A 144179-nucleotide genomic window follows, 5' to 3' on the forward strand; every position below is an offset into this window, starting at 1 on the left:
CTTCACATTTGGATGCAACCAAATGCCAGTAATACTTCTGAAAGCTTTTCCTGTGGACTGATGAAGGTATAGAAGCTGTGGGTTCTATATAGGACTCAGGACCTATGCCAGGACCTAGATGATGAAGCCACTATGAGGCCATTCATAGTTGCCTGGAAAGGCACTGAATCCCTAAAACTGAACATGTGGAGTGTAAAAGAACTGCATCATGGATTTTGAAATCAGACTTCTTGAATTTGAATAAAAACTCAACCAGTAGCTATGATTCTTACTTGACTTTGTTGAGACTCAGTCTCTTTATGTGAAAAATGGAGGTAATAAAACCTACTCTATAGAGGAGTGAGTGACTACATGTAAAATGACTAGTCTCTTAGTGATTAGCTGGATAAATAGTAACAATTGACATTATTGAACAAACACACTTCTACTACTTTAGACAGTTACACATTGTTCATTGTGCACTTACTATAAGCCAGACGTATGCTAGGTATCATATTTAGTGTTGATTAAACAAATATGGCCTCCATTCTTATGGAGTTTACAGTCTAAGAGAGAAGATAGATATTAAACCAATAATCTTTAGGCAGAAAATTCAGAAGATATAAAATGGCCTTTGGTGATCCAACAATCCAAGCATTACCATTTCTAACTATTTGTGACTCTTTTCTTTCCCTGGTCTCCTTCTCTTCTCATGGATGGTAGGGAATTTCAGAAGAAATGTAGGACTATTCACTTTTCTAGTCATAACAGGTTTCAAAGTTACAGGCTTCAAGAAAGCTTAATTTGGGTTATTCAATATCTTGATCAACATTTTTATTGCAGCAAATAGAATTTTCTCCAACTAGCATAAGCCGAATGGTATGTCCTAGGAAGTATAAATAATTCCCAAACTATTGAGAGATCTGAGGAAATGGGTTCAGGCTGATTTGCCAGAAATGAGCCTCAAACCACACTGCAGAACCAGACCATTAAGAATGGTGCATAGAGGTGACAGATATTGATCAGGAAGCTATGAAATAAAGAAGTCGCCACCTTAGCTTCCAGGTGCAAATCCACGCCTCTCTGCTACAGTCTACACCAGCAAAGTGAGTGCCTGTACACTGCCTTTATCCCCATGTGACTCAGTTCTAGATCAAAGTTTTGTGTGAATGCATCTAATTGGAAGTGCCCAAAGCACATGGAGAGCTGCACTGCAAAGATGATTGGCAGATGTGGTATCAGCTTTCTGGCCTTGGAACTTGCACAGGGGCCTGGAGTGGGTATAGACCAAGGCAATGCATAGCATCTATCAAAAAAGTGACTGGTAGGAACAGGTTCATTGATTGATCTAGGGCATCTCTTTATAAGAAGAGCAGATTCTCTTGCCTCTTCAACCATTTCATTGGCTTCATTGCAGAGGAGCTACCCTTTTTAACTGTTTAGTACCCTGATTCAGTTCAACCTATAATAGATGTTGTCATTCTCTGGGTCTTGCAATCCTTTTGTAGTAAACGCCTGGCCTGAGAGAGGTGATTTATTAAGAGAATGCTATCAGCATCAGATGTCAGTTTTTTTATGTGCATGGAGTTTCATTACCGGTTTTGCCATTTGCTAGTTAATATGACTTGCAGGTGCAGCTGGTGAAATGGCTCTAGAAATGGAATGTAATTTCTGTGGCTGATCCAAATCTTTCAACCTCCTGATTTGTTTATTGAAAACCAAAACTGTTAAGAAGAAAGTTAAAAAGTAGGGAAAAAAATTTTAAAAAGCTATCATTTGTCATAAGTTCCAAAACAGAAGTCTATGTGTGTGCATGTGTGTGTGTTGACCAAATTTATTTATTTATTTATTTAATTAATTTTTTTTGAGATGGAGTCTTGGTGCAGTGGCGCAATCTCAGCTCACCGCAACCTCCGCTTCCCAGGTTCAAGCGATTCTCCTGCCTCAGCCTCCTGAATAGCTGGGATTACAGGCGCATGCCAGTATGCCTGGCTAATTTTTGTATTTTCAGTAGAGATGAGGTTTCATCATGTTGGCCAGGCTGGTCTCAAACTCCTGACCTCAGTGAATCTGCCCACCTTGGCCTCCCAAAGTGCTGGGATTACAGGCATGAGCCACAGCACCCAGCCCTAAATTTAAACGTAACTAATTAGAATCAGGTGAATGTGGATTATGGGTGTTCATAGTTGGTAAAAATTAAAGTAGGTTCATCAGTTTCACAGTCCATGCCAACCATTCATCAGAGACAACATCTTCACAAATAATGCTACTATCCCATCTGTCTTAGAAAGTTTTCCTCAGCCAGGCACAGTGGCTCATCCCTGTAATCCCAGCCTCCTGGGTGTTTGTGACAACCTTTTAAATCTAGGTAGAGGAAGCCATGTTCTCACAGCTCTTGCATTCTCCATGCCTGCAGACTTAACATCATGTGGATGCCACCAAAATTTGCTGTTTGCATCTTCTGAAGCTGTGGCCTGAGCCACGCCTGGGCCTCCTCAAGCCATGGCTAGCACAGCCAAGGGGTGCTGTGCTGGGATGCAGAGAGCAGAGACCTGAGACAGCCCTGGGCAGTAATCCAATGAAGGGTGTCCTGGGTCTATCCCCTAAAACCATTTTGCCCTCCTAGAGCTCAGCCTATGATAGGAGGGGCAGCCTTGGAGATCTCTGAAATGCCTCTGGGGTCTTTTTTCCCATTGTCTTGATGAACAGCCCATGGTTCCCTTCTATCTGTACTAATCTCTTCAGTAAATGGTTGCCTCGCCACATCCTGGCGTGCTTTATAGTTTTTTACATGGCTAGACTGAGAATTTTCCAAAATTTTCTGCTCTGCTTCCCTTTTAATTATAAATTCCATCCTTAAATAATTTGTTTTCTCTAGCATCTTACTATAAGCAGTTAAAAGTAGCTGTGCAGCAGCTTGAGTGCTTTGCTGCTTAGATATTTCTTCTGCCAGATAGCCTAGATTGTCACTCTTAAAATCTGCCTTCCGTAAAGCCCTCAGGCATGGACACAGTGCAGCCAAATTCTTTGCTATGTTTTAACAAAGATGGCCTTTACTCCAATTTCCGATATGTTATTTCCCAGTCCCCTCTGAGACCTCATCAGGATTGCCTTTACTGTCCATTTTTCTACTGACAGTCCAATTGTGACCACTTAAGCAATCACTTAAGAGTTTCAGATTATCCCTAGTCTTCTCAACTCTCACCAGAACTGCCCTTAATGCTGTATTCACAGAAATACAGGCTCTTTTTCTAGCCTATTTCTCCAAATTCTTTCAGTGTCTACCTATTACCCAGTTCCAAAGCCATTTCCACATTTTCAGATATTTATTCTAGCAACAATTTCACTTCTTGGTAGCAGTTTTCTATCTTTGTATTCTGTTGCTGTAATAGAATACTTGAGAGTGAGTAATTCATAAAGAAAAGAAGTTTATTTGGCTCATGGTTCTGGAGGCTGGGAAGTCCAAGAGCATAGCAGCAGCTTCTGGCAAGGGCTTTCGTACCACATCATAACATGCCAGAAAAGCAAAAGGGCAAGTGAGCATGTGCAAAAGAGATCACAAGAGTGAGCCAAGCTTGTTTTTGTAACAATCTGGTCTCAGTAGAACTAACTAATTCCTGCATTAACAACATTAATCCATTCATAAGGGCTCTGCCCTCATGACCCAATCAACTATTAAAGGTTCCACTTTTTAATATTGTTACATTGATAATTAAATTTCCAACACATGAACTTTTGGGGGATACATTTAAACTTTTGGGGGATACATTTAACCTGGCAAGGAAGGAGCTTGGAGAGTAAATTTCTGAATCTCCCTCTTCTCTCAACTCTGATCATCCTCTGGTGCCTCCATGGGCATATCCCACTGAAAGTCAGGTGGCAAGAGAACTTGTTGAAGCCATTCATATGGGTCAACCTCCCAAGGCATAGCACTTATCAAAAAGGGTAAAACAGTACTTTGGGAAGCCAAAGTGGGAGGATCACTTGAAGCTAGGAGTGTGAGACCAGTCTAGGCAATATAGTGAGATTCCACCTCTACAAAAAATAATTTGAAAATTAACTAGTGTGGTGGTACACATTTGTAGTCTCAGCTACTCAGGAGGCTGAGGCAGGATAATTGCTTGAGCCCAGGAATTTGAGGCTCAGTGAGCTAGGATTGTGCCATTGTACTTGCTCCGAATGGGAGACAGAGTGAGACCCTGTTTCTAAAAAAAAAGAGGGGGGGTGGGGAGAGAAGACATGATGGCTCACACCTGTAATCTCAGCACTTTGGGAGGCCAAGGTGGGAGGATCACTTGAGCCCAGGAGTGAGAGACCAGCCTGGGCAACACAGTGAAAGCTTATCTCAATTAAAAAAGAAAGAATAAAAAGAAGGAAGGAAATGGGCAACATAGTGAAAGCTTATCTCAATAAAAAAAAGAAAGAATAAAAAGAAGGAAGGAAGGAAGGGAGGGAGGGAGGAAGAAAGGGAAGAAAGAAAAGAAGAGAAAGAAAGAAAGAAAGAAAGAAAGAAAGAAAGAAAGAAGAAGGGAAGGGAAGGGAAGGGGGAAAGAAGGGTAAAATATGAATCTGGAGGGATCCACACAACTTGTTAGTGTTATGCAGACCTTTATATCAGCCAAATCAGGAAAACACTATTCTCATCTTACAAGCTCTGAGGGGCTAGGTAGCCTACTTTGTTAACATGGCAAATAGGCTGTAGAGCAATTCACCAGTCTCCTTCATCTATTCTAACCCGATTAGAAGAAGGGGACTGAAGAGAAGAGACACCTCCCCAGAGAACCAGGGAGCCCCCCCCGCCGCCGGGTTCTATGTTTCTGTCATCCTGGGAATCTTCAGCAACATAGAGAGCTTCATAGCATGTGCTTCTGAGAAGCTGGGACAGGGTGGTGTGTTTTTGGGGGTTCTGGGCTTGTTGGGAGAAAGCCTGGCTTCCCATGCTCAGTGTGTCCTCTAATTGTGGAGCATCACTGCACAGACCGGAGGAAGGACATATGTATTCCCTGGGGTCTACGAGAAATAGCAAAAAGGCCTGATGTGGATTAAGCCTTGCTTCCTTCTTCTGGTACATTGGTACGTGTCACTCCCTTCTTTGCTAGTCAGTCACTGACTTTCTGTGAATATCATCAACAGTCAGTTTTATTTACCAAATGCTGTCATGTACAGGGCTGGTATGCAGGTCTCACATTTTTCATTGTAACTAATGGTACTTTTGAAATCTTTGTTTCAAAGATTTTGATCTTTGTCATCAATTACATCTCAAAATAATTTACTTGATGCTTATTAATTATTTCAACATTCTTGGGTGAAAGGCATTATACATCTTTTATTTTTCTCTACTAAGGTACAGAAATGAAGAGATGTAGAGTTGAGGGAGAGAGGTTTCGCAAGTTGACTTTTTTATTTTTTGCAACACTGAACATTTCACTGCCAAACATGACATGAGCACCTTAAAAAAAAACCCAAAGTAACTGTTCTAGAAGTTCAAACACAAGTTATTCAGCAAAGTGCCTTCTGTCTGCCTGTGACCTTTGTGCCAAGGTTTAAATTCAGCAAGCAGAGGAAGGCTGAGAAAAATGATCTAAGGAAGCTCTCTTTATGGAAGGAAGGGGAAGGATTTAGAACAGGTTCAAATGTCTTCAGAAGCAGAGCAAAGAAAGAACTGTGTGTGAGGGGAGTGGGGAGGCTGGGGAAGAAGACTGAGGACCCATGAACTGGAGGATCCCAGGGCACTGTGAAAACTCTCACCCATCTGTAGGGCAAATTATCTTGACTGCAGTTAGTTCAAGGAGGGTGAAAATAAGATCGTGGCAACACATGATGCAACCTGTGTCTGCTTTTCCTAGTCAACAGCAACCTATCCAGGCAGTGAAAAATGTGGCGCTAAGGGTTATCAGCATCCCAGCAAATGCAAACCTTAGAGAGAAGGCAGCGAACAGGTAACAGCAGGTGCAGGGAAATTTAAGACACTGCAGAGCCCACATTATGAACACATAATGATCAAGTAGGCGTCTGCTTTATCTCTGCTGTGGAACATTGTGATAAATTATTAATAAAATGGTTTGTGTAAGCAGTGATGAAAAGGAGACCTATTTTTGCCCAACAAAGTGAAGCAAATTGGAGGCAAGGGGTTTTTACTTTTCAGTCTGAATTTTGAAAATATATTAAAAACAAATATGTAAATGGTATCTGTGCTGTTCATAAATTCATAAATAAAAGGGAATAAAAGAACAAAGCTTGAATCAGAACAAATATCTCTAAATAAAGTTAGCTAAGGAAGTGTGGTGTTTCTGATATTTAGCCATATACCCCATTGACTCCAATGCTGAAGGTAAGTGTTTTTTTACTCTTTTTTTTTTTTTTGAAATGGGGGTCTCACTATATTGCCCAGACTGGCCTTGAACTCCCAGCCTCAATCAGTCCTCCCACCTCAGCCTCTCAAGCAGTCAAACGTTAATTTGAAACTAACTTGAGAATGTGACACAAAGATGCTGAATTTCTTTAAAATGCATGTGAAAACTGCTATGGAGCAAGACATCCGGGGAACTTCCTTTTTTGGAGCGGAGATGGGGGGAACGTCTGTGTACACATCTGTGGTTCAATATAATTGGGTTGTTTCTTTTTGCCTTTTACTGACATATTGTTGTGAATGTGATACAGTGGAAGCTGTCAAGATAAGGCTCCCTCGCCACCAGGGTTTCACACAGGCTTTGCTAGAAAGGACTGCCTGTGGCCTGCGCTGCAGAGGAGGGACCCAGAAAAGTGCACACGTGCTCAGTCTATCCCCACCCATTCATTTTCTCTGCAGGGTCTGGATTGGACCTGATGTCACCACTGTGTCTTTCTGAGTCAGATTGGATGAAATTCCTTTACTGGGACTTTGCTGAGACTAATTGGATACAGGGTCTTGTTCTGACTTAGAAAACACATTGTTCATAATTCTGATATTTATTACCAAAGGACTCCCAGGAAGAGTTTGTGAATCAATTACGACAACCTGAGGACTCATGCAGATGAGTATTTACGGTTCCGTGGTATGGCGTTCCAAAACCAAGCAAGCACTCTGAGGTCTCAACTTCCTGATCACCACTGCATGTAGGAAATTTCTTACTGTGGACTCACGAGTCCATAAACCTTTATTGGCTCCATTGCTGCTTTGCTGAGACACCTCCCACCGCTGTTACATTCTAGAACTTGTCATTCATCTTATTTCTAGCTCAGTTTACTACTCCATAACGAATGGCTGCTAATATTTACTTACTCCTGAGTGGTATTGAGAGATTTCGAACGTGCAAAATGATATATTTGAAAAGCATCCAGAAAATATTGTCATGTTTGAGAACTTGAACAAGACCAGTGTGGAAGAGATGGAAGCAGTTTGGACAAATAGCACTGATTCCATGCACCTGTTACTTTAAGTCAGTCACTCAGCTTAAAGAGACCTGTTTTTAAAGGCTAGAGACCAAGAAAAAATTGTTTCAATGTTGATTGATCCATAGAAGCATAAAGGGAAGTGGTTGAGTGCACTGACTTTGGACATGCACAGATCTGAGTTCCATCTCTGATTCTGCTGCTTGTCAACTGTGTGTCCCTGGTAAAATCGGACAACCCTCTGAGCTCCAATTTCCTCATTTGAAAATTAGAATACCAACTTTAGGCAAGGCGCGTGTAATCCCAGCACTTTGGGAGGGTGAGATAGGTGGATCACGTGAAGTCAGGAGTTTGCGAACAGCCTAGACAACATGGTGAAACCCTGTCTCTACTAAAAATACAAAAATTAGCCAGGTGTGGTGGTGCATGCCTGTAATCCCAGCTACTCAGGAGGCTGAGGCAGAAGAGTCACTTGACCCGGGAGGCAGAGGCTGCAGTGAACTGGGATTGTGCCACTACACTCCAGCCGGGGTGACAAAGTGAGACCCTGTCTCAAAAAAGAAAAAAGAAAAAAAAAAAAAGAATACCAACTTTAGAGGGTTGTAAAGACTACATAATATGCATAAAGGGCTTAGCAGAATGCCTGGCACACAGGCTCAATCAATACATGTTCCATGGACAGCTCTCAAAATGAATAACTGTACCATGCTAATTTCACAATTTGAGGATGAAAGATGGAAAGGAATCTAAAATAACACAGATTTTAGGGCAAGGTTTCTGATTAACCTACTGATCACATCAGAATAAGACAATGTTGCTTTGATTTTTTCCCCTCAGTCCTTCAGAGGTTATGGTTTCAGGGTTTTTTGTTTGTTTTTGGACACAAGGTCTCCCTCTGTCACCCAGGCTGGAGTGCAGTGGCATGATCACAGCTCACTGCAACCTCGACCTCCTAGGCTCAAGCAATCCTGCAACCTCAGCCTCCTCAGTAGCTGGGACCACAGGCATGTGCCACCATACCTAGGTAATTGTACAATTTTTTGTAGAGATGAGGTCGCACTATGTTGCCTAGGCTGGTCTCGAATTCCTGGGCTCAAATGATTCTCCCGCCTTGGCCTCCCAAAGTGCTGGGATTACAAGCATGAGCCACCACATCTGGCCTGTTTTTTAACTAAAATCTAGAGGTTCATGACTGCATTACACTGCTGGAGAACCTCATTTTAAGAACAAGCTGTTTTCCAAAAGTTGGATTGCCGGTAGGCTGTTTGGAAATTAAAAAATATACATTTCAAATAGAAACAATGTTAAAATTGGTGAGGACATCCTTAGGCAAGGCTAGGCCATAGCATTATATATACACACATAGCATTATATATACACATAACACTATATACATGAGATACAATGTAGCTGAATTGATGTAGCTGTCTCTCCCAGCCTCCTGTGGACAGGACTCAGAAGTACATTCTGTCCCTCCCCTTCCGTTCCCTTCCCTTCCCTTCCCTTCCCTTCCCTTCCCTTCCCTTCCCTTCCCTTCCCTTCCCTTCCCTTCCCTTCCCTTCCCCTCCCCTCCCCTCCCCTCCCCTCCCCTCCCCTCCTCTTCCTTTTCCATTTTTTTTTTCTGAGACAGAGTCTTGCTCTGTCGCCCAGGCTTTCCATTTTTTTTCTGAGACAGAGTCTTGCTCTGTCGCCCAGGCTGGGGTGCAGTGGTGCAGTCTCAGCTAACTGCAACCTCCACCTCCCAGGTTCAAGCAATTCTCCTGTCTCAGCCTCCTGAGTAGCTGGGATTCCAGGTGTGCATCACCACACTCAGCTAATTTTTGTATTTTTAGTAGAGAGATGGGGTTTCACCATGTTGGCCAGGCTGGTCTTGAACTCCTGACTTCAGGTGATCTGCCCATCTCAGCTTCCCAAAGTGCTTGGATTACAGGCGTGAGCCACCACGCCCTGGCCCTCATTCTGTTTCTAACCTGCTTAGACATTTATGCCTCTCCTTCACTTTTGGGACTCAGATTCCCTGGCATAGGAATCTGGACACCACCTTTTTTTTCTCCACCAAGCCCACATGGCTCCTTCAGTCACCCCATGTCTTGTTTCTTCACATGCCTCAGCCTTTGCACAGTGCATTCTTGCTGCCTAGAAAGCTTTCTCTGCCTCCTGTTTTCCCTTTCCCCATACTTCACCTGGAAAAACTTCAACTCATCCTTTTAACACAAGAAACTGCCCCCTCTTCTGTGTTTCCATGACTTTGCATACCTTCACTATAGCATGGGTCCCGTTGATTAGGGATAATTGGGTTGAATCCCCCACCTCCACCCTGCCAGTCTGGGGACTTTAGCCAGAGACTGTTTGATGTGTCTTGATATAACCACTGCCTAGACTAGGTCACTGGCCATATAATAATAATAAGGAAAAAAAGGTAACAATAACAAACATTTTTAAGTTGCCAGGCACAGTTCTTTAAATGTCTTCTATAGATTTACACATCTGATTTCTTCGGAAAACCTAGAGTGGAAACTCGTTTTACAAATGATTAAGCTGAAGCATACAGCAATTAAGCAACTTGCCCGAGGTCGCAGAGCCAGTAAGTAGACTGAGCTGTAGTGGTAAATAGCTGACATATAAATCCAAGCATTTTGGTTCCAAGCTGAAAGTCTTGTCTATGAATGACCAAATGCATACATGTTAGATGTTGGCTGAGCTCCTAAGAACGAAAGGAAAGGGGCCAGGCGCGGTGACTAACGCCTGTATTCCCAGCACTTTGGGAGGCCAAGGCAGGCAGATCACTTGAGGTCAGGAGTTCGAGACCTCAGTCAACACGGCAAAACCCCATCTCCACTGAAAATACAAAAATTAGCCAGGTGTGGTGGTATGCACTTGTAATTCCAACTGCTTGGAAGGCTGAGTGAGGCATGAGAATTGCTTGAACCTGGGAGGCAGAGGTTGCAGTGAGCAGAGATCACACCCAGATCCAGCCTGGGTGATGGAGTGATAGACTGTCTCAAAAAAAAAAAAAGAAAAAAGAAAAAAGAAAGTTATTCTGTACCCTTTTTTTAATGGGGTGGAGAAAAAGGAAGAAGAAGAAGGTGATTTGGGAGAGACAATTACCTCCTGATAGAGGGACACAGCCCTGAGAAGTGACCCCAGGACCTTTATCCCAGGGAGAGGGCAGTGGTGCCATAGGCTTCCACCCCAGGGCTATGATGGGGTCCTTAGAAGCTCCAAGGGTCTGTGCCAGGTCTCAGCTGAAGAAAGTAGGTGAGGCCCATCCCTGAGAGAAGGAGAAGGTCTAGGATGCCTGCCGAAGGCTTCTGAGCAGCTGGTGATATTGAGAAAGCAGGGTTTCCTTTAACTCCACCTTGAGCGCTTGACCATCAGGCCCTCTGATTAGTCTCCTCCATCAGCTTGCTCTTCCCTCTGCTCTGCATACAATCTGCTCCTTTTCATCTTTCAAGCTCAGCTTATGTGTCACTTCCTTAGAGAAAGCTGGAAAGTAAACAGCAACAGTGGTATTCAAAGCAGGCCACCACCACCTCCCATGATTCCCTGTTTGGGTGCCCTGTTTGTTTCCTTATTTGACGTACTTGTCTTCTTGGTCTGTCTTCTCCATGAAACTGTAGCTTCCTGAGTGGCATGATGCATCTCTATTTTACAGTCCAGTCTCCTGTATCCAGCACCTATTTGGCCTTCAATATAAACTTCTGTTTGATTAAATAAATGGATAAGTGATTCAGCCTTGGGAAATCATTCCTAATCCTCACTGACTTTTTCCACCTTATCTGTTCATCCTCCACCCTCCTCTGTAGATAAGCATTGAAAGAATGTTGGTATTTCCTTCACAGAGGAATTACTCATCCTAGGGAAATGGAATAACCACTTCTCTTCTGAGGTAATGAAAAGCAATGGGTTTTTAGATGGATGGGCCTGGGTGCAAATCCTGCCCAGCCATGGTTTATGCATAATACTTGGTCATTTTACTTAATCCTTCTGGTCTTTTGTTTTACTCAAAGGGCATCATAGCATGTTTCTTCCAGGATTGTTATGATGTTTGAATGAGAAGATATATGTAAATACACTTAACATGGAGCCTATTACAATGGGGGTTCAATACATTATAGCTGCTGTTATTAGTATGGATGTTATTATTGTCTTGCAATGCAACCAAGTTGGGCTTCAGGCCCCTTGTTTTGGCTGTTATATTTAGCTGGAAAAATTCACAGAAGTGTTAAGAGGGAAGAATAATTCAGTTCTCAAGAAGAGAAAGCTGTTTTTTTTCCTTCTCCTTGAATCAGAAAATCTGTTCTTCATGGTGATAGTTGTGTGGATATCACAATAATATCTGAGTTTATCTTTCCTAGAGTCGGCAAATAAATTGGACCCGAGAATGATGTGTGGAATTCAGCCTTCACATTGCTTATGCTATTTCTCATTTGAAAACAGATGTGCCATGGAGATTCATAGCATCTGCTCTTTCTTCTATGTTTATTTTCTCATACATCTCTTCTGTCTCTGACACGAAAATGTAAAGTCCCAGAAGGCAAGGATCTTTGTATCTTCAGTGTACCTAATATGACACTTGGCCAATGAGGGTAAGGGGAGGCATTCAGTAGGTATATGTTTTTGATGATAGTACTTTACATGTTTTCAAGTTACCTTGTCCTAATTAAATAGAAGGGCCCAGGGGAAAAGAAGATAATAGTATAATGCACATATTTGTTCTATCTAATAACAGTCTAACAGAGATCCAATAACTCAATCTAGAAAAAATCAAAGCATATTTGCCAGACTTATATGATAATGTGGTTTTGATCTTTATTAAAAAATAAATTTTTATGATAATGTTTGTCCAATATCACAGTGATTTATTTTATTTATTTATTTTTGAGACAGAGTCTTGCTCTGTCCCCCAGTCTGGAGTGCAGTGGTGCGATCTTGGCTCACTGCAACCTCTACCTCCCAGGTTCAAGAGATTCTTCTGCCTCGGCCTCCCAGCTAGCTGGGATTACAGGCACCTGCCACCACACTTGGCTAATTTTTGTATTTTTAGTAGAGACAGGGTTTCACCATGTTGGCCAGGCTGGTATTGAACTCCTGACCTCAGGTGATCTGCCTGCCTCGGCCTCCCAAAGTGCTGGGATTACAGGCATGAGCCACTGTGCCCAGCCTCAATATCATAGTAATTTAAAAAATTTAAGGCTACTTTTAACATAGAATAGCTAGTAATTTTTTTTTTTTTAACTTTAACAGAACCGAAGGTTACTCTGCACCAGGGAAAATGCATTTCCTCTCTCTCTTTCTACCTGTACCTCCCACTTCCTCATTCCACTGCATTATTGGTCAAAGAAAAGCCAAATCTTTATATGGAATTTTTAACTCATTTCCCAGTTATGCTTAGAATTCAAGATAGATAAACCTGGAGGCAATACAATTCCCAAGTACAGTAAAAACAAAACAGAAGTACACACAGCTATTACTAAACACGTCTTCATCGTGAGCTCAATTTCTTACCAAATGAAAATTTCCTCAATCACAGTGGTGAAAGTACTCAGCAACGGGGGCCTCACATTCCACACCAAAATGAAAGAGACGGAATGCTTGTTTTTGTGGGGAAAAAAATCCCAACACTATTAGTCACTTTTCTAACCAGATGGATAGAATGTTCCATGGTCTATAGATAATGATGACGACCATGAGTTGGTGAGTGACCTGTGAGATGAGTCAACTGGCGAAGCAGTTGTTTTGACTGCACCAAACCTAGGGAACTCAGATGGAAATGGGTTTGGTATTTTTCTGTCAGAGCTGCCACTTTTGGTGTTGGGAGGGTTCAGGAAGAGGGAACTGAGAATAAGTGTGAGATAAATTTGTGGCCATGTCTGGGGAAGACAGGGCAAGGCTGATGCTGGAAGGTGGGAGGTGAGGAAGGACTGGGGCTGGCTTGCATACTCTTGTGCCTGTGTTAGCCGTTCCTCTTCTTTTCTGACTGTAAAACACAAGTGAAAGTGTAGGGAAAATGTGTAAGTAAAAGCTATGAAAGATGGCTACTTATGGTTTATGATCCCCAAAAGGAAAGGGAGAAGAGATACAGGACAACCTTTGCAGGAGAGAATATGACTGTTTTTATTAAACTGCAAAGGAGAATTTAGAAACAAGAAGAATTTGGCAATTGTAGGTATCAGTTATTATTTGTTTAAAGAATTGCCAAATGAATGTTTAGAAGACATAGTTTCATACAAGAAGGAATTCCTAAGAAGCAGAAGTTTTAAATACTGATGAGTTTAAGGAAAGTTGGTCTGTGATGAAAGGCCTGTAAGATATTGTTTACTACATATAAATACTAGCCGGGTGCGGTGGCTCACGCCTGTAATCCCAGCACTTTGGGAGGCCGAGGCGGGTGGATCACTTGAGGTTAGGAGTTCAAGAACAGTCTAGCCAACATGGTGAAACCCTGTCTCTACTAAAAATACAAAAATTAGCCAGGGGTGGTGGCACACACCCGTAACCCCAGCTACTTGGGAGGCTGAGGCAGAAGGATCACTTGAACCCAGGGAGTGAATGTTGCAGTGAGCCAAGATGACTCTATTGCACTCCGGCCTGGATGACAGAGCAAGACTCTGTCTCAAAAAAATAAAATAAAATAAAATAAAATAAAATAAAATAAAATAAAATAAAATAAAATAAAATAATAAAATAAAATAAATAAAATATACAGACAGTTCCCAACACAAAATGGTGATGCTTTAAAACACTGTTTGTAAGTAGACTGTTTAAAACTTGGAGTCTACTTCTTCATTCACTCATGCTTATCTTTTTATTCAAAAAGATTATTTATATAAGAAAGGCACAAGATCAGCTTTTCAGTTTCCAATGTATAAAAATAATTCTACTATTTGGTAAAAATGACATAAGTATCAAAAAAAAACTGCAATAAGATAAAAGACGAGAATTTCAGAGAGTGAGTGCTCATTGTCCATAAAAAAAAAAATGGTCTTATTTCCAGTTTGACTCACTGGCTCCTAAATTTTGGGCCATCAAGCACTATTCTTACACAACTTGAGAATTCTCTCAGTAATTTATTTAACACTGCCCTAACAGGAAAATACAGCGTGGCTTTTATAAGGTTCCTTTATAGTGCCTTATAATGCAGTAATCTTTGTAACTTTTTTCCCCCTGAGATTACTTGCATATCTTTCAGGGATTTTTGAGACTTCCTTTTATATTTTTAGGATTCCTGGTATCAGTTGTAGGAAAAGAAATGGCAAAATCACCCTGTAAGTGTTGGTTATATACAACCTTTCATAACAAATGTTGATAAGTAAAACAAGTTCAGCTAGTTTTTTTGTTTATACCATGTTGCTTAAAAGTCATTTTCCTCTGGCTGCTTTTTGATGACATTCATTCATTCAACAAATATTTATTGAGTGATTACTACGCACCAATGTTTTTCTAGGCTCTGGGGATGCAGCATTGAACAAAACACCATGATCCTTGCCCAAAGGAATTGAAAAATCGAATGCAGGAACTAAATAATTATTAGTAAATATTAATAAACTCAGGATAATTAGGATAATCTCAGGATGCTGTAAAACAGCATCAATGCTAAAAGAAAAGAGAATGGGGCAGGTGATATGACAAGAGAGATCAAGCAGGTGCATTCACCTATAGTGTTGTATAACTGCGATTCTCTGACTTTTTATTTTTTTAAATTTTATTATTATTATACTTTAAGTTTTAGGGTACATGTGCACAATGTGCAGTTTTGTTACATATGTATACATGTGGCATATTGGTGTGCTGCACCCATTAACTCGTCATTTAGCATTAGCTGTCTCTCCTAACGCTATCCCTCCCCCCTCCCCCGACCCCACAACATTCCCCGGAGTGTGATGTTCCCCTTCCTGTGTCCATGTGTTCTCATTGTTCAATTCCCACCTATGAGTGAGAACATGCGGTGTTTGGTTTTTTGTCCTTACGATAGTTTGCTGAGAATGATGATTTCCAGTTTCATCCATGTCCCTACAAAGGACGTGAACTCATCATTTTTTATGGCTGCATAGTATTCCATGGTATATATGTGCCACATTTTCTTAATCCAGTCTATCATTGTTGGACATTTGGGTTGCTTCCAAGTCTTTGCTATTGTGAATAGTGCCGCAATAAACATACGTGTGCATGTGTCTTTATAGTAGCATGATTTATAATCCTTTGGGTATATACCCAGTAATTGGATGGCTGGGTCAAATGGTATTCCTAGTTCTAGATCCCTGAGGAATTGCCACGCTGACTTCCACAATGGTTGAACTAGTTTACAGTCCCACCAACAGTGTAAAAGTGTTCCTATTTCTCTACATCCTTTCCAGTACCTGTTGTTTCCTGACTTTTTAATGATCGCCATTCTAATTGGTGTGAGATGGTATCTCATTGTGGTTTTGATTTGCATTTCTCTGATGGCCAGTGATGATGAGCATTTTTGCATGTGTTTTTTGGCTGCATAAATGTCTTCTTTTGAGAAGTGTCTGTTCATATCCTTCACCCACTTTTTGATGGGGTTGTTTGTTTTTTTCTTGTAAATTTGTTTGAGTTCATTGTAGATTCTGGATATTAGCCCTGATTCTCTATGACTTTTTCATGACCGTGTTAATGTCATCCCACCCGGGTTTTCCTTGCCTCTGTAGTAATTTAATGAATATTATAACTCTTCTTCTCTTGAGATTCTCTCCCCTCTTACTCATATTATTTACAGTTTATATTCTTTTCCAGCCATCTCCATCATAAAAATGATGGGCAAAGGAAAAATCTTAGGAATATTGAGGTGAAGATAATCCGTATGTTCAACTTTTCTTTGGTTAGTCCCTTGAGGCAAGTGTCATTTGATAGAAAGAGTGTAGAACATGACAGCAGAAAAAAAGGGCTTTGAATCTTTTCTTTTCTACTTATTATCTATTTTTATTCTTTGTTTATTCTTTTTTTTAGAGACAAGGTCTCACTCTATCACCTAGGCTGGAGTGCAGTGGAGCGAGCATAGCTCACTATAGGCTGAAATTCCTAAACTCAAGCGATCCTCTTGCCTCAGCCTCCCCAGTAGCTGGGTTTACAGGCATGTGACACCACACTTGGCTAATTTTTTAATTTTTCTTACAGAGATGAGGATTTCACTATGTTGCCCAGGTTACTCTCAAACTCTAAGCTTCAAGTGATCCTCCTGCCTTGGTCTGCCAAAGTGCTTGGATTACAGACATGAGCCACCGCACTCTGCTATTAACTTTTACTTAACCTGAGTCATTGTTTTCTTGTCTCCAAATATGGAAAAAACAATCTCGGCAACAGGATGTTGTTGTGAGATGTTAACTGAGAAGCAGAGGGCACCCGCTGGGCATTCACCCTACATCAAGAGGATGAGGGCTGCTATTGCCATTCCAATAACTCTGCCAAAAAAGCAAGAACCAGCCTGTTTTCTGAAAGACCATGGCAACATTGCCATTAATAGAAACATTCAACTTCTAGAGACAACACAAAGACTATGTTTGGATGACATAATAGCTCAGAAATAAAAAGTAATCATGTAGATGTGTGGAGTTTGTTCATGCTTCATTGGTGAGAAAGCACACAAACAAAAAGTCTATACATAGAAAAGAAACACAAAACATTGACTCAATGGAATCTGGGAGCCATCCTTGACCTGCCTTCCTACCTTAGCTCCCACATTCTATGGACTGTCAAATCCCATTGATTCTGCTTCCTTCGGGTCTCCCTCCCTTCCCTCCTTTCTTTCTTTCTTTCTTTCTTTCTTTCTTTCTTTCTTTCTTTCTTTCTTTCTTTCCTTCCTTCCTTCCTTCCTTCCTTCCTTTCTTCCTTCCTCCTTTCTTTTTCCCTCCCTCCCTCCCTCCCCTCTTTCTCTTTCTTTCTTTCTTTCTTTCTCTTTCTTTTTCTTTCCTTCCTTCCTTCCTCTTTCTTTCTTCCTTTCTTTCTTTCCTTCCTTCCTTCCTCTTTCTTCCTTTCTTTCTTTCCTTCCTTCCTTCCTCTTCCTTTCTTTCTTTCTTCTTTCTCTCTCTTTCTCTTTCTTTCTTTCTTTCTTTCTTTCTTTCTTTCTTTCTTTCTTTCTTTCCTCTTTCTTCTTTTTGAAGTTCTTACTCTGTTGCTCAAGCTCTAGAGTGCAGTGGTGCAATCAGAGCTCACTGCAGCCTCAACCTCCTGGGCTTAGCTGATCCTCCCACCTCAGCCTCCCGAGTAGATGGGATTACAGGTGTGTGCCACTGCACCCAGCCAGGTGTTCTTTTTGTGTGTGTGTGTGTATTTACATAAATATATTTTTTAGAGACAGGATCTCACCATGTTGCCCAAGCTGGTCTCAAAACTCCTGAGTTCAAGCCATCCACCCAAAGTACTGAGATTACAGGCATGAGCCACCACGCCCAGCCTAGGTCTCTCTTCTATCCCACAACACATTCTCAGCTCATGCTGGCTTCACCTCACCCAGTCTACTCAGTAGCCTCTTCCCTGGTAATCCTGCTTTAGCTCTTTAATCTCTACACCTTTTTTGTCTTACCAACACCAGCAAAATATTCTAACCCTCTCCCAAGAGTAAGTTTTCTAAAATGCAAATCTAAACACGTGACTCTTCCACCTGAATCCACACAAAGCTTCTTCATGGTCTTCAGTGTAAAGTCCACTCTGGAGCAGCGCATTCAGTCCACTGCTGCTCCTTCCGGTCTCCTGCCCTGCAGCCTGGTGTGCTGCCAGCCATGTGCTCTTGAACTTCTGAGCCTTTGTGTGGACAGTTCCTTTTGCTTTGATGGGTTTCCCCATCCTGTTTCCCAGCCCGGCTTCATTTAGTTCTTTCAGACACCCTTCCTCAACTTTCCAACCCCATCCTAGTCCCACATGGGTTAGTGCAGGATCGGCTACAGAATTTGAAAGGTCCAGAGCAAAACGGAAATGTGCAACTGCGTGTTGAAAAATTATTAAGAATATCAAGATAGTGACCACAGAGCATTAAACTAAGCACTGGGCTCTTGTAAGTGCAGGGTCTGTGCCACAGCATGGGTCGTATGCCCACAGAGCCAGCCCTGTTAGATTCTCTGCTCAGGGTTTTCATACAACTCAAAATAACACCTTTTTTTTTTTTTTTAACACTATTTAAAGCAACACATTTTAACTGTCTATTTACTTATCTGCCTCCCCTTCTAGCTTTGCTCTTTTAAGGCGGGAACTGTGTCTACTTCATTCTTAAATCATTTACTCATTTACTAAATATGTATTGAGGGCCTAATACACCAGGCACTGTGATTAGTGCTAGAAATATAAAAATAAGTAAGAACCTGTGTGGGCAGTGGTTCACGCCTGTAATCCCTGCACTTCGGGAGGCCAAGGCAGGTGGATGACTTGAGGCCAGGAGTTCGAGACCAGCCTGGCCAACATGGTGAAACCCCATTTCTACCGAAAATACAAAAATTAGCTGGGCGTGGTGATGCACACCTGTAATCCCAGCTACTTGGGAGGTTGAGGCCCAAGAATTACTTGAACCTGGGAAGCGGAGGTTGCAGTGAGCTGGAATCGCACCACTGCACTCCAGCCTGGGCGACAGAGCAAGACTCTGTTGAAGAAAAAAAAAAAAGGTAAGACCTATATCTGCCCTCAAGATGCTCACAGTGTATTAGAAGAGAGATACATAAGCAGATGCTTATAAAACCATATAGTGAGTTTAGGACAGAGGTGTACACAGGAAATGATAGATGCATGGAGAAAGGCCACCTAATAAGGCCAGGGGATAGGTGTGCCTGGATTTCCAGATAGGCTTCCTCTGTAGGTGATTGATGCTTAATACCTGAAGGCTGAATAAGAGTTGGCCACATGTCATCCCATAAGTTGAAATGAGCAAGAGATAGAGATGTCAGGCTGTCTGCTGTGGTAGTTGTTGGCAGGGACAGGGAGGGGTTTCTTTAAGCAATCTGGAGAGATGGGAGCCCAAAGCAAGATAGTATTGAGACAGACAGCTGGAGAGATAGCCAGACTCTGAATCCTGAAGGTCTTATATACATGCTGTCCTCTAGCTCATTATCGTCCTAGAAAACTAATGCAAACCACAGGTAGAATTTTAAATTATCTAGTAACCTCATTGTAAAAGTAAAACAAAACAAGTAAAATTCATTTTAGCAATACACTTTATTTCACTCAATTATCAAAAATAACATCATTTCAACACATATTCAATACAAAAATTATTATTGAGACAGCTTACATTCTTTATTATTTTTGTACTGCCTTCGAAATACAGTGTGCTTTATTCTTAGAATGTGTCTTAATTCAGACCAGTCACATTTCAGGTGCTCGATAGCCACCCAGGGCTAGTGGCTACCATATTGAGTGGTTAGGTTTTATAAGCATCTGCTTATGTATCTCTCTTCTAATACATTGTGAGCATCTTGAGGGCAGATATAGGTCTTACCTTTTTTTTTTCTTCAACAGAGTCTTGCTCTGTCGCCCAGGCTGGAGTGCAGTGGTGTGATTCCAGCTCACTGCAACCTCCACTTCCCAGGTTCAAGTAATTCTTGGGCCTCAACCTCCCAAGTAGCTGGGATTACAGGCGTGCACCACCACGCCCAGCTAATTTTTGTATTTTCAGTAGAAATGGGGTTTCACGGATATTTTTCAAGGATACCAATTCTAAGAACTATTCAGTGAAAATGGCTGGGAGATCTGCCTATTGTATAATCCTCCTGGAGATTCATATGAGGGATTCATATATTAAAGTCTTTGAAAAGTCTGCCAGAAATACAATGGTTGTACCTTCTGCTTTTCAAACTTGCGTAGCCACAGGACCTTTTGTTCCTCCAGTGTAATCAATCCCACGCAGTCAGTGCTCCTTTGGACCTGGCTTGGGCATCGCTGCTCCTCTTGTCGGCGAGTTGCTGAAGGATCCTTCCCTAGGCGGAGATCAGTTAGCCCACTTGTATCGCATAGGCCAGGTTGTGGAGAAGGAGACTGGAGACAGAGGTCTGGGAGGATCCAAGCATCAGAAAGAACCACAGAGGTTCTCATTGTTCCCACCGGTAATTAACTCTTCATTTATAAAAAATGTGAGATTCCAGGGATTTCATCAGACCTCCTCCCAAGTTGTAGATTTGATGAGAATGACTTTCCCATTCATTTTCATTGCTTTGATCAATAATAAAAACCTCATGAAATAAAGCACTTGTAAAGTCTTTTTTTTTTTTTTTTGAGACGGAGTCTCGCTCTGTCCCCCAGGCTGGAGTGCAGTGGCGCCATCTCGGCTCACTGCAAGTTCCGCCTCCCGGGTTCACGCCATTCTCCTGCCTCAGCCTCCCGAGTAGCTGGGACTACAGGCGCCCACCAACACGCCCGGCTATTTTTTTGTATTTTTAGTAGAGACGGGGTTTCACCGTGTTAGCCAGGATGGTCTCGATCTCCTGACCTCGTGATCCGCCCACCTCGGCCTCCCAAAGTGCTGAGATTACAGGCTTGAGCCACCGCGCCCGGCCACTTGTAAAGTCTTATTCAAACATTTTATTGACATGCTCAATAAAAACCTGTTCACTTTTACTGTTTCCAGTTCTTGAAGATTTAAGCAGATTGCCTCTTTGAAGATTTTCTATTTATTTTTTCCTTTTTTTTTGTATTTTCTGCACTCCACTGTTACATTTTCTGTTTCTATCATAATGCCATTTTTTTTCTTTTTCTATAGGAATAAAACAGAAAGTGTAATTATAATCAATGTGTACAAAATGTAATGTATTTTTGTCAAAAAATACAAATCACAGTAAGGAAAATAAAATTTTAGGTGCTTCTAAAATATATTTTTCATCTGAAATATTTAAAATAATTAAAATTAAAAGTAAAATACAAATTATAATTAATATCTAATAAGATTTTAAATCAAAATTATTTCAACTAGCTAAAATTTTTGTTGTTTTTAAAAAGCCTTTATGATGCTTACAAAACACAACTATTTGCAATTTTAATTTTAATATTCACCTATTGCTGATACTAAAATTGGTATCACGCTTCACATATTATGTCTAGACCTATATAAGATACAAATATAAGAGTAGTATGAATTGTTTAGTATTGCAAAATGTTCCTCATTCTCCATGTGCAACTATAGAAAATACTGCTCTAATTCAAGAGTTCCTCTAGAACCACCAAGCCTGCTCTTAATATTTGTGGGGCGTGAGGCAATATGTGAAGACCCACACAACATGCATCTAAATATTTAAAAGCTGTAAATCATATTAACAAACAATAACATCAAACATTTTCTATTTCCTAATCTTGTGAATATACGTTGTTGATCTGGAAAGTCACGTTCAAATTTAGAACTCTTGGTCTTCTCAGAGAACCATGTCAGAAGGAATAAGTAAAAAAGTGTAAGTAAATCTGTCCTCCAGCCCCCAGCTCTCACTCCCACTTTTCACGCCCCCTTATCTTGCCACCTTCAGCTCCACCCCATGTCTTGTGGGATCTTGCATACTTGCATATGGATACCTCAGTCTGCATGTTCAAGCTCTGACCATATCACACACAAACAGCTGCTCTGGGCCATCTCTCAGACTTAGTGGTGTGCAGAGTGGTGGCATAATCAATCGTTAGGAGAAAGGATTCAGGGACGAGGCCCGTACAGTTCCTGGTAATGGGCCCAGGACTACTTGTGCAGGGAAATCTAGAGTGGGAAGAGAGATGGGCTTCAGGTAGGCATACCTTGGCCCTCTGTACTACTAGGCCTGTGAGGAAAGGCACGGCCAAAGGAGGGCCAGGGTGGAGCTTTTTCAGGTACAGGACCAGGGCCAGAATGTGGAGGTGCTACTAGAAACCATAAATTAGAATACAAAGAGAAACAGGAAACTGGCACTATTGGGAAACAGTATTTTGTTATGCTCTCTGAGAGGAAGAGTTTGGCAAGTGTATTAGTTTCCTAAGCCTGCTGTAACAAAATGACTGGGTGGCAAGATCAAAGTGTTGTCAAGTTGGTTTCTTCTGAAGCCCCTGTTTTTGGCTTGTAGGTGTCTGTCTTCTCCTTGTGTCTTCATATGGTCTTCCCTCTATGTGTGTCTGTGTCTGAACGTCTTATAAAAATCAGTCTTATTAGACTAGGGCCTGCCTGAATGATCTCATTTTAACTTAATTACATCTTTAAAGACCCTTTCTCCAAATATGGTCACATGCTGAGGTACTGAGGGTTAGGGCTTCAACATAAACATTTGGGGAGAACACCATTTAATCTATAATAGCAAGTTCATTAATTTGTCTTTCCAGTTCCCAAAACACCTGCCTGCTGAAATTCCTCTGCAATGTGAAGGAAGCAGTGTTTTTCTCTTATGTAGGTAATGACCCAAACTACAACTTTAATAGCTTTCAGATAGTTGCTTTTTGTTTGGAGAATGGTTTTCTTTCCTTTTTTTTTTTTTTTTGAAACAAAGTCTCACTCTGTCACCAGGCTGAAGTGCAGTGGCGTGCTCTCGGCTCACTGCAACCTCTGCCTCCCCAGTTCAAGCGATTCTCCTGCCTCAGCCTCCCAAGTAGCTGGGACTACAAGTGCATACCACTGTGCCCAGCTAATTTTTGTATTTTTAGTAGAGACGGGGTTTCGCCATGTTGGCCAGGATGGTCTCCATCTCTTGACCTCGTAATCCACCTGCCTCGGCCTCCCAAAGTGCTGGGATTACAGGCATGAGCCACCGTGCCCAGCCTGTTTGGAGAATCGTTAAGGGAAGAGATGTGGAGAAGAGAAATGGAGATGTGTTTCCCTGGGATTTGAATACTGTTAGTCATGAGAGTGGATGTTTGGGATTGAGTTGACTCTTCCAATGCTGAGCATCAGGTCCTGAATGACAGAGGAACCACGTGTTCTTCAACCATTTTTTGTGTGTGTGTGTGTATGTGCAAGTGTTTGTGAAATGCCGTTCCCTCTATAGCCCCGCACCCAGGGGCAGGGTCCTTCTTGTCTAAATCTACAGGAAATATTGAAAAGAATGTTGAGGGATTCCATCACAGCTGTGGAAGCAGGAAAGGGAATGCGGGGTGGGTAATTTGAAAAATATTTACACAAGGCAAACTATGTGGGATTTATAATAGGGAGTAAGAAGGAAGAAGGAGTCAAGAGTAATTCTTTGAGGTCTTTCTTGGATGATTAGGTAACTAGTAATATCTTCAACTAAGGGAGAGAATCTTGAGAAGCTAGGTTAAGGGAAAAGAGGAGCTTCATTTGGGGCAGGCAAATTCCCCAAGCAAATTCTACCAATTGCAACTCCTCAAGCTCATGTTCATATCATATATAGAGCCTGGTTGTGCCAGTAGCAGAACTTGATTTTTATAAACAATGACAGTAGTTGGTATACTAGTTAATAGTCAACATAAATCACTTGAATTATCAGGGTTTATTAACAATAGTAGAGTCACTACAACAGGGATAAAGAAAAGGGAATATAAGGGCATAACATTTAAAAGTGTTATGCAAAAACAAAAATAAGCATAAATGAACAAACAATAGAAGCAAGACTCTGAAAGATTTGTTACCTGTTCAGCTATGACTTTGGTCTGAGGCCTCTAGAGCCACAAAATTTATGGATTCATTTCCAGCATATTTACTTACCATCTGACATCAAACGGTAGGCACTGATGCTAACAACAATTAAGCCAGGTTTTGCATTCCAGGGAAGTTCAACATTTTCACTCTATTGCCCAGGCTGGAGTACAGTGGGGCAATTTTGGTTCACTGCAACCTCTGCCTCCTGGGCTCAAGTGATCTTCCCACCTCAGCTTCCTGAGTAGCTGGAACTATAGACGTGTACCACCATGCTAGGTTAATTAGTTTTTTTTTTTTTTTTTTTGTAGAGACAAGAGTCTCACTATATTTCCCAGGCTGGTCTGAAACTACTGGGCTCAAGTGATCGGCCTGCCTCAGCCTCCCAAAGTGCAGGGATCATAGGCATGAGGCACTGCTCTCAGCCTTTTTTTTTTTTCTTCTTCTTTTTAAGAAAACACACTTAGAAAAGCTATTGTGTAGGATATTCAAAAGGTGGAAACAGCTTCAGTGTCCACCACTGGCTATACAAAATCTGAGTATCCCGGATAGAGTTTCTGTTCTGATAGAAAAGTTTTGAAAATAGTGATGATGGTTATACAACATTGTGAATGTACTTAATGCCACTGAATTGTGCACTTAAAAATGATTAGCAAATTTTATGTTATACATACTTCAGCACAATAAAAACAAAAACCCTTCTGTGTAGGTTTTGAGCACACAATCGGGTTGAGTAATCCAGTTTTTCTCTTCCAGTAACATACTCTGATGTGTTTTAAAGGAATAATTCAACAGAAAAATAGATATGAGCTTATATCCCGATTACTCAGTATGATACCCCGACAGTATTTCAGAATATAGCAATTTTCATTTAAATAGATGCTCATTAACATTTAAAATAAGGTTTTGGGGTCATCAGCTCATTCTTGATGCAAGAAAAATCTAAATGCATCTTTAGAGATGAGCTCCTCTGGGTCATTTCTACTTGCTAGATTCATAGACAGTGCCCCAGTTTTAAATTAAAAAAAAAAAAACCCAGAAGATTTCTTAGTAGGAAAAATATGTTTTATAACTCAAATGAAGCAAAATTCCTAAGTCTCTTTTTTTCCTCAGATTTGCAAATGCCATTCTCCTTAAGGCATCAGCTCTAATTTTTTCTGCTTTATTTTTTAAAATAAACTTTTAACTTTATAATACTTTTAGGTTTACAGAAAAGTAAGATAAGTATCATGCATACCACACCCAGTTTCTTCTATTGTTAACAGGAGTATGGTACATTTGTCAAAACCAATGAGCCAATATTAATACATTATTAACTAAAGTCCATACTGTATTCAGATACCCATAGTTTTTTTGTTTTTGTTTTGTTTTGTTTTTGAGATGGAGTCTCACTCTGTCACCCAGGCTGGAGTGCAATGGTGTGATCTCAGCTCATTGCAACCTCTGCCTCCCGGGTTCAAGTGATTCTCCTGCCTTAGCCTCCCGAATAGCTGGGATTGCAGGTGCCCACCACCATGCCAGGCTAATTTTTGTATTTTTAGTAGAAACGGCTAAAAATTTTTTACCATGTTGGCTAGGCTGGTCTCAAACTCCTGACCTCAGTTGATCCACCTCACCTCGGCCTCCCAAAGTGCTGGGATTACAGGCGTGAGCCACCACGCCTGGCCAGATACCCGTAGTTTTTACCTCATGTCCCTTTTCTGTTCCAGGAGCCTATCCAGGATATCACATTAAATTGAGTTATCTGGCTGGGTGTGGTGGCTCATGCCTGTAATCCCAGCACTTTGGGAGGCTGAAGCAGGCAGATCACTTCAAGTCAGGAACTCGAGACCAGCCTGGTCAACATAGTGAAACCCCTTCTCTACTAAAAATACAAAAATTCGTGAGCATTGTGCTGCGCGCCTGCGATTGCAGCTACTCAGGAGGCTGAGGTGGGAGAACTGTTGGAACCTGGGAGGCAGAGGTTGCAGTGAACCGAGATTGTGCCACTGCACTCCAGCCTGGGTGATAAATTGAGGCTCCATCTCAAAAATAAACAAATAAATAAACAAACAAATAAATAAATTGAGTTATCTTGTCTCCTTCAGCTCATCTAGATTGTGACAGTTTCTCAGTCTTTCCTTATTTTTGATGATGGTGACAGTTTTGAGCAAGTTTGGTCAGGTATTTTGTAAAATATCTCTCAGTTGGGGTTTCCAGAGTGTTTTCCTCATGATTAGACTGGGGTTATGGGTTTTGAGGAGATCACAGAGGTAAAGTGTCATCCTCACCACATCACATCAAGGGTACTTGCTATCAACACGACATCACTGGTGACGTTAACCTTGATCACCTGGCTGAGGTCATGTCTGTCAGCTTTCTCCATTGTAAAGTTACCCTCCGCCCCACCCTTTTCATTCTGTATTTTTTGGAAAGGAACTCACTATGTGGAGCCCATACTTAACAGGGTGGGGAGTTACACCAGAGTCCTTGAGCGGGGAGTAGAACGTTACAGCACAAAAAATTGCTTTTTGTGCACCCTAATGTGTACAAATTTTTGAAAAATCACTTAGGATATTAGGGGATCCCAGAATGGAGTGCAGCGTATGACAAAATAATCTAAGTGTATTACAGATGTATAAAATAATTTCCCTGAAGGGGGTGGGAGGAAAGTTGCCGACCTAAAGAACTTTAGAAATGAATGGAGACTACAAGACCAAAGGCAAAATGAACTGTATGTAAGCACTGTATTCTCGTCAGTAAAGTTTGATTTTTAGGGCATTACTCATGCGTACTGGTATTGAGGAAATAAATGAGTGGATGGTGGAGGGTGGGAGCCAGGTTTCTCACTGCTGGAGTGGAAGGTGACACACAAAGACAGGAAAGAGGCTAGAATGATCCATGTGGTATAGCATTAGAGTTGAGACAACTGTATGCACTCACATTTAGCTTAATATAGATACGAATAACTACATATATAAATACTTATAGATACGTGTACATATACTTATTAGAACACACGTATGTATTTCCCTGTTCTGTCAACATTCCAGTAGCAAGAAGATCTTGATTTCTTTTATTTATTTTTTTGAGATGGAGTCTCGCTCTGTCCCCCAGGCTGCAGTGCAGTGGTATGATCTCGGCTCACTGCAACCTCTGCCTCCCGGGTTCAAGCGATTCCCTGCCTCAGTCTCCCAAGTAGCTGGGATTACAGGCGCCCACCACCACGCCGGCTAATTTTTTGTATTTCTAGTAGAGACAGGGTTTCACCATGTTGGCCAGGCTGGTCTCGAACTCCTGACCTCAGGTGATCCGCCTGCCTCGGCCTCCCAAAGTGTTAGGATTACAGGCGTGAGCCACTACACCCGGCCCCGATCTTGATTTCTAATACCATTCTCCAATGGTTACTTGGAGACATGGCTGATTTTAGGATTGGGAAGGGAATACCTAAGATGAGCCTGCAGCATCTTGTAGTTCCAGAAGGCAAGGAGGCACTCAAATGATAGCAAAAAATAAAAAAATTTAAAAAACCCCCACAGTGATGGGAATATGTCAAAAAGACACACGGCTGAAAAAGTTCCCAATGGCCAAAACTGAAACAATTTAAGCAAATCAATCAATCAATCAATCAATCAATAGTGTGTTGTCGGATTATAACTCAAAGTTTAAGATAAATATCCACATGCCCATACTGATGAAAATAAATGATTAAAGAACTGAACAAATAGGAGAGAGTAGACAAATCCTCAGTGCAGAAGAATTCCAAATGATTTTTGTAAACCTAATTTTTATACCTATAATTTTCATTTCAACGTCACAGAAAACTAAGTGAATTACTATGAATACTATATTTGTAGAGAAAAGACTAAGGGATGGTAAGGCTACAGAGCATCCTGTAATTAAAATGAGAAAACCGAAAGTCAAACAAAGTCATCAGTGGGCAGATTTTTATATACTTCAGCCTTAGGTTTCCTTGGTAATAACCCTATCTGGCAACTACTACTTATTCCTATATAGATATTAAGAACACAGCTCTCTGGAGTCTCCTCATACCTATTTGAATAACGAGGTATATGTGTCCTTATACAAGAGTACATTCACTTCCACCTATGCACACCCTCAAGAAGAGAAAGGAATGGAATATTTTTGTTTTTATTTGTAGCTAAAACAAGATTTCACTGTTTACTAGTTTCTAAATACCAAAACAATGATGGGATTCTGTCATCTTCCTGGTCACTTACTGCTCATCGCTCACTGTGTGGGGAGTGCAATGACTCCGTGGCAAATGCTCTGCAGACACGCCCCTTGTTCATCTGAAACGCACAAAGGAGGGGTGGGCTGTGTGACTAAGCCTGTGTGTGGATTCTTACAGTAAGTTATGTTTCTGAGAAACAGGCACCAACAATAGCTCATTTAAAAAAAAAATAAGCACCATTACAATTGGTGAAAAACATGTTTAATCTTTTGCCTAAGAAAGTTTTGATAGCCCAACATAATTGAAACGGTGGCCATGCATCGTTCCACCCCAGTTACTCTTAACTGCATGTTTTGAGTCACCAAATGTGCGTCCTGCTCAGCCTTGCCCAGGCAACTGTGAATGGCAGCCCTTTCCAGAGAACATCAGAATGAGAGGGGCATGTCACACCACCTTCCTTTCTTCCAAGAAATGCCAGGTCACAGGGGGTGTTCACTTATTCTCAAGTAACATTCTTGTCCTTAAAATATTTTTTTCCTCCATTATGGTTGTGACAATTGTTAGCATAAATATGAGCCTGAAAGAAGGACAATTCTTACGAAGCCAAAATTGGGTTTAAGTTATAAGAAACAGTTGTGTTTTTAAAAAATAACTCATCCTCATCATATAACCAGATAAAGTAGAAATCAATTGTCATATGAGATCTACAAAATTTGGGTATAAATAAAAAGATAAAATGATCCTTTGCCATATTTTACTCTCTTGGAAGTGAACTCTGAGCATACATATAATGATATGCCTAAAAAGTGTCAATGACACAGCTATTTTCAATGAAATTAAGGAAATAAAAGACCCAAAATGCTCATATTTAAGATTTGTTAATCCTTATCCTTGGTCAACATTCTATACAGATCTGAAACTGAAACTACTGCAAAATGATGCAAGACTGTAAGTGCTCTCTGGAGTTTGGGTGCATTATTTTTGTAATTCCTTTTATGTAATGGAACTATTTCTTTTTCCGGGGCCATATAAACACCTGAAGAAAGGACAATGTCAGGTCGACAGATTGTGGAATTTAGATTCAGCACCTAAGCTATTTGAGGTTGACACTCACTGAAATCTTGAATGTTTGCACCTGCTGTGGAATAAGTCATTGTCCTTGGACACCTTACAAGGTGCAGTTTGTGCACATTTGGGAAGAAGGAGGAGGCTGGCAGAGTGACTTCCTTATCAACCCGTTCACCCGCATCTCCATCTCCCTCAGGGGGTGCTGTCCACCCACCATGTTTTGTTTACATCAGTAGCAAAGACATATGAATCATCTTCCACTTTTTAGCTAGGAATGAAGAAGTAACCTCTGACACCCACTAGTGTGACTGGCCCTTACATGCTGGTATATGTCAGACTCTTAGCATCACTCTCATTTCATACTGCTGTTGATGATGTGAATTTTGGGAATATTCTCCCCTATTGGGTCTTTCTCCATGACAGATGATGTCCTTTGGCTTCGGTTTTCTGCCTAAGAACTGTAAGTGGTGCTTGCTAGCTCTACTAAGAATCCTGCCGTTGTCGCAAATTTCAGAAAAAAAGTAATGCATTTAAGGAACTTTTGCCTTTGTGAAAATTATTTTCTATCTATATTAAGTAGCTTATAATTAGGATAAAGAGACTACAAAAACAGGGATGTAGAAGGAGGGGTTGAGGGGAGGACAGAGGGTGCTGGAGAGACAATATCATCACTAGGAAAAGACATGAGTAAAAAAGTAGCACAAACAAGAATTATGCTCCTCATAAAAGAGCTTTCTGGTCACCTTGCAAGGATTCTATAAAAGTTACAGGTTACAATCGAAATAAGTAAAATATTTAGTTAACAAGGAAATGTGCATCGTGCACATAATTACTGAAAGTTATTACCAGTCACTGTGGTAGGAACTAGGGATTAGAGAGAGAACGGATCTGTAATTCTAGCCTCAAGGAGCTACTGTTTAGCATTAGAGACAAAATGAAAAAGTACTCATTGTTTCTGCCCATGTTTGCAAAAAGGGGACAAGTTATTGGTCCCCAAAGTAAATGAGATAATGAGAAAAAGCTTCTGGGAAAAAAGTGAGAATACTATAGCTGATTAACTTACTGGTTAGTTCTCTTAAAAATATCTACCTTCTTATCGTTGTACTTCTGGAATGAAAATCAGGAGTACTGCCAATTCTTACAGTGATCTGGTAAGATATTTTCAATTATTTCCTCTGTAAATGTTTTAATATCAGATTAGAAATGTGTTTCTACTTTCTAATTTGTAATGTAAGACTTCAAAATCTGTTTGAATACTACTGTAGAAAGTCTGTGTTGAAGGATAAAATTCCCCTATATTTTAGAATGGACTCTTTGCATTCAATTAATTTATTAGTTAAAGACAGTGATTAATGCATCCCAAAATATTTAGGAATGTAGTCTTTTCTAATTATTTCACCATAGCATAGAAGAATTGCTATTAAGAGTTGGCCAACAGGCCAGGTGCAATGGCTCATGCCTGTAATCCCAGCACTTTGGAAGGCTGAGGCTGGATCACTTGAGCCCAGGAGTTTGAGACCACCTTGGGCAAAATGGCAAAACTCTGTCTCTGCAAAAATACAAAAATCAGTCGGGCATGGTGGCATGTGCTTGTAGTCTGAGCTACTCAGAGTTGGGGGCTGAGGTGGGATTCGCCCAGGAGAAACGAATAGAGAGGTCTGGGTACGCAGGGATATAGGGTCAAGTTAGCAAGTTAACTGAGCACATCAGGTCCCCTGTGGATATTGACACTTCAAAGAGGCTCAAAAGCTCTGAAATTTTATGAAGAATTTTCTCAGATTTGGCAGATACGAAATTGTTGAATACTGTTAGAGAAAAATGGGGAAAAGTAAACTAAGGCCTATCCAAATTATTATTTTGAATTTCATAGCTCAAGATGTTTTGAACATCACATTAAATTTGTCAAATTAATTTGTCACATTAAATTTACCAAATTAAAATTGTATAATGTAGTGACTGATAGTAAACTAAGTACATGAAATTATGGGCATTCAGAAGATTTTTAAAGAACTGATTGGTTTTACTTTGAAACAGTAACAATGCAGTGAGGCATCTTGGGACAAAGATTGGAAGAGGAAGAAAGCCAGAGAATTGAGCCTGACATTTGGGAGCCACTTTTCCCCTTGAACAACAATAATAATGACCCTTAGGCTTTCTGTGGAAAGGAGGCTGTTTGTTTAAAAAACAAAAAGACAGAGACATATACAGAGACAGAGAAAAAGAAGAAAGGAAAAGCAAAAAGATTCCAGAAATAAAGGGGAAAGTATAACCCTTACCATGGAGGAAAATTACAATTCACTTGAATTAACCATAAGAAGATTAAAAAGTCATATATTGACCAATTTTAATGTTTTCTGGAAGAAGAAACACACCTTTTCACCCTGTGAGCTGTACAGAAGCCGACTCTGTGGTTTTTGGTGTGTAAAAACATATAGTGATAATAATTATACCACTTTACACCTTTATGGTGTTTTGGGTTTACAGATTCTCCATACAGTTAATCTATTTTGGGTTAACAGATTCTCCGTACAGTTAATCTATTTTGATCTTCATACCAAACCTAATCTAAATTGGGGTTTAGAGGAAGTGTGAGGCTGACAAAAAGATGTTCTGCCTTTTGTTCAGGACCTGTGCTCAGGGCTGTGTTCTCATTTTGAGGTTGGATTTTATACACACACATTCTCATTTATCTCTCTAGTGCTCAAGATATTCACAAACTTTTTTACTGTCAGGGATGCATAAATGAACAATACTTTATTAGAGCTATATTCTAAGCCAAATGAGTCGTCCTACCTTAGATTCAAAGTTAGATTATGGCTCAAAACAAATCCTTGGCATATTTCTGGTGTTCAAAAAGAATAGGTTGAAGCCGAGACAGGTGGATCACTTGAGGCCAGGAGTTCGAGACCAACCTGGCCAACATGGCAAAACCCCGTCTCTACTAAAAACACAAAAAATTAGCCAGGCATGGTGGCGTGCACCTGTAAATCCAGCTACCTGAGAGCCTGAGGCAGGAGAATCACTTGAACCTGGGAGGTGGAGGCCGCAGTGAGCCGAGATCGTGCCATTGCACTCTGGCCTGGGTGACAGAGTTGGACTCTGTCTCAAAAACAACAACAACAAAAAAGAATAGGTTATTTTATATTTCTTGAATTACATGTAGTTGTAATGCCTTGCTCAGGATCTTGCCTATAGTGGCCAAGAAATATTGCTTAAAATTGACTCTTGAATTACACTAGCATTCTGTAGGCACCATATCAAACATCTAGGACAGGGGTCCTCAATCCCCAGGCCGCTGACCAGTACCGGTCTCTGGCCTATTAGAAACCAAGCCACACAGCAGGAGGTGAGCAGTGGGCAAGCATTACAGCCTGAGCTCCGCCTCTTATCAGATCAGTGGTAGCATTAGCTTCTCAAAGGAGCGCAAACCCTATTGTGAACTGCGCATGTGAAGGATCTAGGTTGCGCATTCCTCACAAGAATCAATGCCTCATGATCTGAGGTGGAACAGTTTCATCCTGAAATCATCCCCTACATCCCACCCACCCAGTCCCATCTGTGGAAAAATTGCCTTCCACGAAACTGGTCCCTGGTGCCAAAAAGGTTGGGGACCACTGGTCTAGGACTTACCAGGTAAGTTAAAGACAAACCTTTAAGGAATTTTCAATTTAGTATCTTGATATCCCTATATGAAGATATTTGAACTCATTTATATTTTTTGTTTGTTTTGTTTTTGTTTTTTGTTTTGCTCTGTCACTCAGGCTGGAGTGCAGTGGCATGATTTTGGGTCACTGCAATCTCCGCCTCCTGGGTTCAAGTGATTCTCCTGCCTCAGCCTCCTGAGTAGCTGGGAATACAGGCGTGTGCCACCAAGTCCAGCTAACTTTTGTATTTTTAGTAGAGACAGGATTTCACCATGTTGGCCAGGCTAGTTTTGAACTCCTGTCCTCAAGTGACCCGCCTGCCTCGGCCTCCCAAAGTGCGGGGATTATAGGCATGAGCCACCACCTCGGCCCTCATATTTGGTTTTCTTATATGTCTTACAAGATTATTTCATAATGGTTGTCTGCTTCTAAATCTGTTAACTTAGTTTTGCTAAACGCAGTTCAAACAAAATTTATCTTTGGATTTTCATTACCTTTTTGGCTGGTCACAGTGAACAACAGGGTTTGATAACAAGAGAAAAACAATCCACCTTATTGCAGCAGCCTGGTTTCTGATCCTAGGCACCATTTACTAAATTAGATAATGGGAAAGAATTACTCTTTTCTTTCCCCAAGAGAGTAGTGAGTGGTAAAAACATTTAGGTGGTGGGTGAGGAGAATGTTTCTTATTGGTAAAAGTAATTTTTAATAGGGAGAGAGACCAGGTGAGAATAGAAAACTAAGGGAAACACAAGGCCATTTTTTGTTTGTTTGTTTTTGAGACAGGATCTCATTTTGTCACCCAGATTGGGGTGCAGTGGCACAAATACGGCTCACTGCAGCCTTGACCTCCTAGGCTCAAGTGATCCTCCCAGTTCAGCCCCCAAGTAGCTGGAACTACAGGTGTGTGCCACCACACTTGGCTAATTTTTGTATAACAAGGCCATTTTTGATAGAAATATTTATGATACCTGAATTTCCTCCATGTTGAAAATCTATATTTATTGTTCTTATTTTTCTTGTACTTTACTTTCATTGTTCATTAATTACATGGGAAAATAACACTTCTATGCAATGTACAACCATTTTTAACAAATAAGAGTAATAGTGTTGTTTGCACTACTTGGTGTGGCGTGTCTAAACAATGTAAACTTTTTGTAGTATAGACTTTAGTTATTGTTCAGTACAATGTCATCTGCTATGCATGACTGTGTGTGGTCTCTTTCTAGAAGTGTATAATTTGCTGACTATAATGAATCTCTTTTGATAGCAAAACTTTTCTTTTAAAAATATGAATTATTAGGTTGGTGTAAAAGTAACTGCAGTTTTCCCCATTAACCACAATTGCTTTGTACCAACCTAATACCTGGTGGACAGTGGCAAATGGAATGCAGTCACTTCTGCACTGGCATAGGAAACTGTTTGTCTTATCTTCCCCAGTGAATCTCCTGGCAGAAGTAGTTTCTACTAGGAGAAGAAAAAAAAATTACAATAAGACCCCATGGAAAGAAAACCTGTGGTGCAAGAGCCTCGCTAAATGTCCCGAACACAGGAAGCAACCAGCCAATAATGTTGACTTGAATTCCAAATTGATCCAGTGTTCTTTGATTGTATTCTGACTAAGTAAAGGCATCTCTCTATACACTTGTCCACTTTGGGATTTATCTGTTGATTTTTGTTTGCTTGTTTTTGGTCTCTAAAGGTTTCAGTTATTTTATGAGCAGATGCTGTTTCCATGATCTTTCCTCTCTTCTTTGTATTAGCATTCCTAAGACATACACAATCAGTATATCTTACCAGTTACACTAGAGGTTGGCTTGCTTAAAAAGCAATAGTGTTATTTCTTCTAGCCAAGTACCAACTCGTTGCAGTCAGGCTGGAACCCCGCTAATGTCCTGACCTGTGGCTTCAGCCCTGGGGCAGAGGATGCAATGTGTGCAATGCAATGCACACGTCGATGCAATGGTGTGCAGGAGCTGGCCTCCACTACTTCATGAGAGTTGTTTGTGCGCATCTTTTTCCAGCTTCATGTTAACCATAGTAGGAGTATTTATACCACGGAGGTCAGCAAACATCACAAATCAGATCTTTTTTTCTTTTTCCTCCAGAAAGTCAGTAGTTAAGCATTTACCAGCACACCACTGGTTAGATATGAGGTGGAGAGAGAAGTTGAAGAGGGGTGGAAAATGAGATCATGAGCTATTCAAAGGGCCCATAATAAAACAAAAGAGTGAACCAGAGCAGCTTCATGTTCTTCAGTCCTCATCAACACCAACAGGTCTCACAGGCTGCTCTTTGCTGGAGTCAGTGTAATATCGCAGAGGAGCCTGGACTGGGAATTGAAAGACCTGGTTTCTAATCCTCATGCTGCCGCTGCATGCCTATATGATCTGGACTACTCATTTAACTTCTCCCAGTCTCAGTTTTCTTCTCTGTAACATAAAAGTATAGAGGTAGGGTGCAGCTTAGATCCTCATTGTTCTAAGCGTGCTTCAGAAACTGTCAGAATGGGCATCACCTGGGAACTTGTTAGGCCAACCTGAGGTCTACTGAAACAGAATCTGCATTTTAACAAGATCCTTAGCTGTGCTGTGTGCACATTTGGGGAAGCACTAGAGTAGGTAAGTGGTCCTCAAACCTGGATGAGTATTTAGAAAGATTAAAAAATATGTATTTTGCTGGGCATGGTGGATCATGCCTATAATCTCAGAACTTTGGGAGGCTGAGGCAGGAGGATCACTTGAGCCCACTGCAACCTCCGCCTCCCAGGTTCAAGCAGTTCTCCTGCCTCAGCCTCCTGAGTAGGAGTTCAAGACCAGCCTGTGCAATATAGTGAGATTCCAGCTCTATAAAAAATAAAAAAGTTAGCTAGGCATGGTGGTGTGTGCCTGTGGTCCCAGCTACTTGGGAGGCTCAGGTGGGAGGATCACCTGAGCCTGAGAAGTCGAGGCTTCAGTGAGCCATGATTGCATCACTGCTCTCCAGCCTGTGTGACAGAGCAAGATCCTGTCTTAAATAAAGGAATAAATAAAATAAAAATACATATTTCTGGCATTTATTCCTGATATATTGGATCAGAATGTCTGGAGATGAATCTCAGACTTTTTATTTTTAAATAGTGCCCCCAAAGCTTTTGAGAACAAACAAGTGATGGTATCCATTAGCCCAAATGGTTCCCCCTGGTTTTCTCTCTCTCTCTTTTTTTTTAGATGGAGTCTCACTGTGTTGCCCAGGCTGGAGTGCAGTGGCTTGATCTCAGCTCACTGCAACCTCCGCCTCCTGGGTTCAAGCAATCCTCCTACCTCAGCCTCCCAAGTAGCTAGAATTACAGGCACCTGCCACCTGCCACCATGCCTGGCTAATTTTTGTATTTTTAGTAGAGACTAAAAATACAGGGTTTACCATGTTGACCAGGCTGGTCTCGAACTCCTGACCTCAAGTGATCGACCAGGCTGGTCTCGAACTCCTGACCTCAAGTGATCCACCTGCCTTGGCCTCCCAAAGTGCTGGGATTACAGGCATGAGCACCTGGCCTCCTTATGGTTTTCATAGTCTATGCTTGCTCTGACAAAAGTTGCCAGCCTTCAAGATATGCTCTCCTTCTCCCTGCCCAGTGTTGATAGTTACTAGAATTGGTGGAAAGCAATTCTTGAAGGGCTTAGGGAGTATGAATTTGTAAACCACCTTTATTTCATAAAATTTGAGAAGCCACTGTAAAAAGCTTAGATTTTGGAGTGGATAAAATAATCTTCTAAATATGAAAAAAAAAAGCCAGCAGAAATAGGTTACTTCACGCGGTTGGAAGAGAAACTAAAGGAAAATAAATGACACTGTAAATGTACCTGTCTTCTGAAATCCTAGCTGACATTAAATTCACAGCCATGCAGAGGGTTTTAGATGTGCTTGTCTGAGATAGTGAAGCTTAATGGACCAAATGTGGCTGAAAGATCAGGAAATCTACTTTTAGCCACAAATTATGAAATGGAGATATACAATTATTGTACTGTGATTCTTCAAGAGAATACACTTGAAAGATATAAAGCATGGCTTTCTCATGAAGTAATTCTATGATCATGTGCACTTTTTATTTTAAAATTTGTTTTTACCGAATACAGCTATAATATAAGCAGCTTATTCCTGGCCAAAAACCCACCTATCAATTAGGAATTTGGTTGGCTTCCAAAAATAAAAAAAATTGACTTATAAGTAAGAAAGGTTCTTTTTCTCACATTCAAAAAGAGAACCCAGATGTTGTGAGCAGCATTGCAGGATTCTCTGGCCTTTCCCTCATGTTGGAAGAGCCACTGCAGCTTCAGACCCCATTGCCATGCCCTTCCAGGCAGGAATGAGCTGAGGAAGGTCAGGGCCAGCCACACCTGCCTCTGCATGGGAATAGCAAAGTTGTCTCACTTTGACACCTAGCAGGATTCTGCTGACTTTCTGACCAGAATTAAGTCACATGACCTCCTTTAACTAGAGGAGACTTGTAGGATAGATGAGTCTTAAATTTCAAACTACATTGCCAGGGCCTTCTACTTTCCATTTTTTTTTTTTCTCTCTAAGTGACAGGATCTCAGCCAGGTGCAGTGGCTCACACCTGTAATTGCAGCACTTTGGGAGGCAGATCACCTGAGGTCAGGAGTTCAAGACCAGCCTGACCAACATGGTTAAACCCCGTCTCTACTAAAAATACAAAAACTAGCCGGGCATGGTGGTGTGCACCTGTAGTCCCAGCTACTCAGGAGGCTGACACACGAGAGTCGCTTGAACCCGGGAGGCAGAGGTTGCAGTGAGCTGAGACCACACCACTGCACTTGACTGCATTGGAGACTCTGTCTCCAGGCTGGAGTGCATAGGTGCAATCATAACTCACTGCAGAATCAAACTCCTGGGCTCAAGCGATCTTCCCGCCTTAGTTCTCAAGTAGCTGGGACTACAGGTGCAAGCCACCATGCCTGGCTACTTTCTACCCTTCTGCTTTTACTCTTCATCCACAGTTCAAAAGACATTCTCTCTTTACTTCAACAAACAAAATTGTATAGTTCCTACAGTAGTCTGCTTAGCAATTAACCCTGTAATGAAATCTTCTCAGATTATTTCCACATAATAAATTCCTCGTTTTCTAATAATGTATATGCACAGGTTATACCACCACAGCAGCTTTTTATGTATCTACTGCTCTATGATAATGGACCTCTTTTTTTTTAGTTTATCTCCTGTGCTTCTCAGAAACAAGTTATTCTTATAATCCCTCTGTGTCTTGAGCTCACTGTGCCTAGTAATGTCTGCTTAGCTGAACTGAGAAAAACACAGACTGTGTCACCCTATTCTCTGCTACGCAGAGTGGCGTGTGCAAAGCTCTGTATGCAGCCCAAGCCTACACCTCATTGGTGCCTTTGTTTACACAGCAAACTCTTTCTGACATGTTAGATGCTTGATATTCATACAAATTACAAGGACCACAAATACAAATCATAATTGCAGATGTCATACATTTCAGTGATCTCTGCTGAAAGATTGAATTTGAGTGGTTTGCACAGCATCCAAGGAATTTTTCCGAGGAAACTTGTGATTAGAATGAGGCTACAATATTCCATCTCTTAGAAGGGTTGCCAGGAAATGAACATGCTGCATGCATGACAAGCATGAATACTGACAAGCATGAATCCTGAGAATCAGTGGCCTGGAACTCCACTGGTGTAAGCGTGAAAGTGCAGGCACTAGACAAACCCCATAGCAGGCAGTGACATGTGGGTTAGTTTATGAGGAAAAGAATCAACAAACTACTTATTATGTGTATTTTCTCTCCCTCTTGCTTTTCGGCCTTCTGTTTCAAGTTATTTTTAGGCTCATCTCACACTCTCTGTATTTTTCAGACATGCATTAACAAATTAGAAAGATGACTTTGTACTGGCACTTGCATATTTCTCCTGATGGATGTATCCCCGAAACGTATGTGTGAAATACATTAGTTTGAAAACAATCACAAGTGGTGAAATTGGTGATTCAGGACTTAGGAGGTCAAACATGAAAAAAACAAGGAAAAACCAGAAAGGATTAAAAAATCTACAGGGAAAAAACCTATGATGACACACATGGAAAGTGAGAAATATCAGTTACAATAGTCAAATTCAAAAGTCAAAAATAGATTCTGCCTCTTTATGGCATAACTTATCAATGTAGCACATTTTTGAGGAAGCATTCCCTTCTTCAAACTGTAGCTATGTCTACAAACAAGTTTAAGGGGAGAAAAGTCTACCAAAAATAGCATGAAATTATTATTTTTAAATGACTTGATGCTAAGTGGCCCCTGTGACTTAATTTTTCATTTTCAACTAGTTGGTGTACAATCAAGTCAGTTGCTTACACAGACAAAAATGCAATGCACATCTTATTAACAAATATGTGATTTATGTATTCTCTCATTCTTGATGTGCATTCAGAAGGAATAAAGGATCTTCTTGGGAAAAAAAGTGTTTAACACACCTGGTAAGTTGCCATTGTTCACCTTCCAGGTAATTGTGTTATTTTGGTCTTCAAGGCCCTGTGGTACTTGGAAGCAATTCCTTAATAGTCAAACAAGGGCACATTGCCAGGTTTCCATTGTCAACGTTGCAGAACTTACTACTGTTTAATACTTTTTAGAAGGAGGAATATTTAAATACAAATCCTGTTTTAGGAATGTGCTCCATAGAAAGTAAGTTGGGGAAAGTACCAGAGTCATTTCTATCAAAAGATATACTTCAGGATCTGGGAGGATTTGCTAAAAATAAAAAAAGAAAGAAAATTAAAAGAGAGAGAGAGAGAAAGATCTGTTCAGATTCGTGTCAACAACCAGTGGTTTCTACGGGATGTAGAATTTTTCATTAGCCAAGAGAAGGAGAGATCATACTCATACCATATGACTTCCTGGTGGAAGGTGGAAACCCAACATTCAGATGATCGTTTGAAACATCATCTTCCCCTTTTTAAGATTTTAAAAGATACAAAAAAAGTACGCTCATGACCCAGCTGTTCCACTTTTTAATATATACCCAAGAAAATTAAAAACATATGTCCACACAAATACCCATATGAATATTAATAGCAGCATGATTCATAATAGCCAAAAAGTGGAAACAACCCACATGTGCGTCAGCTGATGAATGGATTAACAAACGTGATACACTCATACAATGGAATATTATGCAGCATAATAAGGAATGAAGAACTGATTCATGCTATAAACAATGAACAAACCTTGGAAACATTATTCTAAGTGAAATGTCAGACACAAAAGGCCACATATTGTATGATTCCATTTGTACGAGGTGTCCAGGTCAGGCAAATCCATAGAGATGGAAGGTAGATTATGGGTTCCCAGTGGCTGAGAGGAGAGGGAGAATGGTGAGTGAGAGCTAATGAATAATGGGACTTTTAGGGTGATGATAAACATTTTAAGAACTAGATGTGTGGAAAGTTGCATAACTTTGTGGCTATACTAAAAACGACTAAATTGTACACTTTAAAGGGGTAAATGTTATGGTATATGAATTATATCTCAACGAAGAAATTATTCAAAAAATACTCCTGGTACCAAATGACTGTTAACATAAAAGTGACGTTATCACATAGATGACTCTCAGATATAGCTCCCAAACACCACGTACGTTTTTAAAAGGAAAGAAACCAAAAATGAGCCTATTTCAATATGGTGAAAATTTTAATGAACTAAAAAATGCTTGTTTGTGGTTCCTTCCATATAGAGAGCCTCACTTCTCAGCCAATTAAAGCAACTAAACCTAAACCGAAATTATACAGATTCACAGGGTCTGCGGTGGGCAAGTCTATGGATGGGGCCTGGTTGTCTCTGCCCCTCCTGTCTCATTTCTGGGATTTTCGTGTCGTTTTGTTTGAGTGCCCTTCAGGTACTGAGTGCTTTTATGAAGTTGTGCACTCTTCTTTCTCCATGCCTATGTCTGCCTCCACACTGCCTTTGAGAAGAACATCTCTGCTCTCAGCTTAACCAATGCTTGAAACTTGGGGTCCCATGTTTCAGCTGCTATCAGTTCAGCTCAAAGAATGGCAGGTGAAACTTCAGGCAAGCGGAGAGATATCCTTGTGCTTAGCAAGACAAGCACTGAGGAGACCACTGATAGTGGACTCACTCAGTCTTAGCGTGGCATCTGTCCTCTCTGGCAGTATTGGTTGGCCACATCATAGGTTTAAACAGCTGGATATTCAATATCTCACAGGGAGCAATCTCCAGAAGATTTAATTATATGTAAAAGGCCAGGGAACTTTGGCAGTTTAGTGAACATTTTTTTCTCTTTCTTTCTTTCTTCCTGTGTCTGTCTGTCTGTCTGTCTGTCTCTCTCTCTCTCTCTCTCTCTCTTTCTTTCTTTCTGATGGAGTCTCACTCTGTTGCCTAGGCTGGAGTGCAGCGGTGCGATCCTGGCTCACTATAACTTCCGCCTCCCAGGTTCAAGCAATTTTCCTGCCTCAGCCTCCTGAGTAGCTGGGATTACAGGCACCTGCCACCATACCCAGTTAATTTTTTTTTATTTTTCAGTAGAGACAGGGTTTCACCATGTTGGCCAGGCTGGTCTCGAACTCCTGACCTCAAGCGATCTGCCCACCTCGGCCTCCCAAAGTTCTGGGATTATAGATGTGAGCCACCATGCCCGGCCTAGTGAACATTTCTTATGTTAAATCAAATGCTATTCAATAAGTTTTAGCTTCAAGTGGGCTGAGTTTCACATCATTATGAATGAGAAATTTAAGGGGTAGACCCTATGCTGCCCTCACAATCATCCCTTCATTCCCTCTTCCTTTAAGATGTTTTCTGCCTAGGAGGTTACTGAGGCCCTTGCACATGTGGTCTCCTGGCAGCAGATCCATCTCTGACATTTGCAGACGGTGCAAGAGTACAGATGAAGGCCTCCACCCTTCCAACTCATAGTTTGCCCCTTTTATGTTCTTAGCTGCTGCTCAGTCCTGCAACTTGACCCCCATGCACACTGATGTGTATGTGAACACTGCAGCTGCAATGCAGGAGCCTGCAAAGAGTTGCCTTTTGGACTTTCTCAGGTTAGGAGTGCAGTTAACAGCTGTAATGCTGTGACTTGAAGAGTAGCCCACACAGGCTGTGGAAGGGCTAGAGTATTTGGGAGAGAAAGTTCAGAGTTCAAGGTACCCAAAGTATGGACTAGAAGGGGGTGCCTTGGTTCCAGGTGGGCATGTCTCTTTGGCTTCATGGGTCTCTCTCCTCTTAAAACTAAAGCAGGCACCTCAGGCTAGGATACCATTTGCCTGGGTCCAAGGAGAGAACTGTCTGGAAATCTTATTTCACCGGTCTTTCAGCCAGATCCAGCCATGGAGCTGTGTCTTAACCCTGAGAGGAAGCAGAGCTATGCCTTAAGCCAGCTCCTTAATCTACATCATTTTCTTTGCAACTGGACACATTTTATCAATATATGTATCTATACTAAATAGGAAAGAGGACCCTGGTTAATTCTCGTTAGAGTAAGACAAGAAGTCTATGAAATTTGGGGAAACCAGGCCAAGGTTTGGGTCCAAAAGAGACCTCCTTCAAACACATACACACCGTTTTTCCACATGTGAGTAATTACTAAACTCTCTTTGGCCCTCACCAAGACAACCAGCAGGACTCAGGAGTTTAATGAATTTTTCTCACTTCCATGGAGCAGTAAAATTGAGTTTTTATGTATTAGAAACTTAAAATGTTTTTTAATTCTGTGGGAGTAATTTAGAAATTGGTGTGAAGTGTAATTGATTTTTATAAACATGCATATTGTAGATTTTTCATTAATAAGCATTTGCATTGTAATTTGTTTGTGCATGAGTGCCCTGGACTTTCCAGATGCTAATGAACAAAGTGCTAGAGTGTGCTTTCTACAAAGCGAAATTCATTATTTCCATTTTTATTTTTAACTCTTTTCTCAAAATGAGAACAAGAGAAAGCTATTGGAAAGATAATTTCTAGAAAGAAAGGTGAACTCAGCTCTTTTTGATAATTATGTTTTTCCTCTCAATCTTGTTTAGCAAAAGCTGAAGGACTTGTCTATCACACTCCTGATACTTTCTCTAATTAGTCCTGGCTTCATATATATGTGTATATATGCACATATGAAATACTCTTTCATGTATATATGAAAAGAGTATTTAGAATGATTATTTGTACTGCATATAATTAAATAGGGCTGTGTCCTGGTCTATAATCACTAGAGACTCCCTTCTGAGAAAATACTCCTGACTTAACCACACAATTTATTCTACATTGTGGTGCCTTCAGGGATACACCCTTCTGGAGTACGTTAGTTTTCTCAGATAGACCAGAAATGACTAACCAAGGGAGGAACCTCTTCCGATAAGCCCTCTTTTCATTTCTTTGATATGTGTGCATCGATCCCTAAGTCCTTATCTGGACTGCTACCTTAATTTGCAGAGCCCAAGTGAAAACACATACACAAAAAAACCCTCAAAGTCCCTTCAAAAAGCAGGGGTGGTGGTAGGGGGAGGGGTGGAAGATTTCCTTTCTTTCTCTTTTGGCCTGTCATGGGGTCTCTTACTTGCTATTTAATTTCATGCTCTCTTTGATACAGGGGTATTCACAGGGTGAGTGCAGATGGTCTCAGGTAGCTCAGGCCTGCCCAGCCACTTGGTGCATGGGGTGTGTGCACCCAGCTTCCAGGCCCCTGCCTGCCCAAATGGCTGTAGTCACTGGAAGGGGGTTAGGGAGCAGAGAGTGGAGGGGTGGGAGATAATGAGAGTGGATGAGGAAGCTCCTCACGCCCTGTTCCATTGTCCTTCTGGACTTCACTTACGAAACACAAACTCCAAGATGAAATTGTTACGTATTTTAAGGGACTTCACCCATGAAAGATGGGCAACTCTCCTGTTATAAAAGAAGTCCACAGAAGGCTCCATAACTTCTGTGCCAGGTCAATAGTGCTCTGATTTCCTTCTTTCTGTCCCCAGTGATTACGATGGGGTCAGCAGCATGCCCAGTCACTTGCATTGCCTAATGAATGGCTGACTACCTTAGCATCCCCTGGGCAGAGGTGAGGAGGACTTGTTTACAGCCTGACATGGTTAGGCTTTGTGTCCCCACCCAAATCTCATCTTGAATTGTAATCCCCACGTGTTGAGGGAAGGAAGTGGTCAGATTATGGGGGTGGTATCCCCCATGCTGTTCTCATGATAGTGAGTGAATTCTCACAAGATCTGGTGGTTTTATAAATGATAGTATTTCCTGCACCCTCACATGCTCATGCTCTCTGTTGCCTACCACCATGTAAGACAGGCTTGTTTCCCCTTCTGCCATGATTGTAAGTTTCCTGAGGACTTCCCAGCCATGCAGAATTGTGGGTCAATTAAACTTTTTTCCTTTATAAGTTACCCAGTCTCTGGCAGTTCTCTATAGCAGTGTGAAAACAGACTAATACACAGCTTAATTCTGGATTTATCTTAGCCTTCACTTCTCAAGCAGTCCAGGCATGGTGGCTCACGCCTGTAATCCCAGCACTTTGGGATTGATCCCTTGAGGCCAGGAGTTTGAGAACAACCCAGTGAGACTTCGTCTCTACTGAAATCAAAAATTTTAAAAAATTAATAAAATATGAAGTTCCCACTCCATAGTTTAATGACACGTGCACTATTATCTGGTTTTACTTTTCTCATGGAAAAGCTATACATTACAGAAAATGCAAAACATTGAGAACAGAAGAAAACAAATCACCAGAATTGCCATCTTACTGTCCAGAAATAATTACTTAGCATTTTAGCATATGTATTTTGGTCTTTTTACATATATGGCTATGGTGCATATGTTATTGAGATATTGTAAATATTGCTTTAAAACACACTTTCATTCACTCAATAATACACTATGAATATCTTCCATATATTATTATTAATCTAAAACATTATTTGAAAACTTTTGGGTGCATACCACTCACCTGGGAGCATGTGGGAAATAAAGATTCTAAAGTCTCTCACTCGCAGAGATTCTCATTCATAATCTCAGCTGGGGACTCATAAATCTGATATCTGCCTTTTGAAGAAGCACCCCAGAAGAGTCTGATGGAGGTGATTCTCAAAGCTTGCTCTGACAAACACTGACCTACAATATGATTTTAAAATGCTGCACTGTGTTCCATCATATAGGTGTGCCATAATTTATTAAACCAGTTTCATATTGTTCATTTGACATTAGTTTCTAAATTTTCATGTGCATGATTAATTCCTCAAATAAATCTTTCTGAACATCTCTAATTATTTCCTTAGGAAAACTCTGCAAAGTGGAATTACTGGGTCAAAGGGAATGTAAACCTGAGCAAAGTAGACGGTAGTGTGAATGAAAAAGCAAATCAGTAAGCTGTAAAATACTACACTAATATGATAGAACAGCTGCCATTTATTGAGGGACTTTGTATACCCGGCCAGGGGTTCTTAAATTTTCTTGTGAATCAGAATCACCTGGATGGCTTGTTAAACCCAGGTTGCTGCTATCTTCTCTCCGTCCCAGTTTAATTCATTAGGTCTGTGATGGGACTGGGAATTTGCAATTCTAAGAAGTTTCCAGGTGATGCAGATACTGGTCCTAGGCCAGGCCACACTTTGGACACCACTAGACACTATTCTAGGTGTCTTATTAAACTTCACAGCAGTCTTTTACAGTTGATGATCGAGATGCAGAGCGGGTCTGAGGTTATGAAGCTAATGATGGCAGAGCTGGGATTTGATTCAAAATTTGATGATTCAAAAGCTGATGGTTTTCCCACCAGGCAACCTGGTTTCTTACTTCATTTTACTGCCCACAAATAAAATATTTTAGATGTCTTCCTAACAGGCACTGAAGGTTTCAGTGTCAGCGCCACCCCTCCCCCACTCCAATCTATTAGGGATACATAAGGGAGGAGAGAGGTTAGGAAGTGTTTGGCTGAGAAATTCCTCAGGGGAAACTGGTTGGATAAGTTACACTGCACCATTCACATCAATATGAAGGGTTGCCTTCCTGCCCTGCTGTGGCCTCAATGACATGTGGACATCAAGAGAATAATTTCTCATCTCTTACTGCAACCACATAATAATCCTTCCTTGGAAGAGAGATCTGTCTTCTCCAAAAACCACCTCCAACCTTCTCCACACAATGGCTTAAATAACCTGTTTGTTCAGGCAGCTCAGAAAACAAATTTCATCAGTGCAGAAAACAAAGCACTCCTATCAAACTGGTTGGTTAATGATACCCAGCAGAGCAAAAACCCAGTGGATTGGCAGAACGTGAGCCACGTTGGCTTCTAACAGACCCAGCTTAAGACGCCCAGAATCACCAGGTGAATCAGACACATTTCATAACTAAAGACACCTGAAGACCTAATTATGCAAATTTTACCTGTTTGTTACCTTGGGGTCTGGCCATCCTGCTGTCTTTCCGCGTGTTGATGGTTGTGTGTGATTATTTGTGCGTCATTTAGTCTCCATTTATTCATCCTGTGAGCTGAGGATTCTGCTAAGCACCCTACAAGGAGAAAAGGAATGTTGTCTGAGACGTGTTTTGTGTGGCTTCTTGGATAGTGTCCTTGGAGGTGGGTACCTGAGAACAATCCATCCTTACCGTTCCATTTCCTAATGGAAAATGCTCTACTTCCATCCATGTGAAATATAAATTTAGTCTGGGATGCTTTATCATGTAAGACAAGGCAGGCTATGCATTCCAAGAGATATTTTGTCTAGAGATGATAAGGAGCATTGCACGGTCTTTGGCTTTATTACTTTCAACAACCCCCTAACTGGATAAGAAAAGGTTTTAGGTCAAAAAGACTTGGGAAGTCTGCAGAGGAACTAGCATTCATAATCTGAGTTGCTCCAGCTGCCAGAAGTAGTGTCAATAATTGACTATTTCGTGGCTGAAGGACTATAGTAGTTATAATTGTCTGACATAAGAAATATTCAATGACATAAGGCATTTCCTATAATGAAAGGGATTAACATTCCTACTGGATTGTTGTCTTTCAGGAATGCATTCAAGACATTTCTGTATTAGGTAAGAAATTTGATTAAGAGCCTCTCTCTCTCTCATATGAATGGTCTTTTGTTTTTTGTTTTCTGTTTTTTGTTTTTGTTTTCTGTTTTTTGTTTTTGTTTTCTTTTTTGAGACATTGCTCTGTCACTCAGGCTGGAATGCAGTAGCGTGATCTCGGCTCACTGCAACCTCTGCCTCCTGGGTTCAAGTGATTCTTGTGCCTCAGCCTCCTGAGTAGCTGGGATTACAGGTGCACACCACCAAGTCCAGGTAGTTTTTGTATTTTTAATAGATATTGGGGTTTGCCATGTTGGTCAGGCTGGTCTCGAACTCCTGACCTCAAGTGATCCACCCACCTTGGCTTCTCAAAGTGTTGGGATTACAGGCGTCAACCACCACACCTGGCCATGAATCATCTTAAAGGAGGAGTTAAAGGGGATGCGCGAGGAACAAGAGTCACAACTCCAAGGGAGTTTCCAGGTAGGACATGGGAGAGAGGCTTCAGGTGTGTCAGGAATATATAATCTGTAAAACCACAGCATCTTCCTTCTTACAAACAATGCTTTCAGTTTTTGCACTGCATTTAGTGCCTTTCACTGCAGAGCTTTTCCCCAAACCCAGCAATTCACAAATTACGCATTTGTAGAATTGTTGAAATATTAGTATGTAGTTGAACCTTAGCAAACTGGAATCCAATTAGCTAGAATCATTGTAAAAATTATATTTTTTAAGAAAATATGAGGCCAGGCGCGGTGGCTCACGCTTGTGATCCCAGCACTTTGGGAGGCCGAGGCGGGCGGATCACGAGGTCAGGAGATCGAGACCACGGTGAAACCCCGTTTCTACTAAAAAAAAAATACAAAAAATTAGCCGGGCGTGGTGGCGGGCGCCTGTAGTCCCAGGTACTCGGAGAGGCTGAGGCAGGAGAATGGCGTGAACCCGGGAGGCAGAGCTTGCAGTGAGCCGGGATCGTGCCACTGCACTCCAGCCTGGGTGACAAAGCGAGACTCTGTCTCAAAAAAAAAAAAAAAAGAAAATATGAGAAAATTACCTAAAACAAACACATATTACTGACAGTATATAAAAAGAACATTTTTTTTCAGGATACAGTACACTTTTAATAGAAATTCAGCTTAATATATTTTTAGATTATGATCATTGACAGCTATGACGATTCCATAAGAAATTCTTTCATCAGAAGAAAATCTCTTTGCTATTCTACTAAGAAAATGAGTACTAATAGATTTCAGATATATTCTTAGTAATAAAGATGAAAACAAAAGGAGCTTTCTACTTACCACTGATATAGCCACCAAGTATAATTAGCCAGTGTACTCTAGTTACCTATGGGATATGAAAAATTCAACCTATCGATCAGTAATCATACCATGAATACCAAGTACTGTTGGCAAAATTAATATTATATAGATCAGAAAATATAGCCCTAACATTCCCAGATACTAGTGTTAAGTAATCATTAGTGTTTTAAAGCTTTACATTGCACTACATATGTATAAGGAGGTGTGAACCAAATTTCTTTGGGAATGTCACAATCATATTTTCAGAGTCAAACTTATTTGAATATGGAGGCAGTGAGGAGTCATGTGTAATACTTGGGCTCCTATGTCTGGGTTCAGAGTCTCTGGGCTCCTCTGCTTTCACGGCTCCCCAGATACGTGCCTTCGGGCAAATCATTTCCCTCTGTTCTCTGCAAAATGGGCAGGGTAAGCATCAAGGTTGTAGAGGTGTGAAGATTTAGGGAGATAACGTGAATGAGATGCTTTTCACAAAGCCTGGCACTGAGGAAGCACCAAATTAAGTCTTAGCTATGATTATTAAATTTCCATTTGATTATTCATGCTGCAAATGTATAGATCTATGTATGTTTTAATTTAAAGGGAAACTGACCATTTGTAGTAAATGTCTGCATAGTAACATGTAGTTTAGCAATAAATACTTAAGAATCAGGCTAACAAAAATATTTGGTATTAACGCAAATTTTTATATAGCTATTTATTTACTTATATATTTATGAGGCAGGATCTTGCTCTGTCACTCTGGCTACTCCACTCTGGAGTAGCTGGGACTACATTCAAGTGTCGCTACATCTGGCTAATTTTAAATAAATTTTTTCTTTTCTTTTTTTAGAGACAGGGTCTCACTATGTTGCCCAGGCTGGTCTTGAACTCATGGTCTCAAGTAATCCTTCTGTCTTGGGCTTCCAAAGTCCTGGGATTATAGACATGAGCTACCAAACCCGGCCAGCTTTATAATTTTTAAAATGAAATATATAAAGACCTAAACTAATTTTTTCAAAAGGCTCAACAATCTTTCAAACAGAGTTGATTAAAAACACTCATTTTAAATAAGAGTATAAAGTTATCTATCTATACGCAAGGTAGAAAACTGAAACTGTACGAGCAGCTAGTAACTGAGCAGTAAAGGTCTTCCCTGACCTTTATAAAACTTCCCCTTTCTCCCACAAGAATTTGTATATCTTTGTAGAATTTTTTTATGTATCTACAAGCATAAAAATATGTGTGTATTTATTTACAAATGGAATCACTATATCAACTATTTTTCATCTGGATATTTTTAACTCCCATACTTTTAAAAGATGCATGGTATTCTATTATATAGATATTTCATAATTCATGAAACCTGATAAAAATTCCTAAATGATGATGTTAGAGTTCCAGTTTTTTTCTTCTTACAAAGAAAACTGGAAAATATACCTTTGTACTTACATGTGTGTTTTTGTAGATAAATAAGGATAAATTCCCAGCAGTGAAGATTTAGCAGAACATGTTAATGACACTTAAAAAACAAAGTTAAAATACACATTTAATGAGATTACTCAGGGCAAATTGTTAAGTTTGTGGATCACCCAGTTCCTCTCCTTTCCTCCTTACTAGACATCATATCTCGCTAGAGATTAACTTGGGGCATATAGTTTTGAAGCCAAGAGCTTAGGACATTGGACCCCCACCATTTACTAGCGAGACAAGGTAGTTATATTCTCTAAGCCTAGTCCTGCCTGTTGGGGTTATTGTGAGAATCAAATGAGATGTTGAAAATCAGCATTGAACACAGCATTATTTAGCACTGGTGTTTTAGTCCATTGTGCTATAACAAAATACTAAAACTGGGTGGCTTGTAGACAATAGATTTATTTCTCACAGTTCTGGAGACTGAGAAGTCCAAGATCAAGGCGATGGCAGATTCAGTGTCTGATGAGGGCTCACTTCCTCACAGACAGTACTTTCTTACTGGCAGGAAGTGCCAGGGGTTTCTGTAGGCCTTTTTTGCAAGAGCACTAGTCCCATTCCTGTGGGCTCTGCCCTCACGTCCTAGAGTTTGGAGTTTGGGGCACACAGTTATAAAGAGCCAAACACATTCAACCTTTTTAAGCTGCAAAGGAATGGAGCAGCATTCAGAACTGTTGCAAGAAAGCCAGAGAGCCAGCCTTGGAGGCCATGCACCCAGGAGCACGGCCCAGAGGTCTCCATGGCCACTTCCCCTGACACTGCATGGCCACTGGGCAGAGGCAGCCAAAGTAGCTGGGACTATAGGCCATTACCACCAAGCCCAGCTAATTTTTGTATTTTTTGTAGAGATGGGGGTTTTGCCATGTTGCCCAGGCTGGTCTCGAACTCCTGGGCTCAAGCGATCTGCCTGTCTCGGCCTCCCAAAGTGCTGGGATTATAGACGTGAGCCACCATATCTGGCCTGAGTTTGTGTTTTTAGCCTAATTTCTGTGTATGATGTTTTACTTGATGTAAAAATGTAGCCTAAATTCTGTGTACAATGTTTATGATATTATAGTGCGTTTTTTAGTTTTAAAATAATGTGCTATAGCCATATATAGGCTATGCAAATTTGAGGTTGTTTCTACATATATCTCAAAATCATGAGGATGCGTGCTGCCATGCCATTCACTGGTCAGGTGCCAATCACTAACGGTAAGGAGCTGGGGATTGCACCACAGTCAATAGAGGCTACACAGCTTTTTGTTGTTGTTGTTGTTGTTGTTGTTGTTAAAATAAAAATGAAAATGAAAGACAAGGTGAGTGAGTATATAGCTAGAATTTTTATTTCTCTCTACCTCCAATTTGTCAAGACTTTGGGTTGTAGCATTCCAGTTTATTGGAAACAACCTTGGTTTCAATTATGTTTACCCGAAGCCAAATTCAAGTCAGTTTTCAGGATGTTTGATTTTTCTCCTGCCAACATTTGGCTGATTGCGTTAAATTTTATGTTTTCTGCGTACTTGTTTTGTGAAAAAAAAAAAAAAAATTGTGTAGGAGCTACAACTATCATATAACTATCAAATGTCTTCATTGTAATGTTTTTCATCCACTAACTGTGTGACTTGAAACAAGCCCTATGACCACTCTGTTTCACTTACACAACCTGTGAAATGAGGATAATATCTGACATGCATCCTCTTTCAGAAATACTCTGAAAGCATACTTTATGCTCGTAGAGGGAAAATGACACATTGCATTTAAAGCCTTATTAATCCTCTCATCTGAGGATAATTTTCATGTCTCCATATGGCTCAGTAGGTAGCCTAAGATTATGGGAAAAAAGGAAATGTTGAACTATTTTGTGTACGATTTCTAGGAAGGAAGTGCATTTTTTAAAAATATTTATTTATTTTTAGACGGAGTCTTACTGTGTTGCCCAGCCTGGAGTCTAGTGGTGGGATCTCGGCTCACTGCAACCTCTGCCTCCCGGGTTCAAGCAGTTCTCTTGCCTCAGCCTCCTGAGTAGCTGGGACTACAGGCGGTGAGCCACTATGCCTGGCTAATTTTTGTATTTTTAGCAGAGACGGGGTTTTGCCACACTGGCCAGGCTGGTCTCAAACTCCTCACCTCGAGTGATCCACCGGCTTCAGCCTAGGAAGTTCATTCTTCTCTTGACTTTTCTCCTTATGTGCTGAACACAGTAGACCATTTCACTGGGGCCACCTGGTACCACGAGGTGACATACGGACAAAGACAGTGGCCTGACTGAAGGTTTCTCAGGACCAGATGGGTGGGAATCTGCCCACTTTCCCTGGACTGCTTTCTTCAGGTCATCTTTCATGTGAGAGAAAAGTAAATTTCTTTTCTTTTTCTTTTTTTTGAGACAGAGTCTTGCTCTGTTGCCCAGGCTGGAGTGCAGTGGCATGATCTCAGCTCACTGCAACCCCCCACCTCCCGGGGTTCAAATCACTCTCCTGCTTCAGCCTCCTGAGTAGCTGGGATTATAGGCCTGTGCCACCATGCCCAGAACATTTTTGTATTTTTAGAAGGGATGTGGTTTCACAACGTTGGCCAGGCTGGTCTCGAATTCCTGGCTTCAAGTGATCTGCCCACCTCAGCCTCTCAAAGTGCTGGGATTATAGGCGTGAGTCACTATGCCCGTCTTGAGAGAGAAGTAGATTTCTTTTTTGTGTAAACTGCAGTCATTTTGGATTTTCTATTATGGGCAGCCAAACCTAACCTTCACTAATGCACACCTGTGATCTGAAAGTGGGTGCTTTTAAAGGCCACCATTTCTGTCTTCTCGTTTTACTTCTTCAATAATCCTATAAAGTGCAAGGAACAAGAATTGTCATTCCCACCGGGTGCGGTGGCTCACGCCTGTAATCCCAGCACTTTGGGAGGCCAAGAGGTGGGCGGATCACAAGGTTAGGAGTTTGAGACCACCAGCATGGTGAAACCCCATTTCTACTAAAAATACAAAAAATTAGCCGGGCATGGTGGCGCATGCCTCTAGTCCCAGCTACTCCAGAGGCTGAGACAGGAGTATTGCTTGAGCCCAGGAGGCAGAGGTTGCAGTGAGCCAAGATCGTGCCATTGTACTCCAGCCTGGGTGACAGAGAGAGATTCCATCTGACAAAAAAGAAAAAGAAAAGAAAAAGAATTGTCATTCCCATTCTCCAAAGAAACTGACCTTGTAAGATGTCGAGTGACTTGCATGTGGTCAATTAGCAAGTAGAGAAGCTGGAACAAATAGAGGTGTATTATCTCTTTACAACAAATCACACATATGCTTACACACAAACATGGTGCACAGGCTTTGGAGTAAGATAGACCTGACTTCACATTTTTGTGTCTCATTGTTGTAGCTTTAAGCAAGTTACCTACTTTTTCTGATCTTCATTTCCTTATCTGCAAGATGGTAAACAACATCTCTAGCGATTAAGAATTCCAAATGAGATAATGTTGGTGGTCCTGATCCAGGGTGTGGTATATAGTAGATACTTAGTAAATAGAGTTCTATTGTCAGCAGAGGCTTATCCTTCTAAAGATTATTTATACTGTGACACAAAGAGGGTTAAAAAAAAAAAAAAGGAAGAAAAAAAGAGAAAACATTATTCAAATATGGAAGTAAAATGGAGTGTAAACGAGAGCCTAGAAAGGATGTTTCAGCTTGAAGTTCTGCGTCCATAAGGAATTTGAAATATTTTGATATCTTTCTGGTTTTAAAGACCAGATTAAGCTGGGCATAGTAGCTCACACCTTTAACCCCGGTGCTTTATGAGGCTGAGCAAGGCAGGTTGATCACTTGAGTTCAGGAGTTTGAGACCACCGTGGACAGCATGGCAAAACCCCATCTCTACCCAAAAACAAAATAAAAAATTAGCCAGGTGTGGGGACGTGTACCCGTAGTTCCAGCTACTTGGGAGGCTGTGGTGGGAGGATCCCTCGAACCCGGGAGGCCACGGCAGCAATGAGCCGTGATGACTCCACTGCATTCCAGCCTGAGTGACAGAGTCATACCCCGTGTCCAAAACAAAGCAAAAAGAAAAGTAAGAATAAGAATAATAAGAAGAAAAAGACCAAATTAGTGGGCCTGAGTGAATATGTTTTTCGAACCCCTGGAACATCCTAAACGTATTTCTATCTGTATTTGGCATAAATGTCACAGAAAAATATTCTTTGCTTTTAAGCTCCTCATGAAGCTCAAGAAGACGAGAAAGTAGCCATTCCAAAGAAATTTTATTTTATTTATTTATTTATTTTTATTTATTTTTCAGATGGAGTCTCCCTCTGTTGCCCAGGCTGGAGTGCAGTGGTGCACACACCTCACACTGTGACACAGCGGGAGAGCCCAGAGCGACAGCTGTTGGAATGACTGCACTCTTCCCGCTCAAGTCTGACCTTTCCAAGGTAGGATTTGATTACAACTAGCAATATAGAATTACGGGCAGGGAGAGGTGCTGAGACCACAAGACATCAGGAGACTAAAATAGCAAGGTGGCGAGGCAATCTGCCTTTTATTCCCCTTTCAAGCTATGAGAAGTAGGCAAATGATGCGGCTGAACAATGCCTCCTTGACTTCAGGGTATAAAAACCACTTCCATGAGCTTCAAGTCAGGGTAAGTGGGGAAAATGACAATAAAAGTAAATAAAAATAAACCACATTTAAACCCAGTCAACTTAGGATATTTTGTAGTACAAGCGCCAATCTATATGGTTCCTCTGAAATGCCCACATCTCAGGAAGCCTCAAATTTAACTACCAGAAATATTCTGAGAAAATAAAATAAGAAATTCTAAGCTTATAAATGCTTTTGTATGTGCTATTTTAGGTAGTTTTCAGTATGAGTCATTTATCTCCTCCCACAACTGAACTTCAATCATGTTTCAGCATATTCTAATTAGTTTCTCATTATCTTTTAAATTATTATTTATTTCTGCATGTATTCCTTCCTCAACTTTTAAAAATTTATCATTAAATTTATTGTTGGTAACTCTTTCTCAGAAACTCTAAGTTTCAAGAATTTCTCTTACTGTTATTATTATGTTTTGAGATGGAGTCTTGCTCTGTCACCCATGCTGCAGTGCAGTGGTGCAATCTTGGCTCACTGCAACCTCCATGTCCCCAGTTCAAGTGATTCTCATGCCTCAGCCTCCCGAATAGCTGAGATTACAGGCGTGTGCCAACACACCCAGCTAATTTTTCTATTTTTAGTAGAGACACGGTTTCGAACTCCTGGCCTCAAGTAATACGCCCACCTTGGCCTCCCAGAGTGCTGGGATTACAGGCATGAGCCACTGTGCCTGGCCAAGAATTTCCTATACGATGCAGTAATGCTCTGAAAAGGATAAGCAATAATATAATATGCAATATACAATGCACTAATAATATATGCATGCTTATGTATAATATTTTATAACTACAAAGACTTTCACATATATTATCTCATTTACTCCTGAACACACAATAGCATCCAACCCTCCTCCTCTTCCTCCTAAGCGCAGTGTTAAATGTTCCCTATGCAATGTCTCTAGAGATGAAAGAGTCAGGAGAGAAAGACATTAAGGAATATATTTAGATATATTAGGGGACCATGAAAGGTAGTTGAACCAACACTACACACACTAGGCATGAGCAGTCCCAGGAAGAGTGGCTTCCCTGCTGTTTATTTCTACTATCTGGCATTGGGCAAGTTAGAACCTCCTCAGACCTCTGTTTGCTCATAGGCAAAATTAACACATACCTGCCCTAACTCCCCGACAGAGCTACTATGAGAATCAAATTAGGTAACATGTGAGAAAATATTTTATAGTTTGCCAGATGCCAAATAAATATTTTTATTAACTTTCTTTCTGTACTTCACCTTCGTGGCATCAACATTTGTGGCATTAACCTAAACAGAAGCCTCAGTCAATTAAAGAATAGAAAAGATAAACATTTTTAGAACTGTAAAGCGTGTTCTAAGAGTTTCTTGGCCATTTTACTTTTCTTATAATCAAAACATAAAGCCATTCACCTGGCAGCTGGGTACCTGAATTATAATTTAGTAACTGTTATGCTCAAGAGGAAACCAAGATCCTATAGGACCTTTCACAAATCAGGGTTCTTATTTTTTATTATTCTCAAAGTGAAGTCTGCAGACCACCTGCATCCAAATCCCATGGCATAATTATAAACATTTCTGATTACTGCACCCTACTTTTACCTACTGAATCAGAAGCTCCCAGAATATGGGCCCAGAAATAAACCTTTTTTTAGAAAACACACTAGCTGATACTTATGCTCACTAGTCCAAGAAACCCAGAACTTACTGGCTAAAATTTGCAAGTTGTAAGAGAACATTTGTTCTTCATTTCTTTCCAGCAGTAACAAGATTTCTCTATCAACATTCTATTAAAAACAGATATGAGCACGTATGTGAAATAAAAGCAGCACTCCACTTGTGTGCAAAATTTGACATCTTTTTTTGAAAGTGCCTTGAAGTAATGTTATCTCAGCTTTCTTTAATTGGATGGTGCATTTATAGGAGGAGTTTGGAAAATATATTCTCTTGCAGTGTTATTCCTGACCTCTACTCAAAAAACTAACAATCTCACAAGCAGTTAAACTGATAACCAAGCAGTCATTCTCCAATTAAGAGGAAGCCTCAACTCACTTCAAGTAATAACATTAAAATTCTCCAAGCGTTAGCAGTCTGCACTGTACCTTGAAAAAAAAAGATAGAGATTTTGCCTTTGGTGTTCCATGAATGTAGAATAATATAACGTAACTTCAGAAGCTATAAGCTTATTATCAATCAGCTTCATAGAAACACAGGACTAAAAGGGATTACTCATTACTAAGTCAGCAGACAACTACGTGCCTGGCACTGATCTAGGGTTAGGGCTAGAGGGGTAAATAAAGCAAACAAAGCTTCCCTGGCACTTACATTCCGGTTGGGGAGGAAGAGTGTGCAGAAAATAAAGAACAGGCTAATATTTAATATTTCTAACATATCAAATGGCATGTTAGAAGATGATAAGAATAATGGAAAACGGTTTACTGCAACAGAGTTTTCAGAAGGGATTAGATTGCAATTCTAAATATGAATAACATGGCAAAAAGCAAAAAAAAAAAGGGATTTTTTTGGCTGGTACACACGGGTATAGTTTGTACTCTCAAAAGCTAACGGAATATCCATAGACCCTACTATACTAAATTTTAAACTCTAGGCACTGCAAAACAAGAACACTATCCACTTCTTCACACACATTTGTAGCCACCTTTACATTAGAGGCACCATCTGTAGTTATGATGGTCTCTTTTTTCCCTGAGGTGTGATCCTGTCTTCTTATCATTCCTGATATCTTCTTTCACAATTGTGCCCTAGGTAATGGTGCTCAGAAAAAGAAGCCAATCAGGAGATCTGTTTTCTGTGCCCTTTTAACACTTCTAACTCAGGCACCCAAACCAGCCTGTAGCAGAAAGAGCATCAAAGCCATCCACACAAGGTCTGTGGATACTCAGTTAGCTTGCAAGAGTACAAACTAATACCCATGAGTACCAGCCAAAAAATATCCCTTTTCTTTCTTTTTGCTGTGTTATTCACATTTAGAATCGTGATATGACTCTGTCAGAAAACTCTGTTGCAGGAAATTTTTGGAAAAGAACATGTAGCTTGTCTGTGTCTAGGAAGTCCTTGTTATTTTGGGAAAAAGAAAAGAAAACAAAAACATCAACAGCTATATATTTTCTTTTTACTACTTACTATCATTCCAGACTAAAGTGGGGAGCCCTTTTTTTTTTTTTTTTTTTTCCAGAAACATAGCAGCAGAGATGTCACTATTGTGATCAGAATTACTTTGGTAGGTGTGTTTTGGGTTTGATTTACTTTTTCACATTTGTCTTTCTGCTTATATAAAATATTTTCCTAGGGAAAAATATATGATAAAGTTAAACTTCACATGAGTTAACTACCTACAAATTACAGCTGTTAGCCATTTTTAATAAAACACTATCCACTCCACTATAAAAACGGACTTCATTTTTCATATTGTTAATGTTATTCCACTGAACAGTGCGGTTAGAAATCCCAGAAGCAAATGCAGTACAAATTGTAGAGCAGCTGTGTAGAGGTGACTTCTAATCATAACTGAACACAAACAAGAACAAATAAATCAAGGACAAAATTTCTCACTTCTGATGCCTGGCGATGTCAGTTTTAAAGCCAGATACATATCAAGCGCCTTGCAAAAAAAAATTACACAGCAGCTAGAAGAGTGACAGCAGACCCCCCACTCTTTCTGGGAACACTCCCATGTACCAGAAGCACAAGGACTTTAATTTGAAACCTGATTACATATTTGAAATTGCTGGTGTTCCTGACTTTAGCTTCTTGGCAGAAATGCCAGCTGAGTGTGTACATAGCACAGGTGGTCGATGGCAAACAAGACACCACACAGCTGCAGGCAAGGAGCTGCTTCTAAGGGCATACAGTCTGGACAGTGCCAAGGCAGGTAGGCATGATACAAAGAGAGAGGACAGGCTGCAATTTGGGGGTTTTGTCATCATTGTGTGTGTTTTAAAATATATCAGTGCATTTTTGAAAGTTGATTGGGGTTAGATTTTCAGTCTTAGGAAATAACATGATGGCAATAAATGTCAGCCTTAGCTAGTGACCCTTAAAAAGCTAAACTGGAATAAAAATAATAACTTGGCAAAGGTTTCCATATGCTGCACTCCTTCTTTTGTGCTCTTCCTTTGTGCCGAGCCTGTTTTGCCAAACACACCACCTTCAAGCACTCTTTTTAGGGAGAAGAGGCCATTCTCCCAGAAAAGGGAACAGCTGAGAAAAGAACCAGCCCACAGAGGGAGCAGGGACACTCCTAACTGTTTTAAGCCATGCTGCAGGGTCTATGAGTTTGCAACAAGAAAATGTTTTCTTGTTTCTACCTTACCTAAGTCCAAAAAAAAAAAAAAAAATCACTGTCTTTTTATGAGCCATTTAGTCCTAAAGAGTGCCCTTAGTGATAAGACAGTGCTTCTGGAAGTTCCACATAAGTGCTTTTCTTTACCCACATACAGAAGGCCCAAGAGTTGCAGAATCAGAACAGTTTGTGTGCTTTTCCATGTTCTAGCTTATGTATATGACTATACTAATCTTCCATTAAACAGGGTGTCTTACCCAGTCTGCAGTGCTAAGCATGTGTCGGACTGGAAGACATTGTTCATAATAATCCTTTCCTAAGTACCATTTAAAAGAAAATGACTTCCATTATTTAAAAAAAAAAACCAACTAGGAAATATCATATTTCTTCACAATAAGCCATAGCCCTTTTTCAGATGTCCTTTGGCATCTCAGTTTTAGGAGTTATACAAGTCTCTAGCCTCACTGTTCATTGCCCTGACTTGTGCCTGAGATGTTTTTAGTCCTTCAGCCAGTTCAAATCAGGAATGAGATGCATTTGAGCTGGACTTCTTCTACTCTGCCAAGCAGATAATCCCCTAATGACTGGTCAGCATTTTCATCCCAGAGAGTCAAAACTGACCTTTCAGTAGCAGAGGTTGCCTTAGGTTTGTGCAAAATAACGTTAAAGACAAATTCCCACTTTTGGGGTGCCACCGCCATCCCTTTCATTGCCTGCAGTTTCTAGCATTTATTTCCAATGTGGACACTGCAAAACTGTGATTCTTCAAAGCGGTTATTTAGTTCCTAAAACATTTAGAGTTGGGGCAAAATTTGCATAATTCTATTAAAAGGCTTACACCTCAGCTTTGAAAAATATTTGAGAAAATGTGATCTGTGGGGGAAGGAAGTCTTATCTTTTGGCCCAGAAGCTGTTTCATGGAACTAAACTTGTTAATGTTAGGATTGCCTGTTAAGCACCAAAAAGAAAAAATGGAGGTTAGAAGGGTTTCTTTTACCTTTGCTTCAAGTCTGCAGTGGTTTGAAGCTTAAGATAGAGAAGGATTTTAGGGTGTGTGTGTGTGTGTGTGTGTGTGTGTGTGTGTGTGTTTTTCACTGCATTGCAAACTTGGAAACTGGAGTCATGGTACAGTGATGGGAAACACAGGTGCATTTCTGTAGATTTTAAAATAGGATGTACTGGCTCTTTTCAATTGAGGACAGTTCATTTTGATGCCATTACAGAACTTGAGACGATCTGCTTTAGATCAAATTTGAGATTCTGTCATCATGTCTATTTTTGTTGTATGATGCTGCCTGTCACTCATAGGTTGACAACCAGTCTGACATTTTCCTTCTTTCTTGCTTGCTTGCTTGCTTGCTTTCTCTCCTTCCTTCCTTCTTCTTTTTTCTCTTTCTCTCTCTCTTCCTCCCTCTTTCTCTTCTTTCTCTTTCTCTCTCTTCCTCCTCTTTCTCTCTCCCTCTCTTTCTTTTTCTTTCTCTCTCTCTCTTCCCTCCCTTCCTTCCCTCCCTTCCCTTCCCTCCTCTCCTCTCTCCTCCTCTCTCCTCTCCTTCCTTCCTTCCTTCTTGTTCTTTTCTTTCTTTCTTTCACAGGGTCTCACTCTGTCACCCAGGGTGGAGTAAAGTGGTGTGATCATGGCTCACTGCAGCCTCGAACTCCTGGGCTCAATCAATCCTCCTGCCTCAGCCTCCTGAGTAGCTGAGACTACAGGTGCATGCCACCACGCACAGCTAATTTTAAAAATGTTTTAGAGACAGAGGCTCACTATGTTACCCAGGCTGGTCTCAAACTCCGGGCCTCAAGTGAGGCTCACAGCTTGGCGTCCCAAAGTGCTGGGATTACAAGCGAAAACCACTGAGACTGGCCTTGGCATACATTTTCTATACTCTACTCAATACATTTTCTATACTCAATACATTTTTCTATACTCAATACATTTTCTATACTCTACTCAATACATTTTCTATACTCAATATATTTTCTATACTCAATACATTTTCTATACTCTACTCAGTATATTTTCTATACTCAATACATTTTCTAGATTGTACTCAATACATTTTCTATACTCAATACATTTTCTGTACTCTCTATACTCAATACATTTTCTATACTCTCAATACATTTTCTATACTCAATACATTTTCTATACTCTATACTCATTACATTTTCTATACTCTACTAAATACATTTTCTATACTCTAATACATTTCTATACTCTCAATATATTTTCTATACTCAATACATTTTCTATACTTAATACATTTTCTATACTCTCCATACATTTTCTATACTCAATACATTTTCTAGACTCTACTGTTTTTCTATACTCATGTGTGAGTAACGAAACACCTCCAACAATGCAAATGTTACAAAACTGATTGCCATTCAAATGCCTCCCACAGGAAGCATAGGTCTCCCCTAAACCACCTGCTGCTCCAAGAGCTGAGGACTGCATATCCAGATGATGGCATGCTGTCAGGAAAGTGTATGAAGACCACTACTTCTACCCTGCTAGAGTGCACACAGCCACCATTGCAGAGCTGCCCAGAACCTTAAGCCCACCCACCTCTATTAGGACCTTTGTCTCGTCCAAAACTTTCTAAATCTCATCCAGGACCTGCCCTGACATGGGTCTTCATTTTCATTCCCTATTCACCTGAATTGTTGCCAGGACCAGAATAAGACTTTTAGAGTCCCTGAGCTCCTCCATACGTAAATAGAAATACCATTTTATTTTTTGAACTAACATAAAGTTCGTAAGTATGCTGATAGCAGAATGGTTTTTCTTTCTAGATGATTTATTGATTATAAAAGTCTGGGTGAATTTATTAAAGTGAAAATTTTCCGATGTATGTTTATTTATTTATCTGTGCCTCCAGGATAATCCAGCAGTGACTGTAGATAGCGTCTAGTGGCCATTTCCCCCCAACAGTCTTTCTGCCCCCTGGCATAGCAAGATGACTCATACTAGCTCTTCAATATTGAAGATTTTACTGGGCCCTAGCTGTATTTCGTATTTAATTTAAAGCCTTCTCCTGATGGTCTTGCAATTCTTCTTATCCAACTGGTCTTATATGCAGTTTCTTTTTCTGACAAATAACCTTCCTCACCATGTTTTTCACCCATCTTGCCACCTGATTCAAATACATTAAGTCAACCTTTATTTAGAGAAATAAGATTTAGGAAAACCTTTCAAAAAGTTTTTAAAAACATTTTTAAAAAGTAAAATGTTTGGCCGGGCACGGTGGCTCACGCTTGTAATCCCAGCACTTTGGGAGGCCGAGGCGGGCGGATCGCAAGGTCAGGAGATCGAGACCACGGTGAAACCCCGTCTCTACTAAAAAATACAAAAAATTAGCCGGTCGTGGTGGCGGGCGCCTGTAGTCCCAGCTACTCGGAGAGGCTGAGGCAGGAGAATGGCGTGAACCCGGGAGGCGGAGCTTGCAGTGAGCCGAGATCGCGCCACTGCACTCCAGCCTGGGTGACAGAGCGAGACTCCATCTCAAAAAAAAAAAAAAAAAAAAAAAAAAGTGAAATGTTCATCTGGGAATTGCTCTGGGAAAATATATATGCCCGGCTATCCATACATAAATGTGTATCTAGTGCAGTGATACACATGTGTATTACAAGTAAAATTCATATGTTGAAGATTATTTGGACAGAAGTAGACTTGATTAACTAGAGTTGCCTTTTTAGGATTGATCCTGAGAATTGTATTCTTATTATGTAATACATAGGCAAAGTTATGTTACTGTACCTAGATGCAGGGCAAAAATTTATGATGTTCTGCCAAAATTGCCACCTGAGGACACAGAGAACAAAGAAACAAAAAGTCCTAATCAGATTAGAGTTTAATGAACCAGTCTCAAGCCTGTTGGGAACTCACCAAATACCAAGTCATTCCAATGAATAAACAGTGGAACAAAAACTTGGAGAACAAAAAGTTTTCTTAATTATTTGCATTCTTTTGGCAGCTGTAATTACAGGATATTTTCCATTGTCTGTTACCACTTGCCCCCGTGCTGTTATGTTTTTGAGATGTGGTTTGTTCTCTTTTGCCATATAATTATGGTGATCACTAAAATGAGCAAAATTTTCTTCTGAAATATATAAAGGATAATAGATATATGTTTCAACCTAACTAGAACTTGTAGATGAGTGGCAGTTCCAGGTTAGTTTCTGTGTAATTTAGTACAACCATTGATTTAAAGCACACCAAACACACAAGATATCATAGTACACATTATATAGTTAGAATTTAAAAATCAGTAATTTTTGTAGTTAACATAGTGATATATTTGCCCTTTATTCCAAGATACAAATTTTTAAGATAACATTTCTTTCCTGATGACTACAAAACAATACACGTTTATTTTAGGAGAGTGGGAAAAGCCTGCAACCTACAGATATCAACCATTAATTAGGTACATGAACCCTACTTCTAGTCTTTTTTTCTACACATTTTATTTTAATAAATTAGATATTATAATTGTTTTTTAATTTTAAAAACACATACATATATTATAAGTAATTTTTCTTCCCAGTTACTATTCTTCTATATCGTATTTTTATTTATTATTTATTATTTATTTATTTTGGAGACAGGGTCACACTCTATTGCCTAGACTGGAGTGAAAGTTGAGATCATGGCTTACTGCCCCCAACCTCCCAGGCTCAAAAGATCCTGCCACCTCAGCCACCTAAGTAGCTAAGACTAAAAGCGTGCATCACCATGCCCAGCTAACTTTTTAAATTTTTTGTAGAGATGGAGTTTCGCTATGTTGCCAGGGCCGTTCTTGGACTCTTGGGCTTAAGAAATCCTCCCTACCAAACAGGCATTGTTGATTCCTCTGGAGAGTGCTCATTCTGTGGGTATTAAGCAGGAAGGCAGACCGGATGTGGTGGCTCAAGCCTGTAATCCCAGCACTCTGGGAGGCCGAGGTGGGTGGATCACCTAAGGCAAGGAGTTCGAGACCAGCCTGGCCAACATGGTGACACCCTGTCTCTACTAAAAATACAAAAATTAACTGGGTGTGGTGGTGCGCACCTGTAATCCCAGCTACTTGGGAGGCTGAGGTAGGAGAATCGCTTGAACTGGGGAGGTGGAGGCTGCAGTGAGCCGAGATGGTGCCACTGCACTCCAGCCTAGGCAACGGAGTGAGACTCCATCTCAAAAAAAAGAAAAGAAATCCTTCCGCCTCAGCTTCCTCAAGTGTTGGGATTATAGGCATGAGCTACTGCATCCAGCATGCTTCATATCTTTGAATGGCTGCATAGTATTTTGACATGTATATACTAAAATTCAAAAGTGATTTTTAGACCTGATGGAGTTCTAGTGGTATGTCTAGCTTCAGGTCATAGCTTCTGGTGGCAGGCTGATTGGGGCTGCAGTCTCTTAATTAGCCAGAGCTGTTATTTTTATTGATTTGAATATCTTCAGATGGCCAAGCCCTTTTCTATTTGCTCTGTTCTTAAGTGCAAAGCTCCACATTACCCATTGTTTTAGATCTGCCTACTCCATGCATTTTACCCTCACATCGGAGTCTGCCACCTTTGGTATAGAATGAACAAGAGGTAAGGGAAATGTTAAAGGATTTAAATATGATTGAAAATGACTTTCCTGGAAGGTCAATCACAGTTTAAGTGAGAGCTACTTTTTCTTTCACTAATGAGCTGTTTCATCCCTTGTAACTAGCATTATTTTGTCTTTGTGGTGTCCAATGGGTGTCCACTATGTGCTATTTGGAAAGGAAAGAGAACAAGAAATTAGGAAATTGGGTCGTGATGGGTTGGCTTTGTTATCTTGGCAGTATTTTACCAAGAAATCACTGTTTTGTTTAGTCCTGGACAGGGTAGGCCATGCTGTGGTAACAAATCAACCCTGAAATTTCTGTGGCTCAGCAAAAAGTTTATTTATTGCTCACCCAGAGACGGATGGAGGCTGGCAGGGATTCGCCTTCATCCTGTGATTCAGCAATGCAGGCTTCTCCATCCGTGGTAGCACCATGTCAATATGTAGCTTCTCAGGTCACTGCTAGAGAGGAAGAGAAGAATGGAAAGTTTCACCAGCTCTTAACAGCCTCAACTCAGAGATGACACGTGTCTCTTCTGCTCCCAATCCCTGGGCCAGAACTAGTAATGTGGGCTGCTGAAAAATGTCAGGAGTGCATGGATATTTGGAGAGTGCTTTTTCTGCCACCTTATTTCATACCAAACCACAGAAACAAAATTGGTGACTCTTCTTAGTAAACTAGAAAACAGTATAAAAAGCATTATTAGGATCAGAGCATCTGGAATGACCAATGAGTCCATTAAGTCAGGAGAATTAGAACAGAAACATTATGAGGAATCATAATGGTCAGAATGGGAACAAACTGACCAAAGGGCTTACTGGATGAAGCTAACCAGATAGAGTGAGACCAGAGAGAAGATGTGGCCCAGGAAGTCACAACCTCCTGTTCCTGACTTGGACTTTCTGTAAGCGTGATTCCCAACCTGGTCACTCATCAGAATCATACAAGGAACATTAGAAAAGGTAGGGTTTTAGCCTCACCTGAGGCCTATTGAATCAAAATCTCCTGAAGAATATAATATTCATATCTCATATATATATACTGTATCATATCATATATATATACTATATATATAGTATATATACTGTATCTTATATATATATTATATATAGTATATATATATGATATGAATATACTATATATACACTATATATGCTATATATATATATACACACACACACACACACACACATATATATATATATACTTTAAGTGTTTAAGTTCTGGGGTACATGTGCAGAACGTGCAGGTTTGTTACATAGGTATGCACGTGCCGTGGTGGTTTGCTGCGGCCATCAACCCTGTCTTCTACATTAGGTATTTCTCCTAATGTTATCCCTCCCCCAGCCCCCCACTCGCCGACAGGCTTCGGTGTGTGATGCCCCACCCCGTGTCCATGTGTTCTCATTGTTCAACTCCCACTTATGAGTGAGAACATGTGGTATTTGGTTTTCTGTTCTTGTGTTAGTTTGCTGAGAATGACAGTTTCCAGCTTCATCCATGTCCCTGCAAAGGGACATGGCTGCATAGTATTCCAAAAGCCCTTCCTCATTATTCTGATGCAGCCACTGGTCTGTAGGGTTTGAAAAGCATTGCTTAGAGGACAAGGAGGTAGGAGGTGTCCTTAGGATGAGATGCTAATGAGGGAGTGAACCTTAGAAAGGTGGAAAGACTCACACCAATGGTCCCATGGTTGGGTGACGGTTAACATCACAAAGAGAAGTAAATTCCAGACCTGCATCATAGTACCCTGAGTAGAACTACTTCAACAATCTGTCTGGTCAGATACTTAGTACCTAGATGTGGAGACCATATCTCACAGTTCTGTCAGGCAGGAGCAGTCCAAACACTTTGATTATCAGCTGTCTCTTGCTCGGGAAATTACTAGGTACCAACACTGTTATATATGCAGAGGTGTCTGAAAAATGAATGCAGATCAATTTCCAGTTCCACACAGAGCACATCTGTAAAATGACCTTTGGATAATGGCTGGAGTGTTTACCTACAGTATTGGTTTTTGCATGTGGCTTTCCTGAGATATGTCAGGGTACAGCAGGACCAAAACCTGGGTAAGAACTGAAGTAGTAGGTAAATATTGGACCATAAATTAAGAGTGGAGGGCAAAGCTTGGGGTGATGTCAAAGTCAATAAATGGATATTCAAATATAAAGTTACTTAGCTGAGTAACAAACGCACTATATCAGAGTTGTGGAATGGAAATCAAAACCAAACTGAGCTGGATGTGGTGGCATGCACCTTGAGTCCCAGCTACTCAGGAGACTGAGGTGGGAGGATTGCTTGAGCCTAGGAGGTCGAGGCTTCAGTGAGCTATGATCAAGCCGCTGCACTAGGCCGGGAGCAGTGGCTCATGCCTGTAATCCCAGCACTTTGGGAGGCCGAGGCAGATGGATCACCTGAGGTCAGGAATTCGAGACCAGCCTGGCCAAAATGATTAAACTCCATCCCTACAAAAATAAGCTGGGTGTGGTGGTGGGCATCTGTAATCCCAGCTACTTGGGAGGCTGAGGCAGGAGAATTGTTTGAACCCGAGAGTCAGAGGTTGCAGTGAGCCAAGATCGTGCCATTGCACTCCAGCCTGAATGACAAGAGCGAAACTCTGTCTAAAAACAAAAAAAGCCACTGCACTCCAGCCTGGGTGACAGTGAGACCCTGTCTTTTTTTTGTTTTTTTTGAGATTGAACCTGACTCTGTCACCCAGGCTGGAGTGCAGTGGTGCGATCTTGGCTCACTGCAACCTCCACCTCCTGGATTCAAGCGATTCTCCTGCCTCAGTCTCTGGAATAGCTGGGATTACAGGCGCTCACCACCACGCCCGGCTAATTTTTGTATTTTTAGTAGAAATGGGGTTTCACCATGTTGGCTGGGCTGGTCTGAAATTCCCTACCTCAAGTGATCTGCCTGCCTCGGCCTCCCAAAGTGCTGGGATTACAGCCGTGAGCCATCACGCCTGGCCTGAGACCCTGTCTTTTAAAACAAAAACAAAAACAAAAAACAAAAATTGAGCAAAGACAAATGAATTACCTGGAGTAATGAACTCCAGGAGGAAACGTGAACATCTGACTAAATTCTAGCTGAAGTCCAGCTGGTTTGCATTGCTTTGACATCACTAGCACATGCTTTCCTACTCCATAATTTTAAAGATACTGCTTGAAGCACAACTGACTGTAGAATGTGCTCTCTTTGTCTTACGGTTTTCTCTGAAAGACCTTGCTTTATACAACTGCTGTTTGTTGTAGCCACAGTCATGCTTCATTCAGACAACAGCAGTGGGTTTTCAAAGTGATTCATTTGTTTTCCTTGCACTTACCGTCTTATTTGCTTCGGGGTCCTGCATGTGGCTGGCTGGCCGAGCTGTAAGAGTAGGGTTTGGGTAATATCTGCTTCTGAGCCATGTTTCAGGACTGTGGATAGTTTTAAGCTAAAGGGGAGAAGTCCAGTGGAAGACATGCAGGGAGCTTTTCATCTGCTTGAAGGAACAGACTTGCTCTGTATTGCTCCAAAGAGGCCAATATTTTGAAATTCCAATGAGGTAGGCTCAAAATGAAACATCCTGAACATCTGAGCTGTCCAACAATGATGCCGGCTTCCTGGGGCATTACTCAGCTACTTGTGCTCCATCGAGTTCTTTTCTTTGGCTTTTTCTTTCTTTCTTTCTTTCTTTCTTTCTTTTTTTTTTTCTGACACAGAGTCTTGTTCTGTCACCCAGGCTGGAGGGCAGTGGTGTGATCACTGCAACCTCTGCCTTCCAAGTTCAAGAGATTCTTCTGCCTCAGCCTCCGGAGTAGATAGGATTACAGGCGCTTGCCACCATGCCCGGCTAATTTTTATATTTTCAGTACAGACGAGGTTTGGCCATGTTGGCCAGGCTGGTCTCAAACTCCTAACCTCAGGTGTTCTGCCTGCCTTGTCCTCCCAAAGTGCTGGGATTATAGGCTTGAACCACAGCGCCCAGTTGAGTTCTGAATGTTGAGGCTCCTCAGATTTCAGTTTGGGCCTCTCTTCTCTTTTACACACTTTTTCTTCAGCACCTCATCAAGCTCTGTTGTTTTAAATGCCATGTATCTGTCATAATGAACCCATTGTTTTCTCCAGTCAAATCTCTGTTGCCTTATATATTCAACTACCTCCATGACCTTCCACTTGAATGTTTCATGAGCATCTTGAACTTAATACAGGAAAAATAGAACCCTTGATTTCTTCTTCATCCTCTTCTGCCCCAAAGTCTTATTTTCCTCCAGCCTACCCTAGATTAGTCAATGGCACCAACACCTACCTGTCACTTAGCCCCAAACTTCTGCCTCTCTCTGGCTGTCACACTCAAACCACCTCAAGCCAATCACCTCCAGACTTGAACAGGGAACACAAGTGTCTCACACATTGAGTTCCCTCAAACCACTGGCACACGGTCAATTCCTCCTAAATATTTGATGAATGAATGAATGATGTAGAATGATCATCTGGAAGAAATAATAATGGCCCTTCTAACTTAATGAGTCTCTAATGATAGGTACTTTAAATATATAATTCTATCCCTAATGACAACACTTCAAAGTAGGTAGGCAAGTTAAAAAGCTCACAGAACTGAGAGTTTTGTATGGTTTTGCTTTTAAGTTTTATTAAGTGCTTTGTATGGTTTTTTGTTTTTGTTTTTGTTTTTCTTTTTTTTTTTTTGAGACAGGGACTCGCTTTGTCACCCAGGCTGAAGTGCAGTGGTGCAATCATAGCTCATTGCAGCCTCAACCTCCTGAGCTCAAGCGATCCTCTTGCCACAGCCCCCTGAGTAGCTGACACCATAGGCAGGGGCCACCATGCCTGGCTAAATTTTAAATTTTTTGTAAAGACAGGGTCTTACCACATTGCCCAGGCTGGCCTTGAACTCCTGGCCTCAAGTGATCCTCCTGCCTCAGCCTCCCAAAGTAGTAAGTAGGATTACAGCCATGACCACTGTGCCCGGTATGTATGACATTTTTTATAGCATACATAGGCATAGTGCTAAGTGCTTTATATATATATAAAATCTCATTTAATTTTTACCAACCACATACAGGGTAGCTTTTATGCACCATTTCATTGATAAGAAAACTGAGGCTAATAGAAATTAAGCAATTTGACTTAGGTAAAATAGCCAGGAAGTGATGGGACTGATATTTAAACCCTGGTCTATTTGGTTCCTACAGCTGTATATTTCCCTGCTATATGATAAAGCAATCTCTAACAAGGATACTACTGAAGGGATGCCAACATCTTATGAATTGTTGTAGTAGATGATCTTTTGGTTTCTTCAAATTGGAATTTTTATAGTTATATTGTGCAAACGGTCCTTTTCTCTATTTCTTTAGATTCACTCCATTAGACATCTCTACCATTTTAAAGAAAGTAAAAATAACTACCCAAATTTCATAGAAAATCTAGAAATGCTCTAAACCCACACACAAATTGCAACCAATGTGACAGTAAAGAGCTCCTTCCAGCCGGGCATAATGGCTCATGCCTGTAATCCCAGCAATTTGGGAGGCTGAGGCAGGCGGATCACTTGAGGCCAGGAGTTCGAGACCAGCCTGGCCAACATGGTGAAACACTGTCTCTACTAAAAATACAAAAATTAGCCAGGTATGGTGATGCACGCTTGTAATCTCAGCTACTCAGGAAGTTGAGGCAGGAGAATCGCTTGAACCCAGGAGGCAGAGGTTGCACTGAGAAGAGATAGCACCACAGCACTCCAGCAGCCTGGGTAACAAAGCAAGGCTCTGTAAAAAATAAAAATAAATTTACAAACACCTTCTTTTATTCTTTTTTTTCTTTTTTGTATGCTTCAGCACAAGTCAAAATAGAATTCCTATCTTCTTAATACCTAAACTAAGTTAACCAGCCTGGCAATGGTTCCCAAAGCCATGCCAGCAGATACACAGCGCAGGATGTCACCCCCAGGCTGACTCACCACACAGAAGACCTAGTAACTTGAGGAGTATTGTTCTCAAAGATCCAAATTTGCTGAAATCTATTCTAAGTACTCCTGCATAAAAAAGATCTTATTACAATTAGTGTACCTTTAAAAAGAGAAATTCCCTGTCTATCTGTATATAGCTCCTCTGATTCCTGAATTCTATTCCTTATAGTTATACAATTATGTGGAAATTATTTTACGTTAACTTCTGTATTCCAACATCATTTTTAAGAAGGAGGTTAGTAAAGGTGCCCACTAGACAAACTTCTGCAATAGGAAAAGAGCACTGGGATAGTCGAGTAAAATGACAGAATTGAAGCAACGGGAAACATGTCCATAAGCAATTCAAGCTGGGAGTGATAAGCTACCTGTGAAGTCAGGAGATCAAGGTTGAGGAAGAAGCAACAAGAAACATTGATTCCTCTCTCTACCTATTGCAAATGGTCTCGGGGCTCTTAAGCATAAATGTTACTTTTCCCTCCAGTGAGCCTGTATGAAGCTCTCAGATAATCACTTCAAATTGCTCTTTCAATTCACAAGCCTGCAGCATTCTGAAATATTTCCAGATATTATTTGCACCTATCTAAGGATAGCAGATACTAACTTATCCAGTGCCTACCTGGTGCTGTTGTAGGTCGATTTGGGATTTAAATTCAAGGATTCTGGCTCCATACTTTGCTGTATCCACTACACTGAACTGCCTCTCCATGAGAAACTATTTTAATAAGTCCCCCAGTTAGAGGAACTCATCCATCTGCAACTCACACTGGTGCAAAAATGGAGAAGCAAATCAGATCAGGAAGTGCCATCTCCACCACCAACAAGGGGCCCTAGAGTCACCAGAACAAGTCCCTGCCTAACTGAAACCTAGAACTTTAGAAAGAAATTCACAGATTTGGCTCATTGCAAGGGTGAAGGGAGGATGGTAGGAAGAGTGAGACATCAGAGCTCTTTTTGAGTGGGGGGAGGAGGCCGCCCCCATGCCTGGGAGGGGGATGGAACTGTAGAACAGGAATCTTGAGATGGGTAGAGTTCAAATGGGTGAGAGCTTTAACTTACTCCCTCCTAGTTTAGGAAGTGCTCCTAAAGGCATCCCCAGTTTCCAAAATAGAGATATTTGCTTTGAACTGTTGACTGGTGGTTTTGCTTTGTGGACATGGAGAGGAGAGGATGGCCAGGAAAGGGAGATTCTTCCCACCTCTTTGCTTCCGTGGTTCCCATGTACCTATAGGGTGGACTAAGACTCCGTACCTGGAAGATGTTTCAATTGTGAGAGAAGGGCAGGTAAAAGGAAGAGCACAGACCAGAATGAGATAACATTTTGCCTGCACCTGCAGGTCAGAGCAGCTTTCTGTGAACTTGAATGTGATTGTGAGTCACCCTGGGATCTTGTTAAAATGCAGATTCTGGTTCAGCATATCTGGGGTAGGGCCTGACACTCTGCATTTTTAACAAGCTCCCTGGTGCAGCTGATCCTAGGGTCTATGTAGAGACCATGCTTTCAGTAGCAAGGAGTTACAGGACATGCCAGCTGGAAGGCAGAGGGACCTTATACACCTGGGTTAGGCATATATTTTCATTACTGTTTGCTGCATATTCCTGAGAGGACAGAATGTGGGGTGACTGTCCTTCAGAGTCGTTGATCTCTCCGCTGCACAGTTTGAGTTAAGGCAGATAGCACTTTTATCTGGCCCTAGGGACATCTGTTGGGGCCCTGGGACAGTTACCTGTACTTTTTGTTAACATTAATGCTGTCCTCCACTTCTGTGAGTTGTGGAGAATATGGTCTTTTAAAGGATGCTAGAGGCAAAGCTGAAGGACAATGCTAGAACTAGTGATTTTTTTTTTTTTTTTTTTTGTCTCATTGCCCCAGAAGGTCAGGATACTTGAGCAACAGTGTGAACAAGCCCACAGCTCCAGCTTCCCCGGGGCTACCAGGGAAAACGCTTGAGGCTGTTCATCCTTAGCTAGCTTAAGCTCTGGTGAGGGGAATCATGTCTGAATTTCACCTCCTTAAAACATCAGTGAAGGCGGTCATTATTTGGATATCGTCCAAACTGTTTCCATGAGGAATGGAATGGAATCAGGAAACCTAAATTTAGATTAGGTGCAATGAAACTGTCTTCCTGAGACAGAAAAAGTAATTATAGAAAGGCATTTCAAAGAAAAGTCTTGCTAATGTTTCTTGGGACCTTCCTCAGGGACAGATTGCAGGGAGTGGAACCTGTCTGGATAGCCCATTACTTTTTTTTCCCAAGGCAGTCCCATGACCTGATAGCCACCACAGGGAGCCAAGACAATGAGTGGAATCAGGCCGTGTGTGGGGCCAAGATAAACTGTGCTAATGCCCTGACTGTTCTGGATGGCTTAGGGCCTGGCTGCTGCCTCTGTGAGCACTGACCGCCCTATACTCTGCCCCGTCTTCCTGGCCAGATAAGAGTCTCTCCCACATGTGACCACCCCCAAGACCACAACTAGCAAGACAGAAGCCATGTGTTATTTTACTAAATAACAACATTCTTAGAAAATTTCCCATATCTTGACTTTATTTTCCCTTCAAAACAATTTTTTGAACATGGCTCAAAACTCAAAACTGGCCAGGTGCAGTGGCTCCTGCCTGTAATCCCAACAGTTTGGGAGGCCAGGGTGGACAGATCCCCTGAGGTCAGGAGTTGGAGACCAGCCTGATTAACATGGGAAAACCCTGTCTCTACTACTAAAAATACAAAAATTAGCTGGGCATGGTGGCATGGTGGTGCACACCTGTAATCCCAGCTACACAGTAGGCTGAGGCAAGAGAATCACTTGAACCCAGGAAGTGGAGGTTGCAGTGGGCTGAGATTGCACCACTGTACTCCAACCTGGTTAACAGAGTAAGACTCTGTCTTAAAAAAAAAGAAAAAGAAAAATCAAAACTCTCTAAGGCCGGGTGTGGTGGCTCACGCCTGTAATCTCAGCACTTTGGGAGGCCGAGGCAGGAGGATCACTTAAGGTCATGAGTTCAAGACCAGCCTGGCCAACATAATGAAACCCCGTCTCTACTAAAAATACAAAAATTAGCTGGCTGTGGTGGCATGCACCTGTAGTCTAAGCTACTCAGGAGGCTGAGACAGAAGAGTCGTTTGAACCCTGGAGGTGGAGGTTGCAGTGAGCTGAAATCATGCCACTGCACTCTAGTCTGGGCAACAGAGCAAGACTCTGTCTAAAAAAAAATAATAAAAATAAAAATCTGTCTAAGAAAGTACACTGGGACATTTTGCCTTTCTCTGTTCTATCCACCAAATTCCTCCTTTGCCCACTCTACATTATTATTTGAGTTTCTGTTTATCTTTACACTATTTTGTTATACACATATGAATAAATATTCTTGTATTTCTCTCTTATACAAAAGATAGAGTTTTTCTGTTCTACACCTTGCCTTTCTTTTCACTTAATATATCATAGAGCTTTCTCCATGTCCATATGTGACATCCTTCTCACTCTTTTTGACAGCTGCAGATTATCCTAATACATGAATGTATTAGATTTTATGCAACCAGTCTCCTAGTTTTTGGACTCTTGAGTAGTTTTCAGTCTCTTTTATTGCAAGCAATGCTGCCAGAAACATCCTTTTTCATGTGCTATTTTTTATGTGTACAGGTGTAACTAACGGCTAGATACTGAGACATGATGTTGGGGGATTAAAGGGTAAATGCCTCTGTAATGTTGATAGCTATTGCCAGTCTCTCTTCCTGGAATGTTGTAGCATTTTATTCTCCCACCAGTAAATGTTTGAGGGTACCTGTTCCTACACAGCCTTGCCCAAGGGAATGTATCACACTTCTGGATTTTGCCAATCCAACAGATGACAAGTGTTTTCTTAGTGTGGTTTTAATATTTGATTTCTTTTTTTTTTCTTTTTTTTTGAGACAGGGTCTGTCTCTGTTGCCCAGGCTGGAGTGCAGTGGCACTGTCTTGGCTCACTGTAAACTCCACCTCCGAGGTTCAAACGATTCTCATGCCTCAGCCTCCCCAGTAGCTGAGATTACAGGCCTTGTATGTGTGCCACCATGCCCAGCTAATTTTTGTATTTTTAGTAGAGATGGGGTTTCACCATGCTGGCCTGACTGGTCTCGAACTTCCGGCCTCAAATGATCCGCCCACCTCAGCCTCCCAAAATGCTGGGATTTTAGGGGTGAGCCACCATGCCCAGCCTGATTTCTTATCATGAGTAAAACAGAATATTGTCATACCTTTAAGGGCCATTTGTGAACTTTTGTGTCATGTCCTTTCCCCATTCCTATTACTGTAGGTTTTAAAAATCTTGATTTCTGGGAGCTATTAAGTACTGAGGAGGTCAGCATTTGTTTACAAATTGCAACGTTTTGACCAGTTTTTCTTTTGTCTTTGTATTTTGTTTGCGTTTGTGTTTTTGTTGTTGTTGTTGTTTTTTTGCCACGTTTAAGGTTTTTATTTTTATGCATTTGATTTAATCATTATTTTCTCTTTAGGTTTTGGAAGTGGAATGATAGGTACATAGATCTTCCCAACTGTAGTTCTATAATAAAACGTATCTATAGTTTCTTAAATATTTATTTGATTTTATTTTTTCCATTTAAATTTTTTATCCATTTGGTATTTATCATGATGTATGATATGAACTATGGATCCAGCATTGCCTTTTACTCAATTGCCTTCATGCAATTTATTAAAGATAATTTGAGATGCCATCTTTACCAGTTCAATTTCCTACATGTGTTTGTCCCTGTTTTTGGAATTTTTACTCTGTCCCACTGGTGTCTCCATTCATAGGTCAATGTTAGTGTTTTAATCAATGAAGTCTTATGTTATATGCAATATCTGGAGATTTTCAAGGTTTGCTGGCTATTCTTGCTTGGATTTTGTTAGCTTCATTAAGTAGAACGAACATTGTAATGATGTTGAGTCTTTGCATTAAGAAACATGAGATACATTGTTTCATTTGTTTAAGTGTACTTTTCTTCTCCTTCAACAGTGTTTTAAAGTTTTTCTTAGGTACAGGTGTTGCCCATTTCATGTTAAGCTTACTTCTAGCTATTTTATCTTGTTTATTGTGATTATAAATAGCAAGATTATCTGTTTTTCTGTATATCGTTTGCAAATGTGAAGACTACCTACTTTTTCATATTAATTTAAATCTTGCTACTTTACAAATATTGCAGTTTTATTCAATTCTGTTATGTTTTATAAGACAAATCAAATATTATACCATTTGCAAATAGAATTAGTTTTATATCTATATTAATTTTATTTTTTCCTGCATTCATTTTTTATTTTGTTCTTTTATTTAAAAAAATATTTTATTTTGTTTGTGTGTGTGTGTGTGTGTGTGTGTGTGTGTGTGTGTAAGTTCCAGGGTATATATGCAGGATGTGCAGGTTTGTTAAATAGGCTAAATGTGTGCCATGGTGGTTTGCTGCACTCATGGACCCGTCACCCAGGTATTAAGCCCAGCATGCATTAGCTCTTTTCCCTAATGCTCTCCCCCCAACCCCACCCTGCCCCAACAGGCCCCAGTAAGTGTTGTTCCCCTCCCTGTGTCCATGTATTCTCATTGTTCAGCTCCTACTTATAAGCGAGAACATGTGGCATTTGGTTTTCTGTTTCTGTGTTAGTTTGCTGAGGATAATGGCTTCCAGCTTCATCCATGTCCCTGCAAAGGACATGATCTTATTCCTTTTTATGGCTGCATAGTATTCCATGGTGCATATGTACATTTTTTTTTTAATCCAGTCTATCATTGCTGGGGATTTGGGTTGATTCAATATCTTTGCTGTTGTGAATAGTGCTGTAATGAACATACATGTGCATGTGTCTTTAGAATAGAATGATTTATATTCCTTTGGATATATACCCAGTAACGAGATTGCTGGGTCAAATGACATTTCTGGTTCTAAATCTTTGAGGAATCGCCACACAGACTTCCACAATGGTTGAACTAATTTACATTCCCACCAACAATGTAAAAGTGTTCCTATTTCTCTGGAATATCACCAGCATCTGTTGTTTCTTGACTTTTTAATAATCACCATTCTGACTGGCACAAGTTGGTATCTCATTGTGGTTTTGATTTGCATTTCTCTAATTATCAGTGACGTTGGGCTATTTTTCATGTATTTCTTGGCCTCATGTATGTCTTTTTTTGAGAAGTGTCTGTTCATATCTTTCGCCCACTTTTTAATGGGGTTGATTTCTTGTAAGTTTGCTTAAGTTCCTTGTAGATTCTGGATATTAGACCTTTGTCAGGTGGATTAAGAGTAAGTTTTCCTCTTCCTTTTCAGTTCTTACGCTACCGATTTTCTTCTGTTATCTAATGGCATAAGTTAACACCTCCAATGAAACATTAAATACCAGTGGTATCATGGGCATCCTTGTGTTTTTCCAGGATTTCTATTTATATATCTTTTTCATGTTAGCAAAATACTTTTCAAGTTTTATTTTATTGAATTTTAAAAATCAAGAATGGGCATTCTGTTGTATCAAATATCTTTTTAGTATTTGCAGAGATTATTTGTGATTTTTCTCTTTAAATCTCCTTAAATTTGATAAATTGTATCAATTGACTTCATGATGCCAAGTATTCTTAGATTTACAGAGTAAACCCCACTTGATTATGGTATATTATTTTTATTATTATTATTATTTGAGACTGGGTCTTGCTCTCTGTTGCCCAGACTAGAGTGTAGTGGCATGATCATAGCTCACTGCAGCCTTTATCTCAAGCTAGCTTCCTGCCTCAGCCTCCCAAGTAGCTAGGACTACAGGTGCATGCCATCATGCTTGGCTAATTTTTTTTTTTTAGAGGTGGTGTTTTGTTACATTGCCCAGGCTGATCTCAATCTCCTGGCCTCAAGCAATCCTCCTGCCTTGGCCTCCCAATGTGCTGGGGTTACAGGTGTGACCCATTGCACTTGGCCAGTGTATTATTTTTATAATGTGTTATTTGATTCTGACTGTCATAATATTTGAGATTCTTCTGTAGTTTTCTTTTTTATGTAAATTTTAAATCATATTTTGTTATTAATATTATACTTGCTTCATACAAAGAATTTTGCTCTGGTCAATCTCAATAGCATTTAAATTGCATGCTCTTTAAAGATTTGATAAGATTCTCCTTGGAAACCTGACCTGGTTCTACACATTTTGCATTCTAGCCAGTAAAGGAATCAGTGATGCTGTTATTTGACCTAAAATTTTTATTTTTGCCAAAGCCTATCTTGCAGAAACAGGTATCATCAGAGTCACATACCGAAAGCCAAAATTAAAGAACAAATCTAGAAAGTGGTAAGCAATAAAATGAAACATACATATAAGAGAACAGTAATTCGATTAATAGCTGATCTTATGAGAAACCACAGAGGCCAGCAGGGTAGAACAACATCTTCAAAGTGCTTCAAGAAAAAGAAAGCCGTCAACTGGGAATTCTATACCCTTCAGAAATGAAGGAGAAAGAAAAACATTCTCAGATGAAAGAAAACTAAGAGGATTTGATGCAAGCAGGCCTACACTATGAGAAATGCTAAAGGTAGTTCTTGAGGCTGAAGAGAAATAATAAGAGATGGAAACTCACAACCATGAATAAGAGTGAAGAGCACTAGAACTAATAACCAACTGGGTGAGCAGAAAATGCTTTTATTTTTTTGAAACGGAGTTTCGCTTTTGTTGCCTAGGCTGGAGTGCAATGGCACCATCTTGGCTCACCACAACCTCTCTGCCTCCCAGATTCAAGCAATTCTCCTGCCTCAGCCTCCTGAGTAACTGGGATTACAGGCATTAGGCACCACACCTGGCTAATTTTGTACTTTTAGTAGAGACGGGGTTTCTCCATGTTGGTCAGGCTGGTCTTGAACTCCCAACCTCAGGTGATCCTCCTGCCTTGGCCTCCCAAAGTGCTGGGATTACAGGCATGAGCCACCTTGTCTGGCTAGAAAATGTTTTTGTTTTTTTTTTTTTCTTTTTTATCTTAATTTTGTATAATCAATATAACTGTTTAAAGCAATCTATATCATTACCTGGGGATTGTTATGGTCTGAATGTTTGTGTCCTCCTTCCCTGCCACAGATTTGTATATTGAAACTTAATTTCCAATGTGACAACGTTAAGAGGTGAGGCCTTGAGGAGGTGACTAGATCATGAGGGTGGAGCCCTTATGAATAGGACTAGTGTTCTTATAAAAGAGGCCCAAGAAAGCTTGTTTACCTCTTCCATCATGTAAGAATGCAGCAAGAAGTCACTGTCTACAAGGAACTAGACACTTCTGGTACCTTGATCTTGAACTTCCCAGCCTCCAGGACTCTGAGAAATAAATTTCTGTAGTTTACAAGCTACTCAGTTTGTGGAATTTTGTGATAAGAGCCTAAATGGACTAAGACATGAATTTATCAAAAGATGGTAAGAAGTTTACACTGAAAACCACAAAATCTTGCTGAGAAAAGCAAAAGCAGACATAAATATAGACATACATGTTTGTGGATTAGAAGATTCAACATTGTTAAGACAGCAATTCTTCCTAAATTGATTTATAGATTCAATGTTATACCAATAAAAATCCTAATAGGCTTGTTTGAAAAAATTAATAAGCTGCTTATGAAATTTACAAGGAGAACCAAAGGTAAAGAATAGCAATAATAATTTTTTAAATGAAGAACAAAGTTGGAGGACATAGCCGGCCATGGTGGCTTACACCTGTAATCCCCACACTTTGAGAGGCCAAGGTAGGTGGATCATTTGAGGCCAGGAGTTTGAGACCAGCTTGGCCAACACGGTGAAACCCTGTCTCTATTAAAAATACAAAAATTAACCAGGTGTGGTGGCACACACCTGTAATCCCAGCTACTCAGGTGGCAGAGGCAGAAGAATTGCTTGAGCCTGGAAGGCAGAGGCTGCAGTGAGCTGAGACTGTGCCACTGCACTCCAGTCTGGGGAACAGAGCAAGATTATCTCAAAAAGAAAATCAAAGTTAGAGGATATATATCTCCAAGTGGAAAAACATGAACTGTTTCTCCGCTGCTCACCCACCATAAGAGTCAACACAGAAGACTTCTGTGGCCAAATATGTGATTTCTTCCCACCAACAAGCAAGCAATCAATTCTGTAGTGTACACCAGCTGGGTGTCCTCTAATTCAATTCAGTTCTAATACTACTTACCTGAAGGTAGCATCAGATCACACAGATTGAGAATTAGGTCTCTCAAGACTGAGTCCCATTTTCAATGCCAATCGCACACCCCAGGTGTTTTACCTGTGCTTTTGACCCACCAAGCAGAAATTGGAGTTCCCATCCTCCACCCCTTGGATTCAGTTAATTTTCTAGTGTGACTCAAAGAACTCAGGGAAATATTTATGTTTATCAGTTTATTACAAAGGACATTACAAAGGATATAGATGAAGAGATGCATATGAAGTATGGAGGAGGGGGCATGGAGCTTCCATGCCCTCCCAGGAACCTCCACGTGTTCAGCTATCCAGAAGCTCTCTGAACACTGCCTTTTTGGGCTTTTACAGAGGTTTTATTACACAGGCATGATTGATTAAACTAAGCCATTGGTGGTCAACTTAACCTTCAGCCCCTTTCTTTTCCCCAGAGGTTGTGGGGTAGGCTGAAAGTCCCAATCCTATAATGATTTCTTGGTCTTTCCTGTGATCAGTCTCCATCTTGAAGCTACATAGGGGCTGTCAGCCGTCAGTCAACTCATCAGTGTACAAAAGAACATCGCTTTGGAGATTCTAAAAATTTTAGGAGGAAATAGATCTGAAACCAAATATATATTTCACATCATCACAATACGTAATTTCAGAAGTTATGATAAAACTACACTATTCAATACAGTGTGTTATTGGTATAAAGATAGACAAACAGATGAATAGAACAGAATACAAAATCTGGAAATAGATCCACACTTATATGATTGATTAGTTTGCAATAAAGGTGCCAAATAATTCAGTGTGGGAAGGATAGTCTTTCACAAGTGCTGAAATAATTATACATCTCTATGGATTAATAAAAAATTAACCTTGACCCTTACCTCATACTGTAAGCAAAAATTAACTCAAAATGAATTACAAACCTAAATTTAAAAAGCTAAGACAATAAAACTTATAGATAAAAACACAGGAGAAAGTCTTCGTGACATTCAGTTAATCAGTTTTCTTAAGTAGGACATGAAAAGCACTGATCGTAAGACCACATTGACAAAATGGACTTTTGCAAAATTAAAAGCCTATACTTTTAGAAAGATACAATGAAGAACGTAAAAAGGCAAGTTGTAGATGGAGAGAAAATATTTGCAAAGCATATGTCTGTCAAAGGGCTTGTGTCCAGGATCTATAAAAAAACTTACAATTCCATAGTAAGAAGGCAAGCACAATGAAAGATTTGGCAAAAAGATTTGAACAAACTCTTCACACAAGGAGACATACGGATGGCAAATAAGCATATGAAAACGTACTCAGCATCTCTAGTCAACAGGGAAATGCAAATTAAAACCACAGCAAGATCCTACTACACACTCACTAGAATGACTAAGGTTAAAAAGACTGCTAGTATCAAGCGCTGGTGAGGAATGTGGAGTAACTCATACAGTTTAGTGGAAATGCAAAATGTTACAGTCTTTTTTGGAAAGCTGACAATCCCAAATATTGGCAAACATTTAGGAGGGAACTACACTTTTCATTCATTGCTGGTGGAAGTATATAATGATACAGTCACCTTGGAGAACCGTTTGTTAGTTTTTAATAAAACTAAACATGTCAGGACTTAGCAGTTCTACTCCTATGTATTTACCAAGAGAAACAAAAATATAGGTCTACAAGAAGACTTGTACAAGAATATTTATAATCCTAAGCTGGGGAAAAAAGCACAGATGTCCATTAACAGGAGAAGGGATAAACAGTGACATTCATACAAAAGAATATTGCATGCTTGTATCAAAACATCTCATGTACCCCATAAATATATACATCTACTATGTACCCCCAGAATTTTTTTAAATAAAAAAGGAAAAAAAAGAATACTACCCAGCCACAAAAAAATGAAGAACCACTCATACATACATATGGATGAATCTCACAGACTAATGCTGTGTGAAGGTGAACACATGATTTCATTTACTGTATATGAAGTTTAAGAAAAGGCACTGTTAATATATTGTTATATAAATCAGAACAGTTGTTGTCTCTATGAAGGAACTCACTGGAAAAGGGTGCAAGGAAACTTTTTTAAAGCCATTGAAATATTCTGTTATGACGAGGCTGTTGGTGACGTTGGTATACACATTTGTCAAAACTCATCAAACTGTACACTTAAGATATGTGTATAAATCTTTCTCTAGGAAATATTATAAAGTGAAGTATTACAGGAAGAAAAGAAGAAAAAAGACATAGGGAATGGTGGAGACATTATTACTAATGTGAATTTGATTTTTCCCTCCAGTTTGGAACTTTTTTCTTTTTTTTTTTTCCCCCAGAGACAAGGGTCTTGCTGTGGTGCCCACTCTAGTCTTGAACTCCTGGGCTCAAGTAATCTCCCTGCCTCAGCCTGCAATCCTCAGCCTGCTGGGATTACAGGCATGAGCCACCATGTCCAGCCCATTTTGGAGCTTAATTCTGCCTTTTCTTTTTTTTTTTTTTTTTTTTTTTTTTTTTTTGAGACAGGGTCTCACTCTGTCACCAAGGTAGGAATGCAATGACACAATCTTGGCTACTGCAACCTCCTCCTCCCGGGTTCAAGTGATTATCCTGCCTCAGCCTCCCAAGTGGGTGGGATTACAGGCATCCACCACCATGCCCAGCTAATTTTTATATTTTTAGTAGAGACAGGGTTTCACCATGTTGGCCAGGCTAGTCTAGGATTCCTGACCTCAAGTGATTGGCCTGCCTCAGCCTTCCAAAGGGCTGGGATTACAGGCATGAGCCACAGTGCCCAGCCTTCTTTTTCCTTACTCCTCATCTTCTGTGCCAGAAAGTTTTTGTTTTCTTAATCAGTAACCCTGTATTTGAAATTACTAGTCTAAAGCTCTTTGATTTTGTTGCTTTGAATTGGTTTATTTCATCAGGTTTAGATAATATTAAACTTTAAGGGGCTGAAGTTAATATTTATTAGACTCTTAAATTATTAAACTCTTGTTATATTCTTAACATGATCTAGAAAAATATTATAGACACTTTTTTTTTTTTATTATACTTTAGGTTTTAGGGTACATGTGCACAATGTGCAGGTTTGTTACATATGTATCCATGTGCCATGTTGATTTCCTGCACCCATTAACTCGTCATTTAGCATTAGGTATATCTCCTAATGCTGTCCCTCCCCCCTCCCCCCACCCCACAGCAGTCCCTGGAGTGTGATGTTCCCCTTCCTGTGTCCATGAGTTCTCATTGTTCAATTCCCACCTATGAGTGAGAACATGTGGTGTTTGGCTTTTTGTCCTTGCGATAGTTTACTGAGAATGATGGTTTCCAGTTTCATCCATGTCCCTACAAAGGACATGAACTCATCATTTTTTATAGCTGCATAGTATTCCATGGTGTATATGTGCCACATTTTCTTAATCCAGTCTATTGTTGTTGGACATTTGGGTTGGTTCCAAGTCTTTGCTCTTGTGAATAGTGCCGCAATAAACATACGTGTGCATGTGTCTTTATAGCAGCATGATTTATAGTCCTTTGGGTATATACCCAGTAATGGGATGGCTGGGTCAAATGGTATTTCTAGTTTTAGATCCCTGAGGAATCGCCACACTGACTTCCACAATGGTTGAACTAGTTTACAGTCCCACCAACAGTGTAAAAGTGTTCCTATTTCTCCACATCCTCTCCAGCACCTGTTGTTTCCTGATGTTTTAATGATGGCCATTCTAACTGGTGTGAGATGGTGTCTCACTGTGGTTTTGATTTGCATTTCTCTGATGGCCAGTGATGATGAGCATTTCTTCATGTGTTTTTTGGCTGCATAAATGTCTTCTTTTGAGAAGTGTCTGTTCATGTCCTTTGCCCACTTTTTGATGGGGTTGTTTGTTTTTTTCTTGTAAATTTGTTTGAGTTCATTGTAGATTCTGGATATTAGCCCTTTGTCAGATGAGTAGGTTGCAAAAATTTTCTCCCATTCTGTAGGTTGCCTGTTCACTCTGATGGTAGTTTCTTTTGCTGTGCAGAAGCTCTTTAGTTTAATGAGATCCCATTTGTCAATTTTGGCTTTTGTTGCCATTGCTTTTGGTGTTTTAGACATGAAGTCCTTGCCCACGCCTATGTCCTGAATGGTATTGCCTAGGTTTTCTTGTAGGATTTTAATGGTTTTAGGTCTAACATTTAAGTCTTTAATCCATCTTGAATTAATTTTTGTATAAGGTGTAAGGAAGGGATACAGTTTCAGCTTTCTACATATGGCTAGCCAGTTTTCCCAGCACCATTTATTAAATAGTGAATCCTTTCCCCATTTCTTGTTTTTGTCAGGTTTGTCAAAGATTAGATAGTTGTAGATATGCGGCATCATTTCTGAGGGCTCTGTTCTGTTCCATTGATCTATGTCTCTGTTGTGGTACCAGTACCATGCTGTTTTGGTTACTGTAGCCTTGTAGTATAGTTTAAAGTCAGGTAGCGTGATACCTCCAGCTTTGTTCTTTTGGCTTAGCATTGACTTGGTGATTCAGGCTCTTTTTTGGTTCCATATGAACTTTAAAGTAGTTTTTTCCAATTCTGTGAAGAAAGTCATTGGTAGCTTGATGGGGATGGCATTGAATCTATAAATTACCTTGGGCAGTATGGCCATTTTCACGATATTGATTCTTCCAACCCATGAGCATGGAATGTTCTTCCATTTGTTTGTATCCTCTTTTATTTCATTGAGCAGTGGTTTGTAGTTCTCCTTGAAGAGGTCCTTCACATCCCTTGTAAGTTGGATTCCTAGGTATTTTATTCTCTTTGAAGCAATTGTGAATGGGAGTTCACTCATGATTTGGCTCTCTGTTTGTCTGTTATTGGTGTACAAGAATGCTTGTGATTTGTGTACATTGATTTTGTATCCTGAGACTTTGCTGAAGTTGCTAATCAGCTTAAGGAGATTTTGGGCTGAGACAATGGGGTTTTCTAGATATACAATCATGTCATCTGCAAACAGGGACAATTTGACTTCCTCTTTTCCTAATTGAATACCCTTTATTTCCTTCTCCTGCCTCATTGCTCTGGCCAGAACTTCCAGCACTATGTTGAATAGGAGTGGTGAGAGAGGGTATCCCTGTCTTGTGCCAGTTTTCAGAGGGAATGCTTCCAGTTTTTGCCCATTCAGTATGATATTGGCTGTGGGTTTGTCATAGATAGCTCTTATTATTTTGAGATACGTCCCATCAATACCTAATTTATTGAGAGTTTTTAGCATGAAGGGTTGTTGAATTTTGTCAAAGGCCTTTTCTGCATCTATTGAGATAATCATGTGGTTTTTGTCTTTGGTTCTGTTTATATGCTGGATTACATTTATTGATTTGCGTATGTTGAACCAGCCTTGCATCCCAGGGATGAAGCCCACTTGATTATGGTGGATAAGCTTTTTGATGTGCTGCTGGATTCGGTTTGCCAGTATTTTATTGAGGATTTTTGCATCAATGTTCATCAAGGATATTGGTCTGAAATTCTCTTTTTTGGTTATGTCTCTGCCAGGCTTTGGTATCAGGATGATGCTGGCTTCATAAAATGTGTTAGGGAGGATTCCCTCTTTTTCTATTGATTGGAATAGTTTCAGAAGGAATGGTACCAGTTCCTCCTTGTACCTCTGGTAGAATTCAGCTGTGAATCCATCAGGTCCTGGACTCTTTTTGGTTGGTAAGCTATTGATTATTGCCACAATTTCAGAACCTGTTATTGGTCTATTCAGAGATTCAACTCCTTCCTGATTTAGTCTTGGGAGGGTGTATTTGTTGAGGAATTTATCCATTTCTTCTAGATTTTCTAGTTTATTTGCATAGAGGTGTTTGTAGTATTCTCTGATGGTAGATTGTATTTCTGTGGGATCAGTGGTGATATCCCCTTTTTCATTTTTTATTGCATCTATTGGATTCTTCTCTCTTTTCTTCTTTATTAGTCTTGCTAGCAGTCTATCAATTTTGTTGATCTTTTCAATAAACCAGCTCCTGCATTCATTAATTTTTTGAAGGGTTTTTTGTGTCTCTATTTCCTTCAGTTCTGCTCTGATTTTAGTTATTTCTAGCCTTCTGCTAGCTTTTGAATGTGTTTGCTCTTGCTTTTCTAGTTCTTTTAATTGTGATGTTAGGGTGTCAATTTTGGATCTTTCCTGCTTTCTCTTGTGGGCATTTAGTGCTATAAATTTCCCTCTACACACTGCTTTGAACGTGTCCCAGAGATTCTGGTATGTTGTGTCTTTGTTCTCGTTGGTTTCAAAGAACATCTTTATTTCTGCCTTCATTTCATTATGTACCCAATAGTCATTCAGGAGCAGGTTGTTCAGTTTCCATGTAGTTGAGTGGTTTTGAGTGAGTTTCTTAATCCTGAGTTCTAGTTTGATTGCACTGTGGTCTGAGAGACAGTTTGTTATAATTTCTGTTCTTTTACATTTGCTGAGGAGAGCTTTACTTCCAACTATGTGGTCAATTTTGGAATAGGTGTGGTGTGGTGCTGAAAAAAATGTATATTCTGTTGATTTGGGGTGGAGAGTTCTGTAGATGTCTATTAGGTCCACTTTATGTAGAGCTGAGTTCAATTCCTGGATATCCTTGTTAACTTTCTGTCTTGTTGATCTGTCTAATGTTGACAGTGGGGTGTTAAAATCTCCCATTATTATTGTGTGGGAGTTTAAGTCCCTTTGTAGGTCACTGAGGACTTGCTTTATGAATCTGGGTGCTCCTGTGTTGGGTGCATATATATTTAGGATAGTTAGCTCTTCTTGTTGAATTGATCCCTTTACCATTATGTAATGGCCTTCTTTGTCTCTTTTGATCTTTGTTGGTTTAAAGTCTATTTTATCAGAGACTAGGATTGCAACCCCTGCCTTTTTTTGTTTTCCATTTGCTTGATAGATCTTCCTCCATCCCTTTGAGTCTATGTGTGTCTCTGCACGTGAGATGGGTTTCCTGAATACAGCACACTGATGGGTCCTGACTCCTTATCCAGTTTGCCAGTCTGTGTCTTTTAATTGTAGCATTTAGCCCATTTACATTTAAGGTTAATATTGTTATGTGTGAATCTGATCCTGTCATTATGATGTTAGTTGGTTATTTTGCTCGTTAGTTCATGCAGTTTCTTCCTAGCCTCAATGGTCTTTACAATTTGGCATGTTTTTGCAGTGGCTGGTACTGGTTGTTCCTTTCCATGTTTAGTGCTTCCTTCAGGAGCTCTTTTAGGGCAGGCCTGGTGGTGACAAAATCACTCAGCATTTGCTTGTCTGTAAAGTATTTTATTTCTCCTTCACTTATGAAGCTTAGTTTGGCTGGATATGAAATTCTGGGTTGAAAATTCTTTTCTTTAAGTATGTTGAATATCGGCCCCCGCTCTCTTCTGGCTTGTAGAGTTTCTGCTGAGAGATCAGCTGTTAGTCTGATGGGCTTCCCTTTGTGGGTAACCCGACCTTTCTCTCTGGCTGCCCTTAACATTTTTTCCTTCATTTCAACTTTGGTGAATCTGACAATTATGTGTCTTGGAGTTGCTCTTCTCGAGGAGTATCTTTGTGGCGTTCTCTGTATTTCCTGAATCTGAATGTTGGCCTGCCTTGCTAGATTGGGGAAGTTCTCCTGGATAATATCCTGCAGAGTGTTTTCCAAGTTGGTTCCATTCTCCCCGTCATTTTCAGGTACACCAATCAGACGTAGGTTTGGTCTATTCACATAGTCCCAAATTTCTTGGAGGCTTTGTTCATTTCTTTTTATTCTTTTTTCTCTAAACTTCCCTTCTCTCTTCATTTCATTCATTTCATCTTCCATCAGCGATACCCTTTCTTCCAGTTGATCACATCTGCTACTGAGGCTTCTGCAATCTTCGTGTAGTTCTCGAAACTTGGCTTTCAGCTCCATCAGCTCCTTTAAGCCCTTCTCTCCATTGGTTATTCTAGTTATCCATTCTCCTAATTTTTTTTCAAAGTTTTTAACTTCTTTGCTATTGTTTTGAATTTCCTCTCGTAGCTCAGAGTAGTTTGATCGTCTGAAGCCTTCTTCTCTCAACTCGTCAAAGTCATCCTCCATCCAGCTTTGTTCCGTTGCTGGTGAGGAACTGCGTTCCTTTGGAGGAGGAGAGGTGCTCTGCTTTTTAGAGTTTCCAGTTTTTCTGCTCTGTTTTTTCCCCATCTTTGTGGTTTTATCTACTTTTTGTCTTTGATGATGGTGATGTACAGATGGGTTTTTGGTGTGGATGTCCTTTCTGTTTGTTAGTTTTCCTTCTACCAGACAGGACCCTCAGCTGCAGGTCTGTTGGAGTTTACTAGAGGTCCACTCCAGACCCTGTTTGGCTGGGTGTCAGCAGCGGTGGCTGCAGAACAGCAGATTTTCGTGAGACCACAAATTCAGCTGTATAGACACTGTTTATACAATATTTTATTTACCCTCACAGAAAACCTATGGAGTTCACGTTATTTATAGAAAAGTCAGCTCAGGTGGAGAGAGGTTACATAACTTGCAGAGAGGCAGACAGTTAATTAGTGTTAAAGTTTGATTAGAACCCAGTTCTCCCGGATTTTTTTCATTTGACCTAATTCAAGTAACACTACAGAGAAACAACTTTCTCACTGCCACTACTGCCCACTCCAAACTTCAGGTTCATGTTGCCCCTTCATTTCTTTCGGTTACCATGTTATTAGTTCGTTAATTCTTTAAATCATTTCGCAAGAATTTACTGTACTGAGCACCTCTTCCGTGCCAGGAATGTGTTAGGTGCCTGCCGGGAAGGATTTCAAAATTGAGGGTGGAGACAGGAAAATAGACAACATCCGGTTGGCAGCATGTTAAGAGGTCAGTGTAAGATGGGTGTAGCCTCCGAGAGGTCCTTAAAACATACTGGGGGTACTAAAAACAGATACTTACAACAGGCTGGGGCAGGCAAGACTTCTTGAAAGGGAGGAGGCCTGCACCAAGCCAGCTAGGTGAACAGGTGAAACAGCAGTGGAGGATGACCTGGCAAAGGGAGCTGCCGTGCATAGCCATGACATCACAAGACAATGTGCTCTTTTCTGGAACTGCACTTTTTTTTTGGTTTTTTTTTTGAGACAGAGTCTTGCTCTGTTGCCAGGCTGGAGTGCAGTGGCATGATCTCGGCTCACTGCAACCTTCTCCTTCCTGGTTCAAGTGATTCCCCTGCCTCAGCCTCCTAAGTAGCTGGAACTACAGGTGTGCACCACCATGCCCAGCAATTTTTTTTTTTTTTTTTATTAGAGACAGGGTTTCGCCACATTGGCCAGGATGGTCTTGATCTCCTAACCTGGTGATCCGCTGGCCTCAGCCTCCCAAAGTGCTGGGATTACATGCGTGAGCTACCGAACCCAGCCTGAACTGCATATCTTTTTAACCAAAAAGTGGATGGAGTTCCAGTGGCAAAGGAATGAACAGTGGAGACAAGAGAGTTAAATAGGGGTTGACTCATTAAAGTCCCCGTATACTGGGTTTGAATTTTATTCTGAGGCAAGGGCAGGGCATCTGAGGAGTTTAAGCTCCTTAAACATAGGGAATTGAAAGTGCTTGTGTTTTTGGGAAGATCACCCTAGCGGGATTAGAAAGGAAGAATCAAGCTGCTGTCGCTATAATACTGTCAAAACCTAATGAGTGTCTAACATAAGACAGCCACAGTGAAGAAGGGTGAACCTGCCTTCTAATTAGTCAGGAAGAGATTTCTTTCTCTTTCCTCCCTTTGTTGGTGTAAAGAGAAGAAAGTGTAAAGTACAGATGGGTTTCAGGCTTGCACCTGAGAAGCTGGTGGTGATGCCACCTGAGACAAGAATGCTAGGGGATCAGGTCTACCTAATGTTCCTTCCTAAACACAGACCAAACCTAAAGTGTGTGGACCCCAACCACTCCTACAACTATATGGTGCAGCTATTCAAGGTGAGTTCTCAGGAGCAATTGTGTTGTTCTTCAACCTGAATATACTATATTTTTATCTAATTGTTTGATCACATCATTATTCCCCTATTAATAACCCCTAATATGAATCTGCAGAAATGAGACCACTGGCTAGATGAAATTTATTGATTCTCTAAGAAAAATTATCTTCATTGGCTGGGCACGGTGGCTCACACCTGTAATCCCTGCACTTTGGGAGGCCGAGGCAGGTGGATCACGAGGTCAGCAGTTTGAGACCAGACTGACCAACTTGGTGAAACCCCATCTCTACTAAAAATACAAAAAAGTTAGCTGGGCGTGGTGGCGGGAACCTGTAATCTCAGCGATTTGGGAGGCTGAGGCAGGAGAATCGCTTGAAACTGGAAGGCGGAGGTTGCAGTGAGCTGAGATTGCGCCACTGCACTCTAGCCTGGGCAATAAGAGCAAAACTCTGTCTCAAAAAAAAAAAAAAAAAGAAAGAAAGAAAAAAAGAAAAATTATCTTCATTGGCTAAATGAAGTAACTTAGTTAAACTTTTTTTCTTCTAAGAGCAGGAACGCATGCATGTACAAAAAGCCTTGCCCTTTTTTCTTTTTTTCTTTCCTTTCTTTTTCTTCCTTCTTTTCTTCTTCTTTCCTTCCTTCCTTCCTTCCGCCTTCCTTTCTTCCTTCCTCTTTCTTCCTTCTTTCTTGTTAATTTAGAAGAAAATTTTCTCCAAACTTGAACTGACTCCAATGACTGGCTGTAGCACAAACATCACGAACTCTGAAATCTGAAGTTAGATGAACATGTGATACTGAGGTTGACATTTCTGAGAGGTTTTCCATCAAATCTCCCTGACTTACCATCTCCTGCTCTTCACATGACACATGGTTTAACTTCTGCAGGACGGATTACATTCTATCCCCAGCTGGTATGCAGATATCATCTCATGGAAAGAAATTTAAAAATAATCATAAACTCATTAGATGTGGCAGTATCTGGGCGAGGAGGAGGACACTGGAAGAGGGGAGAGTGGACATAGGAGAAGAGAGAGGGCACCTGTTCCCACTTCTAAGAGAGGGTACCGAGATCACACCACTGCACTCCAGATTGGGCGGCAGAGTGAGACTTTGTTTCAAAAAAATAAAGAAAGAAGAGGCTGGGTGCGGTGGCTTACGCCTGTAATCCCAGCACTTTGGGAGGCCGAGGGGGGCAGATTGCCTGAGCTCAGGAGTTCGCGACCAGCCTGGGCAACACGGTGAAACTCTGTCTCTACTAAAATACAAAAAATTAGCCAGGCATAGCAGCGCATGCCTGTAGTCCCAGCTACTCGGGAGGCTGAGGCAGGAGAATTGCTTGAACGGGGGAGGCGGAGGTTGCAGTGAGCAGAGATCGCGCCACTGCACTCCAGCCTGGGTGACAGAGTGAGACTCCATCTCAACATATATATATGAAAAAAGAAAAACAGAGAGGGCTTTAGAACTGTGCTAAGCAAAGCTGCTGGTGTACCAATGCAGGGTAAGCACATTGAGCAACAGCTAGACATTTGATTATGACACAATACTTTGGCAGAAGCAATAAAACCATTTTTAAGGAACCTTGTTTGGGGACTTTCAATTGTTGTTTTATTACAATCAATACTTTTTCTACAAAGCTAATAAAAAGAACAATGTCCTGGGAAACTAAATCACGGGTTTTTTATTGACTTGGTATCAGAATCAAGAAGACTTTTAATTCATTCAGGCTTCAGTGTCCTGACCCATCAACGAATGACAGTAATTGCTGCCAAGCAAGATTTTATGAGAAAATACTGAGATAGCCTTTGTGAAAAGTTTCCCAATATAAATTTATTTTATTATTCCCATTAATATTTTTTAAGAGACATTTTTCAGAGTTAGAGGGTATTTAATTTTTTTTTAAAAAGCAAGGCACAAGAAAAATTTATGGTGAAAAATGTTTTTGTGTAAAATGTTGATCTCTCCATAAAACTTTGAAACAGTGAGTATTTTAATCCTTAGTGGAGACCATTAACTGTAACAACATCTTCCTGCACAGATAATTTTTGGTTTGGTCTTGTGGAATAGATATCACCTGGAACATCAGTTCATGGAATAAAAACCTGAACTATGAAAATATATTTGTTTTTTTTCAATATTACAAATGTTATTTTTTTTTTCTTGCAGTGGGATAAACTTACTTCATGACAGATACAGTGGTATTAGACCTCTGCTGTGATGAAATATCAAACATTTTAACATTTTGGCTTTATTTGAATTTGGTTTTATTTTCATAGCATGTATTCAACTCCCAAAAGTAATATCACCTAATTTCATGTTTGCTTCTACAACTCACAAGCAAAGATCATCATTTACATGCAAATTTATATAAATCAAGGTCATTGGGAATCAAAACTTTTTCTACTTTTATCACTAGATTGGAGCTGTTGTAGCTATATTCTGGCAGTGGATTTGGATAATTTTCAAGTTTTAGGTTTTGCTAACAAGTGTTCTTAAAGCAAACAAACCAAAATCCTCTGAATAAATTCAGTGCATCCCAGACCATTGCCTCTAGGCAGGCAAATCCGGTTCACTGGGGACAACTCATTAAGTGATAAGTGAATCTGTATGCACAATCTATATAACTATATTGAATATAACAGTACTCAAATATTAATGGAGTAAATGTTAAAACATTCCTTTTCAACAAGAATGACTAAATCTCAGAAACATATTACAAATAAATAGCCAGGGCTTAATTTCTTTAAAATCCTTATGCAGATATTTTTCCAGAAGACATACAACCTGCTTAATGTTCAACTCACTAGAGAGATTAGTGTCTAACTTGTCAACAAAAACACAGACACACAAGCACACGCACAAAGAAAGTACTGCAGCTGTCACCCTTTGTTATTTACTCAGCCAGTTGGAGCAGAAGACAGTTAACTGCAGGGCACTTTGCTGGATTTAATCAAGCTTCCTCAAGAAGATGCCGTAGTGTGGTCTTTACTTTGAAGAGCCTGAAGGCAGTAAAAACTCTACTTCATACTGCCATCTGCCAAGGTGCAAATCTCATTTGAGAATAGTAGGGTTTGCCGGGGGCAGTGGCTCACGCCTGTAATCCCAGCACTTTGGGAGGTAGAGGACAGGGGATCAATTGAGCCCAGAAGTTTGAGACCAGCTTGGGCAACATGGTGAGACCCCATCTCTACAAAAAAATACAAAAATTAGCCAGGCGAGGGGGTATGCACCTGTAAACCCAGCTACTCAGGAGGCTGAGGCGGTAGGATCACTTGAGCCTGGCAGGTGGAGGATGCAGTGAGCCGAGATCGTGCCACTGCAGTCCAGCCTGGGTGACAGCATGACACCCTGTCTCAGAAAAAAAAAAAAAGTAGGGTAACTATTCTTATGTTAGGGACAAAGATTGTCAATTTCACTACCTCTATTGTTATGAGTAAACACAGTTTCACCACCATAAAAAGTGACACAGCAACATATGAACAAAACCTGGTAAAAAGAACACGGGAAGATGAAAAACAACAGTTGGTGTTTGAGTAATGGGATTGGGGGTGAATTTTGTTCTTTAATTTTTTTATGATTTTTGATGTTATTTGTATCTTTAAACTTCTGGTTGATTAACACATGCTCATTCACGGATAATTTTTAGTTATGTGAGCATGAGCTAGCTTTGTTTATTTTTGTACTAACTATGAAAGAGATGTTAACAAATTATAGATTTCAAAACCATTTTGTTGGAGAGGGGAGGTAGTTTGCTTAATCTGAGAACAAATTATTTTTAAGCATTACATTCATCCATTTCCATGTAAGACTCATGGTAGGAATATACAATCTAAATTCTTTGCTATAGCACATTTATCAGGACTGAAGATGACAGTTGTGTTTTAATCATAAGATCACATTATTATAAGTACTTGAAAATGACATATTTGATTCTCTTTAAGAATCTCCTTTAATTGAAGATTTTAATAGCCTGATATTAAATAACTTACTGTACCAATTCTAGGCAGTCACCTTCTTCCTTCTTGCCCCCCACCCTTACCCCAATCTAGCACTGCTGGAGCAGTCTTCCTAAAGCCTAGCCTCCTCATGGCACTCCCCTACTAATACTTCAGTGGCCCTCCAGTGCCATGTGAACACTTTTGCTTTTTTTGTTTTGTTTTGTTTTTAAGACAAGGTTTTGCTCTGTCACCCAGGCTGGAGTTCAGTGGCAGGATCTTGGCTCACTGCAACCTCCGCCTCCTAGGTTCAAGCAATTCTCCTGCCTCAGCCTCCTGAGTAGCTGGGATTACATGCATGCACCACCACGCCCGGCTAATTTTGTAGTTTTAGTAGAGACAGGGTTTCACCATGTTGGCCAGGCTGGTCTCAAACTCCTGACCTCAAGTCACCCGCCTGCCTGGGCCTCCCAAAGTACTGGGATTATTGGTGTCAGCCACCATGCCCGACCCCCCATGAACATTTTTGGTTGGCTTTTTCTCAAAGCTTTCTACAATTTGTTCCCACATTAACTACACAATCTTCTCTTTTAAATCCTCAACACAAACCTTCCATTTCTCCTACTGAAAAACGCTTCCCTCTCTTTTCAACGTATCTAAATTTTATCTTGCCTTCCAGTTTGATTTCTCTACCATCCAACATAAGAAACCTTCCTGAGAATCACAGCACAATTTGGTAGCTCTTATTTATGAATTTCCATAAAAACTTATTACATATACTTCTAGCATCACACCAGCATAAATAACATTGAATTATTTTAAAATTCTAAATATATTTATTTTTAACCAGATTAATGTCCCTTACAACGGCTACCTTTTATTATATTTACTTCATATGTTTTCTAGCACCTATTTATTATACAGCCAAGAACTGTTAAATTGTAGTGGCATGGCCTGGAGTAGACGCTCAATGAATACTTGTTGAATGAATAAGGGTAGACAACACTGTACCCATCCAGCAGGCAAGACGCTGGTTCCAACGTTGCTCTATTTTAATCAGAGCGATAGTGGCCAAGGCAGTTAATATTTTTGGTCCCCCATTTTCTCATCTATGAAAGGAGCTAGTAAAAGAGTTGATGTTTTAATTTAGGCTTGTCCTCTATATCTCTAGATCTAAATTAAATATCTATCTCACTCTATCACCAAGCCTTCACTTGAGAATCCTTGTCAGTGTTGATCTGAGAAGTTCCTTTCAGCAACCCCTCACCAGCATTCACAGGGGAACCTGCTAAGATAACTTACTTCCTATTACTCTTTCGTTTCAGCCTTTGTCCTATGTCTGGAGACTTCTTGAAAGCTGGAGCACACAAATAGCTACAGCAAACTTGAGGAATGGGCATGAATAGACTGGCTTCGGGGAACCTGCCAGCTTGGCTGTGTGGCCAAGGTAATAGGCAAGCCAAGGCAGAGCTAGAGCTCAGAGCTGGAGGGGAAATTAAAGCAGCAAATGTAGAAACATTAAGCCTGAAGAGGCGACAACGCTGAATTCTAAAATGCAGGCCAAAGCTCAGACTGCAAGCTGTCTGGCTGCTCCGGGTGTGCCCAGAAGTCAAAGTCCAGCAGGGGCAAAGGTGGAGGTGTGGTCTTGCATGTGGGGTGTTGGGGGGATGTAGAAGAGGAGGTGCTTTAAGATCCAGAGATCCCAGCTGCCCTGGTGCACCCTTGGAAGAATAAAAGGCTAGGAACTGGACAAGTCAGGCTCAAGTCCAAGCAGCCTAAGGAATCAGGGAAAGAATGGAGCTCAGAGTGGGAGGTCAGGGCAGTATCTAAAAATCCAGGATAGCAACAAAGCTGGTGGTGGCCCCTGACTCTGGTAAGGGCAGCCTGCAGCACCATGCCATGGGGGACCTGACTGATCACACCTTGCGTTTGCAAACAAGGATTAGTAGGGTATGAGTAGGATTCTGCTGGTGCCCAGGAAGGCAATGCCATCTACATCTTTACAAAGTTTTAACAAAGGCCTGAAGGACACAACCTTCCCCAAAGTCCTGATGTCGCTGTTTGCCGGCAACAATTAGAGTCAAAAGAAGAGAGGCACAGAATGTGCCAGGGGTGTGCTGCGTACAGCCCCGATGACCACAAGGCCTTCTTGGGTCAAGTTCTGCCATCTCTGGTTAAGAGGGCTCACCCTCTAGGACCTTGATGGAGTCCTCGGACCACCAAGAGTGTCCCACCAAGAGCCTTCCTCTTCTGGTGACTCGTGCCTGCTTCCCGTGGAGAGCTCCAGAAGGGAGGAAACTGTGAGGAGGTGGAGAACGTGGCAGGGATCCTAACTTTCTTACTGAAGGAAGTTCTTAACAAGTACCCATCTGCCTTCAGGGAAGAAAACATAACTCATTTTGGTCTTTCAAATTCAGTTCTCAAAACCAAATCCTGTTGTCAGCAATCTGTGTCCCAACGCCTTCTTCAGCAACAGCATTTTCCCTGTGGAATTAGTTTCCAATGTTCTTTCTTAAATAAACCACTGAGGATTAAAAGGAATCCAGATACCCACCACATTTTGTTTCGTTAATGAGTAATTATCACATTTCTTTGGCTACTTAAATGCATTCTCTGAGTCAGGTAAAGGAGATCATAATAGTTAATCAACAACAAGTAATTCTTGGGTACTTAACAATAGTCTAAGCACTTAATCATACTTAAAATTGACTATTAATGAACCTTATAAACCATTTTGCAATTCTGAAAGTGAATTTCTCTGCAGGCTTAGAGATTACTAAGCCATTTAGATCTTACCAAACAAATATTATTCATGCTTTAATTCCTGGGAAAAGAGATTTAGAAAATGAGGTTAATGTTTTGAGTTTAACAATTATATATTCCATCTGGGATGCTCTGAACTCAGGTTAAACATTCTTCAAGTTATTCCCACATTTTTCAAGTTATTCCCACGTTAGTGACCTACTTTATTATTATTATTACTAAAGAAAAGGGCTGGGTGCAGCGGCCCACATCTGTAATCCCAGCACTTTGGGAGGCTGAAGCAGGAGGATCACCTGAGCTTGGGAGTTCAAGACCAGCCTGAGAGGGAGACTCTGTCTCTACAAAAAATAAAAAATTAGCCAGGTATGGTGGCACGTGCTCATGGTCCCAGCTACTCAAGGAGGCTGAGGTGGGAGGATCACATGAGCCTGGGAGGCAGAGCCTGCAGCGAGCCCTTGTTGTGCCTCTGCACTCAAGCCTGAGAGACAGAGTGAGACCCTGTCTCCAAACAATAAAGTAAAATAAATAAATACATAAATAAATAAGAATGCAAATCAAAGACATTAAGAAATAGCTTTACTTTGTGGGCATTTAAGGTAAATAGGTCACATTTTCTTTTTTAAAAAAATTACCCACAGAAAAACAAGTCAAAAATCAGACTATTTCATATTAGTGTCTTTTTTTTTTAAAAGAGGATTAATATAAATTGCCTTCTCACTTGTTTTTAAAATAAAGGACTGAATGATAGAACTTAGACAACAAATCTAGTAGCATGATAAAAGCCTTTACTTTGATAGCTAGAAAAGGTAAACAAAGAATAAAACAGGGTGAAGACGAAAGAGGACAGATAGATAGAATGTGAATATTATCTCCCTTTTTCTCAAGATAAAACTAATATTGCTTTCTAAAAAGAAGCAATTCTTCAGAGCAGAGGTCAGCAAACTTTTTCTATAAAGAGCTAGATAGTAACTATTTTATAATTTGCAAACCACATAAGTCCTCTGTTTCATATGGTTTTGTTTTCTTTTTAAACAATACTTTAAAAATGTTGAAAATATTCTTAGCTCACATCTATAAAAAAGCAGGCAGTGGGCTGATTTGACTCACAGGTGGTATAGCTTGCTAATTCCTGCTTTAGAATTTAAGAATAAGGCAGATGTTGCCAGAATTTGCTCTGCTAATTTACTATGAGGTTTGCAAATAAAAGTGTTCTTGACATGAAAACTTGCTATTTTTAATGGAAAGACATGTACAGCCCTTTCTCAGGAAGTGGAGATTAATGCATAAAATTTTATTTTCCTAACATAAAGGATCTTTTTTCAAAAAATGGCTTCTCCATCTTGTGGCCCTTTGATTATGATAGCTCTGAAAGCTTTGAAAAGCTTGCAAATACTCAACTTCAGGAATAAAACCACCTGAGACCTTCACCTGAAGGCAGGATCTTTCCTGCAGCTTTGAGTCTTCCTAATCAGAACCATTGTTTCTTAAACTGGACTCTGAAGACAACACTTAAAGTCACTCAAGTTCTCTACAAAATTCTTGTTTTGTGTTTTCATTTCTAAATAAAAATAATTGATATGATCAATAAAATAAAATAATAAAAATAATTGATATGATCAAGTTTGGGATTATCTAGATGATCTAGACAACTATTGCTGTCAAAATAGGCCTGATCACAGGCATTTTCAGTACTCACGGAATTCTAGAGCTTTGGATACTTGTCTAGTCTGTTTGGGCCACTATAACAAAATGCCATAAACTGGGTGCTTATAAAGAACAGAATTTTATTTCCCACAGTTCTGGAGGCTGGGAAGTCCAAAATTGAGGCAGATTTGATGTCCTCAAGTGATGGAAGAATCAAGGGGTCTCTCTGGGGGCTCTTTTATAAGGGCACTAACCCCATTCATGAAAGCAGAGCCTAATTACCTCCCTAAGGTCCCAACTCCTAATACTATCACCTTGAGGGTGAGGAGGGAAACATAAAAATGCCATAGTAATACTAATAGGTACATCGGTGAAGAACAATATCACAGTATCGTGTAGATAGGAAGATTTTGCTGCAATTTGTTTAAAACAAAAAGTCGTGGGTGGGTACAATCATCAGACAGTTCAGTAGTGGTATCCACGTACTCACCCAAAGGAGCTGTGCTGCAGTCATGGGAGCCCAGTGCTTGCTACTAGCAGAGACTTAATTTCTGCAAAGCTATGTGATCATATTCAACTATGCTAGTTAACTTTAATTTTACTGAATTTGGTTTAGGTAGGTAGTTTGTAAATTTAACTTTCTACTTGTATAAGAAGTATAATTATAAAAACAGCAGGTCAGCACGACAGGTCTGAGAGAATCTGTATTCTGTAAAAAAATACCTATTTCTTACTTGGCGAAAAACATTAGTCAATGTTGCACCAAAAAAATCCCCCAAAAGCTATAGATCAGATATTGACTAAAATGAATTATACAAAAATCTTGACTGGAAATATTTTAAGTCAAAACTAACAGTCTATTTCAGGTATTGACAGAACAAATTCCAGAAGCAGAATAATTGAAACAATCATGTTGAAATTAATTATAATGGGCAGAATTTGACTGAAACTTGTTACCACCTTCACCAAAATATAGTCTTTCTTATACGATCAAATGTATTGAATAAATTGTGAGCACTTTCTTGTACAACTTCTAAAAATTTAGCTTTGCTTTTGTTATCTGAATATTGTACAGGAATATGAGCATGCAAATAAGATCTTTGTTTAGTTTGAAGTCTTTTTATAACTAAACCTGGTGGCATTAAATAATAAATACATTTTCAAAATATGAATAGTCTCTCATTTGATTCAAATTAGATGAGTTGTTTTGCATGTTTCTTATCAATTACGCAATTACTGTCTTAGTTTAAATATAATCTAATAGCTGATGCTGCATTCATATGCTATGCTGGATTCCTAGCTAAAATGAAATCAGTATGCTAGTAAAATATTTTTCATACATGTTATTTGGAACTTTGCTTCTCAATTCTATAACAAGAATTCCCTTTGGTGTCTGTATTTTTTTTCTCTTGTGTGTTAATATACATATAATCTTTCTTTGTTTACCTACCTTTTTAAGGTAGGTTAAAGGGATAAAAGCAGTAACTCATATGTTTTGGTCTCAGGCCACCTTTACACTTTTAAGAATTGTCGTCCAGGTGTGGTGGCTCACGCCTGTAATCCCAGCACTTTGGGAGGCCAAGGTGGCTGGATCACCTGAGGTCAGGCATTCAAGACCAGGCTGGCCAACATGGCAAAACCCTGTCTCTATTAAAAACACAAAAAAATTAGCCAGGTGTGGTGGCACGTGCCTGTAGTCCCAGCTACTTGGGAGGCTGAGGCAGGAGAATCACTTGAATCCGGGAGGCAGAGGTTGCAGTGAGTGGAGCTTGAGCCATTGCACTCCAGCCTGGGCAACAAGAGTGATACTCCATCTCAAAAAAAAAAAAAAAAAAAAAGAATTGTTGAGAAACTCAAAGAGGTTTCGCTTACATGGATTAGGTCTATTGCTATTTACCATAATATAAATTAAAACTGAAAAGTTTGAAAATATTTTAATGCATTTAAAATAATAATAAAACTCATTACGTGTCAACATAACACATTTTCTGAAAAGTAATTATATTTTCCAAAGCAAAAATAGAAATATGCTTTTATTTTACATTTTTGCAGATCTCTTTTATACCTGGCTTAAAAGAAGATAGCTAGATTTTAATTTCTCTTTCTGTGCTCAATTTGTTGTATTATTTTGCTTTGGTTTAAGTATACGGAGAAAATCTTGTTTCATACAAAAGTGTAGTTGGAAAAGAAAACAGTATTTTAACAGCATTTTCAAATAATTAATTATGGATGTCCTTCTTTGATACTATACTAAAACTCAGCAAGTGATAGCTTCTTACAGGTTTGTTATAACATGATATCTGAAACTATATCAATAAAAATTTCATACTCTGTTACATCAAAATTCACTGGTCTAAAAAAATTCATTGATCTATTTGGTGCTTGAGACAGACATTTGACTCATGACTTTTGTAATATTAAGTATTAGTCATCTGGAGAATTTGGTTCCATGAGATATGCAGATCTTGTAAATGTTGATCTATGTCACTATGCAATATCAAAAATCACATCTGTTAATATCATCAACGATCTCACCAGAACAACAACAAAAAAGTGTTGAAGTTTTCAAAGCTGTCAAGTTTGTTATGGCAGCTACAAGTTTTCCAAATTCTAATTTTCACTTGAAAGCTCAGATTTCATTATTCCCAACAAATACTGCCAAATCTTTTTTTGAAATGACAGACCCACTTTGTTCATTTTTAAAAAAAGTCTGTCAATACCAATGTTTGAAGAACTACAGTTTTCTGTCAGTTCTTTCAAATAAAAATAGTATTTCATGAAAAAAGTGGCTGATTCAGCCCACCACTCTGTTGCATAAGTACTTTTCCTTGAGACAACCCCCATACCTCAGTAGGCAGCAGAGGTGCTTTCTGTGTACTTGACATAGTTTGGATGTGTGTCCCTGCCCAAATCTCATATTGAAATGTAATCCCCAGTGTTAGAGGTGGAGCCTGGTGGGAGGTGATTGGATCATGGAGGAGGTTTCTCATGAATGGTTTAGCACCATCCCCTTGGTACAGTCCTCACAATAGTGAGTTCTTGTGAGGTCTGTTCATTTAAAAGTACGTAGCACCTCCCCCCTTGCTCTCTGGCTCCTGCTGTGGCCATGCAACGCGCCTGCCCCACATTTCCCTTGCCTTCTGCCATGATTGTAAATTTCCTGAGGCCTCCCAAGCAGAGCAGATGCCAGCATCATGCTTCCTGTACAGCCTGCAGAACCATGAGCCAATTAAACTTACTAAACTTCTTTTCTTTAAAAATTTCCCAGTCTCAGGTATTTCTTTATAGTAATGAGAGAATGGACCAATACAGTACTCCTCATTATACCACAAGAACATTATTTTAAAGATTGAGATGTAATAAAATTTTTATTGCTTCATCTAGGACATTCTTCAATGAAGCTAGCTTTTTTTTTTTTTTTTTTTTTTTTCAAATATGAATAGGTGGTTCAATGACTAGTAAGGTGCCACTGTTTTGAGTCAGGGCAAAGCACCCATCATTGCCTTTTTACCAACCTCAGTGAAAATGTCGAACAATGGAAAAAGGAACGTATAGTATATGAAAATACTTTTCACCTCTCAGATCCTCTGAAAGGATCCTGGGGACTTTTAAGGGTCTGCAGACCACATTTTGAGAATGGCCACTTTTTACTAAGGGGAAATAAAAATTAAAAATTAGGAAGCAGAGAAAATAAAAACTAAAAAAAAAAAAATTGAAATACTACAAACTCTTGAAACTCCTCAGATATTTCTGCAAACACTTGAAATTTTTTTCTTTTCAGGTATTTCATTAATTCATTCATGTAACAGATATTAATTGAATTGAAATCTATGTAATTTCTTACATAGATTTGTCTAGCATATCTCCTTAAAAATGTAGGAATACTTATTTTCTACTTTTCTTATTATTGGAGCTTAAGCTAGAAAAGTTCCAAGACAACCTATTAAGCCCCACTTCCTAAACTTTTATGTAACCTAACATCTTATATAGAAAAAAACATACAGATAAGCTATTTTAGATCATCGTTTATGTGGCCTTTTTGTTTGCTGGAAAGAGACTTACTCACGCTACCGCAAGAGATGAAGCCAGAGTGTTATGCCTTGTGGAATAACACCTGTGGAAATAAAGTAAGAAAGAATTTTTTACTAGGTTTCCTCTTCTAAAGCTTACAATCTAAACCAGAGTCCAGAAAAAGGCTCACAACAAGGAATCACAAAACCATAGCTTCCCATGGAGACTAGAACTCAATTTATGTTCTGAAAAGTGATTCAGGATTCCACACAGTTCTAATGACTGGTTGTTCCCTTGCCAACTTCTTGAGTATTCTGTCTGCCTTCGCATCTCTCTGTGTGTCTATATTCTTCTGCTACCATATAGTTCATTTTTACTAGGTAACTTCAAAGTCTCAAGAGAGAAGATTGGGTCGGTCAACTTAATCACCATGATTCATAAAGGGCAGAGCTTTTGGCGTCAGACCACCTCACAGGCTGTTGGTCTGACTAGTTTAGCTGCCTTTGGGTTAGGTATGAACCTTAGTCCAGCTGTCTGTGGGTGGCAGACTGATGTGGAGCAAAACATGTCCACCTACACTTAAAGAACTTCCTAGATTAGGAGGCGGATGCGGGCAGATTGCTTTGAGCTCACAAGTTTGTGACGAATGTGGGCAACATGGTGAAACCCCGTCTCTACTAAAAAAAACCACAAAAAAATTAGCAGGGCATGGTGGTACACGCCCATGGTCCCAGTTACTTGGGAGGCCGAGTTGGGAGGATGGTTTGAGCCTGGGAGGCAGTGAGCCATGATCACGACATTGTGCAGCAGCCTGGGTGACAGAGTGAGACCTCGCCTCAAAAAAAGAAAAAAAAAAAAAGGACTTTCTAGAGATCTTCCTCAGCAGGGGCTGTGAATACGGTGTTTCTCTCTGGAAAAGACTGCAGGCATGGCAGCCATCTTAAGGCCTGGTGTCCTATAGATTGATCATTTTAACAAAGTGTAAACTTCAGGTGACCTTAGGCAAAGGGATGAGGAAACCCTTTACCTCCCTTTTGGAGAAGAGTTTCTCTTTTAATGCTTCCCTTCTTATCATTCTTTATATTAGTCAGCTTAGGCTGCCATTAACAAAACACCATAGACTGGGTGGCTTAAACAACAGAAATTTATTTCTCCCAGTTTTGGAAGCTGGGAAGTCCAAGGTCAAGGTGCCATCTGATTCAGTTCCCCAGTGAGGGCTCTCTTCCTGGCTTTCAGACAGCCACTTTCTTGCTGTGTCCTCACATGACCGCAAAAGAGAGGAAGCAGGCTCTCTGGTGTCTCTTCCTATAACCACTAATCCATCACGAGGGCCCTCAAGATCTCATCTAAACCTAACCTCCCCAAAGACTCCATCTCCAGACACAATCACATTGAGGGGAAGAGATTCAGCATAGGAATTTTTTCGGGAGTGGCTGACACAATGTAGTTCATGGCATTCATCTTCCATTCTAATTCACCTTCCTCAAGTCGGGTGCCCTAAACAGAGTTCCAGATGCCAGACCCCCACTCTTGTCATCCTAACTTTATAGCATACTTGTCTTCTGACTGATTTGCCCAGAATCCTGCTTTCTGTGATGGAAACTAGTGAATTGTGACCCCATCTATGAAAGTGTTATCAACAGAAGCTCGTGGGAGCATGAGGTCCTCTCTTGTGTGCATAGTGGATATTCCTGTGGCTGGTGGCAGGCCAATGCAGGAGAACCTGACAACAGGAAACCTTGAAATGAGATTGGCATGCCTTGCTGGGCAGTGAGAAGGAGAGCTTCAAATAATAAGCACTTAGTGCACCTTTGTATAGTACTCTATACTCTACCTAAGTATAGAGTAGGCTCAGGCTGGGCCCTGGAAAACCTAAGAAAAAGTTAATAGAAAACTAAAAAATTATTTGCATCACCACACCTAGAAACAACTAGAAAACTAGTAACTTTTCATGGTCCATTATAGTCCCTAAGTCAATAATTATTGACTTGTTCTCATACATGATTACATATCCAAAACCAATCCAATGGACATCTCACTTGTAGAGTCATTATTTTCTTCTCTCGCCTATTTTAAATGACATGCAATTAAGGTGAAGAATTGCTTCATTGATCTAGCATTTAATAGAAACCATCAATGAAAAGTTAAATGCTAATGGAAAAGAAACCAAATATTTAGTGACAGAGAATGATTTTTCAGATGCATACATCGCACGTCACACTCATGCTCATGCAGTGGATAACCCAAGCTGTACTAAAACTTAGTATGATGGTCATATTAATGTAGATGTTTAATCGCCTTCTCCTTCTACTTCTTCTTTTTTTTTTTTTTAACAGGGTCTTGCTCTGTCACCCAGGCTGGAGTGCAGTGGTGCAATCACGGCTCACTGCAGCTTAGACCTCCCCAGCTCAGGTGATCCTCCCACCTCAGCTTTCTGAGTAGTGGGGACCACAGGTGCGCTCCACCACACCTGGCTTAGATCCTTAATTTACACCCTTGCCTTCAAGATTTAAAGTTACTGTAAACGGAATAAGAGTTCGCCCTGTGCATTGTTTGCAGAATGAGCGAGATCCAGGGGAATCCTTTTGTATGTGATAAAGGAAGCTGGTATGCTGTCACACACGGCAGTCAGCAAATTTCCTTCAAGTTCCCATTGCCTCTGTAATATTCAGAGAAACTCAGAAGAAAAAGAATGTATTTCAAACTGTTAAAGGAGCCCTCAGCACTGCCTTGTGCTTTTTTTAAACAAAATTATAGATTCACTCACAAAGAACTGTAAACATTTCATCCATGTTTAATTTTTAAAAGTGGTAGATAAGATTATGGCTGTGTATTATACAAACTGGGGCTTGACTGTCACATCCACCAGTCATGGAAACTTCTATAGGTTATTATGATCTCTCTGGGCCTTGGTGTCTTCAGATGTCCAATTGGGTTAATACACATCTGCTAAGGCTGTTATGGAATTAGAGATAATAGTGTATGTAGGGGCCCTGCACATGGTCCGCACTCCTTGTATTGTTATTTAGAGAAGTGCTGTGCAAACTGTTTACATTGAAAGGACAGTCGCATTCTCTGAGTCTGATATTGCTTGAAGGCCTTCTTTCCTGCTGGTGGCTGACTTTCCCTTTTCTTATTGTTCTAAGAATACTTCTCCATTTGGGCCATTGTAAATAGTAACAATTGTTTGGTTATTCCATCAGAAGGGAGAAGCCTTCCTGGAGCCTGGCTGGCAGAGCCCCTGTCTGATCTGTCTAGCAGTTATGGAGCTGGAGACAGGCGCAGTGCTCTTACTTCCTCCTCAAGGAAAAGAACCCCACCAAAATAGATCCTCATCGTCTTGCAAACACCACCCAGAATAAATACACAGGAAATGAGGGCAAAATCCCACTGTGGTGGTTATTAAGGCAAAATTCTTCCCAAAATATAAAGCTTTTCAGTGTGTAGGAGGGAGTACAGCAGTGGATATTACAGTGCATGAATCATTGTGGTGCTAATTCCAGATTATAAACTGAGTAATATACTATATGCCAAATGGTTCTATTTAGATTAATTGATTAATATTTTATCCAGAGAAATCTTTCTACATAGCTACATTTACAAACAAAGATAAATTAGTCAAAAAGCATAAGAACCAAATTGTCCATGGAGTTTCGTGGAAAGTTAGTATCTTGGCATTAAACAAATAATAAACTTCAGCTCTCTTCACATCCATAATGAAGCTTGTAACAACAAAAAAAAATACGATGCTGTCTAAGCCTTTATAACGCTTAAAAATTAAAGCTAGATGCAAATTAGAAATAAAGATGAGGAGAGGGGACCCCCACCAAAGAAAAACACAGCACTAGAAGACCAGCTACTTGAGCAGTAAGATGACATTGCATTAAATTATTGTTAAACCAAATTATTTCTATTCAAGCAAAATAGCGATCTTCATTAATCATAAAATTTACTGTGCTTTCTCCCTTAATTTGCTGATTTCCCTATTGTTCAGACGATGACTAAAGTTGAAGAAAATGTTAATTCGAATCCAAAATTATGGCCAACTCCTTAATAATAGTATTTGACAAAATTTGAAGGATGTCAGCTTGTATAACTTCTCAGACATGAAAAGCTTCATTTACTTAAAAAATTGTAATCCTTCTTAATTCATAAGAAAATCAGCTTATAGGAAGGCAGCACCCTGGCCTAGTGGAAAGTTAGAAATATCTACAGAAGAAAGGTGTCTCATGAGCTTTCTAGTCCTGTTTCAGAAATGGAAAAGGAGATGTAATTCCCTTAACAGATATCAAAACTTACTATAAAGCTACTGCAATCGAAGCAGAATGGTACTGATAGAAAAACAGATAGATCAATGGAAAACAATAGAATCCAGAAGTAGGTCTGACTATATCTGAGAGCAGACATCATTTGGGAAAAGGTGTATAATATTCATTTTGCATATAATACAAAATACATATAATAATGGGGTTGGATAATTGACTGTGTATATGCAAGAAAATAGCCTTCAACTCCTATCTTGTAACACAGCCCAAAATAAATTCCTGAATATCAAGGAGCCAAATATGAAATAAGGAAAACTATAGAATATATTTTTAAAAAATTTAGAAAACATTTTATAGCTGTGGAATGAGAAAAGCTTTCTATAGCAAGATAGGAAGCTTAGTTAGGTAAATAACTGAATATATTTTCAAGAAACTATTCATAGTATAGGGTACTGTGTAGCTTATAAGGGAAATAAAGAGTCGGTTCAATAAAAAGGTATAATTTCTGTGTAGTATAAAGCAGAGAACAAATGAGCTTCTAAGAGAAAATATTTACAACACATATAGGACAATGGCTTAATATTTCTAATACACAAAGAGCTCTTACACATTAATTAGAAAATGACAAACGGGAACAGGCAATTCGCAGCAGAGGAAATGCAAACGGCCAATAAACATAAGAAAAGATGTTTGAGAAGACATTTATGGTGTTATTTATAGTAACCCAAAACCTGCGTGTGTGAGTAGGAGTGAGGGGGTGTTAAGAAGAAATATGTTCACTGGACGCAGTGGCTCACGCCTGTAATCCCAGCACTTTGGGAGGCTGAGGCAGGCGGATCACCTGAGGTCAGAAGTTTGAGACCAGCCTGCCAACATGATGAAGCCCCTTATCTACTAAAAATGCACAGACTAGCCAGGCATGGTGGTGCACGCCTGTAGTCCCAGCTACCTGGGAGGCTGAGGCATGAAAATCACTTGAACCTTGGAGGCAGAATTTTCAGTGAGCTGAGATTTTGCCACTGCACTTGTGTTGTAATATCAAGAATAGAGGATGACAAACAATCTGGGTGACAGAAAAAGACTCTGTCTCAAAAAAATAAAAATAAAAATAAATAAAACCAGAGAGCTGGACCTCCATTTCCAGGTGGAGGCCAGGGAAGCTGCCACAGAAGAATGGCTGTGGTGGGCCAGGCCATATGGTGAGCCTGGCAGAGATTGCCATGGACCAAGCATGGCACATAAACCACCAGACCTCACAGCATCTGACAGCATAGGCCACGACATTTGTGGGGACCATGGCCAAGGCCCAGATAGGAGGAAAACTGTCTCAATATCACTATGGTTATCAAGGTCTACATGCTTCCCATGCTGAACCCCCAGCCCCAACACACACCAAATTCTTGGCATTACGTTAACCCCTCTGAAATGAGGTACAGCTACAGGGAAAGGGAGGGTATTCCAAATTAACTGAGGTTGGGTCTTCACCTAACTGATGACATGAAGCCTCAAACTAGACATTAATTTGTGTTAAAGAAGAATTACATTTTATTTTTTCCTTATCAAAGTTTGGACTCGTAGCAGTTAAATGCATTTTCATACGTTTATATATGGATGATTGAAAAACATTGTTAAGAGTAGTTGCCTAGGAGAAAGAGGCTATACAGTTGGAAGGTGAAGGAGAGACTATTGGTTTTACTTCAGGCACTTTCATAATGTTTAAATAGTTAAGTAGATACTAGTTAAATAAGTTAATTGACTGAAGTAGTACAAATTGCAAAGACAAAAAAGGCAGGTTCAAAATTATTTTGTAGTACACGATAAAAGTCAAGGCTCAAAATGCCTATTTTGAGTGAATTATTAGTATCTCGAAACATCAATTTACTAATTTATAATGTGAGAAGACTGGGTTAAGTGATTACATAATCTCTTCTCTCTAAAATTATCATAAGGCAGTGAGTTTTCCGTCCTTGAAAATGTACAGCCAAATACAGTAGAAAAGAGTCATATTTGTGAAAGACCTTGGATAAGTAAAGAGCTTTCTAACAATGTTCTTCTAAAGATAATAACTATAGGAACAGCAGTGGAAACATAGAGTTGTGCCAAGAACAGGGCTTGGTTATCAATCCCAGGTCTGCCAATTATTTTCTGCATGACTTTGGGCAAGACAATTTAAACATTTTGGGTTAGATTACATCTGTAAAGCAGGAGTTCCCAAACTTGGCATTGGCATCAGTCCAAGATTTAAAAAAATACACATTCCATAAATCCAACAGAAATGTCACCAAAAGACACTCCGAGAATGTTCACAGCAACACTATTTGTAATAACTCAAAACTGTGAAAAACCTGAATGTCCATCAATGAATAAAGAATAAAGAAAGAAATGTTGGTGGGCTCATATGATTGGATACCATACAGTGGGGTTCAGCAAACTTTGTTCTATAAAGGTCCAGATAGTAAATATTTCTAACTTTGCCAGCCATGTAATCTCTGTGGCAGCTAAACTCTACCATCATAGTGTGAAAGCAGCTGTAGATAATACTGAGACAAATTAGGCTGGCAGTATTTCAATAAAACTTTATTTATAAAACCGGAGATTGATCCCTTACTATATAGCAATGAAAACAAACTAGAACTACCTGCAATAACATGGATGACTTTCACAAGCACACTGTTGAGTGAGAGAAGCCACATACAAAAGAATACATGCTGTGTGATTCCATTTGTCTAAAATTTCAGAATTGGCAAACGTAAACTATGATGTTAAAAGTCAAAATAGAGTGGTTATCTTGGTAGAGTGGTGCCTAGTAGGGGGCCCAGAGGGTTTCTTCTGGGCTGGATTGCTTTATTATTTAATGTGAGACTGTGTTCACTTTGTGAAAATTAATCTGCATATTTACAGGGCTTGCACATTTTTTCCTGATGTAAGGTTTACTTCAATGAAAAAGTTACCATAAAGAAATATAAATATTTCAGTGTCTCACTCTGTAGAATCGGATTCGTTGGCCAGGGGTGTGGCTTGAGGATCTATCCTAAGCCTGCCTTGAAGAAGTAAAGTGAGCTGCCTAAGGTCACGTTATTGGCAGAGCTGAGACAGAGAGCAAGCTCTTACAGTGTTGGGCATGGAGTGAGTCAGCCCTGCATTAAGAGAGGACGCAGCATCTGCCCTTGAGAACGGACTGGGAAATGGCTAAAAGAAGTCAAGGTCACATTCTGGACTCCAACCTACAATCATATTTGCACTGTCACCTGGACATGCTCACTGACTTCTGCCACCTGGGCAGCACCCAGTTCAGAACTTTGCAGATTGCTGGAATTGCTGGGGAGCTGCCAGAGGGCTTTCAGAACTCAGCATGAGTACAGCGAGTAGGGCAGCCAGCTCCCAAAGGGGATAGCCTCAGCATAGTTTCCCGCTCTCGGCTCTCTTACAGGAAGGCATTGCAGTGTAGCAGACACAATCTGAAGTGGGGGTTCAAACACACACAGCTTCACGTTCTGGTTTTGCAACTTGCTGGCAGATTAGTGAATTTTACTCAATCCCAATTTTTCTCATCTGTAAAATAGCCATAAAATCGACCCCCCACTGCCTCTTCCTCACCCCTCCCACAGATAAAGGATTTTTTTTTCTCTTTTTTTCTATTGAATCTTCATTGAACTAACATTTACACACCAAGCACAGATTGTCTCATCTAATTCTTGTCAGTAAAGAAGTTTCATTTATGATCCTCATTTTACAGTGAAGAAACTAGGAATCAGTTGACTTAAAAATGACCTGTCTAAAGTCACACAGGTAAGAGGTAGAACCAATTTCCCACTGAAGAAGTGTGCCTGGGAGCCTGAGCTCGTAACTACTGCTTGTGATGATGACAATGCCTGGCAGTTGTCATCCTGTCTGGCCCATGGATGAAATTTAATAGAAGTTAATTCTGCATTTCCTCTTTTCTTAAAGAGCTATGAATTGGAGCTGAGGCCTGGCAGTCAGAAAGCCAGGATTCTAGTGGGCTGGTAAATCACTTCTATTTCCTTGCAGCATAATGAAAGCATGGGATCAGATCACTCTCCTTAAGCGTTTCTTCTGGGCTGAATGAATTTGTACTCTTTACAGGTCTGAATGCTTGCTCTAAACAGAAAATAAGTTAGTTTTTCCCTAAAATTTTATGAAAAGTTTACACTCATTTCCATCATCTGAGTTTGTTTTGATATTTAAAACATAGATATTATGTCCTACCTAAACCTCTCTCCATGCACTCACTCACACTCACCTCATCCCATCTCGCAATCTTGTTTGTTCCTTTACTCCAGGCACACCTAATTCATGGCTGCACATTCCCAAGGGCACCCTAGAAGGGGCACTCTCTTGGTTTGAAAAGCAGAGGTGTCAGTAGGTTTCATCAGGTCTCTGTACCTACACAATTCTATTACTCTGTTAACCTGTGTGATATGGAGGTTTATGACATAGAAGTTCTCCCCAGACCGGACCATGAACTTCCCAAACTCATCCAGAACTGAACCACCTTAAAACACGCTCTTTTGATATCTTGCCAACTTGGCAGATAAGACCAGATTTTCTACAAATTAAAAAGTGGTGATGGTGATGTGTTTGTTGGTGATGATGCTGATAAAATATGACCCCTTCTTTATACGAGATGATTTCTTATAAAGGCAAATGAAAATTTTGTATCAGAGTTGGAAACCACTGGACCATCAAGTACACTTGAAGGGCAAGAAAGATAAATTTACAGACAAAACTAAGGATTGTTTTAATATTATGTATTTCTCTATCATCTGCCCACACCTGAAACCCAATTAACATTCAAGGGAGAATGAGTTTTGTTCAAGCCATTTAGAAGAGTAAAAGGAAAAGTAAATTTTAATAAGCCAGTATTTTTCTCTTGACACAAAGATTAGCAGAATTTGGGAACACTGTTTAAAATAAGTGTTATAGGCTGGGCGTGGTGGCTCACGCCTGTAATCCCAGCACTTTGGGAGGTCAAGGTGGGCGGATCACCTGAGGTCAAGAGTTCGAGACAAGCCTGGCCAACATGGTGAAACCCTGTCTCTAATAAAAATATAGAAAATTAGCCGGGCATTGTGGCAGGCACCTGTGATCTCAGCTACTCAGGAGGCTGAGGCAGGAGAATTGCTTGAACCTGGGAGGTGGAGGTTGAAGTGAGTCGAGATCACATCATTGCACTCCAGCCTGGGCAACAAGAGTGAAACTCTATCTCAAAGTAATCATAATAATAAGTTGTTATAATATATGGAATGTATATTGCAGCATTATATTTTAAAAACAAACCATTACAAAAACACTGTTAATTTTGGAAGGCACATTAGCCAGTAGGGTTGAAAGATTTAATGTTCCAGTAATAGGAGTTTGGAATTCCAAAACACAGAGAAATTGTCACTTTTATTGTTTTGCTTAGTTTGGTTTTATTTCAGGAAGTTAGGAGACACTGGGCCCGACAGCGCAGATGACAAGCCGTGATGCAAATGCTTCCTATCTATGAGACAGGAAATGCTCTCAGACCCTGCACGTAACTCCCTGCAAAGTTTGCTCTTTGTTTTTGGTACATCCATTTGCTTCTTTGTGCTTAATTCTATGTATTGTGTACAGATGAGACAAAGAGAAAGCTGCAGTTATAGGACAGCATATGACTTCTAAAGAAATTGCTCTTACATTATCAAGGAGCAAATGAAGAGTTTCACTGATTTATGAGGAGACATTTGTTATAAACTGAAGGACTTGCTACAGTAGCCATATAAAGGACCTGATAATGAAATTTTTCAGGTCACACACACACATATGCACGCACATACGTATATGCACATATACAATTGTTTTTCAAGTGATTTCAGATTTTTCAAATGCAGTCACTAAAGATCAATTCTAGCAATTAATACATTTTGAATTTGTACCCTCTGAGCTCTTACCATTTTGGTCATGTAGATCTTGGGAATTAAGAACCTAGAATATTTTTCTTCATAATTTTGACACTGATTCATCCTATTTTTTTTTTTTTCAGGGAGGAAGGGGGTCACAGGGTCTCACTCTGTCACCCAGGCTAGTGTGCAGTGATGCGCGATCATAGCTTGCTGTAACCTCAAACTCCTGGGCTCAAGTGACCCTCCTGCCTCAGCCTCTTGAGTAGCTGGGACCACAGGAACGGACCACCAGGCTAAAAATTAGCCTGGCTAATTTTTTAAAATTTTTTGTAGAGACAGGGTCTCACTATGTTGCCCCGATTTGTCTTGAATTCCTGGTCTTAAGCAGTCCCCCTGCCTCGGCCTCCCAAAGTGCTAGGATTACAGCCAGGAACCACTGCACTGGACCATGATTCATCCTGTCTTTGAATCTGCCCACCTGGAAGTGTTGTGTAAATTTTTCCGTGAAGACTGGACTTGGCTTCAGTTCAACTATCAGATTCTTCACAGTGCCTCAGAGGTATGCTCCTACTGCTGCAAAAAAGGCTGGGGGAGGAAAGTATTTTAAAATTATTGAATGATCCTTGCTTAAACTTGCAAATTTACAGTGGCCAGGAGCACAAAATCATGGCAAAAAAATTTTCCTCCTACAAGTACTTTTGATGAATTTATTACAATATTATTTCAAGCCCAACTAGAGAACTGCAATAGAATGATACATTTCATCCCATTTGCTATACAGCCGGTTTTCATTACAAAAATCTTGTTTTTACTTTAGTTTCATTTTTAAGGCAAATATTTGGCCCCTGGTTGAAGGAGTAGCATGTCAGCCCTCAGCATTTGAAAAGGGAATTGCATGTTGGCGGAGCCATGCTCCCTCCCAAGCCTGTGGGATAGGAGCCTTGCTTGTCTCATCCACCTCTAGTAGCCCTGGGCATTCCTTGATTTCCAGCACAAAACTTCAGTCTCTGCCTCTTGTTTACATGGCCATCTTCTCTGTGTATCTGTGTCTTCAGATAGTGTCCTCTCTGTGTGTTATTTTCTCTTCTAAGGGCAGCTGTCTTTTGGGATTAAGGATACACCTTATTCCTTGTGATCCCAACAATTACATTTACAACAACCCTATTCCAAAAAATGTCACATGCTGATGTATTGTGGATCAGAACATCAACATATCTTTTTGGGAGGCACAATTCAACTCATAAGACCTGCCAAGCACCACTCTAGGTGCCAGATTACAGAACAAATAAGACAGAGTTCATGCTCTGCAACTACAAGGAGGTTGACATGAAACAAACAAAAACCAAGAGTATCAGTTCATGATAAGTGCTATGTAGACGATTATAGGGCACCTTAAACTTAGATCGGGTGCTACAGAGACAATTATATAATAGGGCACCTACTCTGAAAAAATCACTCTAGGGTGATCTTTAAGCTGAGATCCCAAGAAAAGATGAAGGCAGTCATGCAGAAATAGGAAAAAGAAGATTCAAGGTTAAAGAAACTAAGGCCCCAGGAGGAAAAGAACTGCCCCTATCCCACTGCTCACAGCAAAATCTGTCAGTAAGAAGGGCTTCCTTTTTTTCCATGAATTTATGTATGACCTCACATATGATCTGCTTAAGTTTGAGCTCCTGGTAGGTAACGTTCTGTAAAGTTATGGACAGATGGAACAGCAACCCAAGGAATAGAATTTTTCATGCTCTTAAAAAAAAAAGTATTCATCTTTAGCTTGAAGGTGGCATATTGTTTTATGGACTATAAGGCAATTCTTATAGTTTGGAAGCTATTTTCCAAATGTAAACTGAAATATCATTGAAAGGAAGTGTAGACAATAAATAGAGAAACTATTAGTGACCAGCTAAGTCCTCCTCATATCTCCTTAAACGATATCAGATCTGGTTTGCAACTACTCATTCATGAAAGACGTTAGTTTCATTTACAAGAAAATCATCCCCAAATTTGTCTTAAATCAGATAAATTTAAAGAAATAAATGGGGCCAGGTGTGGTGGCTCATGCCTGTAACCCCAACAATTTGGGAGGCTGAGGCGGGCAGATGACCTGAGGTCAGGAGTTTGAGACCACCCTGGCCAACATGGTGAAACCCTGCCTCTACTAAAAATACAAAAATTAGCTGGGTGTGGTGGCGGGGGCCTGTAATCCCAGCTACTCAGCAGTCTGAGGCAGGAGAATTGCTTGAAACCGGGAGGCAGAGGTTGCAGTGAGCAGAGATTGTGCCACTGCACTCCAGCCTGTGTGACAGAGTGAGACTCCATCTCAAAAAAAAAAAAAAAAAAAAGGGGGGGAATACTGAAATAATTATAAGAATATAATTAATGTAATATGAATAAAAAATTCAGAGAAAGAATGTAGAAATAGCCATTATTTATGTTTGTGACTATATTTCATAGAAGCCACATTTTCCCAAGAACGTTCTTACCTTTTAAAATTCTATATATCCTATAGTATAGGACATAGTGATCTAAAGCTGGTATCTAAGTGGTTTCATCTCAAGGAAAATTAAAACATTGCATGACAATGAAAAACAGCAGAGAAAATTTAAGGGCCAAGATCTTGTACTTTTTCTATGTCAAGTTTGGGTTTGCATTTTCAAAACTCTTAGAAAGATTAACAATAAAAATAGGGCACCTTTTTTATCTCTGTTGTCTGCAGATATAAGCATATTTTACTTACTGAATTATTAACTTTTCCATATGCCTGTCAATTTTTAGAAAAAGACCAAGAACTTCTAAAATAACATGTCAGAATCTGTGATTCAGAGAGAGAACAAATGTATTCAGCTCTCAGAATAACCTAAGCTCTGACCCAATTGAGTCTTAAATGAGAAGCTTTCTAAGAATATGGTTGTTTCACAGTAACTTTCTATGAATTCTCTCAAACAAAATTTAACAAGGGCCACGACTTCCTAAGATATTCAAAATTTAACACTGCTCATCCTTTCATCCATTTTTTGGGGGAAAAATCAAGCTACAGATCCTTAAAAATTAAGCAAATAAGCAGAAACCTTCCTGTACAATCAGCATTTCAAGACACTTCCAGGAGGGTCGTGTCTTTCTATTGAGTTATATTTCAAGTAATTGCATTAGCAAAAAGGTGTTAGGAGATTAAACATAAAGTGTATTCCACGAAATCCCTTTGGGTCAAGGTATACTCCCCTAAACACACTAGACCAGTGTTCATTCATCTGTGGGATGGTGAAATTCCTCCCACTCTCCCTACCCCCAGAACCCTCACCTGTGGTTCTTGGAGGCACTAGACTCAGACGTGGGGCATCCGTTGTTCTGGCCCAGAGGGTGGGCACCATGAAGGCTGTTGCTCTTGAGCCCCTTCCATCAGGGCAGCCACAAAGGAGGTCAGTTTTTATTCAGTTGGGTTTTCTGTTGTTTCTTAAAGGCCCACAGTTACAATATCAGAGGCCCGAGTGAGATGTTCGTTCCCTGGAAGAGTTAGCAAATGAGCTATGAATACCTTATTAATATTAGCTTACCAAATAATTAACAAAGGCAGGTGGAGTCAAAACTCACATATAAATAAGTCACTTGGAGTACACTGTGATTGCTGAGAATGAAAATTTACTACATGGCTTACTCCAGTGAAGGTATATATATATATATGAATGTAATTTCAGAGACCCTTTTTCTAAATCAACTGCAGAAAAGCTAACTCTCTTTTCTTCTACTTTTTACATCACAATTAAAAGGAGACCCCATTCCTTTGGTTCTGGAAGTATGTTACAAGAACAAGAGCAAGAGTCTGTTGGCTTTTCGCTTAGCACCTGTATTCCTTTTGTGTCTCTCAAGCTTGGCATGTGAGTAAGTCACTGAAGATTGAGTGTGTTATAGAAAGAAAAACCACACTTGAGTTTGAACCTGCAGCTTCAAGGAACAAAACAAATGTTGGCCTAAGAAAAAAAAATAGCAAGTTACTCAGTGTCCAAATGAATCTGCTGTTTTAGGGGGAAACACCTTGAAAGAGGTAAAGAGTAATTTCTTCACATGAGAACCACAGTACCCTGGCAAGGTATCTGAGTGAACCAGGCTGTGGTGGAATGTTTTCTCCTGAAGCGTTTCATCACACCACTCTGACTTGCTACAACGGCTGCCTGGACATACTGACTCCAGTGAGTTCCAGGCATCAGTAGAGTCTGAAAATATAAGCAAAGGAAAACACTTCACAGATGTGGGTTATTTCAGAAAATCGAAGAGAAGGAGGGAGATTAGGGGTCCTAAGCAAAGCATTAATATTATGAGTCAGACATACCTGCAGTTCCCAGATGCTTTGCAGATTCATTTTGTGCCATGCAGCACACATCTTCCTGTTTTACTCTTGCAGATTCTCCTCTTGATCCTCTTCCCTCCCACTTGGAAATTTTACTTCTGCTGGATTTTAAAGCTTTGATTCTTTTTTTTTTTTTTTTTTTTTTGAGGTGGAGTCTCGCTCTGTTGTCAAGGCTAGAGTGTAGTGATGCGATCTCAGCTCACTACAACCTCCTCCTCCTGGGTTCAAGTGATTCTCCTGCCTCAGCCTCCCAAGTAGCTGTAGCTGGGATTACAGGGGCCCGCCACCATGCCCGGCTAATTTTTGTATTTTTAATGGAGATGGGGTTTCACCATGTTGGCCAGGCTGGTCTTGAACTCCTGACCTCAAGTGATCTGTCCCCCTTGGCCCCCCAAAATGCTGGAATTACAGGTGTGAGCCACCATGCCTAGCCTAAAGCTTTGATTCTAAAGTAGGCTGCTCTGGCCTGGGCATATTGGCTTGATCACAATGGTTCCCTAGACATGGACTAAACAAATTAGTAAATAAGATATATCTGGTGTAAGCCACCTTTCAGTGAAGAGACTAATTGGGAGTGAATGGGTCCTACATTCTTTATATCAGAAATCTGCTTGGTTCAAATTTGCCAAATGGTTGGCTACCTGTTTATTATATGACCTCAGAAAGCCTACCGTACATCTATAGTTCAGAGAAAGACAAAGAGTAAAAGAAAAGTAATCCAAGTGTCAGTTGCAGAGAATGGGTGCAGGGAGGAGGGTCTCTGCTTTACATCGTCATTCTGAAACTCAAGATCTTTCCTAATAATGCAGGACTCAGCACACTACAGCTCACAGGTCACATACAGACAGATTTTGGAAAAGAAGAAAGGTTTTGTACATTTTTAAAGGGAACAAGCTGAAGGTGAAAGAGGAGGAGGAGGGGGAGAAGAAACAGAGACTTTATACAGTCTACAAAGCTTAAAGTCTTTATTATCTGACCCTTTACAGGAAAAGTTTGCTGACCCCCTCATATGACTCAGCAAATCTCTAGGGCTCCGAAGCACTTCACTGGGTCCCCCATAAGCAAACCTTGGAGCAGAAAAAAGCGCCTGAAGGATTTTGTGGGAGGTGTTAGAACCAGGCTTCCAGGAGGCATATACTTCTGGTAGATAGAACTCAATCACATCTACCTGCATGGGAAGACAGAAAATAGAGTCAAGCTGTCTGCCCAGGAGGGAAAGGGGTTTGGTTGGTGAAAATGCAGTTGTTACAGGGCACACAAGGTTAACTGCTAGGAGAATTAAATTGGCAGTTGTTGAGAGCTCAAGAAAGAGAGCCAGAGCAATTCAGACAAAGGTTATGGAGGTGGCTTCCCAGAAAAGGTCAAACTAAGATGGCCAATCAGCAAGAGGGTGGGAAATGCAGGTAAATGGAATGAGATAATCACAGCACAAACATGGGAAATGTAAGGCTTGGCCAGAGAATAACATTTAACGAGGAAAAAGGTCCCACTGGGAAGTTCTGGGCTATCATCTGCCTAGAAAGAAAGATTGGGTTCAGGTGGTAAAAGGCCTTGAGTGTGAGTTCACATATATGGATACCAACTTTAAAAAAATAATTTTTTTCTGATTTTTATCTTATTTTATTTATTTTTTACGCTTTGGCAGCATTGTCTATGGATCTGGAAACTCTGCATGTTGGGTTTCTTCATAGGTGTCTCTGGATAAAGGCCACCCTCAGAAGATAGGGATACTTGGATCTCAATAAATGAAATAAAATTTTAAAACTTGACTCCTCTTTTTTGAGGAAAGAAACTTATAAATCATACATTTAAAGAAATAGATGACAGCATTTATAATTGGTGTAAAGATAATAAAATGAATACTCAGGCTCCTACCAGCGGCATTACGTAACCAAACACTGCCAGCATTTGACACCTTTGTGCCCTCCTTGATCACATCTCCTTCTTCCCAGCACTAAGAGCAATCCTGAAATTTATGGTACTTGTTCCTTGATTTTCTTTATCACTTTACTACCTATTCATGGATTCCTGATAATATATTGTTTAATTTTACCTGCTTTGACCTTTGTATAGATGGTACTATATTATACATATTGTTCTGTGATGTGTTTTTGTCCGATGTTATGTTTGTTCGTTTTTTGAGACAGAGTCTCCCACTGTTGCCCAGGCTGGAGTGCAGTGGCGTGATCTCGGTTCACTACAAGCTCTGCCTCCTGGGTTCAAGTGATTCTCCTGCCTCAGCCTCCCTAGTAGCTGGGACTACAGGCACCCATCACCACGCCCAGCTAATTTTGTTTTTGTATTTTTAGTAGAGACGGGGTTTCACCGTGTTAGCCAGGAGGGTCTCAATCTCCCGACTTCGTGATCCGCCAGCCTCGGCCTCCCAAAGTGCTAGGATTACAGGCGTGAGCCACCGCGCCCAGCCCCAGTGTTACGTTTTTAAGATTCATCCAAGTTGCTGCTTGTAGCTATCAGCTAATTCGTTTATATGGTATTCTGCTATATGTTAACCTACTCTTGATGGCCATGTCTCTTTCTTTTTAAATTGGAAAAAATGTATCTCTTTCAAAAACATTAAAATAAGTACTAAAAAGTCAAAAACAAAACAAAACAAAAACAGGAAATAAGATACCTGTAAAGAATGCATTGCTTGTGTCTGCAGACTATTTAAAAGTCAAGGTATCTGTCCTTGGAACGTCCCGTTCTGATAGGAGTATAGAGCTTGGCTTATACGTTCCATTTGATTTGCTATGACATTTATCTGTACTCTTTCTTGGTGGTTTGTTTTTTCAGATTACCAGTTCCTTGATTGTGATTGAAGGGTTCTAGCTGCTTTAGAGACCGCCCCGTCCCCTTGCCTTCACCCTGCCAGTTAAGAACATTCAGGGTACTTTTGTACTAACAGGTCTCAGATTTCCATTTCAGGACATTTGGGCATAGGCCTTCATCAGAGAGTTTCCTCACATATCTTGGGCTGTTGACAACATGACTTGCCTTTTGTAATCCAGTTATTCTGGACATAATGTAAGTGACAGTGATAATTCTATGTTACTCATCTTCCTTGTTAGGCTTTTGTTCTTGAGTCTATTCGTGGCTCAATTTTGTAAATGAAGAAAGCCATTTTCTTTTCATGTCTTAAGCCTGGCTGAGAGAACATTTCTCAGCTTCTGTTGACACTTCCATTCAACTGTCCACCTAAGAAAGCTTGGAGATCCTGATACAGCACCACAAAACATCAGTGCATGGTCCCATGAGAAAACCTCAACTGTTCAAGCCTCACTCTTTAAGATAGTTTTCAAGAGTGTTAACAACTATCTCATTCCTTCTTACAGAAAATAAGCAAGAAAATTTTCCAAGAGTGGTAAAACATTTTACTTCTCAAACATTTCTCTAAGTTTCTTTTCCTTTTTGTTGTGTATTTCACAGGCAGTTTCCAATTCTGAATAATGAGCATACGTTTGCCTCTTGAGAACAAACTGAGTTGCAAAAACTCCTTTTTAAGCTTCTCTGCTCAAAGCAATCAACTCTATAAATTATACATCTCTTACTTGATATGCATTTTCTAATAGGTAGTCTAAAGCCATCCCATCTGAATACTCATTTTCACATTAAAGGTGGAAAAAACCTAAAAGCCTTTTTTTTTTTTTTTTTTTTTTTTTGCCAAAAGGCAGATATTCTTCTTTTGAAAGCCTGTTTATTCCTGGTGGGAAGTTTTATTTCTATCTTCAGAAACATCATTTTAAATTTGCGTAATCAGTTCAGCAAACTGCTTCTTATAGTGATAAATAAATATCAAATTAAACTTGCAATTAAAATTTACTAAAAATATAGGTTGCTATAATTTTGTTGGTGATAAAAGTACAGAAGTAGAAATGATTAATGATGATTACTAATTATGCAGCTGTGTTCAGAGCACACAAGTCTATGGAGCTATAGCTTTTTAGCTAAATAACGATGTTATTCCAGGAAAAACCTTTGTATATAATATCTAAATGCAATTCATTTCCAGTCAGAACAAACACCCCCATCACCTCATAACGCTTAGCTTGACAAAGAGAACCAGAAAAATAGAATGCTAGAATAATCGTCTCATATCCTCTTTTGCTTATTGTTGTTTTTTTGTTGACCGTTAGAGTTTCTAAGAAAAAAATGCCATCAATGTGAGAAATTATCTGGTATTAATAATAGTGAAGACAGGAGTAGCTTGTTAAAATTCTGGCTTCTTTCTTTCCTAAATTTTGTATACCCTGTCTTGGCATTTCATATTAAAAATAACTTACTGGTGATGGGCATGGTGGCTCATGCCTGTAATCCCAGCACTTTGGGAGGCTGAGGTGGGAGGATCACAAGGTCAGCAGTACGAGACCGGCCTGGCCAACATGGTAAAAGCGCATCTCTACTAAAAATACAAAAATTAGCCAGGCGTGGTGGCACGCACCTGTAATCCCAGCTACTCAGGAGGCTGAGGTAGGAGAATCACTTGAACACGGGAGGCAGAAGTTGCAGTGAGCCGAGACCCCACGATGGCACTCCAGCCTGGGACAGAGCAAGACTCTGTCTCAAAAAAAAAAAATAAATAAATAAAAGTAAAAATAACTTATTGGTAAGGCTAACAAAGTCACTAAAACATAAAATCACTAAATAATTTTGTTTGTTTTTGGTTTTGTTTTATTTTGTTTTAGAGATGGAGTCTTCTGTCACCCAGGCTGGAGTGCAGTGGAGCAATCGTAGCTCACTGTAGCCTCAAACTCCTGGACTTAAGTGATCCTCCTGCCTCAGCCTCTCCAGATGCAAGTCACTGCACCCAGCAGCTTACTAAATATTTGACTTGTAGACAGAAGACCTGGACTTGATCCTATCATCTATTACTTAAAATATGAAAACCTACAAATTAGGTAGCCCTCAATTTTTTTAACCACATATTATTTTTGATTAGCACAAAAATCCCATTTTCCCTTTGCTCTTCTTCACTTGTGTAGAAAATCATTATTTTACAAAAAACAATTTTACAGATAAAACGACAGAGACCTGTAGAGGTTCTGTGATATTATAATATCTCAAACTCAGTTCTCTTATATTCCAGTCATGTGTTACTTTCAATATGCAATCAACAAACAAAACCAGGCTGGGCATGACGGCTCATGCCTATAATCCCAGCACTTTGGGAGGCTAAAGCAGAAGGATTGCTTGAGCCCAGGAGTTTGAGACCAGCCCAGGCAGCATAGCAAGACCCTGTCTCTAAAACTAAAACAAAAATAAACACATAAAAAGGAGACAGAGAAAGGCAGAGAGAAAAAGAGGAGAGACAAAGAGAGAAAAAAAAAGAGAAAGGGAAGAAAGAAGAAAGAGAAAAAAAAGAGAAAGGGAAGAAAGAAGAAAGATAAAAGAGGGTGTTGTTGTGAATGTTAAGTATGGAATTCTGAGTAGAGAAGAAAATGATAAAGTAGTAGAAAAAATATGGAAATTTGGAAAAAGTTGTCCTCAAACCAGAATAGCTACTGAGACTACCGAATTGTAGCTGTAATTTAGTGGATAATTAACATGAAAAATGTTGGATTAGGGAGATGCATGCAATTTTCCTTCACAGAGGTGGCTTGGTGTGATGGAAAAGATAAAAAACAAACAAAAACTCGTCTAGAAATTCAATGCTTCTGTTGGAATTTGGTTCCACCTCTGAAGTACAGGGTGACCTCGTCCATATTGTGTAACTTATTTACTCTTCTTTCCTCATATGGGAAATGGTGATAGAGTATCCATCAACCTACCCACATCACAGGGTTATCTGAGGAGCTGATGATATCACTTTTGTATAAAAGCTCTTTGAAAGTTGTAAAGCACCAAAGTAACATGTAACATATGACCACAAGTAAACCACATACTGTTCCTTCGCGTGGAAGTTGGAAAGTCAAATGCAAAAGTAAAATGGAGGAGATGGGTTACATCATTTTAAAGAAAAATGCGGCTGATCCCATTAACCACAGCCAGATTTTTAAGACCACCTTTGACATTTTTTGAGTGCTTAATCTTTTTTTTTTTTTTTTTTTTTTTTGAGATAGATTCTCACTCTGTCATCCAGGCTGGAGTGGAGTGGCGCCATCTCAGCTCACTGCAAGCTCCGCCTCTCGGGCTCACGCCATTCTCCTGCCTCAGCCTCCCGAGTAGCTGGGACTACAGGTGCCCGCCACCACGCCCGGCTAATTTTTTGTATTTTTAGTAGAGACAGGGTTTCACCGTGTTAGCCAGGATGGTCTCGATCTCTTGACCTCGTGATCCACCCGCCTCGGCCTCCCAAAGTACTGGGATTACAGGCATGAGCCACCACGCCCGGCCAGTGCTTAATCTTAAGCAACAGACCTTAAACAATTTTGTTTTAGTATCATGAACACAAGAATCTGTTTGTTTTTGTTTTGTTGTTGTTTTTGACAAAGTGGTTTGAAGAGGCATTGGGGAAGGAAGCAAGATGCTCACAACGGAGGGGACCTCAGCCATTTGCCTCCTTATTTCAGAGCATTGTGAGATGATGGCAAGGAGGAGGGCTCACAAGGGGCTTGTGTCTGCCTCTCCGTCTGCCACTGAGTGATGCAGAGCAAACTGCAGAGCTGGAGACACAGCAGTATCCCAGAGAACTGGCCTGATGGCTCCTCCTGGGCCACACACCTCCTGTCAGAGCTGGCCAGTTAGCACTGGCAGACAACCTAGTTAGGACAAGGACATAGAATCAGAGTGGCTGACACAAGAGAGCCCCTCACTGTGACAGCAACTCAAACTTCTGGGGCTCCAGAAAGGAAACAGATATTTGGAAACAGATATGACAAAAGGCCTTTCCCTTCAACTGCTCAGCATGTGAGATTGAATTTTGGAGGATTAAAAAAAATAAAATAAAAAGAACCATTGTTCATCCCCTCAGGGCTCAGCAAGTGTTTTATCACATTTTTATAAAATATAGTCTTCGCCCCAAAGCTTTGTTTGCATGAGGGTGTGTCCTATCCATGGGTGGAAAATTTCCATAACTTTTTTCCATTCTGTTCTGTTCCTCCCTCTTTTGTACAGTTTTTCAGGGTCTCTGTCCATTGTGTTTCTAACATGCACCAACCCTAAGGACCAATGTTATTTGCTATTTTAAAACTTGAAAGATCAAAATGGCAGGGGAAGAAGTCAGAATCCCTTTAGTGCCAATTACTTGCCAAATGTCTGTATGAAGAACCAACATGACACCTTTCTTACTTAATTCATCCACCAGTGACATTTGTTAAATGATTATTCAGCCAATACTATATCAAAGAATACCATTTACTTTAAAAAATCCTTTAATTCAGCAAATCAGCTGATATGAGTGATTTTGTTCCTAAAAAGGTTGGTGTGTTTAAGTCTCTTTCCCACTTGCAGTCTTCCCTACTCCTGTGTCTGAGGCAGGTGTTGACAGTTGTTATTCTGTGGTAGGAATTTTTAGAAACAACAGCACTGTAGGGTGGACAAATGGCTTCATCAGGAAATCATGCACTGATAAGCAAGGGTGGATTTGAAAATTACCTTCCCTTTAGTGTCACTTGTACTTTCTCTTCCTTTAGCTGCTCTCTGTTATGAATTCTGTCCCTGCAAAGCGTGTCACATATTCCTTACATACACCCTCCTTTCTTGAACAGAGCAATGATCATACTATTTTCTGAGAGAAACTCATAGATTCGTGTATTACGAGACAAAAGTTGACATCAGTCTTCTCTTAGATCATTTACAGAAACAAAACAAAGAAACAAAAGAAAATTAGTGCTTTCTGCAGAGGAACAGGTACACACATTGGGATGCCCTGCACTTCCTGGACAATCAATTCTGGAAACGCTATGGTCACCTACAGCACTGCAATGAACTGCATTCCAAGAAGCATGGAGAGCAAATGTTGAGATGTTCTTTTTGGTACAATGCAAAAGCATAAATTTTGCATTGAGCAGTCCAGACTGCTGTGCAAGCAGCTCTGCCACTTAGACCACATGATCCAGAAGAGCCAATGGTGCTTGAAATGCCAGTAACAGAAAGAAAGGCTGTTTAAAGCCTTTGCCAGGCTCCTATAGGTACAGCACAGACCAGACCCTTAGAATTTTGGAAGAAAGCCCTGCCATTCTTGATAGGTAATGATTCTTCTTCTATGAAATAGCTTTTATGTTATTACTGGGCCTTGGTAGAGACTGAATGTTTGACGACGGGCTACCAAGTTACCATATGACCTGAGCTGCCCATTACTAGTGTCGTCTGAGTTACCAGGCCATAAAGTTGCCTTCTTTCTCTCAACTTACACCTATGACCCTTGGAGAGCTTCCTATGACAAGCCGATAAAGGGATAAAAATCTTGGGCCTAGTTTGCAGAACTTCAAGCAATGCTCCTGGTCATTCATTTTGCTTCAAAGAATAAATGTCCAGAAGTACAAGTCAACATTAACTCATGGGCTATTTGGTTGTATGGTCAGACATTTGGAAGGAACATGACTGAGAAATTGGTGACAAGGAAATCTGTTGAAAAGCTAGGTTGATGGATGTCTTCAAATGGGCATAGTATGTAAAAATATCTGTGTTCCATGTGAATGCTCACCAAAGGGTAAACTCAACAGAGGAGGATTTTATTGATCAGGTGAATAGAATGAGCCATTCTGTGGACATTTGTCACCTTTCTTCCCAACCAACTCCTGTCATTACCCAACTGGAAAATGAAAAAAACAAAAACAAAAAAAAGGCAATGGTGGCAAAAAGTGGCAGTTACGCGTGGGCTCATCAACATGAACTTCTACTTACCAAGGCCTATCTAGCTATAGCCACCACTGAGTGGTGCCAAAACTGAGTGACTAATCTGTTAACAGCAGAGATTGACAGTGAGCCCCTGACATGGCACCATTCCTAGCTATTAGGCTGATTACATTAGATCACTTCCCTCATGGCAGTGGCAGTGTTTGGCTCTTACTGGAATAGACACTTGTTGCGGATATGCATTTGACTTCCCTGCCCACATGCTCCTGCTAAAACCACTACAAAAACCATGTACAGAATAACTTATTCACTATCATGGTGTTTCACACAGCATCACTTTTGACCAACAAATTTGTGTCACAGCAAATGAGGTACAGCAATGGACTCATGCAACCCACGGATCTTACCGTGTTCCCCGTCACCCTGAAGCAGCTGGCTTGATAGAATGGTGGAATGTCCTTTTGGAGACTCATGTATGGTCTTTTAGGATGCAAAGTATGCTCTAGATCAGCATCCAACATATATTTCTGTTTCTTCCTTAGCCAGAACTCATGCGTATGGGGATCAAGGGGTGGAAATAGGACAGGATCTTCTCACTATTATCCCTAGCAATTCACTAACAAACTATTGCTTCCAGTCCCTGTGACATCAGGCTCGGGTGATAAAGAGGTCTTAGTTCCAAAAGGAGGAGTTCTTCTGCCAGGGGACATATGATGACTCGGTTGATCTGGAGTGCCACCTGACACTTTGACTCATGCCACTGAATCAACAGGCAAAGAAGGCAGTGATTCAATCTAGGCTGCTTCTACACAAAGAGAATCAGGAGCATGTCTCGAAAGCTAAAATTCTAGGTTTCCTCTTAGTACTACCATATCCTGTGATTAAAGTGAATAGAAAACTACATCGGTTCAACTTAACAAGACTGCTAATGGCCTAGAACATTCAGGAACAAAGATTTGGTTTATACCACCAGGCAAAAACCCATGACCAGTTAAAGTACTTACTGACAACAAAGGGAACATGAAATAGGATAGTGGAAGAATGTAGTTCTAAATACCAGCTGTGGTCATGTGACCAGTGACAGCTACAAGTACTGTAATAATTACGAGTATTTCTTCTTTATTTTTATAGGACTATATGCAAACACACATATAATTATATGTATATATATATTTATTTAACCAATTATTTTGTATTTGTCTTCTGTCTCATTCCCTCATCATCTAACATAAAATGTGTTAATACTATTTAACTTAATATCTCAATATATAAGTTGTAGGATATCAAAGGAGAAGTGAGAATCTGGTGTGAATCTGTTAAAAGAAAAATGAATATCACCCAAAATCAAAAAAATGATGTTGGATTCTCTCTTATGGTGTTTTGGTTGTTCTTGGGACAGACATATCATGTTAGAGGCAGGCACAACTTTGTTATTATCTGTAATTGGAAATTAAGTTTCAGTTAAGGAGATGAGTAGGAGGCCAAGTTGTCAAGGCATGACTTTGTAAAGAGCGAACCCAACTAGACTGAACTGTGTTTCCCAGAATTCCCTTTTCTGTGTGTTTCTGGTTAGGGTGGGTCACAGGAGAGATTCTCGGGCAAAATTTGGAGAGGTGGAGTAAAGCAGCAGCCATTTGCTACCTTATATATGTCTCTTCGCTGCTGGATCACCTCTTGCATGAGACAGCAGCTGGGCCTGCAACTGTTCCACCTTCCCCTGGATGGATCCTCCTGAAGCTTCTCCAACTCCTGGGCCAGGTACACACCTGTACTGAGCTCTATAATGAAGGGCTCTGCCTCTGAAGGATGTTATACAACCAAGGTTAGAGGCATTCAGAACTGGTGCAAGTTTCAGTCTGTCCTTGTGAGCCCCCACTGTGTCTTGGGTTCTAGCCTGCTCTGGTTCTTCCCCACTTTATATCCATCTTCCTTTCCTGACAACCTGTCATTGGAATTCAAGCTCCAGCAATCGGATACGAAGACAACAGCTTTATAGACGTGACTTAACCACACCACACTATTATGTAATGTCAAATCCCTGGAACTATATAAATATATATATACATACATACACACAGGCATCCTAGTGTTTTTGCTTCTCTTATTGAAAACTTAATAATACAGTATTTTAGCTGAACGTTAAAAGATTACATTCTTTGAGAAAAACAGCTTTTTGAGGTATAATTGACATACAATAAACTGCACATATTTAAGTTATACAGTGTGATAAGTTTCGACATATGCAGCTCCCCAGTCAAGACAGTGAACATATTCACCACCCTCCAAAGTTTGCTTGCTCCCCTTTCTATTCCTCTGTCCTTTCCACTCCTTCCCCATCTCCCCAGACAACTACTGCTGTGCTTTTTCTTCCTCTAGATTAGTTTGCATTTTCTGGAGTTTTATATAAACAGAATCATACTGTATGTACTCTTTTTTTGGTCTGGCTTCTTTCACTCAGCATAATTATTTTGAGATTCCTCTATTCTGTTATGTGCTCATTCTAAAATAGTTTACAAGGTTAAATTCTCTCTTTTTTTTTTTTTTTTTTTTTTTTTGAGATGGAGTCTCACTCTGTCGCCTGGGCTGGAGTGCAATGGCCCAATCTCAGCTCACTGCAACCTCCACCTCCCGGGTTCAAGCAATTCTCCTGCCTCAGCCTCCTGACTAGCTGGAATTACAGGAGTCCGCCACCACGCCTGGCTACTTTTTTGTATTTTTAGTAGAGACAGGGTTTCACTATGTTAGCCAGGCTGGTCTCGAACTCCTGACCTCGTGATCTACCCACCTTGGCCTCCCAAAGTGCTGGGATTACAGGCATGAGCCGCCACTCCCGGCCCAAGGTTAAATTATTAATAAACAACATTCTGGTTAAGTATAGATCCATCATACGCATTTAGATGCATTGTAACTGGGCATACTTCAGAGAAACCAAAATCCAGGCCATCAGAAATAATGCATTAGGAGCGTTTCCTTATATCAGGAAGGTCTAGAGATAGTGCCATTACATCAGCCTCACCATTAAGTGGTGGGGAAAAAAGCTTCTTTGGAAAGGGTTTCCAAAGGCTGGACTTTGCATAAAACAGAGATTTTGGTAAGTGGAGTAGGGCTGGACATCACCATCTCCAGAGGTTAGCCAGGAAACCTAGGGAAGGGATGGGATGCCATCCGCTGAATTTTGAGTGTGGCATCTTCTGAGGGAGTCATGGAATGACATCAGCCTGAATAACCATGAGTCATTCTTGTTCTTACCTTTCCTCAGCACCATCGGCATGTGAATTCAGCAGCGCCAGAGTTTCTCCTTTCATCCAGTTTTGTTCCAGCCCCATTTGCTCTCATATTGCCCCAGATGAACCAGGAGGGACAGACTGCTCCACAGGGTGCCTGAAAACCTCCAAATATGAGTCATGGAAAGCAACATCACGTAGCTGGCATTGGACTGAAAACAAGAGATCTGGATGTTAACCAAGAGCTGCCACTTAATTATAAGCTATGTGACTATGGATAAATCAAATTCTCTCTCTGAATCTCATTTCCTCAACTGTAAACTGAAGGAGTTGGACAAGGTGATCTTGAAAATATCTGCATTCTGTATAATTAAGAGTGGAATAATAGGCCAGGCGCGGTGGCTAACGCCTGCAATCCCAGCATTTTGGCAGGCCGAGGCGGGTGCATCACCTGAGATCAAGAGTTCAAGACCAGCCTGGCCAACATGGTGAAACCCCGTCTCTACAAAAATACAAAAAAAATTAGCCAGGCATGGTGGCGTGCACCTGTAATTCTAGCTACTCGAGAGGCTGAGGTGGAAGAATCACTCGAACCTGGAAGGCGGAGGTGGCAGTGAGCTGAGATCGCACCATTGCGCTCCAGCCTGGGTGACAGAGCAAGACTCCATCTCAACAACAACAACAAATTAGCTGGGCATGGTGGCACGTGCCTGTAATCCCAGCTACTCAGGAGGCTGAGGTGGGAGAATCGCTTGAAACCAGGAGGCAGAGGTTGCAGTGAGCTGAGATAGTGCCATTGTACTCCAGCCTGGGCAACAAGAGTGAAACTCCATTTCAAAAAACAAACAAACAAACAAACAAAAGAGTGGGATAATAAATGCCCAGAGGATTAACAGGTGTAGTCATGCCAAGCACCATGTGGATAGCCTGAATTAAATCCCTACTTGTAAATGTGCTAGGCTACAGCATGGCCATCCATTCATCCATCTGCTCACCCGTCCATCCACCTGTCCGTCAGTAAATATTCACTAAGCACTTCTATGTGCAGGACATTGTGGTCAACACTGGAAACAGGAAGATGAATATGGCCTAGCTCCCTTCTTCAAGGTGCTCACAGTTCATTGAGGGCAGAAACGTTTACACATAACTAATGTGTGATAATTTTAAAATGTATATTTAGAACAGAGATGGTGTTTTGGTAATATCTTGATCCTCAGAACCTTGTACAAAATTAAAGGAAAATAATTGTTTTTTTGTGAATATCAGAATATATGGAACAAACAGCATTTTAGAAAATTCTACAGGGAGATATGGGAAAGAGGGATTTAAAATATTTCTTTAAACTAAAAATAGAACTACCGTTTGACCCAGCAATCCCATTCTGGATATATACCCAAAGGAAAATAAATCATTCTACCAAAATACACCTGCACTTATGTTTATTACAATGCTAGTCACAAGAGCAAAGACATGGGATCAACCTAGGTGTCCAATAATGGTGGACTGGTCAAAGAAAATGTGATACATATACACCATGGAATACTATGCAGCCATAAAAATAAATGGAATCATGTCCTTTGCAGAGATGTGGATGCAGCTGGAGGTCATTATCCTAAGTGAATTAGTGCAGAAGCAGAAAATCAAATATTGCATGTTCTCACTTATAAGTGGGAGCTAAATATTGAGTACGCATGGACATAAAGATGAAAACAACAGACACTGGGGACTCCAAAAGTGGGGGAAGTGGGGAGGAAGCGAAGCAAGAGTTTAAAAGCTACCTATTGAATACTGTGTTCACTATTTGGGTGATGGTTCGAATAGAAGCCCAAACCTCAGCATCACACAATACACCCATGTAACAAAGCTACACATGTACCCCCTCAATCTAAAAAAATTCTTTAAGTTCCTTTAGGAAACTCATGACCCCCTTTTCCCTGACATGTCTTACTGACAGTTATATATATTTCTATATGTATTCATTACTGCAGCAGACCTTTAGGAAGAGAAAGAGGAAAGAGAAGAAAATTCAAATTCTACTCTCCATATAACTGAACAAGTAACCATCAATTTTCCTTCTCTGGAAAAGGCCACGAACTTTCTAGGAAAAGAAGATGCTATCTAGAATTAGCCAAATTTAATTAAGTTGATGTTATTAACTTACACTCTTATGTATAAACGTGATGATTGTAAACTGGAAGTTCATCTTCATGAAGCAAATAAATATTTTTGAGACTTATGTCATCAACACTAAGATGTTTACATATTAGCATCTACATTCCCCATAGATAGTTTTAAATAATTAAATTTATTTTTTCAAAACACTACTTGATTTTTCTCTGTTTTGTTAGAATCAAATAACTGTTGGTTAAAAGAGAACAATAAACAGCTTATGCCAACAGAGAAACCCTGAACATCATTTCTAATTTTTGTTCTTAACTTGTACAGTTGAAGATATTATTAAGGAAACAGAAAATACATATTTTAATGATTAAACTTAAAATGTTTAACTATTCGGCATCCAGCAAACTGGGTGAAGTTTGCTCTTCTATCTGACTTCTGAGAAGCCAGCAAGCCAGGTCATGTGGCTGGCTGACCTCCCAGCACCACCTACCTCAACTCCATGAGATGCCATCAGATCCCACCCAAAGGAGCCAGTCGTCCCCAAGAAACAATGACCAATTCTTACAAGACACAACTGGAGCTCTGTTGCTGTGGCACAGGAAGGCTCGATAAGATCTCCCAGCCACAGCATTCTTTTGTGTCAGCAGACGCAAGTGGGATGTTCCTTCTGCAGTTCTTACCGAGCAAGAGGAAGCGGGCTTTGAAACACAATGTTCATTGAAATTGGCTTTCATCTGAGGAATCCCAGGGTGGCTCCTGCTTCATGATGTGCATTCTGTCTGCAGCTGAGCTCTCCCGATGCATTTCCGTTGTTTGTTCTGGGGGGAAGGCAGCACCTTTATGGGACTCACCCTTTTACTAGGTAAAGGGCATTGCATTGTGCTGGGCGAAGCATTATGTGTCAGGATGTCTCCAGTGAGTCTGGAGCCTAGTAGGAGCATCAAAAATAAAATAAAAAAAAAATAAAGTCCTCCACCATCCTGGCTCACTGATGGAACAATTTAGGAGAAGAACACAAAGCCATCTAATGACCCCAGGGGAGCATTTGCTTGTTTGGTGACCTTAGGAGCAGGAAGTCATTTATCACTCTAGTTGCTACATTGGGCACAATGCCACAGGACACAAATGGGGGTACCGAACGTAAGTCTCAGTGTTGGCCCAATAGTACCTGTCCAGAAGCAGCCTGGGATCCATGATCCATTGCAGGGCAATTATGGCTCTTAAGAAAATGAAGAGAAGTAAGTAATCCACAGTGTCAAATCATGGGTGAGAAGTCTCTCCATCCCGTTGTCCTAGTTCTATAATTTAGCAATTCATCTTCTTTTCAGAGAAAACCATTCTGGATCCCAAACAGATTTTCTCTGATCAAGAAATGGTCTCAACCAGTACACGGAGAAAAAAGCCAACACTGTTAAGCCCATCTTTTCTTGCTAGACACCTCTTCCTTTCTATCTGCTCCACCCAATCTGGGCCAACCAGTTTATGATGCAAAATGAGATAAGCAATCAACTCCCAATAGGAATAGAAGAATGAACACAACACTTTTTCACTTCCACGGCACTTTTAACTCTGCACATATTTTTTCCTTTGACTCTCAAAATAACCTGGCAAAGTTAGATAGGCATTGTCTATTTTTAGCAGTACAAGGAGTTAGTACAGATACAAAGTTAAAGACCCTTGAACCTCATACAGAGCTGGCAGCAGAAAGTACAGAACCCACATGTCAAGTTCCTCAGGTAGGCCCTGTTCATCAGGTCACATCCCTTAGGTGTGTGGACAAGTGACCAATCTCCAGTTGACTGTAAAGGCTGGCTTTCATCACCACCAGAGGGCTAATCTCCTACATATATCTGTGTGTCTGTGGCAAGGTCGATAGAACCCATATATAAGGAAATACTGATACCGAAAAACTTGAAAAACCTGGAAGTTGCTTCTTGGAATCCAGTGTTCTTGTCCTAATGTAAAAAGAATAGATGTCAATCTTGTAACTGACGCAAGACACTGACGAAAATGACAATCCATGCACTTGGCTTTCCCAAGAATGAAATGAATCAAAAAGTACCAAGAAATCAAAATTCTAGCTAAAGCTTTCCCAAGAATGAAATGAATCAAAAAGTACCAAGAAATCAAAATTCTAGCTAAAGCTCATGAAAAGGACTCAAAACTACTCTCTAAATGGCTTATCTTTAGCTGAGCTCATAACAGAACTCTTGAATTCCTGAAAATTTGGTAGAATCTTCTTGTGAAATTCTTCAGAAAGGATTGCCCAAACCTAGGGATAGCAAAAGTTTTTGATAACCTTTCTGCTACCTATGACTCAACTTATCCCTGATTACAATAGGCTTCTGGAGAAGAGAATTTATATTAGCAATTGGTTTTGAGTAAAGGGGTCTGTGAAACTCTCTTCCTCATCAGTTCCTTTCCCCAACCCAGGTTAAAAGAATAAAATGAAATTAAATTATTAAATAAAATGGATAACAAGTGGCCAAAACTTTGCAAAGGAGATTCCTAAATTGAGTGGGATACTCAAAACATCTGTTTATGTGATTGCCTTCAGACCCATACTATGATGTCCTTAGGGCCAGGATGTACTATGTGTTGAGATAGAGTCATACCCACGGTAATATGGGCCCTAACTGGATGGACCCTAACTTGTCTTATGAAGGAACGGGAAAGACTTGCAGTGGAGGTAATCCCTGAGCTGATACTTTAAGCTTGAAAAGTAATTATTTAAGTAAAGAAGATAATAAAGGATATTCTAGACAGAAGGACTAACAAGAAAAAAAGTGAGGAGGCCTGAAACACAAGGCACATTTGAATAAATACAAGAAGCTTGGTATTCCTAAAAAGCTAAGGGCAAAGAAGAAATGGGGTGAGGCATGTATGCAGAGGCCAGAATGAAGATGGTCTTGAAATTTTAAAGCTCCTTTAAGATATAGATAAAATAAATCAGAACGGGATTTAGGTCTCACCACTTTTGATACTGAGAATTCAGAAATTAGATAGTGTGAGGTAAGAAATCAAAGAAACTAAAAAGGCAACGTAGAGGTTTTCCTAAGATCAAAAGATTTGCTTAGAGGTGATGAATGACAGCTAGAGGTGAAGGCGGAGGTAAAACATTACTGACATTTTGGCAAGTTGCTTATAGCCTCTTGGGAGACCTTTAAAGAGCACTAGCAAAATGATTCTTTTCTTTCTTAGAAGTAACCAACAGGACATCTACAAAGGCCTAGGTCTTACCTACATTTCTGTGGACCTAAGAATAAATAAGAAATCAGGACATAAGAAAAAAGGGAGAAGAAAAAGAACAAACTTTGCAGGATATATGTAAAATACTTTTAGTGACCTGAAATTATGAGGTTAAAAATGTAATAAAAAGGAAATGGTTTTGAAATTAGATGGTTGAATACAAACTGAAAAAAGAAAATGAAGAGAAATGGCCAGGCGTGGTGGCTCACACCTGTAATCCCAGCACTTTGGGAGGCTGAGGCAGGTGAATTGCTTGAAGTCAGGAGTTTGAGACCAGCCTGGCCAACATGGTGAAAACCAGTTTCTACTAAAAATACAAAAGTTAGCCAGGCGTGGTGGCGCAGGCCTGTAATCCCAGCTAGTCGGGAGACTGAGGCAAGAGAATTGCTTCAACCCAGGAGGCAGAGGTTGCAGTGAGCCGAGATTGTGCCACTGCACTCCAGCCTGGGCAACAGAGCAAGAATCTGTCTCAAAAACAAACAAACAAACAAAGAAAATGAAGAGAAGAAAGTAATCCACAGTGTCAAATCATGGGTGATTTGAACTTGCTTATAGAAAGTAACAATAGCAAAGATGACTTGAGTTTAACAAAGGGTAGTCTGTATTCAGTAAATTAGAAATGAGGAAGAATACAGGGTCCTTTCTTTGGTTGGAAAACTAATAGAAACTACTATTATTAATATAATTTCACAACAAAGCAAGAAAGGCCTTTATTAAAGCAATACAGAAGAGAATCCCTAGGGCTTTGCAGGGAACGGGCTTGAAGTATGCCTCACTGCCTCACCCGCCCCTCCATTCTTCCCAAACCCCACCTTTTAGTGATTTAGCAAGGTCAAGGAGCAAACAGCTGTGGTGCAACCAGGGCCAGCTATATAATTTGCAGTGCCCAGAACAAAATGAAAATGCAGAACCTCTTATTCAAAAAGCAGAAAATAACATGCTGTTAAAGGTACTAAAACAGTTTTTTCCTTTCTTTCACAGTCTTTCTCTTGACTTGTCATGGTTTTTTTATTTGTTACTATAATTCTGTTCTAAATAAGAAAAAATAAAATGTTAAATTATTAGCAGGATTTTTACCATTCATCTTTATACTGTGCAATGCCAGTCTTGAACACAAATTTAAAAGCCATTAACCCAATGTAGAATCATCAAAATCACACAATTTGTATTTTGTACTCATACACGCACATGTATTTTGCTCTGACTAGAACAGTGGAAATGCTACAGAATACTAACTCAACTGTTCTTACTTCTCTTCCTCATATACATACATTCTACCAGTATTCTCTACCTCTGACTTACTGATGGGTAAGAAAAAAATAAAAGGAAAGTTAACTGTAGATCAACTTATCTTTCTCTCTGCTTTATGTCACAATTTCTAGCTTATGTGGTTGGCTAATACAGGGAAGTAACATGAGTTATGGATATGAGAGAGTTCCTTGCTGTTCCTGTTTTTTAGAACTCTTATTTCCTTCTGTTTGCATTCAAAGAAAGTTCTCATTCAAAGCGAGTTCTCATTGAAAAGAAAAGTGGTCTCTTGCAGTTATCAGACCACTTCTCCTCCCGCTACTTACTCACTGGTAGACCTAACATGCTTAATGTTGCTTGCTTTGAGTTTTAGTGAACTCCCATGTATCGTGGGTCCACCAGAATGTTCTGCTTATGGGCCATGGTGAATACTACATGGCTCACGGGGTAATGAGGTATCACAGCCATCATGCATTGTATGTGTCTTCTCTGCTCATGCACATGCTCCATTGTCCGATTTCACTCACTTACAAACCACAAGTTCAAAGATAAAATTATCAAGAATTTTAAAATGGCATAGAAAGGCATGAAGCCAGGCTCAAGGTCTCCTAAGCACTGTATGATCATACAATTTGCATGTCCATGAGGCCAGCCCAAGGAGCCAAGGACTAATATTCTTAACTATTCTTTGGAGAAATTGTTTCTTCTCAATTATTTCTTATTTTTATCACAGAGCTAATTTAGAAAATGCTTTGAGATCAACAAAATCTCCAGTAGTGCAATTTATAACCCAACCTTATAGAAACTAGGCAGTAAGACTAAATAATTGTAGGGAAACACAGCTGCAGAAATGATTTAATTGCCTGAACCAAAGACTTTTTATTAAATAGAGATTAAGATTGAAATAATTTGGGCTAATATCTTTAAGACTATTACAAATTTAATCTTACTCACCCAAAATCCTACAACAATGACCCATGTAGCTGGCCCGTTGTCTATTTTTAGTCTTGGGAAAGGGGAAAATTCAAGCTTAGAGAGCTCTCTTGTCCACCAAGAAGCAAGACAGAGCAATACAGCAGGGAATAACTTAATGCTGCCCTTGGATTCTTCAATATGAGGTATATGGCATCAGGACACTGTAGGGATTTTCATGGGAGAGCCTAGAGGTAAAAAATGATTGCTTCTTTTGCCTTCGTTGAGTTGCAACACCATCATTTTTGGGAACACCACCTTGGAATGAGCTTCACTTTAAAGAAATTTCTTGGTGATAATATCAATATCTGCTATAGCTTTCTTGTACAGGTCCATGAGCATCTACAACTTCGTACACGTTAAATTAGAATATCCTGAAGAAAAAGGGTTAATATTGAAGTACCCAGCAGAAGACATGCCAGACACATTTCATTACCAGAAAAAACGGGAAGGCACTCATCCAGGAACTCATAAAAGATACTGCAGAGAATGTTGATTGGCAGTTTTTAGCCTCTGCATCTGGAGAGTTATTTATAGTCAAATCTTGATAATCAGTGGTAAAGGAGAAAAAGGAAAGAATAGATTATTGAAACCATGCATCATTCACAAACCATTTTGAACAGTTGTTTTTAACTGCCACTTTCTATCAAAATTTCAACCAGATTTATTAACAAAGAGTCAATTTACAACTTCATGTTTCTTTTCATGTCATCTGCTGACCCTCAGGAATAAATGTCAAAGACCAGGTCAGAGCATTATTGGGTAACCATAAACATAGGATAACAAACAAATGAACTATTATTATGAAAAAGTGACTGATTTACTTTGACCCTGCATAACCACGTCATACAATTTTAACAGCTCGCAAAGAACAAAACTTGAGCACTGAGCCTAATAGCTTGAGGAATACTTATATCACTTAACATACATCTTCTAAATCTCAAGTCATATGGTTTTTAAAAATTCAAGTTCACTCAAAACTAGCAAAGAGTAACGGACTAGAAAATAATTGTTGATCCTTTCACTTTTAGAAGAACTTCTCTGAGTTAGGATATGTAGCCAAAAGACCAAGTCTCAGTAATTCTAGAAGTTTCTGAAAGATCTGTTTTATTAAGTCGACCTGTTAGAAACAGCATCACTCAATGGACCATTTGTTTTTGGACCTTATTTGATAAAAGTCTTAGCACAGGAACTCTCCTTGGGACGTAAACCTGCTTTAATATTCGAATTAATTAATAATGACTGATGATAGTAATACCACAGGTTTATCTGATGCCATAAACCAAATGGATTATGTTTAGGTTCTATCATCTATTAGAATTAGAGTAGGCTACTATTCTGTGCCCTCTAATTTGGTGTTGGCATCCAGAAAGCTGCACACTCAGCACATGAGTTCTAAGATGCCTATCAATTAAACTCCTCACCACAATAGAAAAGAATCACTTTCAACAAGATGAGGATACTGTATTACATCTCTTTCCATTTAGAATAGATTTGCAATGTGATGTTCGATATTTTTTTGAATGATAGCATTCATTGACTGCCTATTATACCCCATGCTTTATGTTATGCACTATTCATGGAGGTGTTCATTTAATATCGACCCAAAACCCATGAAGCAAGTTCCATTAGTTCTATCATTAAATTCATTTACCAGTGAGAAAATAGGGACTTAGAGAATAAGTGTACATTGCCTAAGAACACTCACCTATTAAGTGGTAGGCATGAGATATGATCCCAACTTTCTCGCATTGGAACCTGAGCTCTTATCCATTATTCTACATTGAAACCTATTTCATTGCCACAGAAGATATATTTGATAACATTAAACAAGCTAGGAATAATACATCTTCAACATATAGGTAACTGAAATGCATAAATTTCTTTAGGTGAATCTGACTCCAAATTGTTGCAGCATACCACTGTAGTAGCTCAAAAAGAGCAAAATCACCAATGAGAGGATAAAGGAAACAAAACATAGGTTATGAAAAACAACACAGCCTTGGAGAAGTTGCAATGTAGGCAAATTGATGGGGAAGAAAGAGAGGAAGCAATGGACCTCCAAAAAGAAGTTGGTAACCTATTACAGAAGTGCTTGAGAAGGCACCAGTGCATGGCATATGTGATGGTTGTCACTGTAATTATTTCTATACTATTGCATCTGAGACTGGATCCTTCCAAAAGTAAAAAATCAACTCTATTTTCTACTTCTCTTTCCCCATTCTATCTCATCCCCTACTCTTATTTTTAATCAACTCAGAATAAAATTTTTGAATCTCTAATCTAGCCCACAGTTAAAGTGTTGACATACCACTTGTTGAAAGTAATTCATCTTCAGTTTATAAATTCAGAAACCAATTGGTAGCCCTTGGATCATCATGAAATTGACTAGGTTTTCATCATCAAGTCTCTTGCTCATCTGGCAGGACTATACATCCAAATGCCACCATTATTCCTGAGATTCTTTTTCTGCTGATAACAAAGTTTTAAAGTTTTTAGAATTGAGAACTTTCTCTGGAACAATATTTTCTATGTAAACCAAGAAAAAAGGAGAGACACATAAATTATAGGTGCATAGTTTTGATGAGATAAACACACCTTGAAGCCTAATATTTAGTAGCATAAGAACTTTTTGAGAAACTACTTTTTGACTTGAGGAAAAATAATAGAACAAAAGTAATCCCTGATGACTGAATATAAAAGTTTTTAAATTTTTGTTGTCTCTCTGCACATAGAAAAAAATCCCTCTGATCCCAAACTACTGGTTTGGAAAGTGAGTTGTAAAGTGGGCGATTTTAGTACATTCTCCTACTCAGAAACACTGTTAAAACAGAAGCAATGGGATTTGAGAGCAAAGGGCCTTCTGTTCATCTATAAGCTTTCATTTGGATCACTGAGTTTACTTTTTGTGGCTACAAGGGCTCTTTAAAAAATAATAATTCATATTTACTTCAAATTTTTATGTTCTTAAATTGTTTTTGGTAAAAAAAATATTGTCTAAAGAATTGGATCAGTGAATGCAGACAAAAGTTTGAATTTGTGTTGGATGATGCTTTAAACTACAAGACAGATATACTTCTATGGTCAGAGGGATTGAACTTGAATTATTTTTAAAAAGAAACTTGAATATTGGACAGTTTTCAATACTGTTGATAGCAATATTATCATGTAAATGTGGAAATAACTTCTTCAGTTTATCCCAATCTCAGCACCTGGGGGTGAAGTTTTATTTTTATGTCCTCTATGTTATTAAATGATAACATTTAGTAAAGTCACGTTTCATTGTGACTGACAATATCTTATGAGAACAGAGCTTAACAAAACAAAGCTGAAAGAAGAGTTTTGGCTTTGCTTCATATTTCATTTCCTGTCCATAGCTTATTGTTATCAAGGATGGAGAGCCTTTTTACATTCTTTAGAATAGAGAGTTCATTTACCATTAATAGATATTTATACCAGAGTGAGTGAACAAATGACACCGTAGCTTTTAACAATAATGAAACAGCCCATTTAAGATAGTCTTCAGTCACTTTTGGGGTAACTAAAGCTTGAGTTAAGATGGCTCTATTACACCAAACTATTTGACTCTTTTTTTTTTTTTTTTTTTTTTTGAGACGGAGTCTTGCTCTGTCGCCTAGGCTGGAGTGCAGTGGCGCAATCTCGGCTCACTGCAAGCTTCGCCTCCCGGGTTCACGCCATTCTCCTGCCTCAGCCTCTCCGAGTAGCTTGGACTACAGGCGCCTGCCACCACGCCCAGCTAATTTTTTGTATTTTTTAGTAGAGACGTGGTTTCACCGTGGTCTCGATCTCCTGACTTTGTGATCCGCCTGCCTCAGCCTCCCAAAGTGCTGGGATTACAAGTGTGAGCCACCGCGCCCGGCCGACTCATTTTTTTTTACATTTTGACCCTCAAATATGTATCAGACCTTTCTTTTTCAATTATTTTACTTTACACTAAAGATTATCCAATTCCAGGATAAAATTTCCAATGAGGTAAAAATAAAAGTTGAAGGATTGTGGTCAATAGAAAGATCATTGGTTTGTTAGGGTTTTGCCCCTTGCTGATTTTAAAAAATCATTTACTAGATTTTGAAGTGAATTTTCCACTCACAGAAAAAGGACTTATGGAAAAATAACATTCACATGGGAAAATTAAAAAAAATCAACCCACTGCTGCATCATCATCTCTACAAGGACAGGTAGGGGAAAAAGCACTTATTATTTCTCTGGCTGTAATCAAAGAGATTAAGAGAAATTTTAATGGAGCACATTTTTGTTTTAAAAAAGAAAGAAGAGGCACGGTTTGAAACCATCAAGGATTACTTCCTGTGTAGAAGAAGTCAGCTGCATGCATACAATAGCACAGCTATGTTCCCTCCTGGAGCCAGACCCAAGGTCAGGAATTTCAATTGTGATTCCTGACTCATGGAAAATTCTGACGCATTTTATATGTGTGAGGTTAGGTACACGCAAACCCACCAATTCTTTAGTACCATCAGTGTTTTTACTCATTACTTCTTTTTTTTTTTTTAAACTAAGAAAGAGCATAAGTGCAGGAATGAGAAATTTATAATACGTTAGAACACAACCTCCCCTCCTGATTCCTCCCTCTTAGTTTTAAGACTTTCTCTGATATTCATACTATTGGGGTTTGTCCCACAGTCTCAAGGTCAAATACTAGCAAGTGTTCTTATTTGTTTCAAGCTATTTAAAACTAATTGTATTTAAGTCATTGCATATATTATTTATGGGAATGTAAACTGTTGCAATTTTTTTGAATGGCAATTTGGCAATATCTATCGAAATATCTCCTCTGCCAAGAGACTTCCAGTTTCAGCTCTGATGTGTAAAGAGCTTGGAAGCTGTCATTTCCATCCTTACAACAAGATCAAACTGAAAAACTGAAAATTATCAATTTTCTTGGACCCATCAGTGACGTGAGGAACAAACTCTGTTCCCATTATCCCTACAAAATTCTGGCATCCAGAAATGAGTCCAGCTGAGATCTGCTCACTGGAAGCAGCTGCCTCTGGAGTTCACAAACTGGTAAGAACGCTTAGATGGCAATTCTGACAAATTGCTAGAGGCTGAGTGTGCATTTGCCTAGGAATGAGAAACTCCTAGGAGTCATGACCTTAGGGTTGAAGCACACAAACTCTCTCTGAGCAGGAGTACTCAGGGAAGCCAAAACTGAAGAAGAGACAAAAAAAAAAGTACACTAGAGGAATTTGAAGCCTCTGGCACCCCTTCAGATATTAAACACAGCCCAGCTCCTAGCAGATTAGCATAAAACCTCACACTAGAGATCAATTTACCTCTGTCCCTATTACCCAGTATGACACATCTGGCTTTCCACAAAAAAAAAAAAAAAAAAAAAAAAAAATTATAAGGCAAACCAAATGCAAGAAAACACACCATCTAGAAAGATAAAGCAGCCTCAAAACCAGGCTCAGATATGACGCAGACATCGAAATCAACAGACAAGGAATTTAAAATAGCTATGATTAAAATCTGAGGGTACTAATGTAAAAAATAGATAACATGCAAGAACAGATGGGTAATTTAAGTTAAGAAATGTAAACTCTAAGAAAGAATAAAAAATACTAAAAAGAAAAAACATGAAGATAAATGAAGGATACCTTTGAGAGGCTTATCGGTAGACTGGAAATAGCTGAGAGAAGAATCAGCGAGCCTAAGTTAGATCAACAGAAACTTCTCCAACAGAAATGCAAGGAAACAAAATAATTTTTTAAAATAGAACAGAATATCCAAGAACTGTAGGATAATTTCAAAAGGCATAGCACACATGTAATTGGAATACCAGAGGAAGAAGAAAGAGAGAATGGAGCAGAAGAAATATTTGAAGTAATAATGGCCAAGAATTTTCCAAAATTAATGACCAACACCAAGCTACAGATCCAGAGAATTTAGAGAACATGTAGCAGGATAAGTACCAAAATATCTATACCTAGGCATATTATTCAAAATGCAGAAAACCGAAGACAAAGAGAAATTCTTGAGAGAAGCCAGAGGACACTGGGTGCTGTGGCTCACACCTATAATCCCAGCACAGCACTTTGGGAGGCCAAGACAGGTGGATTACGTGAACCCAGGAGTTTGAGACCAGCCTGGGCAACATAGCGAGACACTGTCTCTACAAAAAATTAAAAAATTAGCCAGGCATGGTGGCATGCACCTGTAATCCCAGCTACTTGGGAGGCTGAGACAGTAGGATCATCTGAGCCAAAAAGTTCAAGGCTGCAGTGAGCCATGTTTGTACCACCGCACTCCAGCCTGGGTGACAGAGTAAGACTCTGTCTCCAAAAACAAAACAAAACAATAAAAGCAAAAAGCAAAAACATGCCAGAAGGAAAAAAGTCACCTCATCTACAGAGGAATAGGAATAAAAATTATAGTGGACTTGTCCTCAAAACCAGTATAAGCTGGAAGAGAATAGATTGAAATATTCTTTTTGGTTGGTTGGTTTGTTGTTGTTGTTGTTGTTGTTTTTTAATCAAGACAGAGTCTCACTCTGTCACCCAGGTTGGACTGTAATGGTGCAATTTCAACTCGTTGCAACCTCTGCCTCCCAGGTTCAAGCAATTCTCATGCCTCAACCTTCTGAGTAGCTGGGATTACAGATGTGTGCCACCATGTCTGATTAACTTTTTGTATTTTTAGTAGAGAAGGGGTTTCACCTTGTTGGCCAGGCTGGTCTCAAACTCAGGGACTCAAGTGATCTGCCACCTTGGCCTTCCGAAGTGCTGGAATTACAGGTGTGAGCCACCGTGCCTGGCCTGAAATATTCAAGATGTTGAACAATAACAACAGCAAAAAACAATAACAACAGCAAAAAACACTAACCTTGAATTTTATACCCATTGAAATTATCTTTCAAAAGTGAAGGAGAAATAAAAACTTTCTCTAATAAACAATAACTGAAGAAATTTATTGCCAGAAGACTTGTCCTGCAAAAAAATGTTAAAAGGATGGAAAAAGGATAGAAAAGAAGTTTAATTTTACAAGTGAAGAAATCTGACTCTTATTTCTCATGTACTACTTGCATATACTGAAGGCTGATACCATGGGGAACTATCATGTCACAAAACAATCTCTGAGCCTGAGTATGTATTTGCATTGTGATGCTCAGTGTGTTGGTAAAGCGGGTAGCAGAAATATTCCTGGAAGCCATGACCTCTATTAGGATTGTTCGCAACATACTTATATACAGAGTGATTGCACTCATAAATAGATCCTTCTAAACCAAAGCTCAATGTATACTCAAATAAACTTTTCTTACCCAGAGCTCAAAAGCGATCACAGTCCCCATCAAATGCAAGGTGATCTGTGATAAGGGAGATGTCTGAGTGGAAATACACAATATTAATTAGTTATGGTTAAAAAGTCTTACCTTTGCAAATCTTATAAAAATATACAACAGTTTGAATACATTTTTAGGGTCCTTTCTGAGCCTTTGGAAGGCACCCACATGAACAGTGAGGGGCCCTAAAGCTTCAGCTTCATTAACTTCGTAGTAAATCCACTTGTGTTCTTTGTGCTCTTTGGCTATTATGAATAAGGTTGCTATAAAAATTAATGTACAGGTTTTTATGTGAACTTAAGTTTTCATTTCTCTGGGATAAATGCCCAAAAGTGTAATTGCTAGGTCATATGGTAAGCACATGTTTAGCTTTTTAAGGAACTGCCATAATCTTTTTCAGAGAAGCTGTGCCATTTTGCATTCCCATGCGTGATGAATGGCGAACCAGTTTCTCTACATCCTCACCGGCATTTGTCATGGTCAACATTTTTTGTTTTACTCATTCTGATAAGCATATCGTGATATCTCACTGTTGCTTTATTTTGTATTTTCTAATAAAGAATGATGTTGAATATCTTTTTATATATTCGTTTGTCGACCATGTATCTTCTCCGGTAAAATGTTTGTTCATATTTCCCACCCATTTTCTAACTGTTTTGCTGATTTTTTACTGTTGATTTATTTGTATATTTTAGATACGAGTTCTTTGTTGGACATGTGGTTGGAAAATATTTTCTCTGAGACTGTGGCTTATCTTTTTATTCTCTTTGCATAGTCTTTAGCAAACAAAACAAAACAAAAAATTCTCTCCTGAAAACAACCCAAACATTCCTTCAATGGGTGAAAAGTTAAACATCTACGCTACATATATGCCTTGGAATACTATTCAGCATTAAAAAGGAATGAACTGTTGATACATGTTAAAACTTGGATGGATCTCTTCACTTGTTGAGTGAAAAAGCCAATCTCAAAAAGTTATATACCATATTATTTCATTTGTATAATCTTCTTGAAATGACAAGATTATAGAGATGGAGAACAAATTAATGATTGTCAGAGATTGTTGGGGGAGGAGAGTGGCCGTGACGACAGAAGGTTAGCACAAAGCATCCTTGTGATGGAAGTCCTCCGTATCTTCACTGTGGTGGTGCTCACACAAATCTTCACCTATGATAACGTTGCATAGAACTAAATACACAAACTAACGAGTGCATATAAAATTGGTGAATCTGAAAAAGATCAGTGGATTATACTAACGTCAATTTCAGTCATGCAAGACATTATTATTGAGGGGAATGGGGTGAAGGATATATAGGATCTTTCTGTATTATGTCCTAAAAATGCATGCAAATCTATAATTGGTTTTCAAAAATTTTTTCTTAAATCCCTTTGTCATTTTTGAAGGGTTTCACTAGAGAATAGAGAGCAAGT

At 40.0% G+C, this 144179-nt stretch overlaps 2 long non-coding RNA genes across 2 annotated transcripts; one reads left to right on the forward strand and one right to left on the reverse strand.

Annotated features, from left to right (window-relative positions):
- The first annotated feature begins 29481 nt into the window (after positions 1 to 29481).
- On the forward strand, positions 29482 to 96078 carry LOC115832451. Its single transcript, XR_004027955.1, has 3 exons — positions 29482 to 29647; positions 53851 to 53959; positions 94299 to 96078. It is a non-coding gene; the product is annotated as an uncharacterized LOC115832451 (long non-coding RNA).
- Positions 96079 to 116821: 20743 nt separating this feature from the next.
- On the reverse strand, positions 116822 to 130555 carry LOC105739583. The gene is made up of 4 exons (XR_001115521.2): positions 130449 to 130555; positions 122349 to 122575; positions 120319 to 120434; positions 116822 to 117048 (listed from the first exon to the last, which is right to left on the reverse strand). It is a non-coding gene; the product is annotated as an uncharacterized LOC105739583 (long non-coding RNA).
- Between the last annotated feature and the right edge of the window lie 13624 nt (positions 130556 to 144179).

This window comes from Nomascus leucogenys, chromosome 3 (assembly GCF_006542625.1).
Source record: "Nomascus leucogenys isolate Asia chromosome 3, Asia_NLE_v1, whole genome shotgun sequence".
In the NCBI taxonomy this organism is placed as follows: domain Eukaryota; kingdom Metazoa; phylum Chordata; class Mammalia; order Primates; family Hylobatidae; genus Nomascus; species Nomascus leucogenys.